The following is a 144,179-nucleotide window of genomic DNA, read 5'->3' as shown; positions in this document are numbered from 1 at the left end:
AATACACGGCCTCAAAGAGCCGTCTTTCTTAGACACAAAGAAAAAACCGGCTCCTAAGGGAGATGACGAAGGACGAATATGTCCCTTTTCCAAGGACTCCTTTATATATTCTCGCATAGCAGCGTGTTCAGGCACAGACAGATTAAATAAACGACCCTTAGGGTATTTACTACCCGGGATCAAGTCTATGGCACAATCGCACTCCCGGTGCGGAGGTAGTGAACCAACCTTGGGTTCTTCAAAAACATCACGAAAGTCAGACAAGAATTCAGGAATCTCAGAGGGAATAGATGATGAAATGGAAACCAAAGGTACGTCCCCATGAGTTCCTTTACATCCCCAGCTTAACACAGACATAGCTCTCCAGTCGAGGACTGGGTTATGAGATTGCAGCCATGGCAATCCCAGCACCAAAACATCATGTAGATTATACAGCACCAGAAAGCGAATAACCTCCTGGTGATCCGGATTAACACGCATAGTCACTTGTGTCCAGTATTGTGGTTTATTACTAGCCAATGGGGTGGAGTCAATCCCTTTCAGAGGTATCGGAGCCTCCAATGGCTCCAAATCATACCCACAGCGTTTGGCAAAGGACCAATCCATAAGACTCAAAGGAGCGCCAGAGTCGACATAGGCGTCCGCGGTAATAGATGACAAAGAACAAATCAGGGTCACAGATAGAATAAACTTAGACTGTAAAGTGCTAATTGAAACAGACTTGTCAGGCTTCTTAGTACGCTTAAAGCATGCTGATTAGTGTTGAGCGATACTTTCCGATATCGGAAAGTATCGGTATCGGAAAGTATCGGCCGATACCGTCAAAATATCGGATCCAATCCGATACCGATACCCGATCCCAATGCAAGTCAATGGGACGAAAATATCGGAATTAAAATAAACCCTTTATAAACTTGTAGGTTCATTCTACATGAAGGAAAACAACTAAGAATAATGTAGGATGTATTGGGGGACGTGGCGGAGATATTAAAGGGACAGAGGTTTAGCCCAATGTAATAGAATAGCAGGATTTTTAATTTTTTTTTATGAAGTTCGGCGTTAGAAAGAATTTGACTGTTATTTTTTTTTTTTTTTATGTCAGATATTGATGTTTCACTACTTCCACGCCCTTCACCTTCTTTTTTACTTCTCCCACGCTTTCTTCTTAATTATCCTCATCATCAGCTTCTTTGACATCAACTTCTTCACCTTATTCATCTTCTTCTTCATCTTCTACCTATTATTTTTTGGGTTACATTGTTCATATTCTTTTTATTTTACTATTATCTTCATCATATTCAACTTCTTCATCATATTCTTATTTGTGACAGGCATTCCCGTAGTTGTTATCTATAAAAGTTTGAAGATTACACCTTCCGTTCTGCCTGTCACAAACCAGTTACATTTGTCCGCGTTCAGTTTGGCCTGCAGCATCAGGCTTTATCCAGGGGCACCACGAGGAGGAACGGACTCACCCCCATACACTGCTTAGTCTTCTTCTGCTTATAATTTACATAATATTTTTTTGCTCTGATATTTTGTGTTATGCTTAATGTCCTTCTGCTCTTTGTTCTGCAGCCTCTTGTTCTTCTGCTTCTCGGTCTTCCAGGTCGTCGTCGTCTCCAGGGTCGTCGTCTCCGGGGTCGTCGTCATCGGGGTGGTCTCCGGGGTCGTCGTCATCGGGGTGGTCTTCAGGGTCATCGTCTCCAGGGTCGTCGTCATCACGGTGGTTGTCGTCTCTGGTGTCGTCGTCATCTTAGGGGTGGTCTTCCGGGTCATCGTGTTTAGTCTCTTGAACTTGGAAATGTAGCAGAAGGTACAAGAAGGCTGAGAAAATGCCGAGAACCAGCTGATGGAACTGGAACTCGGATGGCTACCCGAAGGTCCAAGAGCCAATGGAACTACCGAGGACCAGCTGACGTTACTGGAACCCGGTTACTAAGCAGGAGGTACCCGTGCCTGAAAGCACTACCAAGGACCACCTGACGTTGGTGGAACTCGGATACCCAGAGGGAGGCACCTAAGCCAAAGGCTCTGCCCGGAACCAGCTGACGGTACTGGAACCAGGATGGGGAGCAGAAGGTACAAGAGCAAAAGACACTGCCGAGAACCAGCTGACGGTGCTGGAACCCGGATGGGTAGCCGAAGGTCCAAGAGCCAATGGAACTACCGAGGACCAGCTGACGTTACTGGAACCCGGTTACTAAGCAGGAGGTACCCGTGCCTGAAAGCACTACCAAGGACCACCTGACGTTGGTGGAACTCGGATACCCAGAGGGAGGCACCTAAGCCAAAGGCTCTGCCCGGAACCAGCTGACGGTACTGGAACCAGGATGGGGAGCAGAAGGTACAAGAGCAAGTGTCTGCGTGGCTTTTGCAGGACACGATGCCGGCTGCACAGCAGGGGAACAGCTGGCGGTGCTGGACCCCACTGACACATTGGCTGGTGTTTTTCTCTGTGCAGCTAGCACATCTGGGCCCCAACTGGCGGTGTGTTAGAGCCCAGGGACAGCAGGAGGAGGAGCAGGAGGAGGAGGAGCAGGGGGAGGGGAGTGTAGGCCGAAGCCTGCACTGGCGGCAGCTTTGGGTGTGTTGTGTCTGCGTGGCTTTTGCAGGACACGTTGCCGGCTACACAGCAGGGGAACAGCTGGCGGTGCTGGACCCCACTGACACATTGGCGAGGTGTTTGGCTCTGTGCAGCCAGCACTTCCGGACAGCAACTAGCGTTGTTGGAGCCCGGGCTCTGCAGGTGGAGCAGAGTGTAGGCCGAAGCCTACTTGAACCGATTTCAAAGGTCACCTTTAACCCCCCCTCAGGGGTTAGAAAGTAGAAGAGCCACAGCTTATGCAGCAGTAGTGCTGCACAAGTCAAAGGTTGCTCTTTTAATTTTTCTCCTTGCACACGCTGAATGAAACACGTATAACATTTAGCCCTTTATACAGTCAAACTGTGTAATGGAGGCGAGAGTTCCCTTTGTAATGAGACGCAGCACAGGTGTCAAGAATCCCACCTTGGTGCTGGGTGCAGCCTCCCGAGCGTTGTTATTTGCTGTACAGGAGTCTGCGCTGTCGTGTTATCCCCTGGCCTAGCGCCGTTAGCGCTGCCCATCTTCTGGCATCATGTAATGTCGGCCGGTGCGGTTCGCGATGACCATGAATCCCAGCCCCGCAGTGTCTTAACATTGTTAAAACACTGCGGGGCTGGGATTCAGGGCCTGGCGCAGCACATATGTTGGCCTCTCACACTCGGGTCCTTACACCCGCTTCAGACTGTGCGGCGTCATCTGATCCCTTATCGCATGCCACGGCCATGAAGCCGCACAGTCCGAAGAAGGCGGAAGGAGAGGAGGGACAGGCGAACTGATGCACTGATCCTGCCCATCAATCACACCCTCGCAGTCCCAATAAATAAGACACCGAGGGGCGTTGTGCGGGTCAGGGCGGCCGCAGAGGCGCAGCCAGCCAAACAATGATGCCAGAAGACGGGCAGCGCTACCAAGGGGGTTGCAGCGTGTCATTACAAAGGAAAGTCACACCACCGGGACGGTTAAATGGTCACACAGAGGACACATTGCGGACGTGTTTTCAGTTCCACATGTGCGAGGAGAGTACGTTTCTGAGCCACCTTGCACACATGCAGCATTACCGCTGTACAAGGTGGCTGGATAACGTAAAAACGCCTGGGGGAGGGGGGACAGGTTCCCTTCAATTTCAGTTCTTGTGTCTGCGTGGCTTTTGCAGGACACGTTGCCGGCTGCACAGCAGGGGAACAGCTGGCGGTGCTGGACCCCACTGACACATTGGCTGGTGTTTTTCTCTGTGCAGCTAGCACATCTGGGCCCCAACTGGCGGTGTGTTAGAGCCCAGGGACAGCAGGAGGAGGAGCAGGAGGAGGAGGAGCAGGGGGAGGGGAGTGTAGGCCGAAGCCTGCACTGGCGGCAGCTTTGGGTGTGTTGTGTCTGCGTGGCTTTTGCAGGACACGTTGCCGGCTACACAGCAGGGGAACAGCTGGCGGTGCTGGACCCCACTGACACATTGGCGAGGTGTTTGGCTCTGTGCAGCCAGCACTTCCGGACAGCAACTGGCGTTGTTGGAGCCCGGGCTCTGCAGGTGGAGCAGAGTGTAGGCCGAAGCCTACTTGAACCGATTTCAAAGGTCACCTTTAACCCCCCCTCAGGGGTTAGAAAGTAGAAGAGCCACAGCTTATGCAGCAGTAGTGCTGCACAAGTCAAAGGTTGCTCTTTTAATTTTTCTCCTTGCACACGCTGAATGAAACACGTATAACATTTAGCCCTTTATACAGTCAAACTGTGTAATGGAGGCGAGAGTTCCCTTTGTAATGAGACGCAGCACAGGTGTCAAGAATCCCACCTTGGTGCTGGGTGCAGCCTCCCGAGCGTTGTTATTTGCTGTACAGGAGTCTGCGCTGTCGTGTTATCCCCTGGCCTAGCGCCGTTAGCGCTGCCTGTTGTGAATTTGGATTCTGGGCTCCCCCGGTGGCCGCTTGTGGAATTGGACTTGTCATCCTCTTTCCTGTTTCACCTGGTTCCATCAGTAGTGGGTGTCGCTATTTAAGCTCATTTCTCTGGTGGTTTCTTGCCGGTCAACAATGTTATCTGATGCCTCTCAGTGCTTGTTCCTGCTTCTAGACAACTACTAGATAAGTTGGACTTTTGTCCATGTTTTGTTTTGCCTATTTGTTCCAGTTCACAGCTGAAGTTTTGTTACTGTGTCTGGAAAGCTCTCGTTGATCAGGGATTGCTACTCTGGCGTTATGAGTTAATGCCAGAGTTTAAGGTAATCTCTGGATGGTGTTTTGTTAGTGTTTTTCTGCTGACCATGAAAGTATACTATCTGTCTTCTGCTATCTAGTAAGCGGACCTCAAATTTGCTAAGACTATTTTCCTGCTGCGTTTGTTGTTTCATCTGAACTCACCGTCATTATATGTGGGGGGCTACTGTCTTCTTTGGAATATTTCTCTAGAGGTGAGCCAGGTCTTATATTTCCCTCTGCTAGCTATTTAGGTCTTAGGCCAGAGCTGGGCATCTAGCGATAAATAGGAAATGCTACCTGGCTATTTCTAGTTGCGCGGCAGGCTTAGTTCATGGTCAGTATAGTTCCATCTTCCGAGAGCTTGTCCCTCTATAGGCTTGCTATGATCTCTGCCTGCAGAGATCATGACAGTTTGACCGGCCTATAAAGTGTTAAAGACCCAGGTTGAGAAAGGAGAGTTATAAGAAGTCTGCTGGAATTTTTTTTTTTTTTTTTTTTTTTTTCCTCCAGTCTGCCTTGCTGCAGTCTTTTTTCTCTCTCTCCTCCTAATCTCTGTATGCTCTGTGTGCACCTGACAATAATGGATTTCCAGAGTGTAACTGCGGGTTTGAATAATCTCATCACGAAAGTACAAAATTTACAAGATTTTGTGGTACATGCTCCGGTATCTGAGCCGAGAATTCCTTTGCCGGAGTTCTTCACAGGGAATAGAGCTAGCTTCCAGAATTTCCGAAATAATTGTAAGCTTTATTTGTCCCTGAAGTCTCGTTCAGCTGGAGACCCTGCTCAGCAGGTTAGGATTGTGATTTCCTTGCTCAGGGGTGACCCTCAAGATTGGGCCTTCTCATTGCCAGCAGGGGATCCTGCGTTACGCGATGTGGATGCGTTTTTTCTGGCCTTGGGCTTGCTTTATGAGGAACCTCATTTGGAACTTCAGGCAGAAAAAACTTTGATGGCACTATCTCAGGGGCAAGACGAAGCTGAAGTTTTCTGCCAAAAATTCCGTAAATGGTCTGTGCTTACTCAGTGGAATGAGTGCGCCTTGGCGGCAACTTTCAGAGAAGGTCTCTCTGATGCCGTTAAGGATGTTATGGTGGGGTTCCCTTTGCCTGCAGGTCTGAATGAGTCCATGACAATGGCTATTCAGATTGATAGGCGTCTGCGGGAGCGCAAACCGGTGCACCATCTGGCGGTGTCTATGGAAAAGACGCCAGAAAGTATGCAGTGTGATAGAATTCTGTCCAGGAGCGAGCGACAGAATTTTAGACGGAAGAATGGATTGTGTTTCTATTGTGGGGATTCTACTCATGTTATATCAGCATGCTCTAGGCGTACAAAGAAGCTTGATAAGTCTGTTTCCATTGGCACCATTCAGTCTAAGTTTATTTTGTCTGTAACCCTGATTTGCTCTTTGTCATCCATTGCCACGGACGCCTATGTTGACTCTGGCGCCGCCCTGAGTCTTATGGATTGGTCCTTTGCCAATCGTTGTGGTTTTGATTTAGAGCCTTTGGAGACTCTTATTCCTCTGAAGGGGATTGACTCCACCCCATTGGCTAATAATAAACCACAATACTGGACACAAGTAACCATGCGTATCAATCCGGATCACCAGGAGAGTATTCGTTTCCTGGTGCTGTATAATTTACATGACGATTTGGTACTGGGATTGCCATGGTTGCAGTCTCACAACCCAGTCTTGGACTGGAGAGCAATGTCTGTGTTGAGCTGGGGATGTAAGGGTATTCATGGGGACGTACCTTTGGTTTCTATTTCGTCGTCCATTCCCTCTGAAGTCCCTGAGTTCCTCTCTGATTATCAAGACGTCTTTGACGAACCCAAGCTTGGGTCGTTACCTCCGCACCGTGAGTGCGATTGTGCCATAGATTTGATACCGGGTTGTAAATATCCAAAGGGTCGTTTGTTTAATTTGTCTGTGCCGGAACATGCTGCTATGCGGGAATATATAAAGGAGTCTTTGGAAAAGGGACATATTCGTCCATCTTCTTCTCCCTTGGGAGCTGGGTTTTTCTTTGTCTCAAAAAAAGACGGCTCTTTGAGACCATGTATTGATTATCGGCTTCTGAATAAGATCACTGTTAAGTATCAATACCCATTGCCATTGCTTACTGATTTGTTTGCTCGTATAGAGGGTGCTAAGTGGTTCTCTAAAATTGATCTTCGTGGGGCGTATAATTTGGTGCGGATCAGGCAGGGGGATGAGTGGAAGACCGCATTTAATACGCCCGAGGGCCACTTTGAGTATTTGGTCATGCCTTTTGGTCTTTCTAATGCCCCTTCAGTTTTCCAGTCTTTTATGCATGATATTTTCCGCGATTTTCTGGATAAATTTATGATAATATATCTGGATGATATTCTGATTTTTTCTGATGACTGGGACTCTCATGTCCAGCAGGTCAGGAGAGTTTTTCAGGTTCTGCGGTCTAATTCTTTATGTGTGAAGGGGTCTAAGTGCGTTTTTGGGGTCCAGAAAATTTCCTTTTTGGGGTATATTTTTTCTCCCTCTTCCATTGAGATGGATCCCGTCAAGGTGCAAGCTATTTGTGACTGGACTCAGCCCTCCTCTCTTAAGGGTCTTCAGAGATTTTTGGGCTTTGCCAACTTTTACCGCCGATTTATTGCTGGTTTTTCGGATGTCGTTAAACCACTGACTGATTTGACCAGACAAGGCGCTGATGTTGCTAATTGGTCCCCTCATGCTGTAGAGGCCTTTCAGGAGCTTAAGCGCCGTTTTGCCTCTGCCCCTGTGTTGCGTCAGCCTGATGTGAATCTGCCTTTTCAGGTTGAGGTTGACGCTTCGGAGATCGGAGCTGGGGCAGTGTTGTCGCAGAAAGGTTCCGACTGCTCCGTCATTAGGCCTTGTGCCTTCTTTTCTCGTAAATTTTCGCCCGCAGAGCGGAATTATGATGTTGGGAATCGGGAGCTTTTGGCCATGAAGTGGGCGTTTGAGGAGTGGCGCCATTGGCTCGAGGGGGCTAGGCATCAGGTGGTGGTATTGACTGACCACAAAAATTTGATTTATCTTGAGACTGCCAGACGCCTGAATCCTAGACAGGCGCGCTGGTCTTTATTTTTTTCTCGCTTTAATTTTGTGGTGTCATACATACCGGGTTCTAAGAATGTTAAGGCAGATGCCCTTTCTAGGAGTTTTGACCCGGACTCTCCTGGTAATTCTGAACCCACAGGTATCCTTAGGGAGGGAGTAGTTTTGTCGGCCGTTTCTCCTGATCTGCGGCGGTCCTTGCAAGAGTTTCAGGCGGATAGACCGGATCGTTGTCCGCCTGATAGACTGTTTGTTCCGGATGATTGGACCAGCAGAGTCATCTCTGAGGTACATTCTTCTGCATTGGCAGGTCATCCCGGAATTTTTGGTACCAGGGATTTGGTGGCAAGATCCTTCTGGTGGCCTTCCCTGTCACGAGATGTGCGAGTCTTTGTGCAGTCATGTGACGTTTGTGCTCGGGCCAAGTCTTGTAGTTCTCGGGCTAGCGGACTGCTGTTGCCCTTGCCTATTCCTAAGAGGCCTTGGACACACATCTCGATGGATTTTATTTCAGATCTGCCTGTTTCCCAGAAGATGTCTGTCATCTGGGTGGTCTGTGACCGTTTCTCTAAAATGGTCCATTTGGTTCCTCTGCCCAAGTTGCCTTCTTCTTCTGAGTTGGTTCCTCTGTTTTTTCAGAATGTTGTCCGATTGCACGGTATTCCTGAGAATATTGTTTCTGACAGAGGTACCCAATTTGTGTCTAGATTTTGGCGGGCATTCTGTGCTAGGATGGGCATAGATTTGTCTTTTTCATCTGCTTTTCACCCTCAGACTAATGGCCAGACCGAGCGGACTAATCAGACCCTTGAGACATATCTGAGGTGTTTTGTCTCTGCTGACCAGGATGATTGGGTTGCTTTTTTGCCATTGGCAGAGTTCGCCCTCAATAATCGGGCCAGTTCTTCCACCTTGGTGTCCCCGTTTTTCTGTAATTCGGGGTTTCACCCTCGATTTTCCTCCGGTCAGGTGGAATCCTCGGATTGTCCTGGAGTGGATGCGGTGGTGGAGAGATTGCATCACATCTGGGGGCAGGTTATGGATAATTTGAAGTTGTCCCAGGAGAAGACTCAGCGTTTTGCCAACCGTCATCGTCGTGTTGGTTCTCGGCTTTGTGTTGGAGATTTAGTGTGGTTGTCTTCTCGTTTTGTCCCTATGAGGGTCTCTTCTCCTAAGTTTAAACCTCGGTTCATCGGCCCTTATAGAATATTGGAGATTCTTAATCCTGTTTCTTTCCGTTTGGACCTCCCTGCGTCCTTTTCCATTCATAACGTTTTTCATCGGTCGTTATTGCGCAGGTATGAGGTACCTGTTGTACCTTCAGTTGAGCCTCCTGCTCCGGTGTTGGTTGAGGGTGAGTTGGAGTACGTTGTGGAGAAAATTTTGGACTCTCGTGTTTCTAGACGGAGACTCCAGTATCTGGTCAACTGGAAGGGTTACGGCCAGGAGGATAATTCTTGGGTCAATGCATCTGATGTTCATGCTTCTGATCTTGTTCGTGCCTTCCATAGGGCTCATCCTGGTCGCCCTGGTGGATCTGGTGAGGGTTCGGTGCCCCCTCCTTGAGGGGGGGGTACTGTTGTGAATTTGGATTCTGGGCTCCCCCGGTGGCCGCTTGTGGAATTGGACTTGTCATCCTCTTTCCTGTTTCACCTGGTTCCATCAGTAGTGGGTGTCGCTATTTAAGCTCATTTCTCTGGTGGTTTCTTGCCGGTCAACAATGTTATCTGATGCCTCTCAGTGCTTGTTCCTGCTTCTAGACAACTACTAGATAAGTTGGACTTTTGTCCATGTTTTGTTTTGCCTATTTGTTCCAGTTCACAGCTGAAGTTTTGTTACTGTGTCTGGAAAGCTCTCGTTGATCAGGGATTGCTACTCTGGCGTTATGAGTTAATGCCAGAGTTTAAGGTAATCTCTGGATGGTGTTTTGTTAGTGTTTTTCTGCTGACCATGAAAGTATACTATCTGTCTTCTGCTATCTAGTAAGCGGACCTCAAATTTGCTAAGACTATTTTCCTGCTGCGTTTGTTGTTTCATCTGAACTCACCGTCATTATATGTGGGGGGCTACTGTCTTCTTTGGAATATTTCTCTAGAGGTGAGCCAGGTCTTATATTTCCCTCTGCTAGCTATTTAGGTCTTAGGCCAGAGCTGGGCATCTAGCGATAAATAGGAAATGCTACCTGGCTATTTCTAGTTGCGCGGCAGGCTTAGTTCATGGTCAGTATAGTTCCATCTTCCGAGAGCTTGTCCCTCTATAGGCTTGCTATGATCTCTGCCTGCAGAGATCATGACAGCTGCCCATCTTCTGGCATCATGTAATGTCGGCCGGTGCGGTTCACGATGACCATGAATCCCAGCCCCGCAGTGTCTTAACATTGTTAAAACACTGCGGGGCTGGGATTCAGGGCCTGGCGCAGCACATATGTTGGCCTCTCACACTCGGGTCCTTACACCCGCTTCAGACTGTGCGGCGTCATCTGATCCCTTATCGCATGCCACGGCCATGAAGCCGCACAGTCCGAAGAAGGCGGAAGGAGAGGAGGGACAGGCGAACTGATGCACTGATCCTGCCCATCAATCACACCCTCGCAGTCCCAATAAATAAGACACCGAGGGGCGTTGTGCGGGTCAGGGCGGCCGCAGAGGCGCAGCCAGCCAAACAATGATGCCAGAAGACGGGCAGCGCTACCAAGGGGGTTGCAGCGTGTCATTACAAAGGAAAGTCACACCACCGGGACGGTTAAATGGTCACACAGAGGACACATTGCGGACGTGTTTTCAGTTCCACATGTGCGAGGAGAGTACGTTTCTGAGCCACCTTGCACACATGCAGCATTACCGCTGTACAAGGTGGCTGGATAACGTAAAAACGCCTGGGGGAGGGGGGACAGGTTCCCTTCAATTTCAGTTCTTGTGTCTGCGTGGCTTTTGCAGGACACGTTGCCGGCTGCACAGCAGGGGAACAGCTGGCGGTGCTGGACCCCACTGACACATTGGCTGGTGTTTTTCTCTGTGCAGCTAGCACATCTGGGCCCCAACTGGCGGTGTGTTAGAGCCCAGGGACAGCAGGAGGAGGAGCAGGAGGAGGAGGAGCAGGGGGAGGGGAGTGTAGGCCGAAGCCTGCACTGGCGGCAGCTTTGGGTGTGTTGTGTCTGCGTGGCTTTTGCAGGACACGTTGCCGGCTACACAGCAGGGGAACAGCTGGCGGTGCTGGACCCCACTGACACATTGGCGAGGTGTTTGGCTCTGTGCAGCCAGCACTTCCGGACAGCAACTAGCGTTGTTGGAGCCCGGGCTCTGCAGGTGGAGCAGAGTGTAGGCCGAAGCCTACTTGAACCGATTTCAAAGGTCACCTTTAACCCCCCCTCAGGGGTTAGAAAGTAGAAGAGCCACAGCTTATGCAGCAGTAGTGCTGCACAAGTCAAAGGTTGCTCTTTTAATTTTTCTCCTTGCACACGCTGAATGAAACACGTATAACATTTAGCCCTTTATACAGTCAAACTGTGTAATGGAGGCGAGAGTTCCCTTTGTAATGAGACGCAGCACAGGTGTCAAGAATCCCACCTTGGTGCTGGGTGCAGCCTCCCGAGCGTTGTTATTTGCTGTACAGGAGTCTGCGCTGTCGTGTTATCCCCTGGCCTAGCGCCGTTAGCGCTGCCCATCTTCTGGCATCATGTAATGTCGGCCGGTGCGGTTCGCGATGACCATGAATCCCAGCCCCGCAGTGTCTTAACATTGTTAAAACACTGCGGGGCTGGGATTCAGGGCCTGGCGCAGCACATATGTTGGCCTCTCACACTCGGGTCCTTACACCCGCTTCAGACTGTGCGGCGTCATCTGATCCCTTATCGCATGCCACGGCCATGAAGCCGCACAGTCCGAAGAAGGCGGAAGGAGAGGAGGGACAGGCGAACTGATGCACTGATCCTGCCCATCAATCACACCCTCGCAGTCCCAATAAATAAGACACCGAGGGGCGTTGTGCGGGTCAGGGCGGCCGCAGAGGCGCAGCCAGCCAAACAATGATGCCAGAAGACGGGCAGCGCTACCAAGGGGGTTGCAGCGTGTCATTACAAAGGAAAGTCACACCACCGGGACGGTTAAATGGTCACACAGAGGACACATTGCGGACGTGTTTTCAGTTCCACATGTGCGAGGAGAGTACGTTTCTGAGCCACCTTGCACACATGCAGCATTACCGCTGTACAAGGTGGCTGGATAACGTAAAAACGCCTGGGGGAGGGGGGACAGGTTCCCTTCAATTTCAGTTCTTGTGTCTGCGTGGCTTTTGCAGGACACGTTGCCGGCTGCACAGCAGGGGAACAGCTGGCGGTGCTGGACCCCACTGACACATTGGCTGGTGTTTTTCTCTGTGCAGCTAGCACATCTGGGCCCCAACTGGCGGTGTGTTAGAGCCCAGGGACAGCAGGAGGAGGAGCAGGAGGAGGAGGAGCAGGGGGAGGGGAGTGTAGGCCGAAGCCTGCACTGGCGGCAGCTTTGGGTGTGTTGTGTCTGCGTGGCTTTTGCAGGACACGTTGCCGGCTACACAGCAGGGGAACAGCTGGCGGTGCTGGACCCCACTGACACATTGGCGAGGTGTTTGGCTCTGTGCAGCCAGCACTTCCGGACAGCAACTAGCGTTGTTGGAGCCCGGGCTCTGCAGGTGGAGCAGAGTGTAGGCCGAAGCCTACTTGAACCGATTTCAAAGGTCACCTTTAACCCCCCCTCAGGGGTTAGAAAGTAGAAGAGCCACAGCTTATGCAGCAGTAGTGCTGCACAAGTCAAAGGTTGCTCTTTTAATTTTTCTCCTTGCACACGCTGAATGAAACACGTATAACATTTAGCCCTTTATACAGTCAAACTGTGTAATGGAGGCGAGAGTTCCCTTTGTAATGAGACGCAGCACAGGTGTCAAGAATCCCACCTTGGTGCTGGGTGCAGCCTCCCGAGCGTTGTTATTTGCTGTACAGGAGTCTGCGCTGTCGTGTTATCCCCTGGCCTAGCGCCGTTAGCGCTGCCCATCTTCTGGCATCATGTAATGTCGGCCGGTGCGGTTCGCGATGACCATGAATCCCAGCCCCGCAGTGTCTTAACATTGTTAAAACACTGCGGGGCTGGGATTCAGGGCCTGGCGCAGCACATATGTTGGCCTCTCACACTCGGGTCCTTACACCCGCTTCAGACTGTGCGGCGTCATCTGATCCCTTATCGCATGCCACGGCCATGAAGCCGCACAGTCCGAAGAAGGCGGAAGGAGAGGAGGGACAGGCGAACTGATGCACTGATCCTGCCCATCAATCACACCCTCGCAGTCCCAATAAATAAGACACCGAGGGGCGTTGTGCGGGTCAGGGCGGCCGCAGAGGCGCAGCCAGCCAAACAATGATGCCAGAAGACGGGCAGCGCTACCAAGGGGGTTGCAGCGTGTCATTACAAAGGAAAGTCACACCACCGGGACGGTTAAATGGTCACACAGAGGACACATTGCGGACGTGTTTTCAGTTCCACATGTGCGAGGAGAGTACGTTTCTGAGCCACCTTGCACACATGCAGCATTACCGCTGTACAAGGTGGCTGGATAACGTAAAAACGCCTGGGGGAGGGGGGACAGGTTCCCTTCAATTTCAGTTCTTGTGTCTGCGTGGCTTTTGCAGGACACGTTGCCGGCTGCACAGCAGGGGAACAGCTGGCGGTGCTGGACCCCACTGACACATTGGCTGGTGTTTTTCTCTGTGCAGCTAGCACATCTGGGCCCCAACTGGCGGTGTGTTAGAGCCCAGGGACAGCAGGAGGAGGAGCAGGAGGAGGAGGAGCAGGGGGAGGGGAGTGTAGGCCGAAGCCTGCACTGGCGGCAGCTTTGGGTGTGTTGTGTCTGCGTGGCTTTTGCAGGACACGTTGCCGGCTACACAGCAGGGGAACAGCTGGCGGTGCTGGACCCCACTGACACATTGGCGAGGTGTTTGGCTCTGTGCAGCCAGCACTTCCGGACAGCAACTAGCGTTGTTGGAGCCCGGGCTCTGCAGGTGGAGCAGAGTGTAGGCCGAAGCCTACTTGAACCGATTTCAAAGGTCACCTTTAACCCCCCCTCAGGGGTTAGAAAGTAGAAGAGCCACAGCTTATGCAGCAGTAGTGCTGCACAAGTCAAAGGTTGCTCTTTTAATTTTTCTCCTTGCACACGCTGAATGAAACACGTATAACATTTAGCCCTTTATACAGTCAAACTGTGTAATGGAGGCGAGAGTTCCCTTTGTAATGAGACGCAGCACAGGTGTCAAGAATCCCACCTTGGTGCTGGGTGCAGCCTCCCGAGCGTTGTTATTTGCTGTACAGGAGTCTGCGCTGTCGTGTTATCCCCTGGCCTAGCGCCGTTAGCGCTGCCCATCTTCTGGCATCATGTAATGTCGGCCGGTGCGGTTCGCGATGACCATGAATCCCAGCCCCGCAGTGTCTTAACATTGTTAAAACACTGCGGGGCTGGGATTCAGGGCCTGGCGCAGCACATATGTTGGCCTCTCACACTCGGGTCCTTACACCCGCTTCAGACTGTGCGGCGTCATCTGATCCCTTATCGCATGCCACGGCCATGAAGCCGCACAGTCCGAAGAAGGCGGAAGGAGAGGAGGGACAGGCGAACTGATGCACTGATCCTGCCCATCAATCACACCCTCGCAGTCCCAATAAATAAGACACCGAGGGGCGTTGTGCGGGTCAGGGCGGCCGCAGAGGCGCAGCCAGCCAAACAATGATGCCAGAAGACGGGCAGCGCTACCAAGGGGGTTGCAGCGTGTCATTACAAAGGAAAGTCACACCACCGGGACGGTTAAATGGTCACACAGAGGACACATTGCGGACGTGTTTTCAGTTCCACATGTGCGAGGAGAGTACGTTTCTGAGCCACCTTGCACACATGCAGCATTACCGCTGTACAAGGTGGCTGGATAACGTAAAAACGCCTGGGGGAGGGGGGACAGGTTCCCTTCAATTTCAGTTCTTGTGTCTGCGTGGCTTTTGCAGGACACGTTGCCGGCTGCACAGCAGGGGAACAGCTGGCGGTGCTGGACCCCACTGACACATTGGCTGGTGTTTTTCTCTGTGCAGCTAGCACATCTGGGCCCCAACTGGCGGTGTGTTAGAGCCCAGGGACAGCAGGAGGAGGAGCAGGAGGAGGAGGAGCAGGGGGAGGGGAGTGTAGGCCGAAGCCTGCACTGGCGGCAGCTTTGGGTGTGTTGTGTCTGCGTGGCTTTTGCAGGACACGTTGCCGGCTACACAGCAGGGGAACAGCTGGCGGTGCTGGACCCCACTGACACATTGGCGAGGTGTTTGGCTCTGTGCAGCCAGCACTTCCGGACAGCAACTAGCGTTGTTGGAGCCCGGGCTCTGCAGGTGGAGCAGAGTGTAGGCCGAAGCCTACTTGAACCGATTTCAAAGGTCACCTTTAACCCCCCCTCAGGGGTTAGAAAGTAGAAGAGCCACAGCTTATGCAGCAGTAGTGCTGCACAAGTCAAAGGTTGCTCTTTTAATTTTTCTCCTTGCACACGCTGAATGAAACACGTATAACATTTAGCCCTTTATACAGTCAAACTGTGTAATGGAGGCGAGAGTTCCCTTTGTAATGAGACGCAGCACAGGTGTCAAGAATCCCACCTTGGTGCTGGGTGCAGCCTCCCGAGCGTTGTTATTTGCTGTACAGGAGTCTGCGCTGTCGTGTTATCCCCTGGCCTAGCGCCGTTAGCGCTGCCCATCTTCTGGCATCATGTAATGTCGGCCGGTGCGGTTCGCGATGACCATGAATCCCAGCCCCGCAGTGTCTTAACATTGTTAAAACACTGCGGGGCTGGGATTCAGGGCCTGGCGCAGCACATATGTTGGCCTCTCACACTCGGGTCCTTACACCCGCTTCAGACTGTGCGGCGTCATCTGATCCCTTATCGCATGCCACGGCCATGAAGCCGCACAGTCCGAAGAAGGCGGAAGGAGAGGAGGGACAGGCGAACTGATGCACTGATCCTGCCCATCAATCACACCCTCGCAGTCCCAATAAATAAGACACCGAGGGGCGTTGTGCGGGTCAGGGCGGCCGCAGAGGCGCAGCCAGCCAAACAATGATGCCAGAAGACGGGCAGCGCTACCAAGGGGGTTGCAGCGTGTCATTACAAAGGAAAGTCACACCACCGGGACGGTTAAATGGTCACACAGAGGACACATTGCGGACGTGTTTTCAGTTCCACATGTGCGAGGAGAGTACGTTTCTGAGCCACCTTGCACACATGCAGCATTACCGCTGTACAAGGTGGCTGGATAACGTAAAAACGCCTGGGGGAGGGGGGACAGGTTCCCTTCAATTTCAGTTCTTGTGTCTGCGTGGCTTTTGCAGGACACGTTGCCGGCTGCACAGCAGGGGAACAGCTGGCGGTGCTGGACCCCACTGACACATTGGCTGGTGTTTTTCTCTGTGCAGCTAGCACATCTGGGCCCCAACTGGCGGTGTGTTAGAGCCCAGGGACAGCAGGAGGAGGAGCAGGAGGAGGAGGAGCAGGGGGAGGGGAGTGTAGGCCGAAGCCTGCACTGGCGGCAGCTTTGGGTGTGTTGTGTCTGCGTGGCTTTTGCAGGACACGTTGCCGGCTACACAGCAGGGGAACAGCTGGCGGTGCTGGACCCCACTGACACATTGGCGAGGTGTTTGGCTCTGTGCAGCCAGCACTTCCGGACAGCAACTAGCGTTGTTGGAGCCCGGGCTCTGCAGGTGGAGCAGAGTGTAGGCCGAAGCCTACTTGAACCGATTTCAAAGGTCACCTTTAACCCCCCCTCAGGGGTTAGAAAGTAGAAGAGCCACAGCTTATGCAGCAGTAGTGCTGCACAAGTCAAAGGTTGCTCTTTTAATTTTTCTCCTTGCACACGCTGAATGAAACACGTATAACATTTAGCCCTTTATACAGTCAAACTGTGTAATGGAGGCGAGAGTTCCCTTTGTAATGAGACGCAGCACAGGTGTCAAGAATCCCACCTTGGTGCTGGGTGCAGCCTCCCGAGCGTTGTTATTTGCTGTACAGGAGTCTGCGCTGTCGTGTTATCCCCTGGCCTAGCGCCGTTAGCGCTGCCCATCTTCTGGCATCATGTAATGTCGGCCGGTGCGGTTCGCGATGACCATGAATCCCAGCCCCGCAGTGTCTTAACATTGTTAAAACACTGCGGGGCTGGGATTCAGGGCCTGGCGCAGCACATATGTTGGCCTCTCACACTCGGGTCCTTACACCCGCTTCAGACTGTGCGGCGTCATCTGATCCCTTATCGCATGCCACGGCCATGAAGCCGCACAGTCCGAAGAAGGCGGAAGGAGAGGAGGGACAGGCGAACTGATGCACTGATCCTGCCCATCAATCACACCCTCGCAGTCCCAATAAATAAGACACCGAGGGGCGTTGTGCGGGTCAGGGCGGCCGCAGAGGCGCAGCCAGCCAAACAATGATGCCAGAAGACGGGCAGCGCTACCAAGGGGGTTGCAGCGTGTCATTACAAAGGAAAGTCACACCACCGGGACGGTTAAATGGTCACACAGAGGACACATTGCGGACGTGTTTTCAGTTCCACATGTGCGAGGAGAGTACGTTTCTGAGCCACCTTGCACACATGCAGCATTACCGCTGTACAAGGTGGCTGGATAACGTAAAAACGCCTGGGGGAGGGGGGACAGGTTCCCTTCAATTTCAGTTCTTGTGTCTGCGTGGCTTTTGCAGGACACGTTGCCGGCTGCACAGCAGGGGAACAGCTGGCGGTGCTGGACCCCACTGACACATTGGCTGGTGTTTTTCTCTGTGCAGCTAGCACATCTGGGCCCCAACTGGCGGTGTGTTAGAGCCCAGGGACAGCAGGAGGAGGAGCAGGAGGAGGAGGAGCAGGGGGAGGGGAGTGTAGGCCGAAGCCTGCACTGGCGGCAGCTTTGGGTGTGTTGTGTCTGCGTGGCTTTTGCAGGACACGTTGCCGGCTACACAGCAGGGGAACAGCTGGCGGTGCTGGACCCCACTGACACATTGGCGAGGTGTTTGGCTCTGTGCAGCCAGCACTTCCGGACAGCAACTAGCGTTGTTGGAGCCCGGGCTCTGCAGGTGGAGCAGAGTGTAGGCCGAAGCCTACTTGAACCGATTTCAAAGGTCACCTTTAACCCCCCCTCAGGGGTTAGAAAGTAGAAGAGCCACAGCTTATGCAGCAGTAGTGCTGCACAAGTCAAAGGTTGCTCTTTTAATTTTTCTCCTTGCACACGCTGAATGAAACACGTATAACATTTAGCCCTTTATACAGTCAAACTGTGTAATGGAGGCGAGAGTTCCCTTTGTAATGAGACGCAGCACAGGTGTCAAGAATCCCACCTTGGTGCTGGGTGCAGCCTCCCGAGCGTTGTTATTTGCTGTACAGGAGTCTGCGCTGTCGTGTTATCCCCTGGCCTAGCGCCGTTAGCGCTGCCCATCTTCTGGCATCATGTAATGTCGGCCGGTGCGGTTCGCGATGACCATGAATCCCAGCCCCGCAGTGTCTTAACATTGTTAAAACACTGCGGGGCTGGGATTCAGGGCCTGGCGCAGCACATATGTTGGCCTCTCACACTCGGGTCCTTACACCCGCTTCAGACTGTGCGGCGTCATCTGATCCCTTATCGCATGCCACGGCCATGAAGCCGCACAGTCCGAAGAAGGCGGAAGGAGAGGAGGGACAGGCGAACTGATGCACTGATCCTGCCCATCAATCACACCCTCGCAGTCCCAATAAATAAGACACCGAGGGGCGTTGTGCGGGTCAGGGCGGCCGCAGAGGCGCAGCCAGCCAAACAATGATGCCAGAAGACGGGCAGCGCTACCAAGGGGGTTGCAGCGTGTCATTACAAAGGAAAGTCACACCACCGGGACGGTTAAATGGTCACACAGAGGACACATTGCGGACGTGTTTTCAGTTCCACATGTGCGAGGAGAGTACGTTTCTGAGCCACCTTGCACACATGCAGCATTACCGCTGTACAAGGTGGCTGGATAACGTAAAAACGCCTGGGGGAGGGGGGACAGGTTCCCTTCAATTTCAGTTCTTGTGTCTGCGTGGCTTTTGCAGGACACGTTGCCGGCTGCACAGCAGGGGAACAGCTGGCGGTGCTGGACCCCACTGACACATTGGCTGGTGTTTTTCTCTGTGCAGCTAGCACATCTGGGCCCCAACTGGCGGTGTGTTAGAGCCCAGGGACAGCAGGAGGAGGAGCAGGAGGAGGAGGAGCAGGGGGAGGGGAGTGTAGGCCGAAGCCTGCACTGGCGGCAGCTTTGGGTGTGTTGTGTCTGCGTGGCTTTTGCAGGACACGTTGCCGGCTACACAGCAGGGGAACAGCTGGCGGTGCTGGACCCCACTGACACATTGGCGAGGTGTTTGGCTCTGTGCAGCCAGCACTTCCGGACAGCAACTAGCGTTGTTGGAGCCCGGGCTCTGCAGGTGGAGCAGAGTGTAGGCCGAAGCCTACTTGAACCGATTTCAAAGGTCACCTTTAACCCCCCCTCAGGGGTTAGAAAGTAGAAGAGCCACAGCTTATGCAGCAGTAGTGCTGCACAAGTCAAAGGTTGCTCTTTTAATTTTTCTCCTTGCACACGCTGAATGAAACACGTATAACATTTAGCCCTTTATACAGTCAAACTGTGTAATGGAGGCGAGAGTTCCCTTTGTAATGAGACGCAGCACAGGTGTCAAGAATCCCACCTTGGTGCTGGGTGCAGCCTCCCGAGCGTTGTTATTTGCTGTACAGGAGTCTGCGCTGTCGTGTTATCCCCTGGCCTAGCGCCGTTAGCGCTGCCCATCTTCTGGCATCATGTAATGTCGGCCGGTGCGGTTCGCGATGACCATGAATCCCAGCCCCGCAGTGTCTTAACATTGTTAAAACACTGCGGGGCTGGGATTCAGGGCCTGGCGCAGCACATATGTTGGCCTCTCACACTCGGGTCCTTACACCCGCTTCAGACTGTGCGGCGTCATCTGATCCCTTATCGCATGCCACGGCCATGAAGCCGCACAGTCCGAAGAAGGCGGAAGGAGAGGAGGGACAGGCGAACTGATGCACTGATCCTGCCCATCAATCACACCCTCGCAGTCCCAATAAATAAGACACCGAGGGGCGTTGTGCGGGTCAGGGCGGCCGCAGAGGCGCAGCCAGCCAAACAATGATGCCAGAAGACGGGCAGCGCTACCAAGGGGGTTGCAGCGTGTCATTACAAAGGAAAGTCACACCACCGGGACGGTTAAATGGTCACACAGAGGACACATTGCGGACGTGTTTTCAGTTCCACATGTGCGAGGAGAGTACGTTTCTGAGCCACCTTGCACACATGCAGCATTACCGCTGTACAAGGTGGCTGGATAACGTAAAAACGCCTGGGGGAGGGGGGACAGGTTCCCTTCAATTTCAGTTCTTGTGTCTGCGTGGCTTTTGCAGGACACGTTGCCGGCTGCACAGCAGGGGAACAGCTGGCGGTGCTGGACCCCACTGACACATTGGCTGGTGTTTTTCTCTGTGCAGCTAGCACATCTGGGCCCCAACTGGCGGTGTGTTAGAGCCCAGGGACAGCAGGAGGAGGAGCAGGAGGAGGAGGAGCAGGGGGAGGGGAGTGTAGGCCGAAGCCTGCACTGGCGGCAGCTTTGGGTGTGTTGTGTCTGCGTGGCTTTTGCAGGACACGTTGCCGGCTACACAGCAGGGGAACAGCTGGCGGTGCTGGACCCCACTGACACATTGGCGAGGTGTTTGGCTCTGTGCAGCCAGCACTTCCGGACAGCAACTAGCGTTGTTGGAGCCCGGGCTCTGCAGGTGGAGCAGAGTGTAGGCCGAAGCCTACTTGAACCGATTTCAAAGGTCACCTTTAACCCCCCCTCAGGGGTTAGAAAGTAGAAGAGCCACAGCTTATGCAGCAGTAGTGCTGCACAAGTCAAAGGTTGCTCTTTTAATTTTTCTCCTTGCACACGCTGAATGAAACACGTATAACATTTAGCCCTTTATACAGTCAAACTGTGTAATGGAGGCGAGAGTTCCCTTTGTAATGAGACGCAGCACAGGTGTCAAGAATCCCACCTTGGTGCTGGGTGCAGCCTCCCGAGCGTTGTTATTTGCTGTACAGGAGTCTGCGCTGTCGTGTTATCCCCTGGCCTAGCGCCGTTAGCGCTGCCCATCTTCTGGCATCATGTAATGTCGGCCGGTGCGGTTCGCGATGACCATGAATCCCAGCCCCGCAGTGTCTTAACATTGTTAAAACACTGCGGGGCTGGGATTCAGGGCCTGGCGCAGCACATATGTTGGCCTCTCACACTCGGGTCCTTACACCCGCTTCAGACTGTGCGGCGTCATCTGATCCCTTATCGCATGCCACGGCCATGAAGCCGCACAGTCCGAAGAAGGCGGAAGGAGAGGAGGGACAGGCGAACTGATGCACTGATCCTGCCCATCAATCACACCCTCGCAGTCCCAATAAATAAGACACCGAGGGGCGTTGTGTGGGTCAGGGCGGCCGCAGAAGCGCAGCCAGCCAAACAATGATGCCAGAAGACGGGCAGCGTTACCAAGGAGCTTGTTGCGTGTGTCAATACAAAGTCAAATCACACCTGAGGGACGTTTTAATGGTCACAGAGGACACATTTTAGACGTGTTCACTTCAACATGGGCAAGGAGAATAAGTTTCTGAGCCACCTTGAACACATGCAGCATTACTGCTGTTCAAGGTAGCTGTAAAACATAGAAACACCTGGGGGAGGGGGGACAGGTTCCCTTCAATTTCAGTTCTTGTGTCTGCGTGGCTTTTGCAGGACACGTTGCCGGCTACACAGCAGGGGAACAGCTGGCGGTGCTGGACCCCACTGACACATTGGCTGGTGTTTTTCTCTGTGCAGCTAGCACATCTGGGCAAAAACTGGCGGTGTTAGAGCCCAGGGTCAGCAGGAGGAGCAGGGGGAGCGGAGTGTAGGCCGAAGCCTGCACTCGAGCAAGTTGAAAGGAAACCTTTAACCCCCCCCCCCCCAGGCGTTTGTAGCTGAAAGAGCCATTGTGTACAGCACTAATGCTGGAAAAGGTAAACTTAGCTCTTTTAATTATGGTCCTTGTACATGCGGAACCAAACATTTATGAAATGTGTCCCCACACAGCGTTAAACCGTCCGGTAGGTGGAACTTTCCTTTGTCGTGTGACGCAGCACAGCCATCATTTTTACCCCCTTGTCGCCGTTCGCCCCCTCCTCAGCGTTGTTTGAATCTGTCCCGGAGCCTGCGCTGTTAGGTTAGCCCATGGCTATGCACACATGTTGCGCTGCCCGTCTTCTGACCTCATTTGGTGTCAGGCTGGCTGCGCCTGTGCGGGTGCGTTGGCCGAGATCCCGCCTCGCAGTGTCGTCTCATGTAATCCCACCGCGGGCCTGTGATCCGTGCCCGTGCGCAGTGCATATCCTCTCCTCTCACTCCCCTCCCTACGGCTTTTTCAGACTGTGCGGTGTCACGGCCGTGGCATGCTATTAGGGACCAGCTGACATCGCACAGTCTGAAGAAGCCGTAGGGAGGGGAGTGAGAGGAGAGGATATGCACTGCGCACGGGCACGGATCACAGGCCCGCGGTGGGATTACATTAGACGACACTGCGAGGCGGGATCTCGGCCAGCGCACCCGCACAGGCGCAGCCAGCCTGACACCAAATGAGGTCAGAAGACGGGCAGCGCAACATGTGTGCATGGCCAAGGGCTAACCTAACAGCGCAGGCTCCGGGACAGATTCAAACAACGCTGAGGAGGGGGCGCACGGCGCCAAGGGGGTAAAAATGATGGCTGTGCTGCGTCACACGACAAAGGAAAGTTCCACCTACCGGACGGTGTAACGCTGTGTGGGGACACATTTCATAAGTGTTTGGTTCAGCATGTGCAAGGAGCATCACGAAAAGAGGCACTTTTTCCCTTTGCATCATCATTACTGCTGCACAAGGTGGCTCCTTCAGTAACAAACGCCTGGGGGGGGGGGGGTCAGGTTCCCTTACATTTAACTTGTTGTGTCTGCGTGGCTTTTGCAGTACACGTTGCCGTATACACAGCAGGGGAACAGCTGGCGGTGCTGAACCCCACTAACACATTGGCGAGGTGTTTGGCTCTGTGCGTACAGCACTTCTGGACGGCAACTAGCGGTGTTGGAGCCCAGGGACACGTGGAGGAGGAGGAGGTTGGAGGAGGTAGGAGGGATTGCCACACACACAGCAGGGGAACAGCTGACGTTACTGAACCCCAATAACAGAGGAGGGACTGTTGACTGTGCGTACAGCACTTCTGGACGGCAACTGGCGGTGTTGGAGCCCAGGGACAGGTGGAGGAGGAGGAGGTTGGAGGAGGTAGGAGGAGGTAGGAGGGATTGCCACACACACAGCAGGGGAACAGCTGACGTTACTGAACCCCAATAACAGAGGAGGGACTGTTGACTGTGCGTACAGCACTTCTGGACGGCAACTGGCGGTGTTGGAGCCCAGGGACAGGTGGAGGAGGAGGAGGTTGGAGGAGGTAGGAGGGATTGCCACACACACAGCAGGGGAACAGCTGACGTTACTGAACCCCAATAACAGAGGAGCGACTGTTGACTGTGCGTACAGCACTTCTGGACTGCAACTGGCGGTGTTGGAGCCCAGGGACAGGTGGAGGAGGAGGAGGTTGGAGGAGGTAGGAGGGATTGCCACACACACAGCAGGGGAACAGCTGACGTTACTGAACCCCAATAACAGAGGAGGGACTGTTGACTGTGCGTACAGCACTTCTGGACGGCAACTGGCGGTGTTGGAGCCCAGGGACAGGTGGAGGAGGAGGAGGTTGGAGGAGGTTGGAGGAGGTAGGAGGGATTGCCACACACACAGCAGGGGAACAGCTGACGTTACTGAACCCCAATAACAGAGGAGGGACTGTTGACTGTGCGTACAGCACTTCTGGACGGCAACTGGCGGTGTTGGAGCCCAGGGACAGGTGGAGGAGGAGGAGGTTGGAGGAGGTAGGAGGGATTGCCACACACACAGCAGGGGAACAGCTGACGTTACTGAACCCCAATAACAGAGGAGCGACTGTTGACTGTGCGTACAGCACTTCTGGACTGCAACTGGCGGTGTTGGAGCCCAGGGACAGGTGGAGGAGGAGGAGGTTGGAGGAGGTAGGAGGGATTGCCACACACACAGCAGGGGAACAGCTGACGTTACTGAACCCCAATAACAGAGGAGGGACTGTTGACTGTGCGTACAGCACTTCTGGACGGCAACTGGCGGTGTTGGAGCCCAGGGACAGGTGGAGGAGGAGGAGGTTGGAGGAGGTTGGAGGAGGTAGGAGGGATTGCCACACACACAGCAGGGGAACAGCTGACGTTACTGAACCCCAATAACAGAGGAGGGACTGTTGACTGTGCGTACAGCACTTCTGGACGGCAACTGGCGGTGTTGGAGCCCAGGGACAGGTGGAGGAGGAGGAGGTTGGAGGAGGTAGGAGGGATTGCCACACACACAGCAGGGGAACAGCTGACGTTACTGAACCCCAATAACAGAGGAGCGACTGTTGACTGTGCGTACAGCACTTCTGGACGGCAACTGGCGGTGTTGGAGCCCAGGGACAGGTGGAGGAGGAGGAGGTTGGAGGAGGTAGGAGGGATTGCCACACACACAGCAGGGGAACAGCTGACGTTACTGAACCCCAATAACAGAGGAGGGACTGTTGACTGTGCGTACAGCACTTCTGGACGGCAACTGGCGGTGTTGGAGCCCAGGGACAGGTGGAGGAGGAGGAGGTTGGAGGAGGTAGGAGGAGGTAGGAGGGATTGCCACACACACAGCAGGGGAACAGCTGACGTTACTGAACCCCAATAACAGAGGAGCGACTGTTGGGACTGTGCGTACAGCACTACCAGGCAACAACTAGCGGTGTTGGAGCCCAGGGACAGGTGGAAAAGCAGAGGAACACAATGTAGGCCGAAGCCTGAGAAAGTCGAAAGGGAACCTTTAACCCCCCCCCCAAGGCGTTTGTAGCTGAAAGAGCCAGCTTGTGCAGCACAAAAGATGCAAAAGGAAAAGGTGGCTCTTTTCATCATGCTCCTTGCAAACACAGAACTAAACACTTATAAAATGTGTCCCCTGCAACCGTAAAACCGTCCCGGAGGTGGGACTTTCCTTCGTAATGTGACGCAGCCCAGCCGTCATTCCTACCCCCCCGGCGCCGCGCACCGGCTCCTCAGCGTTGTTTTATTCCGTCCAGGAGCCTGCGCTGTTATGTTATCCCGTGGCCAGGCACACTTAGCGCTGCCCGTCTTCTGGCATCATTTGGTGTCTGGATGGCTGCGCCTGTGCGGCCGCGCTGGCAGAGAGCCCGCCTCGCAGTGTCTTCTGATTTAATCCCACTGGGGGCCTGGGATCCATGGACATGCGCAGTGCATATCTGAACCTCCACCTCTCACTCATCTCCCTATGGCTTCTTCAGACTGTGCGGTGTCACGGCCGTGGCATGCTGTTAGGGACCAGCTGACACCGAACAGTCTGAAGAAGCCATAGGGAAATGAGTGAGAGGTGGAGGTTCAGATATGCACTGCGCATGTCCATGGATCCCAGGCCCCCAGTGGGATTAAATCAGAAGACACTGCGAGGCGGGCTCTCTGCCAGCGCGGCCGCACAGGCACAGCCATCCAGACACCAAATGATGCCAGAAGACGGGCAGCGCTAAGTGTGCCTGGCCACGGGATAACATAACAGCGCAGGCTCCTGGACGGAATAAAACAACGCTGAGGAGCCGGTGCGCGGCGCCGGGGGGGTAGGAATGACGGCTGGGCTGCGTCACATTACGAAGGAAAGTCCCACCTCCGGGACGGTTTTACGGTATCAGTGGACACATTTTATAAGTGTTAAGTTCTGCGTGTGCAAGGAGCTAAACAAAAATAGCTACCTTTTCCTTGGGCAGCATTACTGCTGCACAAGGTGGCTCTTTCAGTAACAAACGCCTTGGGGGGGGGGGGACAGATTCCCTTACATTTCAGTTGTTGTGTCAGCGTGGCGGTCGCATGACACATTGCCGGCTACACAGCTGGGGATCAGCTGACGTTACTGAAACCCAATAACACTGGGTCGTATGTTTTGACTGTGCAGACGGCACGTCTGAGCCTCAACTGGCGGTGTTGGAGCCCAGGAATTTAAGTTCAGGTGGTAGAAAGATGAACACAACAGGAGACCTGGATAACGTATACAGTGACCTAATTATTCAATCAGGAGGAGGAGTGGCAAATTCCGGCGAGATCCAGGCCTTGTTCATTTTCAGGAAAGTAAGCCGGTCAACGTTATCGGAGGATAGTCGCATGCGACGGTCAGTTAGTACACCACCTGCAGCACTAAAGACACGTTCCGATAATACACTGGCCGCAGGGCAAGACAGCACCTCCAATGCATACTGGCTTAGCTCTGGCCATGTATCCAGCTTTGAGACCCAAAACTTGAAAGGGGAAGAGCCGTCTGGGAGTACAGCAAGAGGGCAAGACATGTAGTCTGTCACCATCTGACGGAACCGTTGCCTCCTGCTGACTGGAGCCGTCTGTGATGGTGTAGACTTTTGTGGCGGGCACAGAAAACTGTGCCACAGTTCGGCCATACTGGTCTTGCCTTGGGCAGAGGCACTGCTTCTGCTCCCTCTTTGTGCAGAGCCTCCACCACGGCCTGGACGCACTGAGCTGCTTTGGAATGCACTAGCAGCACTTCTCTCAGTTGGAATGGAGAAGATGATGGAATTGACCAGTGTGTCTTGGTACTCCCGCATTTTTCGCTCCCGGTTCAACGGTGTGATGAGGCTTTCTACGTTGTCCCGGTAGCGAGGATCGAGGAGGGTGAACACCCAATAATCAGACATGTTGAGAATGTGGGCGATGCGGCGGTCGTTTCTCAGGCACTGCAGCATGTAATCCACCATGTGCTGCAGACTGCCAACTGCCCAAGAAACGCTGTCCCCTGCTGGAGGCGTGATCTCTGCCCGCTCGTCATCACCCCACCCTCGCTGTACACACTGACTACTGGACAATTGTGTAACTCCCTCCTCTGGACGGATGTCTTCCTCCTCCATTGACTCCTCCTCATCCTCCTCACAAACGGTCCCCTGCCTACGCGTTTGTGAGGAACCACGTGGCGCTGACTGTCCAGAAGATGATGGAAATGGTGAATCCTCATCCTCCACCTCTTCCACAACATCATCCCTTAGCGCTTGCAGTGATTTTTCAAGCAGGCAGATAAGGGGGACAGTCATGCTGACTAGTGCATCATCTGCACTCGCCATCCGCGTGGAATAATCAAAGGGACGCAAAACCTGGCAGACGTCATTCATAGTGGCCCACTCTGTGGTTGTGAAGTCTGTACGGCGCTGACTGCGACTTTTTTGCGCCTGAAGCAGCTGGTACTCCATTACAGCTTGCTGCTGCTCACACAACCGCTCCAACATATGTAACGTGGAATTCCACCTGGTAGGTAGGTCACATATGATGCGATGTTCCGGCAGGCGGTGTCGGCGCTGCAGAGCCGCAATGCGCGCTTTTGCCGTGCTGGAACGCCGCAAGTGAGCACACTCTAGGCGGACCTTGTGCAGCAGTGCATCAAGATCCGGATAGTCCCTCAAAAAGCTCTGCACGACCAAATTGAGCACATGTGCCAGACATGGGATGTGAGTGAGGTTGCCGAGGCCCAGAGCTGCCACCAGATTTCGGCCATTATCACACACTACCATGCCTGGCTGGAGATTCGCTGGCACAAACCACACATCGCTCTCCTGCTTGATGGCATTCCAGAGCTCCTGCGCTGTGTGGCTACGATTCCCCAAGAAAATTAATTTCAAGACGGCCTGTTGACGTTTGGCCACGGCTGTGCTCATGTCGGTCGTAACAGGTACACGTTCATCACGGGTCCATGTGGAGGTGGACTGTGACGGCTCCTGCAGCGATGATTCTGAGGAACTGGTGTAAGAGGAGGAGTCAATGCGTACAGAATGGATTCCTGCAATCCTTGGAGTGGGCAGGACACGTCCTGCGCCACTCGCACGGTCTGTACCCGGCTCAACGACATTAACCCAATGGGCAGTGAGGGAAAGGTATCGCCCCTGTCCATGTTGACTGGTCCACGCATCGGTGGTGAGGTGGACCTTGCTACTGACGGCGTTCAGTAGCGCGTGTTTTATGTGTCCCTCCACATGCTTCTGCAGGGCAGGGACGGCTTGCCTGCTGAAGTAAAAGCGGCTGGGCACATTGTACTGTGGGACTGCCAATGACATCAAGTCACGGAAGCTGTCAGTCTCCACCAGCCTGAATGACAGCATTTCCAGTGACAGAAGTTTGGCAATGCCTGCAGTCAGAGCCTGTGCTCGTGGGTGGTTTGACGAGAAAGGCCGCCTTTTCTCCCATGCCTGTACTACCGATGGCTGTAGACTGGGCTGGGAGTGTGTGGATGACTGGGAAAGTGGCGCTGCGGGTGTAATTACAGCGGGTCTCTGGACAACAGGGGCAGAGGTTCTTCCACGGCGATCCTGGGAGGACGCCGAACCAGCTGCGTGTGAGGTAGAGGAAGAGGCAACACGAGCTGAAGAGGTGGTAGCTGCCGCTGTTGGTTGGCCTACCTCTTCAGTGTGTTTTTCTAACTCCGCCGGGTGCCTGTTGCGCACATGTTTCCACATGTTGGAGGTATTGAGGTTGCTGACATTTTTCCCTCTTTTGACTTTTTGATGACACACGTTGCATCTGACATAGCAAATGTCATCTGCAACTGTGTCAAAAAAGGACCAGGCACTGCAAGTCTTGGGAGCGCCCTTTTTGGCTTTTGGAAGAGACATGCTCCTAACGGGTGCCAAAGCGGAGGCTGCAGGATCCGCAGTCTTCCCCCTCCCTCTCCCTCTTTGGGCCGTACGGGGAATCTCTTCCTCAGAGCTGCTCCCACCACCTTCCTGTCCCTCACGCCAAGATGGGTCGAGGACCTCATCATCTACACTACCCTCTGCCCCCAACTGCTCCTCCTGGGTAGTCTCAGCAGCAGAGCACGCACCAGTAAGTGGCACCTGAGTGTCATCATCAGCTGATGCGGCCTGCGATGTGGTGACCGGAGCCACTGGCCCACCCGCCTCTTCAGAGGAAGACAGAAAAAGCTGTTGGGCATCACTGCACCCTGCCTCTTCTTCCATTTCTCCAATGCTGCTTGGCTGGCCCCCTGTTTCCAAGCCAAGAGATTCAGAGAACAGAAGTAGAGACGGCTCCTGTCCTGGGCTCTCTGTCTGCCTGGGCAATTTGGCAGGTGGTGAAGAGACAGATGGCTGCTCTCCAGTGCTCTGTGTCTGAGAGGATGTGGCACTAATGGAAGTTGATGCATTAGCTGCCATCCATCCGACAACAGCTTCAATTTGTTCTTCACGCAGCAGCGGTGTACGGCGCTCGGACACAAAGCTTCGCATGAACGACTGTTGCCTGGTGAAAGTGGGTGCTGATGAGTCACCGGTGCCCGCAGCAGGCACAGAATCCCCACGTCCCCTCCCTGCTCCGCGCCCACGCCCACGCCCACGTGCCTTACTCACTGCCTTCTTCATCTTGGTTGACTGATAAAGATAAGCAGAAAAGTACTAACGGATTTGTGTGCTTATTCCTGAGCAACTCCTCCTAACAGGTATAAGAAGCACTAATTATCTAAAGTGTGGACTAGACTTTAATATGAGCTAATGTGGCCTACAGAAATGTAAAGTGGTGTAACTGGTGTGTTTGGTGAACTTTATTATTTATTTATTTTTTGGGGGCTGAACTGACAACAGATAGAGCTGCAGTCACACGGAGACCGTGCAGACAGACGTAAACGGCGCTACAAGGCCCAAAAACCCTCCTCTACTTTATCCTATGTAGTGTTTTTCCACAAATTAGCTGGAGACGGGTGGAAAGACACTAATAGGATTTTTTTGAATAAATTAGCAGCAGACTACACTATTTGGAAAAAAAAGAAAATTGATTTGGCGGTATGACGCAGTGAAAAACCCTGAGCTGGAGACAACCAGGCTATAGCTGCTCACAGATTACAGGGCGAGCTGCAGTCACACGGAGACCGTGCAGACAGCCGTAAACGGCGCTGCAAGGCCCAAAAACCCTCCTCTACTTTATCCTATGTAGTGTTTTTCCACAAATTAGCTGGAGACGGGTGGAAAGACACTAATAGGATTTTTTTAAATTAATTAGCAGCAGACTACACTACTTTGAAAAAAAAGAAAATTGATTTGGCGGTATGACGCAGTGAAAAACCCTGAGCTGGAGACAACCAGGCTATAGCTGCTCACAGATTACAGGGCGAGCTGCAGTCACACGGAGACCGTGCAGACAGCCGTAAACGGCGCTGCAAGGCCCAAAAACCCTCCTCTACTTTATCCTATATAGTGTTTTTCCACAAATTAGCTGGAGACGGGTGGAAAGACACTAATAGGATTTTTTTAAATTAATTAGCAGCAGACTACACTACTTTGAAAAAAAAGAAAATTGATTTGGCGGTATGACGCAGTGAAAAACCCTGAGCTGGAGACAACCAGGCTACAGCTGCTCACAGATTACAGGGCGAGCTGCAGTCACACGGAGACCGTGCAGACAGCCGTAAACGGCGCTGCAAGGCCCAAAAACCCTCCTCTACTTTATCCTATGTAGTGTTTTTCCACAAATTAGCTGGAGACGGGTGGAAAGACACTAATAGGATTTTTTAAAATTAATTAGCAGCAGACTACACTACTTTGAAAAAAAAGAAAATTGATTTGGCGGTATGACGCAGTGAAAAACCCTGAGCTGGAGACAACCAGGCTACAGCTGCTCACAGATTACAGGGCGAGCTGCAGTCACACGGAGACCGTGCAGACGGCCGTAAACGGCGCTGCAAGGCCCAAAAACCCTCCTCTACTTTATCCTATGTAGTGTTTTTCCACAAATTAGCTGGAGACGGGTGGAAAGACACTAATAGGATTTTTTTGAATAAATTAGCAGCAGACTACACTACTTGGGAAAAAAAAAAAAAAAGGAACAGTATGAGGCAATGAACCACCCTCCCTGAACTGAATACAACCAACTATGGATGGCCTATGTGGCTGCACTCAGACTGGAGACTGGGCTGCACTCACACACACACACACACAGACCCTGCAGATCGCTGTGAAAACAGCGCTACAAGGCAATAGCAAGGTGAATAGTAGGTGAACACAGCGGTTGCTAAATTAGCCTTTGGAAAGCACAAAGAAGCAAATCGCTATCTCTAAACTGTCCCTCAGTCAGCAAACAGCGTCCTGTCACTAACTGAATTCACAGCAGAGTGATCGCAAAATGGCGCCAGCGACTTTTAAACTGCATCATGACATCATTACACCAGCCAATCACAGCCTTGCCAGTAGTTTCATGCCCTCCATGCTAAACAGGATGTGCCCACACTTGGAATCAATCTCATTGGCTGAATTTCTGCTTTTTGAATCTTAGAACTTCCGATTCCGGTATCCGATACGCGGCAAGTATCGGAATCCCGGTATCGGAATTCCGATACCGCAAGTATCGGCCGATACCCGATACTTGCGGTATCGGAATGCTCAACACTAATGCTGATATAACATGAGTTGAATCACCACAATAGAAGCACAACCCATTTTTTCGTCTAAAATTCTGCCGCTCGCTTCTGGACAGAATTCTATCACATTGCATATTTTCTGGCGTTTTCTCAGTAGACACCGCCAAATGGTGCACAGGTTTGCGCTCCCGCAGACGCCTATCGATCTGAATAGCCATCGTCATGGACTCATTCAGACTCGCAGGCACAGGGAACCCCACCATAACATCCTTAATGGCATCAGAGAGACCTTCTCTGAAAATCGCCGCCAGGGCGCACTCATTCCACTGAGTAAGCACAGACCATTTGCGGAATTTTTGGCAGTATATTTCAGCTTCATCTTGCCCCTGAGACAAGGACATCAAGGCCTTTTCCGCCTGAAGCTCTAAATGAGGTTCCTCATAAAGCAACCCCAAGGCCAGAAAAAACGCATCCACATTGAGCAACGCAGGATCCCCTGGTGCCAATGCAAAAGCCCAGTCTTGAGGGTCGCCCCGGAGCAAGGAAATTACAATCCTGACCTGCTGTGCAGGGTCTCCGGCAGAGCGAGACTTCAGGGACAAAAACAATTTGCAATTATTTTTAAAATTTTGAAAGTGAGATCTATTCCCCGAGAAGAATTCAGGCAAAGGAATTCTAGGCTCAGACATAGGTGCATGAACAACAAAATCTTGCAAATTTTGTACCTTTGTGGCGAGATTATTCAAACCTGTAGCTACACTCTGAAGATCCATTTGAAACAGGTGAACACAGAGCCATTCAAGGATTAGAAGGAGAGGAAGAGAGGAAGGCTGCAGTATAGGCAGACTAGCAAGTGATTCAATTAAGAGCACACTCAGAACTAGAGGGGGAAAAAAAAAAAATAAATAAATAAATTGTAGCAGACTTCTTTTTTCTTTCCTTTCTCAGCCAGTAATTAACCCTTTTTTGGGCCGGTCAAACTGTCATGCTTCTCAATGGCGAGAGAACATAGCCCAGCATATATGAGAACTAGCTCTTGGAAGATGGAAACTATACTGACCATGAACTAAACCTGCCGCACAACTAGAAGTGGCCGGGTAGCATGCCTACGTTTTTTTATCCCTAGATGCCCAGCGCCAGCCGGAGAACTACCTAATCCTAGCAGAGGAAAAGACAGTCCTGGCTCACCTCTAGAGAAATTTTCCCAAAAGGCAGACAGAGGCCCCCACATATATTGGCGGTGATTTTAGATGAAATGACAAACGTAGTATGAAAATAGGTTTAGCAAAATCGAGGTCCGCTTACTAGATAGCATGAAGACAGAAAGGGCACTTTCATGGTCAGCAGAAAACTCTATCAAAACACCATCCAGAAATTACTTTAAGACTCTAGCATTAACTCATAACACCAGAGTGGCAATTTCCGCTCACAAGAGCTTTCCAGACACAGTAACGAAACAGCAGCTGTGAACAGGAACAAAATGCAAAAACACACAAGGACAAAAGTCCAACTTAGCTGGGAGTTGTCTAGTAGCAGGAACATGCACAGAAAGGCTACTGATTACATTGATGACCGGCATGAAACTGACAGAGGAGCAAGGTTATATAGCGACTCCCACATCCTGATAGGAGCAGGTGAACAGAGGGGATGATGCACACAAGTTAAATTCCACAAGTGGCCACCGGGGGAGCCCAGAATCCAATTTCACAACAGACCCCTCAACCATTGTTGAAGGAACCTAGAAGAAAAGAGAACTTTTAGGTACCCCTACACATTTCATAGCTGTTTCCTTAGTGTTATAATTAGTTGTCTTTGGGGGCGTCCAGATATTCAACCACAGAGGATGAATACGTAGTCTACTAGAGCTTCAGTCTTTAGACTGTATACAACAGACTGACCAGTCTAAGGTCATTTTTAGGCTCACCTGGTGAGGTGGATCCTCCAAGCCCAAGGTCCAGATGGGAACATGGGCAATGGGCGTCGGTGCAGCATACGGGAGTCAGAAAGCAGAGGTATTGGAGACTACAGGAGGAAAGGAGACCTAGGGAATGGAGGCTGCAGCCAGCCAGGAGATGTCTTAGAGACTGTAGACAGGTTGCAGAGACTCAGACGATCACAGACAGACAGGAGACAGGAAACTAAAGTCTAAATACTTATATACGTAAGTGTCTTGAGTCTTGTATAGGCCCAGGCAGATGATAACATGGGATCATGCCTGACCATCCACAAAGCACAACGTCAAGCACAACAGAGTTTATTGGACCATGATGAGGGAAGGAAAGCTGGGATTTGTGCATAACAGTCACCTTATTGAAGCCATGTAATGTAATCCATACCCACCGTGGCATTATTGCGCTCCACCATTTGTATTTGTCCTTGTTGCAGTTGGCTTCTGCCCCTGTGTGTCCACATTCTTTGTGATTGCATTCATGATATTCTAGTTTCATGGTTGCAAGTTTGCAAATGGAGGCGCTCAACATCACTGTGGAGCCCTACAAAGTTTTCAGTGTTGACATAGGCCACTGTTATGGGTTTGAGCTTTTCACTATGAATATGGAGGAGAAAGGTGAAGAATTTCAAGGGAGAGATATTAAAGAGGTTAGAACATCAAGAATATCAAGGGGCAAGAGGTTAAAGAAGGTGAAAGTGATCAGCAATCGACCTGCAGAGCAGCTGGCCACCTACAGTGGACAGTTTGACTGAAGCAAGTGACAGCAGGGACACTGAGAGTCGAAGTCAAATGAGTCAAAAAAGAACTAACCCAAGTATTGCTTAAACTACTGAGTGGTTGGCTCTCGTGAAACTTTGGCCTCATTTCCTGGTGGGCCACATGGGTAATTTCTAAGGTTAATCCTCCACCAAATTATGTAGTGAAGGGTGCAAAATTTAATATTGAGTTCTAGAGGTATTTTGCATCTGTTGTTGAAAGTTACTGTTTGTTATAAGAGGAGCTTTCCTTTTAAAAAAACACATCAACCCATTATAAAGGACTTGGACTAGAACGGTATCAGCCACCAATTGGTCTTGAGGCCATTCTCCATGCCCCAAGTAATATGCATCATGAATGTTGGATACTTGCGGCATAAAGAGGGCAGGATTAGTGAGAGGTAGTGCTGTATTGGTCACAAGGGTTACGAAGGTGCTGAGCAATTACCCTCAACCTCAGTGCTTGACACATGGGTTGGGCAAGCTATGGAAGAGAGTAGCATTTCACAAACCCATGATGGCACGCTGAGTTGTCTTTTTAGCTGTCTCTATTTGTTAGGAGCTCATACTGAGATCCTAGTCCATAGTTTACGGACCATTCCAGGTAGCTGAAATATTGATTTTACTAAAATTGCAATAATTGAAGACTTAGATAACTAATGTGTAAGGAAATATAAATTATGAGCTTCTTCAAAGTCACCAATTAGTACAATAGACATAACACACAACATTTCAGGGCCATAAAGTAGGTTAAAGGGATCTGCAGAAACTTCCTGAATGTTTTTGGTCTATGTAATGTCTTTCCTCTATACCGAAGTAAATACTGGTATTACACCTTCACTACCACAATATCATCATAACTGGTCTATCATGATTTATATCCATTGGTAAAGCAGTGAACTCGCCCTCTGCATGGGCCCAAAGTATCATTTATAATTCCACCCTGGAGATCAATTACATTAATTGAACTCTAAATATAATAGTAATGAAGACGATTACCATACCTAATTCATAAATTAGTACTTGGCTTAGTGTTAAGTAACATCTTAAGGATCAAAGTATTGTGCAGGCAGAATTCCTATAGGAAGAAAAAAGGTTCATATACAATAATTATGTATGAATATCAGAGGTGGTTCATGCAAAAATGGCAGTCGTCAGCACTCATGGCAGAGCAAAAATTTGAGATTGATAGACTTGAGTATAGAGCTATAATTATGGTCAATAGTTGACCTGAGTCTGAATAATTGCTGGTTACATCAGCTTTTCCTTTAGGAGGTTGGAGCTCCACAGCGACATTCTTCTCCAATGGATATATTTGGTACTGCATCCTGGAGACAAACTGATACCAAGCATAGCCTATGGATGAGTGCCACTGAGGTTCTTCAACTCTTCATGATGTAATACCATTGACAACCCAAGAACAAGACTGATAGACCATCGCACTCTCCACAACTGTAAAATGCAACTTTTTACCAAATCAGATTGAAGAACTGTAACCACCAAAATGTCCATTCATACTGAGGATATTGAGATGTTCTTTTATGTGATTTGCATGATCACAACCAATCTACTATATAATTGTCTAAGGGTCACTTCCGTCTTTCTGTCTGTCTGTCTGTCCTTCTGTCTGTCACGGATATTCATTGGTCGTGGCCTCTGTCTGTCATGGAATCCAAGTCGCTGATTGATCGTGGCAAAATGCCCACGACCATTGCCACAATCAATCAGCGATGCGCACAGTCCGGAAGAAAATGGCCGCTCCTTACTCCCCGCACTCACTGCCCGGTGCCCGCATACACCCCTCCGGTCACCGCTCACACAGGGTTAATGCCGGCGGTAACGGACCGTGTTATGCCGCGGGTAACACACTCCGTTACCGCTGCTTTTAACCCTGTGTGACCAAGTTTTTTACTATTGACGCAGCCTATGCAGCGTTAATAGTAAAAATATCTAATGTTAAAAATAATTAAAAAATAAAAAATGATTATATACTCACCTACGCCGCCTTCCCCGCTCCTCGCGATGCAAGCGGCACGTTCCGTTGGCAAGGATGGTCTGGCAGAAGGACCTGCCATGACGTCATGGTCATGTGACCGCAACGTCATCACAGGTCCTGTGCGACAAGGACCTGCCGTGACATCACGGTCATGTGACCATTACACGATCACGTGACCGCGACGTCATCACACCCTGGGACCGGAAGCTGCCGCCTGCACCCCACACAGGCCACAGAGCTACAACGCGCCTGCGGAAGGTGAGTATATGTTTATTTTTTATTTTTTTAACCTGTGTCATACGTGGCTGGGCAATATGCTACGTAGCTGGGCAATATACTATATGGGCTGTGCAATATACTATGTGGCTCTGTGCTGTATACTACGTCACTGGGCAATATACTACGTGGCTAGGCAATATACTACGTCACTGGGCAATATACTACTTCACTGGGCAATATACTACGTGGCTGGGCAATATACTACGTGACTGGGCAATATAGTACGTGGCTGGGCAATATACTACGTGGCTGGGGAATATACTATGTGGCTGGGCAATATACTACGTGGACATACATATTCTAGAATACCCGATGCGTTAGAATTGGGCCACCATCTAGTAAGATTATAAAAGATGATTCCATCAACGCTATCACTCAACCAGAGGGGATAGACTAGAGCTTCCTTGCTGGTTGTAATGGTCTTCGGAAGAGTTATCGCTCAGAAAAAAAATTATTGGATAGAAGTTCTAATTTCCTAAAGCTGGCAACTCAAAAGGACTTGAGTGTTTAAACAGTGAAGGTTGACAAAGATTTGGAGCTTTGACATCTTATAATCTATATTCTGTTAGGTCTTCTTCTGATAAGTGGGGGGATGGCCCACAATGTACAGGTTTTCTAAAAGTCCTCAATGGTGGAGTCCATGTCTGCCCCAAATTTATAGGAGTGATGCCAATACTTGATGGAGGACTGGTTAGAGTTATGTTGGGAGGGGTTGAGAATAAAGCGATAATAAAGCCATAGAATTGGTTCCATTCAGCACCAGGATTATGTTTCTTTTACTTTTACTTTTCCTATTTGCAGTAAATGATATGGGACATGAACGGACTTGCAAAATAAACAGCATGAGTCACCTACACAGCTCTGTTATTGTGCAACTCAATAAAATACAGCCTTGAAGGTCTTCAAGGTGAAGAAAAAAGTTATTTGTAGGTGGTAGATCATACATGGGACATATTTTTGGTGGATTTGGTTGTCCCCTGTCTCTAGAGAGTTGGATAACTTTTAAGTACTACTCCGGCATTTACCAGGAAGTCTGTGTTACTGTTTGGGTTCGGCCCCCTGAACACTGGGTGTTTGTCGCACTGTCATGTGCATGACAGCACAGCAAACACTGCTTCTGATCGGCGGTAATACATTACCACCGGTTAGACAGCCATGGTTTCCACATTGTGAAATGACAGCGTGAGCCTGCAGTTGTGATCGGAGGTAAAAAGTTTACCTACAGTCACTGGCGTCGGCTGATGAGATGCTCTAAACAAGTAATAAAAAAAAACAGCATGGGTTCCCTTGTATTTTTGATAACCAGCTAAGCAAACAGACAGCTGGGGTCTGCAACCCTCAGCTGTCAGCTGGTTTTCAAGAATAGAGGGGTCCCATGCTGTTTTTTTAATCATTTAAACAAATAATTTAAAAAAGCGACATGTGGTCCTCCCATTTTTGACAACCAGCCTTGATAAAGCAGACAGCTGGGGGCTGGTATTCTCAGGCTGGTAAGAGGCCATTGATATTGCTTCCCCAGCCTAAAACCAGCAGCCTGCAGCCATCCAGAAAAGGTGCATCTATTAGATGAGCCAATTCTGGTGCTTTGCCCGGTTCTTCGCACTTGCCCTGTAGCGGTAGCAAGTGGGGTTCATATTTGTGGGGATGATATCCCCTTTGCATTGTCCGGTGACATCAAGCCAACGGCTTAGTAATGGAGAGGGCTCTATAAGACACCCATCCATTACTAATCCTATATGGTAAATAAAGACACAGCCAGAATAAAGTCCTTTATTTGGATGAATGACACAGACTCCTTTAATGATTCTAAATTAAACCATACTCACGTCATCACTCATTCCATTGAAGCCGTCTACTATAATAAATCAGAAAAAACAAGCATAACCTTCACCTGTTCGTCGTTCTGTTCCACAAAATAATCCATGTCTGGGGATAAACAGTTTTTAATCAGGATGGTGCCAAGGTTCCACCATCCAGGCTGAGAACCACTGGGAGAATGAGCTGCTGCAAGCGCAGCATCAGTGACTAGCGGCAACATCATCGAGGTTACCGCCGGTCATTGATGCTGCGTTCCCAGATGGGCTGAACTGCAGTGACCTTGGTGAGAACTCCTGTAAGCACAGTCACAAAATCTCATGGTGCAGCAGTGAGTTCTCTGCAGTTCACCGGAAGAAATTTGTTACAGTGGACTGTGGTGAACTCTCTGAGCTCAGTGCTGCACCGTGTAGCTTTCTCACTGCGCTACTGAGGATCTCACCATGGTCAGGGCAGTTCATTGGCCTGGCTGGTAACACAACCTCAGTGACCTGCGGTAACCTCAATGATGATACCGCTAGTCACTGAAGCTTCGCTTGTAGCAGCTCATTCTTGTAGTGGTTCTCAGCATGGATGGTCGCATCTTGGCACCGTCCAGGTTGAAAACTGTTTATTCCCCAGACATGGATTACAGTGTGGGACAGAACGACGGACAGGTGAGGGATATCGTTGTTTTTTTATATTTGTTTTATTACAGGAGGCTATGGCTTCAATGGAATGGGCAATGACGTATGGTTTAATTTAGAATCATTAAATGAGTCTTTGCCATTTTTGCAATTAAAGGACTTTATACTTGCTGTATGATTATTTACCATACAACTATAAGATTAGTAATGGATAGGTGTCTTATAGACGCCTCACTATTACTAAGCCATGGGCTTGATGTCACCGGACAATACAAAGGTGACATAATCCCCACAAATATGAACCCCACTTGCCACCACTAGAGGGCAAGTGGGAAGAGCCAGGCAAAGTGCCAGAATTGTTACATTCAAAAGATGTGCCTTTTCTGAGCGGATATGGGCTGCTGTTTTTAGGCTATATCAATGGTCCCTTACCAGCCTGAGAACACCAGCCCCCAGGTGTCTGCTTTAGCTTGGCTGGTTGTCAAAAATAGGGGGACCCCATGTCAGTTTTTTAAAATTATTTATTTAAATCATTTAAAAAACATTGTGAAGATCCCTCTATTCTTGACAACCACAAATGATAGCGCTGACAATTGAGGGTTGCAGCTGTCTGACTGGTGGTGATGATTTTACCGCCAATCAGAAGCAGTGTTTGCTGGATGATCGGGCCCCCCATTCAAGTGAATGGGGTTTGGGTTTGGTTCGGGTCCGGGTACTGGTTTGGTACCCGAACCCAAACTTTTTTTAGCTGTTAGGCTGAACCCGTTGAACCCAAACATCCAGGGGTCCAGCCATCTCTATTACTCATCCATTAGCTATCAGTAATGTATTTTCAGTGTATGCATTAAAATAGCTACCGATACACGTAATTGTCAGTATTCCGGGTTTTCCAAGTCACCTTGTGAATGATCTTGCCCTTTGTTAAGATGGAGTTTGCTGTTTTTGTCTGCCCTATTTCCTGTTCGTTTGTTTAAAACCCGGCTCAGGTGTCAGCTTCCTTGCTGGAGTATTCTGCTTACGTTCGCCTTCAGCTCAGCTGCTTGTTCTACTGTGCTTCTACCCGTGGCTCTGGACATTCTCTGTGCAGCGCCCCAGAGTCCTGGTCGTTGCAGTACTGTGGCTCCGCCACTATGGGGAGCCATGGTGCGTCCGATGGCACTGAAGGAGTTCATCTGATCAGGTATCACAGACACCAATACATTTCACAGCAGGGCCTCCGGGGGGAGCTAAGGGTGCTATTCATTAGGCCACTCCCCACCATAGTGGGTAAACCGGGGGTCAGGCAGGAAGTTAGATCAGAAAGCTGACTGGATTGGACGAAGCAACACCTAGTGGCAGAGGGTGTTGTGGAGGAAGAGACAGTAGGGTCTCTGTCAGGGGTGGGATCCTGACAGAGGCTTGGCATTGGAAAGAACGTAACGGGTCCGCGCCAGCTCCGGGAAGCGGCGGGGCCCAAGAAAGGACTAGAAGCGAGATAGATTGTGCTGAGTGAGAAACGAGATCAAGCGATAGGAGAATTCCAGTAGGGGTCGTGCTGTAAGACCGGAGCAACACCCTACCGAGGCGCACTACCGGTGGCCGGAACGCCGAGGGAGTATTATAACATTCAGCTTCAAGCAATACTCTAAACAGCGGCAGGACAGTCAGTTTAAGGCGGGCTGTCTAACACATATCACCTATGAAGTTTTGGGAGGCAATTGCGGGAGAGGGGTGTCTCTAGGGTCCCGGAAGAACTCCAGGCCTATCCGACAAACGGGTGCCGTTCCAACTGTAACATCAGGAAGGGACGGAAGATTAGAAGAACATCATTTAATCGAGTTGTGAGGGAACTTAAGAAACAGACACAACGGTTGTGGGGTACTTTCCGTAAGCACAGCAGGGAAGGACTACAACACATAGCGCTAAGAAGGAAGGCACCGATTTCCACCTGTGAAGTGAACTCTGGAGGTGCCATTGGACCGGCCGGACTTGCGCAGCCTGGTGAACCGTATTCTGGACTGAGGACTCAGAGATCTCCAGTAAAGAGGTAAAGAGACTGCAACCTGGTGTCCTCGTTATTTACCGCGACCTGCACCCCACAACTGCACCGTTACAACACCACTTATTGCACCGGACGTCCCCCACTGACAGACAGGGCCACGGACCGGGTCTAGCCACCGTGACAACCCCCGAACTGATAACTCAGAGGCCCGGCTCCGGGTACCCCTCGGCCCTGCGGCGGTGTGGGGGCGCTCCAAACTTGGCGTCACGAACAGGATCTACTTAAGCCTGAGGAATCAGGTCATGTGTGCCTTGGAACTGTGATTTACCGTGCTTTGACTGTACTTTATTACAAAGACTGTGTGCCGTGTCATTTGCCGCCAAAATCCGCCGCCATTACAGCGCTGAGGGGAGCGCAGGAAGAGAAGAGGGGCGTGAGGTGGGCGTAGACAATCTGGAGAGCGCGAACAACAATGGCCGCCCAGTCCAAATATTTCTGTGTCCTGAGGACGTGTCCGTCAACAGCTGAGGTCCGCCTCCTGATTCTGGTCGGAGGGTGGAGACCATGGGGACGGGGCCGCCCACGGAAGAGACCGCGGGAAGAAGACGCGGGAGAAGAGACCAAGATGGCCACGCCAGAAGCCCCGCATGAGAAGGATCGGGCGCGGAGAGAGGTCGGACAGTCCAATGTAGCTCCGGGTACGCCGTCGCTGAGGGGACTGACCCTAGCAGGACCAACGATGGGCCGACCTCCCCGGCCGCCGTCGGAAGAAAGCATGGCCGCGGCAGAGGCCCGGCAAATTGCTGCTCGCCTGGAGGCCGATGCCCGCGTGACTGCTAGGCTGGGCCAGCCCACAGAGATCTGCCTGGTTCCAGTGCCCCCTGCTTCTCCCAACCTGGCCGCGGCTGAAGGTACGCCGCAGGCATCGGGCCTAAAGATCACGCCAGAGGCCGAACACCTGCGGCGCTTGATGGCTGCATGGCGAACCCGACCTCGGCCGGCCGTGCAGGTGGACCTGACCCCCACTGCGGAGGTTCCCTCATCCCACTGGGGGGTCGTGATTTCTTTTAACCCCCAATACGGACGCGGGGTTATCCAGGAAATCGGGGAGCCGCTACAAATCCACGTGGATCGGGAAGAGGTGGAGCCCTGCAGCGGAAGATTTCCCCGCGATCTGGAACCCGGTGATGCGGTGACTTACACCCGATGGAGGAGGGCTACGGGAGAGGCTGGCTGGATGGCGCGAGGCGTGCAGCGATGCATTGCCCTCCAGGCTGCTGCCGGAAAACCGGAAGAAGATGCTCCCGTGGGGAAAGCAGCAGAGCCCGGCCCCGCGGAACCTCGAGAAGCCCGGCCTCGCCGTGCCCCGGAGGAACGTGTGCGCCTGCCAGCAAGAAGGGCCTCCCGGCGAGGGATCTTAGCGTTGCTGGGACCAGAACCGCGTCCTGGCTCACCAGTGCGAGCTGTTGGCCTGGTGAGACCGGATAGGAGACCACCTTCCGCTTCACCACAGTAAGATTTTACTGTACTTCTTTTATTTGTAAATAGTTACTATTTTATTGCCTTTATGACTGCTAACACCCGTTCAGGGTAAACTCTTAAGGGGATCCTTCTACGGACCTGGGATCCCTATTGTTTTGTTTGTTTGTTTTTTGTTTTCAAAAGTATTGCACAAGTTTTAAAAAAAAAACCTGAGAAATCATGAACAGTGCATGATCAGAACTTCTTTGTATATAGTTTGCACCTTATTAAAGGCGCTCCCTACTGGTTTTACTTAAACAAGGACTCTTTGCGAAGACACCGTACTGGAACCTTTGATAAGTATGGACTGGTAGCTTGAGAAGATGTGCTACCTCACAGAGACTTGGTCTTCTCTTAAAGGGGATGTTCATTTGTTATGCTTCGATAGTAATATTGCTTAAGATGAGTAGCAATAATGTCTTGACCGAAGGAAATGATGATAATGTTTATATGAGAAAAGTTATATGTGTTTAACTGGTTAAATGTGAAGAAATATTGATAATGTTCTCTGAAAGAAAAAGTAGAAGGAAGAAATGAGAAAGTTTAATGTTGTGAAAAGAAGATAGTTGATAATGTTGATAAGAAAAGGGGGGGGGATAGAAGGTAAACCCTGCGTTCCCCATCGAAAGTTAGTAATGTGTTACTAAGGACAGAAAGTGAACCTGTAAGGGTTAGTGGGTGAGTCCTTATAGGAGCCAAGTAGAGCCGGCTCAGTGTTCTCAAACTGAAAGAAAAGTTATGTTCTATACTGTGTATAGTAGTTGAAAAGGCAGTAGGCCCTGGCTGAACGGGGCGGTCCTGTAACAGAAAGGAGAGGCAGTAGGTCTGGTGCCGATAGGACAGGCGGTCCTGCAGATCCAAAGTAGGAGAATGAAAAAGTTAAAATACCTTATAATGTGATTATAGGAAGGTCTTTAGTGGATTAAGAGTGTATGTCCTTAAAGGCAAAGTTAAATTATTGGTTAATAATGTTTGCACTAAGTAGAATACCCGGTTGGGTAAGAAAAGCTAATTATAGCATGTTGCTATGATATTTTTGCCATGTTTGTAACGTTCAAGTGTCCTTACCTCCCATAAAGGGAAGCCTGTTCAAATATGCTTATTGTTATTACACTCAACAAAATTGTATGTCTTTTTGCTAACTTGCATTGTTGTTTTCTTCCCAGTCCCGGAGTACTGTGTTTAACCAGGGGGGAGTGCAGCGCCCCAGAGTCCTGGTCGTTGCAGTACTGTGGCTCCGCCACTATGGGGAGCCATGGTGCGTCCGATGGCACTGAAGGAGTTCATCTGATCAGGTATCACAGACACCAATACATTTCACAGCAGGGCCTCCGGGGGGAGCTAAGGGTGCTATTCATTAGGCCACTCCCCACCATAGTGGGTAAACCGGGGGTCAGGCAGGAAGTTAGATCAGAAAGCTGACTGGATTGGACGAAGCAACACCTAGTGGCAGAGGGTGTTGTGGAGGAAGAGACAGTAGGGTCTCTGTCAGGGGTGGGATCCTGACAGAGGCTTGGCATTGGAAAGAACGTAACGGGTCCGCGCCAGCTCCGGGAAGCGGCGGGGCCCAAGAAAGGACTAGAAACGAGATAGATTGTGCTGAGTGAGAAACGAGATCAAGCGATAGGAGAATTCCAGTAGGGGTCGTGCTGTAAGACCGGAGCAACACCCTACTGAGGCGCACTACCGGTGGCCGGAACGCCGAGGGAGTATTATAACATTCAGCTTCAAGCAATACTCTAAACAGCGGCAGGACAGTCAGTTTAAGGCGGGCTGTCTAACACATATCACCTATGAAGTCTTGGGAGGCAATTGCGGGAGAGGGGCGTCTCTAGGGTCCCGGAAGAACTCCAGGCCTATCCGACAAACGGGTGCCGTTCCAACTGTAACATCAGGAAGGGACGGAAGATTAGAAGAACATCATTTAATCGAGTTGTGAGGGAACTTAAGAAACAGACACAACGGTTGTGGGGTACTTTCCGTAAGCACAGCAGGGAAGGACTACAACACATAGCGCTAAGAAGGAAGGCACCGATTTCCACCTGTGAAGTGAACTCTGGAGGTGCCATTGGACCGGCCGGACTTGCGCAGCCTGGTGAACCGTATTCTGGACTGAGGACTCAGAGATCTCCAGTAAAGAGGTAAAGAGACTGCAACCTGGTGTCCTCGTTATTTACCGCGACCTGCACCCCACAACTGCACCGTTACAACACCACTTATTGCACCGGACGTCCCCCACTGACAGACAGGGCCACGGACCGGGTCTAGCCACCGTGACAACCCCCGAACTGATAACTCAGAGGCCCGGCTCCGGGTACCCCTCGGCCCTGCGGCGGTGTGGGGGCGCTCCATCTGCGTATGTAAGCTACACTCTCTAAGTTATCGTTAGTCTGTTGACTTTGGAACTTAACCCTTGGTTCACTCCTCCTGGTAAGAACTCTGTTTCTGAACTGTGTTTTTGAACTAAGTTGCTGGACTGTGTTTTGCTACTTAATCCTTCATTTACTCCCCCCGATGGGAGCTGTTGGAAACAACACCAGAATAATACTTTAATATGAATTAGTTTCTGGACTTACCCGTGTTCATGCCACACCTGAGATTAACCTGAGGACTTATTCTGGACATCCCTGTGTTTACTACATACCTGGATTTGACTCTTTCTGCACCGACAGTGTTTTGGATCTGCACCATGTCACCTGTCACACTCACCTTTTGATCACCTTGCCGAGGACTCTGCTTTAAGAACTCTGACGATTTGCTGTAAATGTTTCAAGGACTTGTTTCATTGCGGGTTATCAATATATTGTTTTGGGTATTATTGCTGTTGTACAAATACACTATTTGCACTAAAGAAACACGTCTCTGTCTGTTCATTGCCCCACGCTACCAGAATCCTCGAGTTCCTACAATAGTATTACAGTCTTCTGCAGTTTCCAGCATTGCTCCAATCCTCTCCTAGATCGTGTGACCGCAGTTGTAACCAGCCGGCTCGTACAGTGTCTTCTATTTGGACTGGAAGTCACTTTCTGAATGTAAGTCTATGAGATTCAGGGCAAAGCTCTCATAGAATAACATTAAGGTAATTACTAATGGCCCACTGTGTGAGCCACCAAGAAAGTGTGTCAGTCACGTGATGCATGAGAGGACTGGAGCAACGCTGGAAACGGCAGAAGATGACGATCTGGAAGTATTTTAATGCCTACACTATACTTACACTACTAATCGTTAACAGATCATAAAATAAAAAAATGCTGACTATATTCACCTTGGTTGAATCAGATCAATGTGTTTTTATAATGGTTTGTGTTACATTTCTAATACATTGAGCCAAGTTCCCTATAGAAACATATACATTACATTAGTCACGCCATCGATGCGTTAGGCTGGTGTGTACCAATTCATGGATATTTAAGAACATTGGCGAATATTCAAGTCTAGAACAATGGGTAATTTTGATTGATGACCGAGTCTTAAGAGTAAATGATAGCATGATAGTGAGTGACCTTTATTAATGCCCTCAGCACTGAGCCATTGGGTAATCCTAATTGATTTTTGTTTGCCATCAGAGAAGATACTAAACTAGTGGAACTAGTCTTACAGAAGACCGACAAAGACAATTTTAGTCTCAGAAGTCAACATTTACACAAATTTGTCAAGGGACATTATTCTTGTGGTCGTATGGACCCAATCGTATGTGTGCATGCTCCATTATTAAAACATTTGATCTTAGCCAATACACGTTGTAGGAATTTAGCTCTTTAGTTGGCAGCAGTTTGTTGTGCAAACAGGAATATTTATTGAGTCCATAATCCTCCAACAGGATGTAAAGCAGTCTTTCCATCCAGCCAAAAGGTGTAACCCAAAAAGCAAGCATAAAATAAACAGTCCATATGATAGCACTGGCTCACGGTTCAGGTAAGTGTCTAATACTTAGGGCACCGTTACACAAAACGATTTACCAACGATCACGACCAGCGATACGACCTGGCCGTGATCGTTGGTAAGTCTTTGTGTGGTCGCTGGGGAGCTGTCACACAGACAGCTCTCCAGCGACCAACGATGCCAAAGTCCCCGGGTAACCAGGGTAAACATCGGGTTACTAAGCGCAGGGCCGCGCTTAGTAACCCGATGTTTACCCTGGTTACCATCGTAAATGTAAAAAAAAACAAAACGTACATACTCACATTCCGGTGTCCGTCAGGTCCCTAGCCGTCTGCTTCCCGCACTGACTGAGTGCCGGCCGTAAAGTGAAAGCAGAGCACAGTGGTGACGTCACCGCTGTGCTCTGCTTTTACTTTCCGGCCAGCAGTCAGTCAGTGCGGGAAGCAGACGGCTAGGGACCTGACGGACACCGGAATGTGAGTATGTACGTTTTTTTTTTTTTTACATTTACGATGGTAACCAGGGTAAACATCGGGTTACTAAGCGCGGCCCTGCGCTTAGTAACCCGATGTTTACCCTGGTTACAAGCGAATGCATCGTTGGATCGGTGTCACACACACCGATCCAGCGATGACAGCGGGAGATCCAGCGACGAAATAAAGTTCCAAACGATCTGCTACGACGTACGATTCTCAGCGGGGTCCCCGATCGCTGCTGCTTGTCAGACACAGCGATATCGTATGGATATCGCTGAAACGTCACGGATCGTACCGTCGTAGCGACAAAAGTGCCACTGTGAGACGGTACCCTTAGTCTCTTTAAATAAGCCATTCCAAGTCCAGTAATTGGAGGTAGGTGAACAGCCACTCCCACCTAGCTTTAGTAGTCATTCCTAAAACCTGGACCCAAAATCTGAGCCCAATACAAACCTCTCACCACTATCTGAGTTTCACATCACCGAGGCTAGGCACCTCAGTGACACATACACTCCATCCAGGACTTGTCCAGCTGCAACCTTACAACAGCTAAAGAACAACTCTCATGCATGTTAAGCTTGCCTATAAACTTTCATTAACTATGTACAGCATATACTAAAGGAAGGTTGGGGTTGTTGAGGCTATGCCCTAATGGCAAAAATTAGGGAAAGATAGATCGGACATGTTTAATTCCAACATGTCCAATTATTTGTTCTTAAATGGAAATAAAAGGTAACTGACATCGACTTATTCCACTTTCCCTATTAGGAACATATGACAACTCGAATGAAATGAGTGCATGCATGTATAAGGAAGGGATGCAGGAACAGGTATCTAACCACCATAAACTGTGGCAAATAGAGCACGAGAACAATTGAGTATTCTGGTTACATGATTTAAAGAGTAGAGCTCAATGTCAGGCAGCAGCTGCAAAAAGCAAACACTATTTCAATGTATAAAAGAATAAAAGAGAGTAATTAATAGTCATATCGGATGACTGATTGGGGCTTGATGTAATACATGACAGGGACATCCAATTGTAAATAGACATTTAAATGCCCTGGTATTAAATTCTCTGTCATCTGCTTGTAGAGTTTGTTTTATTTCCTTGTAGCTTACTGTATCTGATCATCTCTCTCCAGAATATCCAGTCTTTCAAGAAACTCCACAACATGTTCTTTACTAAAGTTTCAGATATAAAAAAAAATAAGAGAATCAATCAAGTTTCTTTTTTCATTCAGCCTCATTTGACAATGAACTTCCCTCTAAAAAATTGGATTGAGATGCGGACAAATTTTGGGATTTGGAGCAAAGTCAGAAAATTGGCTGTCCACAAATCCACGTATTGCTGGTTTATAAGGCTGAAATAGCAATAAACTACTACATGTATACCTTGTCGGGGCCCTCCCAATACTCATCCCACCTTTGCATTGTCTTGTGATCCTCCTCTATGGCCTTCTTAGGTCACCATACTTTTTAGATTAACGTTGGCTGAACCGGTGGGTTCAGCCACATGTCTAATGTGTATGGGGTCCCCTGTCAGATGATTGTTGGGGGAGATAAGAATTTGGCATGTCTGATTTCAGATTGTTGATTCTTTTGTTCTCTGAGAGATAAGACTACTTTCACACTTCTGTTTTTTTAATCCGTCACAATGCATCAGCGCGACGTATCGACGGATGCGTCAAAAATAATGAAAAACGGATGCAACGCATTCAGTATTTCGACGGATCTGCTAGACGGTTCAGTCGAAAAACTGGATCCGTTGCATCCGTTTTGTCCGTTTTTACCATCCGTTTCATCCGTTTTTTGACCGATCCGTTTTCCATGCCTAAAAATGGGAGTCTCCCAAATGTGATTGGCTGCTGGAAAATAAGGGAAACAATATATTGACTGGCTGGCTGTCATCAGGCTGGCAGGAGTCTTGCTGGCACATTTGGGGGTGACACCCCAGGCCAGGTTTATATAGATTTGGGGCCTGTCTGACCAGTTGGCTACAATTGGTCTGATTCTGAGCATGCTCAGTGTAAAAAAATGGATTCCAGGGCTGGATTCCATCATACGACGTGTCACGATGGATCCTGCATCCATAGGCTTCCATACTAGTCAACGACGTACGCCGCAGGATCCGCCGTGACACGTTTTCCTGACACAGACAAAAAACGTTACATTGAACTTTTTTCCAGACGACGGTCCACCAAAATACAAGTCTATGGGAAAAAAAACGCAGCCTGCGGGCACATTTGCAGGATCCTTTTTTTTCCCAAAACGATGCATTGCAATGGATCTGAAAAGACAGAAGTGTGAAAGAGGCCTAAGCCACCATCATTGGAGTCCAGCAGCAGCTTTCTCACATAGAAAACGAGTGTGCTCGGCCAAACGAGCGCTCCTGTGTAAGGAAGAGTCTGGAGTAATACAGTGGTATATATTAGTTTGGGCACCCCTGGTAAAAATTACTGTTAGCCCTGTGATTCACCATTCCCTGCTAGAATATACCAGGCTATATTTATTGCTTTGGTATTCCAATGATTAACCATTGCCCTACTGGAAGATTCCAGGCTGCATTTACTAAACTATTACTCTGGCGATGAACCGTGGCCCTGCTAGAAGATTCCAGATTGCAGTTATTACTCTGCTATTCCAGTGATTAAACATTGCCCTCCTGGAAGATTACAGACTGCACTTACTTGTCTGTTATTACTGTGATTAACCATTGTCTTGCTGCAACTGTATTCACTACACTATTGTTCCTGTGATTAAACTTTGCACCGCTGGAAGATACCAGACTGCATTTACTAAACTGGTATTCCAGTGATTAACCATTGCCCTGCTGGAAGAAACAAGACTGCATTTACTTCTATGTTATTGCTCTGATTAACCATTGTCTTGCTGCAACTGCATTCACTACACTATTGTTCCTGTGATTAAACTTTGCACTGCTGGAAGATACCAGATTTCTATGCAGGTACTCTTTCCTCGTGTATCCGCACACGTGGCTCAGCTTCATGTGTGCTACCAATTCCCTTTGTCTCTCTGCAATCCTGCATACACCGCTGTCCCTGTTTTTTCTGATCCACCTGTCTTCTGTCACAACCGGTCCATCTGACTCAGGAACGCATTGGTTTTTATGCATCACAATAAAGCATTTTCATCTTTAACCATTCCTAGACAGCAGTGCAGATAACACATCCTGATTTTTGTCCCTGTATCACTTCAGTTTCCACTTCTCCATTGCTTATATCCGACGGCTCCCAGTGCAGATTTTAGCTGATTGGTTTCCGTGCTAGGTGTCAGTCCCCTATCTATGTCATCATAATAACCTATCAATTAAAATAAGTACGGTAATTACCAGGTGACAATGAACCATGTGCTGTCCATCGCTCCCACTGTAACACTGCACTGACTCCGTGCGACAATTGGTCTTCCAGATATTGTTCTCATATTAATAATGCAAAATTCAAGAAGAAGAAGAAACTATTGATCTCTCCATGCCGGCGCCAAGATGGGTGAAGTCTGGATTTAATGAGTTTGATTCAGGGAAATCCCAGAGCGGAGAATGAGGAAATAATTCTGAAAGAACGTCAGCAGTCGGCTGTGCCTCTGCCCAATTGTTGTAGAAGGTACATTACCTGACCACAGGTAGTAGGAAATGCCACTGCGACCTAGTAAAGGAGGACAGGGGGCACACACAGACCCCCAGACAGGCACTGCTTTTATGGACAGGGGGCACACACAGACCCCCAGACAGGCACTGCTTTTATCTGTGTCTGCATCTTTAAAGTCACAAGTTGCTTAAAGCTTGAACTTATTAGTGCTCGGAAAGTTCAGAATGTCAGACATCGAATCATCTATGCATGGCCTTAGGATGCAGGAAAAGAAGAAGAGTCTGATTTATATTTTAATTGAAAATCAGAGCATCAGGGGACACAGAGAAGGGTATCACAAGTGTGATGGGGCAAAAGGGGCATTAATATTATATCTGCAAATGGGGCATCATTATTGTATAGGGATGCAAAGAAGAACCTAATTATTGTACCGGGCATGAAAGAGGGACTTTATTATTATATAAGGGTGCAAATGGGGACATAATTATTGTATGAGGGTGCAAATAAAGACATAATAATTGTAAGGGGGTGCAAATAGGGACATAATTATTGTATGAGGGTGCAAATATGGGCACAATTATTGTATGAGGGTGCAAATAGGAACATAATTATTGTTTGGGGGTGCAAATAGGGGCAGAATTATTGTATGGGGTGCAAATAGGGACATAATTATTGTATGAGCGTGAAAATAGAGACATACAGTTGTGGCCAAAAGTATTGACACCCCTGCAATTCTGTCAGATAATATTCAGTTTCTTCCTGAAAATGATTGCAAACACAAATTCTTTGGTATTATTATCTTCATTTAATTTGTCTTAAATGAAAAAACACAAAAAGAATTGTCCTAAAGCCAAATTGGATATAATTCCACACCAAACATAAAAAAGGGGGTGGACAAAAGTATTGGCACTGTTCGAAAAATCATGTGATGCTTCTCTAATTTGTGTAATTAACAGCACCTGTAACTTACCTGTGACACCTAACAGGTGTTGGCAATAACTAAATCACAGTTGCAGCCTGTTGACATGGATTAAAGTTGACTCAACCTCTGTCCTGTGTCCTTCTGTGTACCACATTGAGCATGGAGAAAAGAAAGAAGACTAAATAACTGTCTGAGGACTTGAGAAACCAAATTGTGAGGACGCATTAGCAATCTCAAGGCTACAAGTCTATCTCCAAAGACCTGAATGTTCCTGTGTCTACCGTGTGCAGTGTCATCAAGGAGTTTAAAGCCCATGGCACTGTGGCTAACCTCCCTAGATGTGGACGGAAAAGAAAAATTGACAAGAGATTTCAACGCAAGATTGTGCAGATGTTGGATAAAGAACCTCGACTAACATCCAAACAAGTTCAAGCTGCCCTGCAGTCCGAGGGTACAACAGTGTCAACCCGTACTATCCGTCGGCGTCTGAATGAAAAGAGACTGTACGGTAGGAGACCCAGGAAGACCCCACTTCTTACCCCGAGACATAAAAAAGCCAGGCTGGAGTTTGCCAAAACTTACCTGAAAAAGCCTAAAATGTTTTGGAAGAATGTTCTCTGGTCAGATGAGATAAAAGTAGAGCTTTTTGGGCAAAGGCATTCAACATAGGGTTTACAGGAGAAAAAAAGAGGCATTCAAAGAAAAGAACACTGTCCCTACAGTCAAACATGGCGGAGGTTCCCTGATGTTTTGTGGTTGCTTTGCTGCCTCTGGCACTGGACTGCTTGACCATGTGCATGGCATTATGAAGTCTGAAGACCACCAACAAATTTTGCAGCATAATGTAGGGCCCAGTGTGAGAAAGCTGGGTCTCCCTCAGAGGTCATGGGTCTTCCAGTAGGACAATGACCCAAAACACACTTCAAAAAGCACTAGAAAATGGTTTGAGAGAAAGCACTGGAAACTTCTAAGGTGGCCAGCAATGAGTCCAGACCTGAATCCCATAGAACACCTGTGGAGAGAACTTTTTGGGCAAAGGCATCAACATAGGGTTTACAGGAGAAAAAAAGAGGCATTCAAAGAAAAGAACACTGTCCCTACAGTCAAACATGGCGGAGGTTCCCTGATGTTTTGTGGTTGCTTTGCTGCCTCTGGCACTGGACTGCTTGACCATGTGCATGGCATTATGAAGTCTGAAGACCACCAACAAATTTTGCAGCATAATGTAGGGCCCAGTGTGAGAAAGCTGAGTCTCCCTCAGAGGTCATGGGTCTTCCAGTAGGACAATGACCCAAAACACACTTCAAAAAGCACTAGAAAATGGTTTGAGAGAAAGCACTGGAAACTTCTAAGGTGGCCAGCAATGAGTCCAGACCTGAATCCCATAGAACACCTGTGGAGAGAACTAAAAATGGCAGTTTGGAGAAGGCACCCTTCAAATATCAGGGACCTGGAGCAGTTTGCCAAAGAAGAATGGTCTAAAATTCCAGCAGAGCATTGTAAGAAACTCATTGATGGTTAACGGAAGCGGTTGGTCGCAGTTATTTTGGCTAAAGGTTGTGCAACCAAGTATTAGGCTGAGGGTGCCAATACTTTTGTCTGGCCCATTTTTGGAGTTTTGTGTGAAATGATCAATGTTTTGCTTTTTGCTTCATTCTCTTTTGTGTTTTTTCATTTAAGACAAATTAAATGAAGATAATAATACCAAAGAATTTGTGATTGCAATTATCTTCAGGAAGAAACTGAGTATTATCTGACAGAATTGCAGGGGTGTCAATACTTTTGGCAACAACTGTAATAATTGTAAGGGGGTGCAAATAGGGGCATGATTATTGTATGGGGTGCAAATAGGGGCATAATTATTGTTTGGGGGTGCAAATAGGGACATAATTATTGTATGGGGTGCAAATAGGGACATAATTATTGTATGAGGGTGAAAATAGGGGCATAATTGTTGTATGACTAGATGGTGGCCTGATTCTAACGCATCAGGTATTCTAGAATATGTATGTATGTATGTATATAGCAGCCACATAATATATAGCACAGGCCACGTAGTATATAGGAGCCATGTAGTATATAGCAGACAAACAGTACGTGGCCTGTACTATATACTATGTGGCTGCTATATACATACATACATACATATTGTAGAATACCTGATGCGTTAACACAGGCCACGCAATATATAACAGTGGCCACGCAGTATATAACACAGCCCAAACAGTATATAACACAGCCCACGCAGTATATAGCAACCACGCAGTATATAACACTGGCCACGTAGTATATAACACAGGCCACGTAATATATAGCACAGCCCAAACAGTATATAACACAGCCCACATACTATATAACACAGCCCACGCAGTATATAGCAGCCACGCAGTATATAACACTGGCCACGTAGTATATAACACAGGCCACGCAGTATATAACACTGCCCAAGTAATATATAGCACAGCCCACGCAGTACAAAACACTGGCCACGTAGTATACAGCAGCCACACGGTATATAACACAGCCCACGTAGTATACAGCAGTGTGGGCACCATATCCCTGTTAAAAAATATAATTAAAATAAAAAATAGTTATATACTCATCCGTAGGGATCCAGCGAAGCTCTGGTGATGCGCGCGCGGCTGCCGCCACCTTTCGTTCCCAGGATGCATTGCGAAATTACCCAGATGACTTAGCGGTCTCTAAGGCATAGGCAGCATCAATAGTAAAAAGTTGGGGACACATAGGGTTAAAAGCAGCGATAACGGAGTGCGTTATCCGCAGCATAACGCGGTCCGTTACCGCTGGCATTAACCCTGTGTGAGCGGTGACTGGAGGGGAGTATGCAGGTGCCGGGCACTGACTGCAGGGGAGTAGGGACGGACTAATCGGACTATGCCCGACACTGATTGGTCGCGGCAGCCATGACAGGCAGCTGGCGAGACCAGTCAGCGATGTGGGATTTCCGTTACAGAAGTTGAGGACAGAAAGACGGAAGTACCCCTTAGACAATTATATATATAGAGGGTGCAAATAGGGACACAATTATTGTATGAGAGTGCAAATATGAACATAATTATTGTATGAGGGTGCAAATAGGGACATAGTTATTCTGTGGGGTGCAAATAGGGGCTTAATTACTGTATGAGGGTGCAAATAGGAACATAATTATTGTTTGGGGGTGCAAATAGGGACATAATTGTTGCATGGGGTGCAAATAGGGACATAATTATTGTACAAGGGTGAAAATAGAGACATAATAATTGTAAGAGGGTTCAAATAGGGGCATAATTATTGTATGAGGGTGAAAATAGGGACACAATTATTGTATGAGGGTGCAAGTAGGGTCATAATTATTGTATGAAGGTGAAAACAGCGACATAATTGTAAGGGGTGCATATAGGGGCATAATTATTGCATGAGGGTGCAAATAGGGACATGATTATTGTATGAGGGTGCAAATAGGGACATAATTATTGTATGGGGGTGCAAATAGGAACATAATTATTGTATGAGGGTGCAAATAGGGACATAGTTATTGTATGGGGGTGAAAAGGGAGAAATAGTTATTGAATGGGTTCATAAAGAGGGACATAAATATTGCATCAAACCGTAAAGTGGAACATTGAAATTAAGTCATGACTTCTGCATGGTGGTAAAAAGGGGCACTGCTACCGTGTGGTGGCATAGAGGGAGCATTATTATGATGTGTAGGTAGAAAGTGTTGGGTGTTATTTGTAGGGAGCCCAAAAAATGGAATATGACAGCGGATGTAATTATAATTTTTTGTATGGGGCATTATTTTGTTTATTTACAATTGGGTTAAAGCAATGAGCCAAACATTTCTGGGTTATGCTCTGCAGAAGCAGGATGTGGATGGAAGAAGTTGTTATGGGGGTCTGTCTCGAATAGAAGAACAGGGGAAAATTATTTCAATCACAGAGAGAATGTCACCAATGAGTTATTGGATTTATCTGTACAGTATACACAAATGGGTTATAGAGATCATGGATAGAGGTTTCTCACTCAGGACCCCCTTTGAGCCCAAGTGGAAACCTGCTAATAATCTCCAGCTCTGACCAACCCTGACCATTCATGTATTTTCTTCTTTATGATCTTGTCACACTGAGGTGGTCTTTGGTAAGGAAGAGGGGTCTCAAACTATCCCTGGAGCTGGGACCCCAACTATTCCTGTCCCGGGGGGTACTCTTAAAAGGTAGAGAGGCCCGAGTCTCTGACCTTACTTAGCTCCTGTAAAAAAACGAATCAGTCCCCTCCCCCACCCTATGAGGCATGAGACAGAAATGAGAGGTAAACCAAACCCAAAGACAAAACAGGGATAACAGAAAACCACCCTCATAGAAAAGCACTAACCAACAAAAGGAAGGAGGATAGGGACTGGGAGGAATAAACTAAATGGGAAAAGGAGATAAACACACATGTACAACAGCAAACTACAGAACGCTACAATTCCAACTCTAAACTTCAACTACTTAGGCTTTAGCATACTGCACAGCTTCTCCTAAGAGCAAGGAAACAGAGCTTTTACAGGCAGGACAGAGAAGGTCTGGCCAGGTTTCATAGGAAGAGTTAATGACCAGATCAAAAGTAGCTGAAATGAAGCTGGATGTTTCTGACCTGCTTAGGAAGGGTCTTTAACCTCTTCAGCACCAAAAGAAACCAAATTAATTTAATATGGGATCCAAACACACAGGCTAAGGGGACGATCTGTGATTCACAGCATGCAGTGATCTTCTACCCCCACTGTAGGCGCCACACCTGCCTGTCTGTGTAGCAGTCATGTCCGGCAGCACCTTCATAACTCATTGAGGGCTCAACTGTCATGTGACTGAGGTCAGTCATGGTGTAGCACCTGGTCTCGCCTCCCGGGGCTCTCATCAGATGGTGGCACTGTCAGTTACCATGCATTCAGGGTCAGCCTTGGGGAGACACTTAGTCATGCCCCTATAGGCTCCACTCGGTCCAGAGCACAGTGGGACCACAATCCACGGTTGCACTAATAGCCTGCACACAAGTGTAACTGTTAGGGTACCGTCACACATTGAAATTTTCATCGCTGCGACGGCACGATCCGTGACGTCGCAGCGTCGTATGAATATCGCTCCAGCGTCGTAGACTGCGGTCACACGTTGCAATCACGGCGCTGGAGCGATGCCGAAGTCCCCGGGTAACCAGGGTAAACATCGGGTAACTAAGCGCAGGGCCGCGCTTAGTAACCCGATGTTTACCCTGGTTACAAGCGTAAACGTAAAAAAACAAACAGTACATACTCACTCGTCGGTGTCCTTCAGGTCCCTTGCCGTCTGCTTCCTGCTCTGAGTGCAGCTGTACAGTGAGAGCAGAGCGCAGCACCGCTGTGATCTGCTCTCACTTTCCGGCCGGCACTCAGAGCAGGAAGCAGACGGCAAGGGACCTGAAGGACACCGACGGGTGAGTATGCACGGTTTGTTTTTTTACGTTTACGCTTGTAACCAGGGTAAACATCGGGTTACTAAGCGCGGCCCTGCGCTTAGTTACCCGATGTTTACCCTGGTTACAAGCGAAGACATCGCTGGATCGCTGTCACACACAACGATCCAGCGATGTCAGCGGGTGATCAAGCGACGAAAGAAAGTTCCAAACGATCTGCTACGACGTACGATTCTCAGCAGGGTGTCTGATCGCAGTAGCGTGTCAGACACAGCGATATCGTAACGATATCGCTAGAACATCACGAATCGTAACGTCGTAGCGATGGAAATTTCAATGTGTGACGGTACCCTAAGTTGAAGCCCAACTCAGCTGTGATGACCCCCCTGATATGAACTGCATTAGCTCCTAATGACTCTTGCAAAGCAAACATCTTACAAATGGGATTGAGAGCAGCTCAGCTATGCTATACAGAAGGTCCCTCTGATACCAGCTGCATTTGCACCTATTGACCCTGTCAAATAAAACATAAGATAGCCGGAATGTAGCACAGCTCAGCTCTGCTATGCAGAAGATCCCACTGATACCAGCTACATTTGCTCCTAATGATCCTGTCTCATTCATGAAAAACCCTGTTAATAAAATATGCCCCAGACTCTCTCATGGCATCCTCATTGGACTGACAACCTTGTTGTAGCAAAACTCAACTATTTTATGTGTGCTCAGCTTTGCTATGCATGCAGGTGAGAGCGGAATCATGCTGTGAAGATCATCCTAAACTCCTAAGGAAATGTGGAGCTTGTAAATAGTAATGACTATAGGTCACGTCATGGATTGCAGTCACTATATTAAAAAATATCAATGGTCACCTCCACCATGTAAATAAAAATTGCCCCTGTTGAGATTCATCTATCTCTATCAGGAAACAAACAGGAGAAAAGAGTGAGAGGCCTGCAGCACTGAGGAGAAGCAGGGTGAAGCTGGGAAATGTAGTTTTAACCAAAAAAAAGCACACAGCCCATTCTGCTCTCAAAGCTGGATTCACAGAGGGGCAGAAGGAGATGAAAAAATACACAAAGGTACAAAAAAGAAACTTTACATTGGATTTATAGTGTATATTAATGATAGTCATGCAGATACCATGCTTTGTAATAATTTTCCATTGTAAGATTAAGCCTTTAAAACAAACAAAAAAATATTGGTTTAATCTAATTTCTATAAGTGAAGCAATGTGACAACCATTTCTGCTTTTACATATGGGGGCAGGTGACATCCTCGATGGTCTGGGTCCAGATATGCGCTTGGTTTTCCACGGGAACCAATGATCGTTCATCTACCCCAACATTTTCTGAAATGTAAAACAATTTGCTGCCATCTTAGATGTGTAGATATGGAGGCATCTACATATTTTTACATGGGGCGTGAAGACTTTTGCAATCCAGTGACAGACAATTCTATAGAGATGTCATAGAAGGATGTGAATTATAAGATCTTTTTCCCTGTCACTTGCTATAAATCGTCATGTTGGTTCTGTGCCAGTCTCCTCACTCTGAGATGAATGTGTCTTTCACAATTGTGCAGGGCGGTGCACCGGACCGGACAGGGCAAATATTTTAATATATGTAAATTAGCTTAAGTGGTTATGATCCGGTAACCTATATAAACACTGCCCGTGCCGAGTAGATCACAGTCCTGGGCTGGAGGAGCAGGTAAGCTTTATCTATGAAGCGATGGAGCATTGTTTTATGCTCAGTAGGCAGATTGGGATTTTAATCAAGAATTAATAAAAAAGTTAAGAAATGTATTTTTAAATTGTAAAGGATAAATAAAAAAAATAAAACAATTTGAGTTCAATTTTAAAAAGTAAGAAGTAGAAAATTATATATATATATATATATAAATATATATATATATATATATATATATATATATACATATATATATGATAAAAATTGTGCAGACGCTTAACATATATTTTTAGCTGAAACTTTTACAATCAATTGTTTACACAGGGTTTAAGGGGTAAGTCTGATTTGGATAATGAATGTCTAAATAGCCTGTATAAAAGCAGCTTTCAATGTTTATGTGGAATTTAGAGCATTTAACGAACATGTCTTTTTCTACAGACCCAACATGTCTTTTTATTTTTATTTTTATATAAGTTGTGTAGTACCCAATTTCACCTCCGGAAGTGCTGTAGGGAAATATAACTCTTTCTGCCAAGTTCTCTCTTAGTTTCGTAACAGATCCATGAATACTTGTATGGAATTTTATGTTTTATTAGTGAAGATTTCTAATACTTAAATATTAAAGTTAGCACTTGGGAGAACAAGGATAGATACAAATTTTCAGGGGACATTTTGCCATAAACCCCCTACTGTCTGCTGACCCATACACAATTAGCTGGCTGCATTAATATAAAAACGTATGTGTCGCCGCCCTGGTGGACTGACGATGATCAGTGTCCCACAGGGCTGATTAGGGGTCGGTTCTTGGGAATAAAATTGCGTAATGAGGCATCCAGGTGAGCGAGACTCTCGAAAATAGCTAATGAGGTTTCACAGAAGGGAAGGCTCTGAGTCACAGATTCTGAAATTATTGCCAAGAAAAGAAGGAAACGGAACGAGGACGAAAAATATCACAGAAGGTATAAGCTTCATAATAATGCTGGAAATGAATGACCATCTATATCTACATAGATGGCACATAAGGAAGAAAAACTGAAGTTAAAAAAAAAATAGAGACAAAATAATAGGCAAGGGAAAAAGCGAAAAAGACACAAAATCAGAGAATGAAACAAAATATCTATGTCCTGTCTCCAAGCCCAGAACATGACATAACTACAATAAAGTAATAAAGTGCAATGTTAAACTTAATTTATGCTTTATCACTGCTTGATTTTAGTAGCATTTTATGTACAAGAATATAAGTACTATAATACTGTTTCCTGTGTACAAGAATATAACTACTATAATATTGCCCTTATATACAAGAATATAACTACTATAATACTGCCCCTATGTACAAAAATATAACTACTATAATACTGCTCCTATGTACAAGAATATAACTACTATAATACTCCCCCTATGTACAAGAATATAACTACTATAATACTGCTCCTATGTACAAGAATATAACTACTATAATACTGCCCCTATGTACAAGAATATAACTACTATAATACTGCCCCTATGTACAAGAATATAACTACTATAATACTGCTCCTATCTACAAGAATATAACTACTATAATACTGCTCCTATGTACAAGAATATAACTACTATAATACTGCTCCTATCTACAAGAATATAACTACTATAATACTGCCTCTATGTATAAGAATATAACTACTATAATACTGCTCCTGTGTACAAGAATATAACTACTATAATACTGTTTCCTGTGTACAAGAATATAACTACTATAATATTGCCCTTATATACAAGAATATAACTACTATAATACTGCCCCTATGTACAAGAATATAAGTACTATAATACTGCTCCTATGTACAAGAATATAACTACTATAATACTGCTCCTATGTACAAGAATATAACTACTATAATACTGCTCCTATGTACAAGAATATAACTGCTATAATACTGCCCTCTATGTACAAGAATATAACTACTATAATACGTGCTTAAGAACACTGATTGTTGCAGGATGCCAATTTATGAAAATAATTGTGTATTTTTTTCACAACCTTCTTTTGTCCTTTCCAGTTCATTAATATTCATGAGTTAATCACTCCTGATAACCCTGTGGCCCCAATAGTAGGATCAGTGTTTAGTGACAGCAGATAAGCTGGGATGTATTGGGAAACAAATTACCTGTCAGCTGCATTAATTATTTGGCTGCGGGGTTATTACATCTCATTATGGCATGTTCCGCCTAGCAGCGGTTGGACTGGTTTTCTACATGACAAGTGTACTCTCTGGTGGCAGGAGGCCAGAATGCATTATAGTCAGACTATTTATTCCTTGTAATTGGCTTCTGCAGAAACTAATCTACAAAACATAAGAAACAGTTGTGATATATACAAATATACGATCAAAACAAACATTTAGTTTTCAGCAAAGACAATGACAATTGAGGTACAAGATTGTGACCCTGAACCTTGGGGTATGCAACAAGGATGCTGACACTCAGGGTACAGGATAATCACAATGACACTCGGGGTACAGGATAATGGTGCTGACACTTTGGGTACAGGATGACACTAATGCTCAGGGTACATTATAATTAGAGATGAGCAAACCTTTCCAGGTTGGGTTCGATTTGCCGAACGATTAGATGTTCACCGAACATGTTCGACGAATGGTTCGACGAACGTACCCAAAGGCCATTAAATTCAATGGGAGATCAAACCAAACATATGCATAACACCTTAGTGGGTAGCAAAAAGCTTCCGAAATAGCTAAAATTGACCCCACAGTAGAAATTTGTAAATGGCACTTCAGCAGTCAGCCATGGGTCATGCATGAGGTATCAGGGTCTGGCACAGTATTTACAGCTTGGAACTGAAGCTTCAATGTGGACCTGGTGGTTAAGAGAGTGGTGTAAGTCTTATCTGGAAGCCCTGATACCTCACGCAACACCTCCAATTTTTATTTTTTATTCCAGCCACACTCAGATGGCAAAAGCATCAGTTTCATACAGTAATATTGGTAGAAAAATGTAAGGAAAGTAACACAGATAGTTGATTGAAAGTAAATGCAGGCCTGCCGTCTGGTAGCACTACTTACACAGGCAACCCAACAGATGAGACCCAACTTGAAGTCTCCACATTTAAAAAAATTGTTTGTATTATCAGCAGCACTACCAACAGCAGGCACAGAAGATACTACAAAGATGGCACAGACTGCAATAACGCAAGATCAATACATAACACTAAAAACTACACCATCGCCTAGTCTACCCGTTCTGCGACTGGGGTGCAAAAGTCATTGGAGATGCATGACTTGTCCATTTTGATGAACGTTAGGTGGTCTGCACTTTCAGGGGACAGTCGGATGCGCTTATTTGTCAGGGCACCACCAGCATCGCTGAAGACACGTTCTGAGAGATGGCTGCAGGGCACGACAAAACATCCAAGTCATGACAGCCGAGCTCAGGCCACTCTTCCATTTTTGAAGACCAAATGCAACAGGATCCAAACCATCCCTGATGTAATTAATATTGATCTCGAGATACTCCTGCACTATCCTCTCCAGTCGTTCACAAAGTGTCAGACTTGTACTCTGTTCTGCTGGTACATGGGCTGGTGTAAAAAATGTGGTAAACTACTCACAGAAATTGCTTATGCAACTTAGGCTGCTGCTGCTAATGTTTTGGCAATGATCCCTTGACAATAACCTGGGTTGGACGTCTACAACTGGGATGCACACAGTGTGCCTCACTGCTGTCTTGGAGAAAACTGCTCTTAAGATTGTCTACATACATGTTTCGATATTCCAGCATGCGCGCATCCCTTTTTTGGGTGGTAGATCTGGCTAAATTTACTCTTGTACCGTGGATCTAACAGAGTACCAACCCAGTAGTCAGCACTATTTCTAACCCATCATACTGAAGATAGTGCAGCAAGAAGGCACTCATGTATCAGGCACTTCCATGAGGTCCAAGTCCATGCTGTGTTGGTGGCGGAGTGACACTGAAGATTGCTTCCTCCATCTCCTCCTGCTAACCACGGACAACAGACAGCGGATCATTATCCTCTTCACCTCCTGACTGTTGTGCGTCCATCACCTCGTCCTCCATTTGGTCCTCGGCTCCTGCATCTTCACTAACAGTTTGTCTGGTACCATGAACCCCCCTTGATCATTGTAAACCACCCTCCCATGGCACCCACCTGTGCAGTGACAGTCTGCAAATTTGAGATATTGTTATCCCTTCCACATCCTCCTCTGCTTCCAACTCTTCTAACTCTTCATCTGGGACCATCACCTCCTCACGCAGACTATTCAAAGTGTGCTCCAGCATGTAGATGACCCATCCATGCAAATTGCACACTTGTGACCAATGCTGGCCGCAGCCAGAGTTGGGGCTGAAGATGCAGTGCTTGTGGTTGCATCACTGTGTGTGGGAAGCCTCAACATAACCTCCTCATTTTCCTCCTCCTCCACCTCTGCATTCCACTGGGTTCACACCAAGTGGGATCTACAAATTCTTTGTCATCTTCTCTGTTCTCACACTCCTCACCCTGAGAGTCACCCTCCTCCTCTTCCTGCCCTGACACCACAGTACAGTCCACGTGCGCCTCTGGTATCTGAGTCTCATTAGGATTTCCTCCACCCTTGGTGGCTAACATCTGGTGATGAGGGTCTGGATTCAGCTCAGACCCTACTTCACCCGGCCCTGGATCCAACATGAAAAATTTTGAGCATTTTGGGCATCGGTGCAGTTGCTTTCCTCCTCTGGATTCTGTGATTCTTCTGGGCAGACCTCTAATGCCCATTGAATAGAATGTGTGAACAGCTATTCAGAATGGCCCATCTGTGGTTCCCCACAGTGAGTTGGGCGTTTGGAAATTTTTGACGTGGGGGAAACAAGGGTGATTGGGGTGCCACCTCTTAGGATTGTACTGTGTGTGATGTTGAGGTGGAGGAAGAAGAGGAGAAGCCACTTGAAACAGCACTTGACATCCATGGAAAGCACATGCTCTTTCTGGCCTCATCTACAAGGCCTACTGCTGTGCGGCTGCCAAAGAAAAGGAGTGGAGTGGCCCGTCCAGTAATAGATGTTGTCAGTGGTCTTTGGATAGGACAAGATGGTGTTTGTTCAGTTGATCTCTTCTTAATATTAACACCTAACCCACGTACACATCAAGTACCAATCCTATTCCCCCATTCTTCCACGATGCCACTTTTCCCCGCTCATGTTGTATGTTCCCTTCTCCTCTTATACTTTGCTGTTTTACAACCTTAGGCCCACAGCTGTCAGTCACCTGTCACTAAATGAACAACTACTATGTATTTTCTTAAATAGTGTGCCTGAACAACACTGTAATACCTAACGATTTTTAAGTGAAAATATGGCCTCTTGATTTGCCATTGAAACACTATTTTAGCACAAACTATTTGGAGTAGGTAATAGGTCCTGCAATACAGTTTTTGCACAATCTACTTCGATGCTGGAAGATCAATTTTACACAGGATAAGTTCACTTTCAGCACCAGCTGTAGCGCAGGAGTGACCTCTCTGCACTGTGACACTGACACAATGGCACCTGCAAAACAAGATGTCCGCTTTTTATATGGCCAGGGACATGTGACTTCAGCGGCCAATCACAGAAGATCTGGTGTCATGTGGATGGTTTATACACCCTGCTTGGCTGCTGGATTCTACATACATACATTAAGGGGGAAAAAAAGGGCGCGCCACTCAGTACCCTCTCCACATGCTCCTCTAACCTCTCCACATGCTCCTGTAACCTCTCCACACCCCCTCCCCTCATCAAACATGTCCACCCATCCTCACCGCTGAGCACCACTATCCTAGCCAAAGAAATACAAAAGCATTAGCAGAAACGTGATGATTTACCAAACTGTGACTGAATTTTGCCGACTTTGAGTAAAAATGCTTGCGAAAGCAAACACAAACCGGAATGTGCTACATTCATGCCGAATTTGAAAATAACAAACGTTTTACGAACAGGTTTGCTCATCTCTACTTATACTAACACTTGGGGTACAGGATAAGGACGCTGACACTTGGGGTGCAGGATAATGACACTGACACTCGGGGTACAGGATAATGACACTGACACTCGGGGTACAAGGTAATGACGCTGACACTGGGGGTACAGGATAATGACACTGACACTCGGGGTACAGGATAATGACACTGACACTTGGGGTACAGGATAATGTCACTGACACTCGGGGTACAGGATAATGACACTGACACTTGGGGTACAGGATAATGACACTGACACTCGGGGTACAGGATAATGACGCTGACACTGGGGGTACAGGATAATGACACTGACACTCGGGGTACAGGATAATGACACTGACACTCGGGGTACAGGATAATGACACTGACACTCGGGGTACAGGATAATGACGCTGACACTGGGGGTACAGGATAATGACACTGACACTCGGGGTACAGGATAATGATGCTCACACTCGGGGTACAGGATAATGACACTGACACTCGGGGTACAGGATAATGTCACTGACACTCGGGGTACAGGATAATGACGCTGACACTCGGGGTACAGGATAAGGACACTAACACTGGGGGTACAGGATAAGGACACTGACACTTGGGGTACAGGATAATAACTGACACTCGGGGTACAGGATAATGACGCTGACACTCGGGGTACAGGATAATGACGCTGACACTCGGGGTACAGGATGATGACGCTGACACTCGGGGTACAGGATAATGGCCCTGACACTCGGGGTACTGGATAATGACACTGACACTCGGGGTACAGGATAATTACACTGACACTCGGGGTACAGGATAATTACACTGACACTCGGGGTACAGGATAATGACTCTGACACTCGGGGTACAGGATAGTGACACTGATACTGGGGTACAGGATAATGACACTGACACTTGGGGTACAGGATAATGACACTGACACTCGGGGTACAGGATAATGACACTGACACTCGGGGTACAGGATAATGACGCTGACACTGGGGGTACAGGATAATGACACTGACACTCGGGGTACAGGATACTGTCACTGACACTCGGGGTACAGGATAATGACGCTGACACTCAGGGTACAGGATAAGGACACTAACACTGGGGGTACAGGATAAGGACACTGACACTTGGGGTACAGGATAATAACTGACACTCGGGGTACAGGATAATGACACTGGCACTTGGGGTACAGGATAATGACGCTGACACTCGGGGTACAGGATAATGTCACTGACACTCGGGGTACAGGATAATGACACTGACACTCGGGGTACAGGATAATGACGCTGACACTGGGGGTACAGGATAATGACACTGACACTCGGGGTACAGGATAATGTCACTGACACTCGGGGTACAGGATAATGACGCTGACACTCGGGGTACAGGATAAGGACACTAACACTGGGGGTACAGGATAAGGACACTGACACTTGGGGTACAGGATAATAACTGACACTCGGGGTACAGGATAATGACACTGGCACTTGGGGTACAGGATAATGACGCTGACACTCGGGGTACAGGATAATGACGCTGACACTCGGGGTACAGGATGATGACGCTGACACTCGGGGTACAGGATAATGGCCCTGACACTCGGGGTACTGGATAATGACACTGACACTCAGGGTACAGGATAATGACACTGACACTTGGGGTACAGGATAATAACTGACACTCGGGGTACAGGATAATGACACTGGCACTTGGGGTACAGGATAATGACGCTGACACTCGGGGTACAGGATAATTACACTGACACTCGGGGTACAGGATAATTACACTGACACTCGGGGTACAGGATAATGTCACTGACACTCGGGGTACAGGATAATGACACTGACACTCGGGGTACAGGATAATGACGCTGACACTGGGGGTACAGGATAATGACACTGACACTCGGGGTACAGGATAATGTCACTGACACTCGGGGTACAGGATAATGACGCTGACACTGGGGGTACAGGATAATGACACTGACACTCGGGGTACAGGATAATGTCATTGACACTCGGGGTACAGGATAATGACACTGACACTCGGGGTACAGGATAATGACGCTGACACTGGGGGTACAGGATAATGACACTGACACTCGGGGTACAGGATAATGTCACTGACACTCGGGGTACAGGATAATGACGCTGACACTCGGGGTACAGGATAAGGACACTAACACTGGGGGTACAGGATAAGGACACTGACACTTGGGGTACAGGATAATAACTGACACTCGGGGTACAGGATAATGACACTGGCACTTGGGGTACAGGATAATGACGCTGACACTCGGGGTACAGGATAATGACGCTGACACTCGGGGTACAGGATGATGACGCTGACACTCGGGGTACAGGATAATGGCCCTGACACTCAGGGTACTGGATAATGACACTGACACTCGGGGTACAGGATAATTACACTGACACTCGGGGTACAGGATAATTACACTGACACTCGGGGTACAGGATAATGACTCTGACACTCGGGGTACAGGATAATGACACTGACACTTGGGGTACAGGATAATGACACTGACACTCGGGGTACAGGATAATGACACTGACACTCGGGGTACAGGATAATGACGCTGACACTGGGGGTACAGGATAATGACACTGACACTCGAGGTACAGGATAATGTCAATGACACTCGGGGTACAGGATAATGACGCTGACACTCGGGGTACAGGATAAGGACACTAACACTGGGGGTACAGGATAAGGACACTGACACTTGGGGTACAGGATAATAACTGACACTCTGGGTACAGGATAATGACACTGGCACTTGGGGTACAGGATAATGACGCTGACACTCGGGGTACAGGATAATGACGCTGACACTCGGGGTACAGGATAATGACGCTGACACTCGGGGTACAGGATAATGGCCCTGACACTCGGGGTACTGGATAATGACACTGACACTCGGGGTACAGGATAATTACACTGACACTCGGGGTACAGGATAATTACACTGACACTCGGGGTACAGGATAGTGACACTGATACTGGGGTACAGGATAATGACACTGACACTTGGGGTACAGGATAATGACACTGACACTCGGGGTACAGGATAATGACACTGACACTCGGGGTACAGGATAATGGCACTGACACTCAGGGTACAGGATAATGACACTGACACCTCGGGGTACAGGATAATGACGCTGACACTCGGGGTACAGGATAATGACGCTGACACTCGGGGTACAGGATAATGACACTGACACTCGGGATACAGGATAATGGCACTGACACTCGGGGTACAGGATACTGGCACTGACACTCGGGTACGGGATAATGACACTGACACTCGGGGTACAGGATAATGGCACTGACACTCGGGGTACGGGATATTGGCACTGACACTCGGGGTACGGGATAATGACGCTGACACTCGGGGTACTGGATTATGACACTGACACTCGGGGTACTGGATAATGACACTGACACTCGGGGTACAGGATAATGACACTCACACTCGGGGTACAGGATAATGACACTGACACTCGGGGTACAGGATAATGACACTCACACTCGGGGTACAGGATAATGACACTGACACTCGGGGTACAGGATAATGACGCTGACATTCGGGGTACAGGATAATGATGCTGACACTGGGGGTACAGGATAATGTCGCTGACACATGGGGTACAGGATAATGGCGCTGACACTAGGGGTACAGGATAATGTCAATGACACTCGGGGTACAGGATAATGACGCTGACACTCGGGGTACAGGATAAGGACACTAACACTGGGGGTACAGGATAAGGACACTGACACTTGGGGTACAGGATAATAACTGACACTCTGGGTACAGGATAATGACACTGGCACTTGGGGTACAGGATAATGACGCTGACACTCGGGGTACAGGATAATGACGCTGACACTCGGGGTACAGGATGATGACGCTGACACTCGGGGTACAGGATAATGGCCCTGACACTCGGGGTACTGGATAATGACACTGACACTCGGGGTACAGGATAATTACACTGACACTCGGGGTACAGGATAATTACACTGACACTCGGGGTACAGGATAGTGACACTGATACTGGGGTACAGGATAATGACACTGACACTTGGGGTACAGGATAATGACACTGACACTCGGGGTACAGGATAATGACACTGACACTCGGGGTACAGGATAATGGCACTGACACTCAGGGTACAGGATAATGACACTGACACTCGGGGTACAGGATAATGACGCTGACACTCGGGGTACAGGATAATGACGCTGACACTCGGGGTACAGGATAATGACACTGACACTCGGGATACAGGATAATGGCACTGACACTCGGGGTACAGGATACTGGCACTGACACTCGGGTACGGGATAATGACACTGACACTCGGGGTACAGGATAATGGCACTGACACTCGGGGTACGGGATATTGGCACTGACACTCGGGGTACGGGATAATGACGCTGACACTCGGGGTACTGGATTATGACACTGACACTCGGGGTACTGGATAATGACACTGACACTCGGGGTACAGGATAATGACACTCACACTCGGGGTACAGGATAATGACACTGACACTCGGGGTACAGGATAATGACACTCACACTCGGGGTACAGGATAATGACACTGACACTCGGGGTACAGGATAATGACGCTGACATTCGGGGTACAGGATAATGATGCTGACACTGGGGGTACAGGATAATGTCGCTGACACATGGGGTACAGGATAATGGCGCTGACACTAGGGGTACAGGATGATGAGAGTGACACTCCGGGTACGGGATAATGACGCTGACACTCGGGGTACAAGATAATGACGCTCACACTCTGGGTACAGGATAATGGCAATGACACTTGGGGTACAGGATAATGACACTGACACTGGGGATACAGGATAATGACACTGGGGTACAGGATGATGACGTTGGCACTCGGGGTACGGGATAATGGCACTGACACTCGGGGTACGGGATAATGATGCTGACACTCGGGGTACAGGATAATGACACTGACACTCGGGGTACAGGATAATGACGCTGACACTCGGGGTACGGGATAATGGCACTGACACTTGGGGTACAGGATAATGACACTGACACTTGGGGTACAGGATAATGGCACTGACACTCGGAGTACAGGATAATGACGCTGACACTCGGAGTACAGGATAATGGCACTGACACTCGGAGTACAGGATAATGACGCTGACACTCGGGGTACGGGATAATGGCACTGACACTTGGGGTACAGGATAATGACACTGACACTTGGGGTACAGGATAATGACACTGATACTCGGGGTACAGAATAATGATGCTGACACTCGGGGTACAGGATAATGGCGCTGACACTAGGGGTGCAGGATAATGACACTGATACTCGGGGTACAGAATAATGACGCTGACACTCGGGGTACAGGATAATGATGCTGACACTCAGGGTACAGGATAATGGCGCTGACACTCGGGGTACAGGATAATGGCGCTGACACTAGGGGTACAGGATAATGACGCTGACACTCGGGGTACAGGATAATGGCGCTGACACTCGGGGTACAGGATAATGGCGCTGACACTTGGGGTACAGGATAATGACGCTGACACTCGGGGTACAGGATAATGGCGCTGACACTCGGGGTACAGGATAATGGCGCTGACACTTGGGGTACAGGATAATGACACTGACACTGGGGGTACAGGATAATGACACTGACACTCAGGGTACAGGATAATGACACTGACACTCGGGGCACAGGATAATGACACTGACACTCGGGGTACAGGATAATGACACTGACACTCGGGGTACAGGATAATGACACTGACACTGGGGGTACAGGATAATGACACTGACACTTGGGGTGCAGGATAATGACACTGACACTTGGGGTACAGGATAGTGACACTGACACTTGGGGTACGGGATAATGACGCTGACACTCGGGGTACAGGATAATGGCACTGACACTCGGGGTGCAGGATAATGACACTGACACTCGGGGTACAGGATAATGACACTGACACTCGGGGTACAGGATAATGACACTGACACTGGGGGTACAGGATAATGACACTGACCCTCGGGGTACAGGATAATGACACTGACACTCGGGGTACAGGATAATGATGCTCACACTCGGGGTACAGGATAATGACACTGACACTTGGGGTACAGGATAATGACACTGACACTCGGGGTACAGGATAATGGCACTGACACTCGGGGTGCAGGATAATGACACTGACACTCGGGGTACAGGATAATGACACTGACACTCGGGGTACAGGATAATGACACTGACACTGGGGGTACAGGATAATGACACTGACCCTCGGGGTACAGGATAATGGCACTGACACTCGGGGTACAGGATAATGATGCTCACACTCGGGGTACAGGATAATGACGCTGACACTCGGGGGGTACAGGATAATGGCACTGACACTCGGGGTACAGGATAATGACACTGACACTCGGGGTACAGGATAATGACGCTGACACTCGGGGTACAGGATAATGGCGCTGACACTAGGGGTGCAGGATAATGGCACTGACACTAGGGGTACAGGATAATGGCGCTGACACTCGGGGTACAGGATAATGGCGCTGACACTCGGGGTACAGGATAATGGCGCTGACACTAGGGGTGCAGGATAATGACGCCGACACTCGGGGTACAGGATAATGACACTGACACTCGGGGCACAGGATAATGACACTGACACTCGGGGTACAGGATAATGACACTGACACTCGGGGTACAGGATAATGACGCTGACACTGGGGGTACAGGATAATGACACTGACTCTTGGGGTACAGGATAATGGCACTGACACTCGGGGCACAGGATAATGACACTGACACTCGGGGTACAGGATAATGACACTGACACTCGGGGTACAGGATAATGACGCTGACACTCGGGGTACAGGATAATGGCGCTGACACTAGGGTTACAAGACAGGTGTGTTACTTATTTCTGGTTTGCCTTTTAATGTACATTAATATTTCTTTCTCTCCTTTTCTTTTTTAGATATGGGGGCCCTCTGGATTGTTCACTTTTGCTTGTGGGGTGCATTATTTTGTGGTAAGATCTAGAATAACAATTAATATATTAACATTAAAATAACTTAGTAACCAAAATGATTGGAAGAAAATATTTTACTAATATCCTATAATTTCTTGGCTATATATCTTCTAATCTATTGTAATGTAATAACTGTGCCTGACACTAGATGGCACTGTGGAGGATTGTATGTCCATAACTCATGGCTAGATTCTTCCTTAGAGCACACCATGTGGCGAAAGGAGGAATTACAGGCCATTGTTTGGAAATATTTATAAATATATATATATATATATATACATATATATATTACTGTAAATGGTTTCATCTTTTTCCTTTCTGTCCGTGCCTCCCTTCTTTCTATGGACATGTAGCTTTATTGCCACAATTAATAAAAACTGCAATTTTGCACCTGGGTCTGAAAGTTTTGGTAGCGTAAGATGCGCCCGATTCATTAAAGGGTTATTCCCATCTTCTTAGATGAGTGTTGAATGAATGAATCATTTTTCCAATTTACTGTTAATGAAAATTTTAAGCCTTTTTTGAGATATTAACATTTCTTTTTCTTTTCTTTACATCTTGTAAACACTACCTTGAAGCTGGCCGGGATTAGCAGCGATCCTGGTCAGCTTCAAAACAGCGCTTACAATCTTAGTAGATAAGAGCTTGTAAGCAGTTGGCACTTTTGGCCACTGCTGCTAGGCAGCAGTGGTGGTCAGTCTCCTAGGAAACAATCTGTACACAAAAGGAAAGTGTCAATAATTTAATAAACAGCAAACTGCAAAAAGTCATATCCATCTAGGAAGATGATAACAATAAGGCTTTAAGAGGCACCCTTGCCACTTCTTTTAGTTGCTGTCTGCCTGAAATGGACTTGGTAGGAACTTTAGTCCAATTCTGTTTTAATTTACTCCATTTTTCCGGCCTGAGGTTGGCTAAATTTGTTGACCATTGCCGGCTATGCTCACTTCACTTCCCGGCTAAGCTAAATGTGTTGACATCCACTTGAAATCCAAAGTGTGTTGCGAAACGTCGCACTTTACATGACCAAATAAAGTTTTATTTTTTACATTTTTGCTTTCCAGATTTCGGAAGGGCGTTTCTGCTCGGAGATGAGTTTATCACAACTTTTATGCAGAATGGACCCCCAAACGTAAGTAACCAAAACAAAGATCTCAGGATAAGTGGCACCAAGGACAAGACCAACGTTACGATTCAAGACCTAGGGGGATCTTACATGAAAACCATTAGTGTTGGAAGTAAAACAACAGTCTCCGTGACTCTGCCCGAGTCCGTGGAGATTAGGGGGAATGTGAATTTCAAGAACGTGATCTATGTGACCTCTGACGCACCCATCAGCATCCTTTCACTGAACTCCAGGTACCAAAGTGCAGAGACTTCAGTTGTGTACCCACTGTCCTCACTGGGAACGGAATATTACTTAGTAACACCAAAAACTGGGGCTTCGGGAACTTCGAAGGTTTTTGCAGTTATGGCAGGAAAGGAAGACGCCTCCATTGAAATTCACACCAAAGGTTCGGTCCAAGTCAATGGTCAAAGGCATGCAGCTAACAGCATCTTCACCATTAATCTTGAAGCATTACATGGAGTCCAAGTGTTGAGTTCTGATGATCTGACAGGTTCTCAGTTGATTTCTACAAAACCTGTGGCTGTGTTGTCTGGACACACATGTGCCCAAAAGAATACCAAGTGTAATCACGTCTACGAGCAACTTCAACCAGTCTCAAGCTGGAGAAAGCAATTTTTTGTCGTCCCACTCTCTTTTCAGCAGAACACAGACTTGGTTTATGTAGTTGCAGCCGGAAAAACTGAAGTCAACTACTTTCTTGATGCAAGCGAAAAAAAAGAAAACATGGTGGCCGGCCAAGTTTTGGAAATAGAAATATCAAAGACGCCGTTGAAAATTGAAGCAAGTAATCCTGTACAAGTCACCTTCTTCAACACTGGTGGAAGAGGCAAGAGGTTCGAGTATGACCCATTTATGATGAATATCATGGACCGTGACAGTTATTGCAGCTCTTACTACTTGTACGGCCAACGTGGCATTGATAACTATGCCATCATCATAGCAGAGAGATCCTCAATCGCAGATATTAGATTTGATGGAAGGACCATCCAGAATCTAAAATGGGCAGAAATCCCTGGAACGGACTTCAGTTGGCTTGAACACAACTTTGGAAACAGTCTGACATCTCACAGAGTCGAACATCCCAGCAAAGCGTTTGGTCTACAAAGTGTTGGCATTGGGTCAACCTTTAGTTATGGCTCTTCTGGAACATGTGTAAAAGGTAAAAATATTTATTTCTTTTTAGAGCTTTTACTTTTCAAAGTCACGAGATTTACAACATTTTACTTTATTTGTTCACCTAGAATCGGGACCATCCTGTCGAAATACCTTGTGTCTTCCACGCCAAGTTTGCATCATGGAGAACAGAAAACCAAAATGTGTCAAACCACAAGTGGACTTGTGCTGGGCTTCAGGAGATCCACATTTCCGTACTTGGGACAAAAAATACTTTGATTTCATGGGCACATGCATGTACAACTTTGCAATGGTGTGCGGAGATGTCGGAGACCTTCCGAAGTTTACTGTTCGAATAAAGAACGATAATCGAGGCAATGTGCGAGTTTCCTACGTCGGCCAGGTCACCATGATTTCTGATCCTCACACCATTACAATAAGGAAAGGAGAATTTGGTCGCGTAAGGGTGAGTGGTGAATATTATTCAACCCTTTGTATTGCTCGCTCCGAAAGTGGTTTCTTGTGTAAATGTTATTCCATGGCATCAATGCCTCAAGTATGTAGAGAGCCCAAGAACAAATTGGGTCCATCAGGATGTCTCTTTTATGAGCAGCCTAAAACTTTCCTCTACCTAATTTGGAGTATAGTGGCTGCCAAGATGGCAACAATCCCCGGCACATAGAACATTTCCATCTTTTTGCTATGCCCTTGTCCATGCATCTGTCATGATCCCAACCCCATTGATTCCCATAACTCAATATCCGAATCTGCCAGAGATGCTGAAAGAGAAACAAGGTTGTCATGATCCAGACCGGGTTTTGAGTCTTGTCTTCCCTTTTCCCGCTCTGATCATGTCAAGGGGTTAACTTTTCTCAGCCTCAGTCTGGTCTCAGGGTTGCTACTTATCTCCTTTGCATCCTGCAGACAGTGTCAGTTATAGCTTCTGCCTACGGCGTGACTCTGGTTATATCCTGATTCGTCCTGCTGCGATTCCTGACTGTTCCGGTGTCTGTTCATTCCCCTTCCCCCATTCCGACTGGGTGTTTTCCCTTCATGTTTGGACTCTCTGGTACTTGACTCGGCTTTGTCTCTGACCTGACTCTGTCTTTTGCTCCTGGTACTTCTGCTTCCATCTGGTATTGACCCTCTGGCGCGTCTCTGACTCTGAGTTGATATTACCCTTTGTACTACTTTACTCTCCTGGTTTTGACACAGCTTCTTTGACTACCCTGTTGCCACCTGGTGGTGTCCTCGCTACAGTGTTGCAGATCTGCTCTGGCAAGTGTTGCAGTCTTCCCTCCACTCTACTGCCATCTAGTGGAGCGTGCATCTACCTGCATAGCTGCAGCGTGACAGGTAAAACATATCAGAACATTATCCAACTTTCCAAACATTTTATCTAATTTTCCCAGGTGGATAATGCTCTTAGACAACTCCCCATTGTACTGTTGAATGGGACGTTGGTGCTTTTCCAGAGTGGTAACACGGTGGTGGTGCAGCTGGGGAACGATATGCAGCTGTTATATGACTGGAACCATTATCTGCTGATGGAACTTACTAGACGTTACGCTGGGAAAATGTGCGGTATGTGTGGGAACTATAACCAGGATCCAACTGATGACTTCCAAACACCCGAGAAAACGTTGGCTCCGAATGCCATTGCTTTTGGTGCCAGCTGGACGGTAAGTAGATTTTTATGTGATTTTCTTGATGTGATCTGTTTTTGTGGTTTTCCATCACACTTAGTTTCCAATCTGGGGCTCCCCAACTGGTGCAAAGCTATAAGAGACCAAGGACCTTTTTATTCTTGACGTTATTGATTATTGCAAATATTTAGTCTTTTGCCTTCAACTCTGCTTCTTTTTGTCTTTCAATTGTTTTTCTGACATTTTGCCTCAACACCAAGACGAAACGTAAAATAAACTGGACTCAACTGAGTTTTTTACTTAACATTTAGAGATAGGTAGGATACCTCTGAGTCTTGACCAATAAGAGCCCGCTTTGTAGCAGAAATGTGTTTCCAGTCTGCAAAAACTGGGCACCTTTTTCCCCTGAGCGTCAAAAAAATTTGATGTGATTTTCTTTTTAAGCTGGAAGGACTTATACAGATTTTTATACCTGTATTTATCACCCTATTACTATTCGCAGCTAATGTCTATATATAGGATTTATGGTCTTTAGACATTTATCACTTATAATCTTAAAGATTATTACTATTATTTATTTATATAGCACCATTGTGTACCAGATATATTATGATCATCTAATGTGTCCATAAAAAAAGTTAGTTATCTGTAATTTTTTTAAGAAGTTTTCCAGGAAAAATAAATTACAGTTGGCAACTCTGGATGCTCCTCCCATGAAGAACCTCCAGATTATCTTTGCTGATTGCTAAGCATTCAATATACAGGAAAGAAATAAATCTTGATGGTTCTCGGTCTTGGAATCATCATTAGAGGACAAAGCCTTCCCTCATTTATGTATTTCATCATTTATGTTTACCTACTGCATAAATCACTGATTATAATAACTTATTACCAATAAGAGCTCCCCTGTAGCAAGGGAGCCTCTCCCATGAAGAACCTTCAGATTATTCTTTGGTGGTTACTAAGCACCCAACAAACAGAAAAAAAATTATAGTTTTTTCCCCTATAATCTAGAACTGTTCCTCCACATAGCTCTTAGTCTTGTCTTATTAATGACATAAAATAGCTCTTCTTGTATAAAGATTGCCCCTCCCATGAACCTCCAGATTATCTTTTGGTGATTGATAAGTACGCAGCATACAAGAAAAAAACTTATTGTTTGATACCCTATAATCTAGAACTGTTCTTTAAATGGCTTGTTAACAACCCCCTGTCCAATTAGAGCTCTGCTTGTAGCAAAATTGCTCCACCCACAAAGAACCTCCACATTATTAGGACTCGATACCCTATAATCTAGACCTGTTGTTTAAATGGCTCGTTTATAACCCTTTGTCCAATTAGAGCTCTGCTTGTAGTAAAATTGCTCCTCCCCTGAAGAACCTCCACATTATTAGGGCTTGATACCCTATAATCTAGAACTGTTCTTTAAATGGCTCGTTAATAACCCTTTGTCCAACTAGAGCTCTGCTTGAAGAAAAATTGCCTCTCCCATGAAGAACCTCCTCATTTTTAGAGCTTGATGTCATATAATCCAGAACTGGGCTCTTGGTGTTAGCACTAGAAGACAAGCCCTTCTCTTGTATATGCACATCATCTTTTATGGCAAAGTAACGCATAAACCACTGATTATAATAACTTGTTAGTGAGCTATTACATCTACGTATTGGGTAAAGGTCTGTTCTTCTTCATTCTTCATACCTGTAGGTGGAAGACAACACAGTTTGCTGGAATGACTGCCGTGGTCCTTGTTTGAGTTGTCCTCCAAACTCTGCTGCGAAGTACTCATCCGTTGACTACTGTGGACTCATCAGTAAAGATGATGGTCCTTTCAGTGACTGCCACACTGTTGTTGACCCCAAGATGTACCTTGAAAACTGTGTCTTTGATGTATGCGTCAATGGTGGCTTCAAAAAGATTCTCTGTGATGCCGTCCAAGCTTATGCTGAAACTTGCCAACGTGCAGAAGTGGCTATTAAGGATTGGCGACAGGTTGCTGGATGTCGTAAGTGCAGAACGCATAGACATAAGGTTAATTTCCAAAACTGAAAGATGTATTTTTGTAAATTGGAATGTTTTCATTATTCTTTCAGCCTTGCAGTGTCCAAGCGACAGTTCCTACCAGCTATGCGGGAAGGGCTGCCCAGCCACCTGTGAAGATAAAGAAGGTCTATCTGACTGCTTACAGCCATGTGTAGAGACCTGCCAATGTAACCCAGGATTTGTTTTAAGTGAGGGGAAATGTATACCCAAATCAAATTGTGGATGTTCACATAATGGATTCACGTATGCCGCCAACGAGGCTTTCTGGAACGATAACACATGCCAACAAAGGTGCGTGTGCAATGAGAAAACCCTAAAAGTTGAATGCAAAAACAGTCCATGTGGGCCCCAAGAAGAATGTGCCGTGAAAAACGGAATCCTGAATTGCTATCCCCGATCCTATGGTGTGTGTACGGCCTCTGGCGACCCACATTACATTTCCTTCGATGGAAGAAAGTTTGACTTCCAAGGTACTTGTGTGTACCAACTCACCGCATTGTGTGACAAGACTCGTGGACTAACAGATTTCGAGATCTGGGTTAGAAATCAAAATCGAGGAAATGTAAGAGTCTCCTACACAACAGGGATTCACATCAAAGCCTACGGCCTGGAGATTGAAGCCAGTAGACAGCATCCAAATAAAGTTATGGTAAGCATGAGCACATAACATGAGAAATGTATTCAAACATATCTTCAAGAAAAATAAAAGGTCAAGGACCACCAAAATAATCAAAAAGTGATCCCACCTAAAGAACTGCCATCTTGAAAAACAATTTGAAATTAATGAGATTTAGAATAACTTAACTTTTCAGTCTATTATTGTTTTAAAAAATATATTTTTAAACCAAATATTTGTGAATACAAATTCTTAGAACTTCCACTGATGAACCATGAAAATTGGACCCAAATCACTAAATATTCAAATTTTAATTTAAAGATTTGTGTTACGATCCTGATTCCTTTTTTTCTTCACTTTTTTTTTCCTTTTGCAGATTAACAAGACACTTATAAATTTGCCGTTTAGATTCCCCAATGGCCAACTTTCCATCTATCGCAACCCTAGTGCGGCCGTCTTCATTTTTGGCTCTGGTATTAAGGTCACCTTTGATTATAATAGTATTGTCAGGGTTGCCGTCCCCGGCACTTATGCCAATGCTTTGTGTGGCCTTTGTGGAAATTTTAATGGACTTCCCGGTGATGACTTAACACCCAAAGATGGAACAAGGCCAGTCGACCCCACTACATTTGGTAAGAGCTGGAAGGTTAAGGACGTACATAGATGTAGAGATGATGGAGGTGCCGTCTGTCCTGAATTGTCATCCATAGAGAAGAGGCAGAAAGATGGAGGCAGTGAATGTGGCCTCCTAGTGAGTCCTAATGGGCCATTCCGGGATTGTCACTCTCTGGTGGATCCCCAGCCTTTCTTCGAGAGCTGTGTATATGATTACTGCGTTCTGCAGAAGCGTCAGACTGTCTTCTGTTCCGTGATGACCTCCTATGTTATGGCGTGCCAAGAAGCAGGAGGGAACGTACATCCATGGCGGAGTCAAAACTTCTGTTGTAAGTGATTTTTGTTTTTTCCAACGATATTTTATTTTTGTTCTCTTGATATTTTTATGGTTAATGCTACATATGGGCTCACCCTACATCATGTGCATGTAATCGAGGTCAGGTGCGGAGTCATTATACAGTCAGTCTTGAAACTGAACAAGAGTAGAAATAATGCTGGATAGATAGATAATATATAGATAATAGATCGATAATATATAGATAATAGATAGAAATACATAGATTTGGATGGATACGCAGTGCCATGATGCTTTGCCTTGTCTTGCAGCATTCTCTTGCCCCGCTCACAGCAGTTATGAGGTCTGCGCTGACTCCTGTCCTGCCACCTGTAATGGTCTCTCCAGCCCAGAAGGTTGTGATGGGAATTGCACGGAGGGTTGCGCATGCAATAACGGATTCCTTCTCAGTGGCGGACAGTGCGTCCCTATCTCCGAGTGTGGATGCAATCACAATGGAGTCTACTATTCTGTTGGTGAGAGCGTTTTTGTTGGGGATTCATGTTCCCAAAAATGTTCCTGTGCTGAAGGTGGGATCATGACCTGCACCCCATCACACTGCTCCCCCAATGACGAATGCAAGATACAGGATGGAGTTCTCGGCTGCTTCCCGAGAGGTTCGGTCACTTGCACAGCCACAGGGTTTTCACATTACAGGACTTTCAACAATAAATCTTATGACTTTGGTGGACGTTGCTCCTACGTGTTGGCTCAGAGCTGTGGAGAAAACATGGTGAGAGGTAATCTGAAAACGTTCCAGGTGACCATAAAACACGAGAAGGAAGATTCCAGTCCCGGACAAATCACAGGCATCACTATCGAAGCATATCAAAAGAGCCTGACCCTGAACCAGAAGGAAAAAGGCATCATTCAGGTAACAAGAAGAATGCCATGTCCTTGTTCTACTTGTTTTAGAATCTTTATGGGATGCTGTACTCTAATAACTTTCCATTGTGAAAGTCGCCTGATCATTAGCTATTTAGTGGATCTCCAACAGCCAGGATCTCTAGTGATCAACTGCAATCATTAAGGAAACCTGCAAGTGATGAATTCTCCTGCAGTGCCTCCACAGGAGAAATTAGGTATTATACAGTTCAATGTAATGCAAGATCCTAAAGTGTAGGACACCCCCCCTTTCTGACTAAATCGAGGAACACCCCATTGTTGACTCCTCACAGAAACTGATTATTTTTCTAGATTTTCTTAAAGCTGCCAAAATACTTTCATATAAAAAGAGAAAACATGTTTATGAAAGTTTGAGGGTACATCATGTATCACAGTCCAGAGCTGCATTCATCGTTCTGTGAGTCTCTGAGCTCAAATCTGACAACATTCCCTGCTTGTTCGGCATCTGCACAGACCTTCCCATGCTGATCTGCCCAGTAGGATGCAGAGCCGTAAAACCCGGCACAGGGGTAGAGCTTAACTCAGCTCAGATGAGCTCAAGAATACTTTTTAAGGGGGTCGGGCAGTAATTGACTGGTTCCAGTAGCCACCAGCAGAAAAGTAACTTCGGTTCTGGAGCTTAGGTTGAGTGCAAGGATGAGAGTGGAAATACTTATGGGTAATTTGGACATATAAATGGGTTGATGGTGACTTTTCTGAATGAATTTATGTATTTTTGGATTCTTCCTAGGTCGATGGGGTGACCTCCAAGCTCCCCGTTACACTGCTGTCCGGGAAGATAAGAGCAGAGATTTTCGGTCTAGGTGTTATCATCAAGACTGATTTTGAACTTACTGTCAAATACGACCTCCAGTCCCGTCTTTCTGTTACTGTGCCTAATAACTACATGGATGGTACGTGCGGACTATGTGGTAGCTACAACAGATATGCTGGAGATGATGCCGGCACCACCTCAGAGGAAATCAATGCCTTTGGAAACAAATGGAAAGCGCTCGGAGAACCAGAACACACATGCGATGGATGTGGCGGCAGTGACAACCCTTGCCCATCATGCCAAGAGGAAAAGAAGAAAATATTTTTACAAACTATCAATTGTGGCATCATTAGTGACCCAACCGGTCCATTTGCAAAGTGTCACTCCAAGGTCAACCCCGAATCTTATGTTAATGACTGTGTTTCCAACCTGTGCCAGACCAATGGAGAAGACAGCGGCGTTTTGTGCCACAGTGTCGCCGTTTATGCTGATGCATGCAAGCACGAAGGGGTCAAAGATATAACCTGGAGGACAGGAGATTTTTGCCGTAAGTTTATAGTCGTAAAACTATTGGATAAAGCTAAGCTATATCTGTAACATAGACCCAACTTATAGTGAGTGCAGCTAATACCAATGCCCTTATCCTGCCATGGTGGGTAAGTCAAGGACCAACACGTTCCACGATGACTAATGAAACTTTTGGACTTTATAAGGAGTGAGCATGACATCAGTCACAAAATGCTTCTCTTTTCCTAATATACAACTTCACCTTCACTTCTATATGTCTAATTGTTTTTTCCGCAGCTGTAAAATGTGGCCCTCACAGTCACTACGTAATCTGTGCCGATATGTGCTCCACCACCTGTGCTTCCATCTACGACACATTTGAGTGTTCAGACCTCTGTGATGAAGGCTGCGAGTGTGATGAGGGCTACGTATTTGATGGGCAAAACTGCATACCCTTAGACCAATGTGGATGCTTTAACAATGGTCGTTACTATCAGGTATGGATTGCACTTAAGGCTGAAAAGCTTTAAAGTTGGCAATTTTGCAGATCTGGGGTGGAAACAAATGTTAAAAATGTCTAAATTTGTTTCCAAAGGCTAATGAAATCGAGCTGAATGATGACTGCAGCGTGGAATGTACCTGCAACCCAATTTCAGGACTAAACTGTAAAAACACAACCTGTGCAGAAGGGGAAAAATGCCAAATTCTGAACGGTGTGACGTCTTGCATCAACCTTGGTGAGTCTTTATTGCAAGGAATAGACTTGGTCATCGGAAGATGACACATGGTTTAGAGTCCACCTGTTGGTTGCCCAATTGCTTATTAAGATTTTGTTTGACAATATGACCAAGCTACTTACAGAAAGAATAAATCCATCTCCCCAATATGATCTTTGGGTCCAACAGTAAAAAGTTGAGCTTTAACATCCTGGTTCACCAGATGGTGTATTCATTTTGAGGACATTATTTCTACCTTACAAAAGATGCTTTTTTATTTGTTGCATTTCAGATCCTTGCAAATCCAAGACATGTCGTGCAAAAGAGGAGTGCCAACTCCAAGATGGCCTTCCTCACTGCAAACCAGCTTACACAGGCACCTGCTGGGCTTGGGGAGATCCTCATTTTGGTACTTTTGATGGCCATAACTATGACTTCCAAGGCACCTGCAGCTACATTCTCTCTGAGTACGTTGGTGATGATTCCACATTGGAAGCATTCCAGGTGGCCATAAAAAATGATAACAGAGGTAGTCAAGCTGTCTCATATGTGAAGAGGACAGAAGTTAAAGTCTACGACACCAAAATTTCAGTTCAAGTTGGAGAATTTCCAAAAATTAGAGTAAGTGTGACATATTTTCAAGTAGTGGCAAAGTGGTCAGTTCTGGCTGTAAATATCACATAATTTTTTTTAACTATACCAGGTTAAGTAACTTTAATTTTATCTATGTCTTTCTAAAGGTCAATGGTGAATTAACTAATCTGCCAACCATTTTAGCCGATGGGAAGCTGAAAGTGACTCGTAGCGGACTGACAGCCACCATTGAAGCATATTTTGGTCTGGTAGTTACTTATGATTGGAACTGGCACTGCACAATAACCCTTCCAAGTAGCTACTACAACGCTGTGTCTGGTCTCTGTGGGAACTTTAACCAAGATCGAAATGATGATCAAAAATCTCCCGATGGAACCCTAGTCAACTCCATTGTAGATTGGGGTTCTTCATGGAAAGTTTATGATCAAGATCCGTTCTGCTTTGACTCTTGTCCAGGCCAATGTCCAACCTGTGATGAAGCAAAGAAGCGGCAGTACGTCAACGACAATAGCTGTGGGCTCATTATGAAAGAAGATGGACCATTTCAAGGATGCTTTTCTAAAGTGAATCCCGACAAGTTCTTTGATGCTTGCCTCTTTGATGTTTGTATGGTTGATGGGGCTCATAACATTCTTTGCCAGTCTCTCGAGACTTATGCAAGTGCTTGCCTCAGCCAAGGAGTCAAGCTTCTTGACTGGCGAACATCTTCCAATTGCCGTGAGTTCAAAATAAATGGTTTACCCAATGATACTGATGTTGTTAGAAATATAAATTAGATTCTATTGAAATTTACAACTTATATTTAAAAAAAAAACAATTTAAAAAATGTTTCTTTCTTTTATCAATTACAGACAAGACATGCGAAGATCAGAACAGCCATTATAATGCTTGTGGCAATGCTTGTCCAGCTAGCTGCTTTGATAGAAATGCCCCAACAAAATGCACAAAGCCCTGTGTAGAAACATGTGAATGCAAAGAAGGCATGGTCCTCAGTGGTGACCAATGTGTGGCCATCTCCAGCTGCGGATGTCAATACAACGGACGGTATTATGACCCCGACCAGTCCTGGTACAATGAGAAATGCAGTGTTCAGTGTAAATGTGATTCAGTTATTGGAATTGTGGTTTGTGAAGAAACAAAATGCAAAGAAAGTGAGAGTTGCACCATTAGCAATGGGGTAAGAGGCTGCTATCCCAGTAGGTACACCATGTGCATAGCCTCAGGTGATCCACATTATACCACGTTTGATAAGAGGAAAATAGACTTTATGGGCACGTGTATCTACCAGCTGGTAGGTGTAACATCACAGGACCCATCCCTGCCCAATTTCACGGTCAAGGTTCAAAATGACCACCGTGGTAACAAGGCCGTGTCCTTCACCAAAGATGTGATATTGGAGGTCAACAACATAACAATAACTATGAGTAAAGACCATCCGAAAAAGATCAAGGTAAGAAGACTTTGTCAGAAGACATATCATATAGCATACAAATCAGAAACTACTGATAATGGATCAAAATGGTGACTGATCGACCCTATTGACATTGATTCTAATGGGGCTGGTTGGGGTTTTATTAAGGCTTCTAAGGTCTTGTTGGCAAGTATAGTATAGCTGAGCTCTGCTTCTTTTCAAAAGTGGTGGAAACCTTGGTGAAACCCTTAAGGAGCCTAATCATCGTGTTGACTAGCAATTATAGTAGATAAATAGTAGATAATGAAAATAATTAGACGTAAGACCTCATAAACTTGGCAGTAAAAGGGATCAATTGAGATCTTCACTATAGCCATAGTCTAACCTCAAATAAAGTCAGTAATGAACTCTTCAGTGATCAACTTGTAATGGTTACAATGGTCCAAGTAGCACCCAATGGAGGAGGCAAGAATATAGAAGTAAAAGTCCAAGCCAAGTCTTCATAGAACCAAGTAAAATTAAGTTAATGCTTAATATAGTTCCGATGATCAACCCATAACACAATCTCACACGGGAAGTCCTCCTTTCCTTGACTTGAAGTAGACACATTATAATATAGTAAAATAAGTGTTGATCTTTCTGAACCTCCATTTCTATTTGAGGCTACATTGAAATCTCGAAACTTCCACGGATTAAGCGCAGAAACTCTTTTCACAGAAAGAAAAACTGGATTCATGATACTCTTACAAAAATTTGAGGATAAAAATTGATCAAAACGTAAATGATGGTACACCATGTTTCGGTTGATCCTTGATTCAACTTCTTTCAAGACATGAATCGAAGCGAGTTCCTTTTGCTGATGTAGCCTGAAATAGAAGAGGAGGTTCAGAAACATCAATAACCAGTAGAAAACCTTTTTGATACTGCACTAAGGAGCGTGATACTGGGTGTGATACCAAAGTATCTACATCACTTGGAGGAAAATAGAACTTCACACCAGAGCTTGTGGTTTCATCTGGTCAATATTAAGAGGTTCAATATTACCTTTAGTCTGAGAAAACTTTGCATGGATTCTAGTTTATTGGTTCTTGGCCGCAATGTTTTATTTCAAGATTCCTGGGTGTTTAAAATAACTATGTTGATGGTGTTGTATCTCAGTGTTCCTACATAAAAATTAATCCATAAGAAAAAATTCTGGTGAATTTAATCAGACACAATATTATCAAAGATTTCTCCTAGAAGCATTAGATCTAGGGAAAAACATGGTGCCTCACAGAGGTACCATATGACAGCACATCAAGTGCCTACCTATCCATAATACAGAACCTAATCTCATCTTTCTACAGGTCAATGGTGTCATTGTGGACCTTCCCTACCATTCTTTAATGCTCATAGCCTTCATCTCGGGGAATGACATTGTCATCAAGACAAAATTTGAACTGCTTTTGACCTTTGATGGATGGAGCTATGTACGAGTTATACTACCAATCACCTACAAGGGGGCTGTCGATGGTTTATGTGGAAACAACAATGGAGACCCGAGTGATGACTTCAACACACAAGATGGAGAGATAGCCAAGAGTCCAGAAGAATTTGGAAAACAATGGAAAGTGGGAGATGTAGAAGGATGTGAAAAAGTATGTTCCAATTGCCCCAAATGCACCGAGGTAGAGAGGGAACCTTACAAGAGTGACCAGTATTGTGGACTTCTCACCAAAGCAGATGGACCCTTCAGTCAATGCCATCAGTCTATCGACCCAACTTCTTACTTTGATGACTGCCTATTCGATGCATGTGCTTACAAGGGTCTTCAGTCCGTTGTCTGTGACAACATTGCATCTTATGTTTCTGAGTGTCAAAGAAATGGTTCAATGGTCAAAGAATGGAGGACGCCAACTTTCTGTGGTAAGTCTGTCTTTCATAGTGGATAAACAACAATATAGTATCCATGAATTTAACTTAAAAATCACTAAGCCCCATAGAACGTCTGTCTTCCTGAATGGATTTGCTGTATTTATATGAGTCCACTTTTTCATTTACAGAACTCATCTGCCCTCCGAATAGTCATTACAACCTTCTCGGAGATGGATGTCCCGTCACCTGTTTGGGTTTTATATCTCCACCGAGCTGTGATAAGTCATTCACTGAAGGTTGCTACTGTGATGATGGCTTCGTGCTGAGTGGAGATGACTGTGTGCCTATTGCAGAGTGCGGCTGCGCCTATGAAAATATCTATTATAAGACTGGACAAGAATTCTTCACCGATGATCTCTGCCAGAAGAAATGTACATGTGGGAACAACGGCATCACCACCTGCCGGGACCATAGCTGTGGTGCCAATGAAGCATGCAAAGTGGTGGATGGTGTCCTGGGCTGTCACGCTACAGAGCGAGGCCAATGTATAGCATGGGGAGATCCTCACTATATCACCTTCGATAATGTCTACTATGACATGCAGGGCATCTGTAGCTACACTTTTCTCAAAATTGATACCAAACTAGTCTCATATTCAGTGATAGTGGAAAATGAGCCATATGGAAATGTTGCCGTTACCAAATCTGTCACTGTGACCATAGAAGACTACGTCATACACCTGGAGAGAGGAAAAGCCTGGACCATTGAGGTACGTTAGTTAGCTGGGAAATATTTGAGATGTTACATATAATTATGTAATAAAAAGAGCCGAGAAAAAAAAAGAATAAAATACAATTAATGCTTAATATTTCCCCATAAATCAATATATGAATCTTTTCAGCTCTTTCTGCTCTATTAATTGATATCGAGAGAGAGAGACTGATTGGAGTCGATGAGAGATTTTTATTTTTATTTTATAGTTAAACAAAGAAAGATACAACCTTCCATTAGATTCCCGAAAACACCAATTCTGGATCAACGAAGAAGGAAATAATGTAATTATTCACACTAAATATGGCATCACTCTGCTGTATGACCGTCAGTACTATGTTTCTGCCTGGGTTCCCAGCTCCTATGCCGGACTCACTCAAGGCCTCTGTGGAAATTTCAACAAAGACAGGAATGATGACTTCCGTCTTCCAAACGGAACCGTTGCTGACCTGGCGGCATTTGCAGAGTCCTGGGCAGTGGGTGGAGAGAGGTCGGGCTGTAGTGGGTGTTCAGGCGACCATTGTTTCACCTGTGATGAAGTGACAACTACTGAGGCTAAGTCACCTACCAAATGTGGCGTGATCACCGATCCACAAGGTCCTTTTAAGGACTGTCACACCCTGATGCCTCCAGAAATGTATGCCAAGAGTTGTGTGTTTGACCTTTGCGCCAGTGGGGATAGAGCGGACACCCTGTGCGCCAGCCTACAAACCTACGCATCCTTGTGCCAAGACAGAGGCGTGAAAATAGGATCCTGGAGGGACGTTGCCGGCTGCCGTAAGTCTCTTACAGTCTTCATGGATATTGTCATTGGTTTATGTAGGATGTCAGCAAAATAATGTCCTAGGAAGAAAGGTTCTCCAAAAGATACAGTTCTCAAGGCGTTACATGCTCACTAATCCATAACTTGTCTTTCTGGGATTCTTTGCAGCGCTTCCTTGTCGGACTAATAGTCACTACTCGCTGTGCACGCAGACCTGCCGCTTCACCTGTCACAGTCTCCGGGCTCCGAGCTCCTGCAGTGAAAACTGCTTTGAGGGTTGCGAGTGCGATGATGGATATATGTTCGATGGGGAGAACTGTGTGACAGTGGAAAGTTGTGGGTGTCACTTCAATGGACGGTATCTAAAAGTAAGAAAAATTGTGTCGCACTTTTTGGAAGTTTTATACTTAATATTTTAATACCTAACATAATAAAATGTGATAGTCACTGCCGTATCTAAAGTCCGATTTTCCCCGGCGTGAAATTAGGACCTGGGCCCTCTCTTGCATGTTGATCAGATGCATTGGCCCATGTAGCATTGTATATCCTATTGCAGCAATGTTACTCACTTAGGAGCAAAATTAGTATTACAGGAACTGCTTCTGTTTAAATTCCGGTTGGTTTATTTCAGTCCTCATAAACCACATCATGGGAAGGTCAAATACAGCCCTTGTCCGGCACAAAGTAAAACATAAAATAACAAGTCCATACAATAGAGCTGGTTAGTCCATCTGGCTTAGAGTCCAGTTTCATAGTCCTTTAGCAAAGGCACTCAATCCAGGAGGTCTGCATACCTCCATACACAAAGCCATGTGTCAGATAAACAGGTCATATCTTACAATGTGAATCACACCCAGGGGTGGAGATATGGTGAGCAGCCGTTCCGCTCTAACTGTTCAGCTGCACACAAATAAAGCTGGCCCTAACATGGCCGATTAACCCCTCTTAGTACTATGTGTACTAGAGCATTACTCCAGGTTTATATCACTGAGGATATGCACCTCTGTGATACAGATCACCTATCCGCTTTGTGTTCAGGGGCCACCTTACACTATAAAGACATACATATCCCCTCAAGTGATAATGTCACCCATTCTGTGCACCCTCCTGTAATAATGTCCCTCATTCTGAGTCCACTCCTGTTAGTTATAATGTCCCTCATTCTGAGCCCCTTTCAGTAACAATGGTACCATCCTGTGCTCCTTCCCGTCATAGTGTCCTCTGTCATAGCTCCTTCCTGTAATTATATACCCCGTCCTTGGTCCCTTCCTGTGATAATATCCCCCATCCTGGACCCCTTCCTGGTACAGTGTCCCCCAATCTGAGCCCCTACCTAGTATAATGTCCCTTAGCTATGGGTGGCACATGATGTCATTGCCATACGCTGCCTGTGACGGTCACTCCAACGTCAGTTACCAGCCTCTGATTTGCCGGTGAAATCAGAGGGTCTCTGCACTGCAATATACTTCAGCTGAATGTGTATCCTTGGACGCACATCCAGTTGAAATAGGCACTGACATTGTCAGACCCCACTACCGCATTGTGCCAGTCGCAGATGCACCATCTGCGACTATGATCGTTACATCCCTAATGATAGTTTTACATATAAGATAGATAGAACATTCTCTTCATACAAATAATGTTTTTCTTTTTTTAGGGTAATGAGAGTGTAGTAAGTGACGACTGCAGTAAGGAATGTTCTTGCATCCCTGGAGTTGGAGTGCGATGCCATTCTATGAGCTGCTCCGATGATGAAAGTTGTGATATTCTCGATGGTGTTAGGACCTGTGTTAAGAAAGGTGAGTTTGTTGAGATAACAGTATTAATATTTTTTCTAGAAAACATGAGACATTCCAGGGACATAAGGAATTAATTAGATCAATGTCATGCTGCTGCAATGCAGGTAGGTGCAGGTTTCACAAGATGGCAGTAGAGAGGAACCTAAACAGAGATGACCTGCAGTGCAGCAGTGAGGCTACCACAGGTGGCAGCAGAATAGTCAAACAAGCCGGGTCAAATCCTAGACTGTAGCGCAGTACCAAAGGAATAAGCAAATTCACAGTCAGAGACAAGCCAGGGGGTCAGTAACGGTCAGGAGCGGATAAGCCAAAACACAAAGGACAGAAACAGGTCAGGATACAAGCCAAGTCAAAAGCAGGGAGTCTTCACACTAAAGGGAAACACTGAGTCAAGACGGGAATAAGGGAAAACAGACACAGGTTCAGACAGCAAACGCAGCAGGACCAAGCAGAGCAATCAGAGTCAGCTTACAGCAGCCCTAGGCAAAAACTATAACTGACATGACCTGCAGGAAGCAGCAGCGATAAATAGCCAACCTGAGCCCAGACAGAGGCTGTGAGAAAGGTTAACTGTTGACATGACAAGACCTGGAAAAAGGGAAAACAGGGCTCAAAACCTGGACTGGATCATGACAAGCAAATTTGATGAAACTCACACATTTACAAGACTTTTGACTCATCTCTCCTATTATCTTCCAAGAAACACCTCTTTTATGCACAAATGGCACCTTCTGGCTTTTGCAGCAGCTTTTCTTTTCTTGGTCCTTTATTCTCTCCTACATTTTATGTAGTTCACTTTAGATACCGTAGTTTTATATAAAAAGTTATCAACCTTTATGCACCTCATCTGTTTCATGAAAACTTTTAGATCCATGCATGGAGAAAAAGTGTAATTTGAAGGAGACCTGCCAAGTCCAAGATGGGAAGGCGGTATGCGTCCCGAATTACACAGGCCTGTGTTGGGCATGGGGAGATCCTCATTTCCACACCTTGGATGGAAAAGACTTCAGCTTCCAAGGCACGTGCAGCTACATCCTCTCACAATATACTGGGACCGATTCCAGCCTGGAACCATTCCAGATCATCATAAAGAACGATAACCGGGGAACCCAAGATGCCTCGTATGTCCGGAAGATGGAGTTTACCATGTATGCCACTAAAATCAGCGTTGAAGTTGGAGAATTCCCCAACATACAAGTAAGTTGTAAAAATGTGAAAACAGAATACAGAAACCTGAAATTACTCATTTCTTAAAGTTGTACGTCAACTACCTCTGTAACTGCCACAGGAGAGAGAGGGGAAGCTCTCTACCTCTGTAACTGCCATAGGAGAGAGGGGAAGCTCTCTACCTCTGTAACTGCCATAGGAGAGAGAGGGGAAGCTCTCTACCTCTGTAACTGCCATAGGAGAGAGAGGCGAAGCTCTCTAACCTCTGTAACTGCCATAGGAGAGAGGGGAAGATTGCTACCTCTGTAACTGCCATAGGAGAGAGGGGAATCTTTGTACCTCTGTACCTGTCATAGGATAGAGAGGGGAAGCTCTCTACCTCTGTAACTGCCATAGGATAGAAGGGAAGCTCTCTACCTCGGTAACTGTCATAGGATAGAGGTGGGGAAGATCGCTACCACTGTAACTGCCATAGGAGAGAGAGGGGAAGATCGCTAGCTCTGTAACTGCCATAAGAGAGGGGGAAGCTCTCTACCTCTGTAACTGTCATAGGAGAGAGAGGGTAAGCTCTGTACCTCTGTAACTGCCATAGTATACACTGTGTTTATCGAAAGGAAAGTTCACCATTATCACAGATGGGGACTCTTTACTGTAAGAGCAGTGTTACTTTGTAACTGTCTGGTACAGGATGTGTTGATGGAATCATTGAACAAACATTAGTAGGGCTTGGATGCTCCTCTTAAAAAAAAAAGTACTGAATGTAATTAATACTAGATTTATGGAGGTGGGACTTGATCAAGGGATTTAATATAGAATCAGGAAGGAATTTTTGTCCAAAAATTGGGCAATGGGACCTCCTCATTGAGAGCTTTGCCTTCTTTAAGATCAACATGGTCTTAATGTAGGCTAGAACTAATGGACATGTGTCTTTTTTTTCAACCTTGTCAAGTAAGTATTAATTCACAATCCAGATGCACCTACTTCCCGCTTAACAACTAAGACTCACAAAAAGCGGCAATTATTTTATGAAATGTGTATGAGATGTTAACATCTTTCATGCAGGTTAATGGTGAGATAACAAATTTGCCCGCAAGTCTGGCTGAAGGGAAAATCAGAGTAAGTCGCAGTGGACTGACGGCAACAGTAGAGACTAAATCTGGCGTGACCGCTACTTTTGATTGGAACTGGCACGCTAAAGTATCCATACCCAGTAGCTACTACAATGTTGTGTCTGGTCTTTGTGGAAACTTCAACCAAGATCGGAATGATGATCATCAATCCCCCAATGGAACCCTGGTGAACTCCATTGTAGACTGGGCAGCTTCATGGAAAGTTTACGATCGAGATCCATTCTGCTTTGACTCTTGTCCAGGCCAATGTCCAACATGTGAAGAAAGCAAAAGGAAACTTTATGGAAGAGATGATAACTGTGGCATCATGTTGAAAAAAGATGGACCTTTCCGAGACTGTATCTCCATAATCAATCCTGATAAGTTCTTTGATGGCTGTCTCTATGATGTCTGTACCAATGGTGGAGCTAGAGTTATTCTTTGTCAAGCTCTGGAGTCATATGCAAGTACATGCATGAGTCAAGGAATAATGATCGATGACTGGAGAACGTCCTCTAATTGCCGTAAGTTCTACTTAAAGTGAATTTCATGGTTCACGTTTCAATTTTCAGATGTTGCTCATTTTTATCCCATATTGATTTTACCATTTGTTTTGTTCTTTCTAGCAAAAATATGTGAAGATCCAAACAGTCACTACAATGCCTGTGGAAATGCTTGTCCGGCAAGTTGCGCGGACAAAGGTGCTCCTACAAAATGCACAAAACCATGCGTAGAAACATGTGAATGCAATACGGACATGGTCCTCAGTGGTGACAATTGTGTTCTGACCACAAGCTGCGGATGTCAACATAATGGAAGATATTATGATCCTCACCAGACTTGGTACAATGAAAACTGCAATGTGCAATGTAAATGTGATCCAGATCTGGCCCAGGTGGTCTGTAAGTCGATAAGATGCAAAGATAGTGAGACTTGCAGCATTGTCAATGGGATACGAGGCTGCTATCCTAAGGATTCTTCCATCTGCATAGCCTCTGGTGATCCTCATTATACCACATTTGATAAAAAGAAAGTAGACTTTATGGGCACTTGTATCTACCAACTGGTAGGTGTAACTGTCCCATCGTTGACCCAGTTCTCGATCAAGGTTAAGAACGAGCACCGTGGTAACAAAGCCGTGTCCTTCACCAAAGATGTCATAATGGAGATCAACAACACAACAATTACCATGAGTAAAGACTACCCCAGAAGGATGAAGGTAAAACATATAATTTTTATTGAAATTATAAGTAAAAAAGATGAAATCCCATTCAAAAATCAAAAAACAAGTATGGCCCAAAAGGGTTATCCTATGCAGTGTTAGGGGTCAAGTTCCTGCCTCTGCACAGGGGGAATCTCGATCCATCTCCGCTGTGGTCTCCCATTCTTCTCCTGTCGCAGTGGAGCCTGCTCAGCGGAGGCATCGGTCCCAGCATCATGCTCAGTCTGACACTGTGCGAATGGTTACTGCTGTCCTTCCAGCTTCTGCCATTGTGGCCAGAACTGGTCAGCAGCGAGCAGACGTCTTTGGGACTAAGTCCTACTTTTCCTCTTCTGAGCATGCCCAGGGTAAGATCTCGTCTCACCAAAAAAACTAATACCATAAAAATAATTTTTATTAAACTGCTTTTTTTAAAAATATAACCAATGACCTAAAAACAAACCACACCAAGCAATAATTAATCAACTATACTAGACAACACTCGCAGGTGGTGATGGGTATCCCTGTTACACCCTAATAATCCCTATCTGTACCCTACCTGTCTGCGGAGGTTGGCACCCTCTTGGACGCAATGTGGCGCCCCCGCTCCTCGGCGGCTTGCCCTTATCTCCCTAGCAAATCCCTTGTATATACACCAATAGGGGATTCACGAAAAATGCCACTACACAGGGATACAGCACACAATGACTTTTCTTGATTATAACCAAAAAAAGGGGAGTAGGACAGCAATATACAAAACCAACCAAAAAAGTGCAGTGAATAAAACCAATCTGATATTCTGGGAGCATAAATATAGATATAAGGATATCTTGCCTACCTGGTCCCTAGAGTAATCCCTGCCTGTCAGCGGAGGTTGGCACCCTCTTGGACGCAAAATGGCGCCCCCGCTCCTCGGCGGCTCTCCCTCGTGTCCCTAAAAGTCTCCTGGGTTATAGATAATAAAAAATATACACCAGAAACTGGGCACTCATTAAGCCATCAATCTTCTACATTCAAAGTTAGAGACAACTCTCAGGGATCTCCAGCTCAAAAGTATGAAAACACAGTGAAAAAGGATATTTAAGGCTGCATAAAAAACCACACTCATCAATACGTCACTGAAGTCCCAATTATATAGTATGCCCAGTGACTTTAACACTGAGTTTAAACCATTTGCAGCCCTACCCTGAAACCAATTGAAAATAGCATGCTTATTTCCAGTGTTATCTAAGCATGCTTTTTGTATTCCATTTCAGTATAATAAGTATGGGGTACTTTAATATATTCAGTAATAATACCATTTATCCTCTATATTCCTTCTCCAAAGGCATCATAACTCATCTGTTATTAATTTTTGTATACAAAAAGTTTTATTTCGGATGTCATAAAGCGTCTTCAATGCCCCAACAACTACATCATACCCATTCCTATTAGTGGTTCAGGGTTTAATATATGTATATGCAGTACAAGCACCTATTGCATCGTGCCCTGGACACAAAGTCCGCACCTATTGCACTGTGCCCCAAACAGTTACTCAAAAACCAGCAAGACAATTTATGCCAATCATTGTTGGTCCACTTTATCTATATGCAGGTTTCACCTTCAGGTTTTTAACAGATGTATATACAAGAAAAAACACCTATTGCACTGGCCCCAGAAAAATCAGTAGCCGACACAATGAAAATATCAATTCATGTCAGTCTAACTTATCTGTACTCAGGCTTCGCCTCAACGCGTTTCCCTCCCATGATAGAGTTCTTCAGGAGGCTTGTGGGAATGTCTGTGTCTCTCTGACATCAGGATCAGATATGGCTCCTGGTTGTAGGTGTCAAGATCTCTCATTGGAGATCAAGGGTCACATGCTCAGGTACTGCAGCAAATCCTATTGGTCCTCTAGGAAGGTCCTGAAGGTGTTCAACGTCTGTGGCAGTCTCTCATTGTTCCTTCTAGGAAGGTCCTGTACTTGCTGCAGCTATAAGAGGTGCGCATGACCGCACGGCCATGCGCTACTGTCAATTTATGTACGAGCTCAGCGCCAGTGTGGTCAGTTTGTGTGTGTATTCAGGGACCCGGCTGAAATAAGCCCCTAGAATGCTGGCACCTCCGGTGAGGAGTTTGGTGTGTGTGTATTCAGGGACCCGGCTGAAATAAGCCCCTAGAATGCTGGCACCTCCGGTGAGGAGTTTGGTGTGTGTGTATTCAGGGACCCGGCTGAAATAAGCCCCTAGAATGCTGGCACCTCCGGCGAGGAGCTGCGTGTTTGCATTTGACTGCATGACAACCATCTGCTCTACTAAGTAGCTGTGTTCCTCTGTGAGCCAAACAGGGCACAGCTTTATCCTTGCTAACAGACTCTGTGAAGTAACGGAGTCTGTTTATATTACTAAATTGTACCGCCATATCTAGCTGCAGGTGCTTTCCTGCACGGTGGATCCCGGGTTGCGAACGCACCAACTTCTTCTAATAAATATATATATTCGGTGCGTTCCGCCAACCCAGCATGTAGTTCTTGACAGGACCCTTTTTTACGGAAAAGAACCATTGGTTATGATCTTCCAGTAGGCTTATTTTATCCATGAATTGATTAAATAGGAAGCCATCACTATTTTTGACTAGTTATTGGGAAAGACCAATCCTGCTAACTATGAAACATAGAGCTGAAGTTCCAATCATTTGGATAGTTTGGTTCTATTTGTGGGTCAAGCATAATTAGTGCCATGGGATGGGTCTAAAAACCGGAGTTTCAAATGGACTTGTTTAGGATGTTATTTAATATGGTGATGGGAATGGATATGTTATTAGTCTCACGTATGTAACCTTTTAACTTATTTTCAATAGGTCAATGGACGTTTTGTAGCATTACCCTTCAGTTTTAAGTCCAAGAACCTTGTGGCCTTCATATCTGGAAAACATACAGTAGTCAAGGCTAATATTGGCCTGACCTTAAGTTTTGATGGTTGGAGCTATGCTACTGTAAGGCTGCCAAACACTTACAAAGGAGCTGTCAATGGTTTATGTGGAAACAACAATGGAGACCCTGAAGATGATTTCATCCTACGAGAAGGAGGAAGAGCCAGAAATCCAGAAGAATTTGGAAAGCACTGGAAAGTGGAAGAAGTGCAAGGATGTGAAGATGTTTGTGTAGATTGCCCCAAGTGTAATGAGGCTGATAAAAAAGTTTACAAGAATGACCAATATTGTGGACTTCTCATCAAACCCAATGGACCCTTCAGTCAATGCCATGAGTATATCGATCCAAGTTCTTTCTTTGATGACTGCGTATTTGATGCGTGTGCTTACAAGGGTCTTCAGTCCGTTGTCTGTGACAACTTTGCATCTTATGTTTCTGAATGTCAGAGAAATGGTTCAATGATCAAGGAATGGAGGACACCAACTTTCTGCCGTAAGTTGTCTTTCATAATGGATACCCAACTAAGATAACACTCTTGAAAAAGAAGTTTGGGTGTAAATTGTCTAAAAAACAGTGTATGTTCCAGAATACATTTGCTGTATTTATATGAGTCTACTTTTTCATTTACAGAACTTAACTGCCCTCCGAATAGTCATTACAACCTTCTCGGAGATGGATGTCCCGTCACCTGTTTTGGTCTTACATCTCCACCGACCTGTGATAAGTCCTTCACTGAAGGTTGTTACTGTGATGATGGCTTTATACTGAGTGGAGATGACTGTGTGCCTATTGCAGAGTGCGGCTGCACCTATGAAAATGTCTATTATACCTTGGGTCAAGAATTCTTCACCGATGATCTCTGCAAGAAGAAATGTACATGTAGGAACAACGGCATCACCACCTGCCAGGACCATAGATGTGGCGCTAATGAAATGTGCAAAGTGGTGGATGGTGTCCTGGGCTGTCATGCTAAAGAGCTGGGTCAGTGTATAGCATGGGGAGATCCTCACTATATCACCCTCGATAATGTCTACTATGACATGCAGGGCATCTGTAGCTACACTCTTGTCAGGGTGAAAAAAGTCAAGTTTGAGGTGACAGTGGAAAATGAGCCATATGGAAACGTTGCTGTTACCAAATCTGTCACAGTGACCATAAGAAGCCATATAATACACCTCGGGAGAGGAGGAACCTGGACCATTGAGGTTGGTACAACCATTACACTGTTATCATCACCAACTTGTGATCATCTTTGTCTATATGACTATGTGAAGTCATGTTTTTTTAAAAAAATGTATGATACATTTTTGTTTTCTCTTTAATTTTTAGGTCAATGGAGAGCGGTATAATGTCCCTTGTAAATCACAACAACGAGAATACTGGATAACCCAAGAAGGAAATAATGTAATTTTACAGACCATCCATGGTTTTAAGGTACTATTCGACCATCAGTACTTTGTTGCAGTCTGGGTACCCAGCTCATATGCCGGACATACCGAAGGCCTGTGTGGCAACTACAATAAGAACTCGGGCGATGATTTCCGTCTTCCAAATGGCACCATTGTCACTGACTTTGCCTTATTTACTGAGTCCTGGACAGTTGCTAGACATGGATCGTACTGCAGCGGATGTTCTGGTAGTCAATGTCCAACCTGTAGTGAAGTTGCAACCACGGAAGCTAATTCTCCCACCAAATGTGGAATTATTGCAGACCCTCAAGGTCCATTTAAGGACTGCCATGCCCTGGTGCCTCCAGAAAGATATGGAAAGAGTTGTGTATTCGATGTTTGTGCCGGACGTGGTGGTCAGGAGGCCCTATGTGCCAATTTACAAACCTACACAGCATTGTGCCAAGAAAAAGGAGCCAGAGTTCAACCTTGGAGAGAAATTGCCGGCTGCTGTAAGTCATGCATAATATTAATTTTCCAAAATTAGACTTGACGTTAGTTCTTAATATTTTCCTGGAGTGACCGAAAAGCTTATCCCTATAACTAATTATCACCCTTGATACATACATACACATTCCTAGTCTTTTCCATAGATCTGGCATATCGAAATACTTTTATGTAAAGGTTGAGAGTCCAAAGTTGAACTTTACTAAGTGTTGTGATGCAGGACGTAAGTTGCATATTCCAACTTTTCGCCATTTTTGCCTTTAGATCTTTGATCTGTGGTCTGCAAGCTGATTTAATGATCTTCAGTGTGTGAAGAGAAGATCGATAAATGGACAAATGTTTCTTATGTTCCTCTGGCCTTTTATATCATATGACCACAACTTCTCCAGTCACGTATTATGCCTTCTCCTTTCAGCCTTTACATGTCAAGCCAACAGTCACTACTCTCAATGTACCCAGACATGTGGCGTCACTTGCTATGGCCTCCTAGCTCCAACTACTTGCACCGACAGATGTTTTGAGGGATGTGAGTGTGACCCTGGATATGTATTTGATGGGAAGAACTGTGTGACAATAGACCATTGCGGATGTTTGCATAATGGAAGGTATCTGAAGGTGAGAAATGAATCTAGATGGCATACGGGCATATGACTTGTGAACCGGAAGGACAGAATTAGAAATAAAATATTTTGTGTATTTTAAAATATGTTTTACTACTTTTTAGACAAATGAAAGTGTGAAAAATGAGGACTGCAGTCAAGAATGCACTTGTGATCCTAAGTTGGGGCTTACTTGTCATAATTGGACTTGTGCCGCAGATGAGAAATGTCAACTTTTGGATGGTGTGAGGTCTTGTGTCAGTACAGGTAAGTGCAGTGAGGTCCTAAGGACTATATAACCGATGACTTGACATGTGATGGATTTTTAGATGTTCTGGGGAAGGACAATTGGCACAACGAGATGATCAGCTTCAAATGTTTATACTTAAGATAAATGGTGATACAGAACCAAAGAATGTAACCTTCGCCCTCCACATTTTTGTGTATTTCCAGATCCTTGCAAGTTTAAGACTTGTCGTTTGAAGGAGACCTGCAAAGTTCAAGATGACAAAGCGGTGTGTGTCCCAAATTACAATGGCTTGTGTTGGGCATGGGGTGATCCTCATTTCCGCACATTCGATGAGAAAGACTTCAGCTTCCAAGGCACCTGCAGCTATGTACTTGCTAAATACTCTGGGGAAGATCCCACCCTGGAACCATTCCAGGTCATCATAAAGAATGAAAACAGAGGAAGCCAAGCTGCTTCGTTTGTCAGGAGGATGGAAACTACTATTTATAACACCAAAATCAGTGTTCAAGTTGGAGAATTCCCCAAAATCCGAGTAAGATTTTAAAAATATTTACTTCTCAATGAGTACAAAATTTCAGAAGTATTGCAATGAATTGTGTTTTTGGTTATAGTCTACTGTGATAAAATACAAAATAGTCTTCCTATTTCATCCCGATTAATGGTCAGGATCCTGTAACGACTATCTGCACAGTGTTGGTTAAGATGGTAGGTGTGGAAAATTAGTGGATAGGACAACCTCTTTAAGGAATAACTCCAGGTAGAATCTGGATAATGGAAACTGTGACCCCCATAATGATCACATCTCAATATCGAATATTAGGTGGTCAATGCTCACTGAACTTTTACTTCTTCACGCAGATTGATGATGAAATGACAAACTTGCCTGTGAGTCTAGCCAATGGAAAACTGAATGTCCATCGCAGTGGATTGACGGCTATTATTGAGGCTGAATCTGGATTGACCGCAACTTTCGACTGGAATTGGCATGCAACTGTAGGAATTCCCAGCAGTTACCATAATGCTGTGTCTGGTCTCTGTGGAAATTTCAATCTAGATCCAAATGATGACCAAATGTCCCCCAATGGAACCCTGGTCAACTCTACCGAAGAATTTGGATCTTCATGGAAAGTCTATGATCGCGATCCATTTTGCTTTGACTCTTGTACAGGCTATTGTCCAACCTGTGATGAAAACAAAAAGGAACTCTATGGAGGAAATGATTATTGTGGCGTCCTATTCAAAAAAGATGGACCTTTCCGAGATTGTATCCCCAAAGTCAGTCCAATTAAGTTCTTTGATGCTTGTCTTTTTGATGTCTGTATTAATGATGGAGCTAGAAATATTCTGTGTCAAACCCTGGAAACATATGCAAGTACTTGTCTGAACCAAGCAATTAAGATCTTTGACTGGAGAACACCTTCAAGCTGTCGTAAGTACTTGTTTATTCTTTGTGGTCTTCCATAATGATCCTAGAGTCAGAATTGTCTTTCCAATGTGACCACTTTCCAGTTGAAAGTTTAATATATTTTAATATTTTTCTTAATAATTAAAACGTATGCTTTTGTGTCCACCAAAGTAAAAGAACTTCTGAAATATTCTAAGATTAATGGAACTCAAACTATGTGTTAAAACTTCTTATTTTCTGCAACTTTGCTGCATAGAGACAGACGGACAGTGGTGGTAGAATCTCCTGATTATCATTTAAAGGTGGTGTCAGCAGAGTAGTCTCTGTTTTACTAGTGGTCAGGGTCAAAGAGTCATCTCATTATTATTGGAAAAAAAGTCAATAGAGTCATCTTATTATTATTCTAGGGCCGAGTAAGAAGAGTACATTTAGAGGATGGGGTCAAAAGGATCATCTCATTATAATTAAATGATTTGGACCGCTAATTCTTCTCATTTGATGTTGGGGTCAGCAGAATCATCTGAATATCTTTTGAGGACAAGGTCAGCAGAGTCATTTCACTATCATTAGAGTATGGGGTCAGTTTAGTCACTTTATTATCATCATCAGGGTCACCAGAGTCATCTCATTAGCATTAGAGGGCAGGGCCAGCAGAGGCATCTCATTAGAGGACAGAGTCAGCAGAGTCATTTCTCTATCATTAGAGGGAAGGGTCAGCAGAGTCATCTCATTCTCATTAGTGGGCAGGGTCAGCAGTCATATCATTCTCATTAAAGGGATGGGTCAGCAGAGGCATCTCATTCTCATTAGAAGAAAGAGTTAGCAGAGTCATCTCTTTATCATGACACGATAGAGTCAGCAGAGTCATCTCATTGGAGGCCAGAGTCAGCAGAGTAATTTCTCTATCATTAGAGGGCAGGGTCAGCAGAGTCATCTCATTCTCAATAGAAGATAGAGTCATTAGTCTTCTCATTATCATTTTATAAAACCTTTGGGAATTTTTACATAATTAAAAGTAACATTTTACAACATAAACAAAATATGACAAATTAAAGCTCAATGTTTTATCAAGTACAGGATTTGGAGCAGGATGGGCAGTGGTTTTCTCATTGATGCTTTTTGTATCTCTGTGTCATGTGCTGCCTTCCCAGGTCAGACACCAAACAAAGAACAGTTTTTCCTGGATTGCTCTTTGATTTTCTCTGCAGGATTGCATTTCCATTAATGAAACTTTCCTTAATGTGTTTCAGCTAAGTTGTGCGAGGATAAGAACAGCCATTATAATGCCTGTGGCAATGCTTGTCCTGCCAGTTGTTCGGACAGAAATGCTCCAGCAATATGCACAAAGCCCTGTGTGGAAACATGTGAATGCAATGAACACATGGTCCTCAGTGGGAATAATTGTGTTCCTGTCTCCAGCTGTGGATGTCAATACAATGGCCGATATTACAAACCTAAAGAGACCTGGTCCAATGAGAAATGCAGCGTCATCTGCAATTGTGACCCGATCCTTGGAATGGTGAATTGTCAAGACACCAGTTGTAAAGACAGTGAGACTTGTATGGTGGTCCATGGGAAACGTGGCTGCTATCCAACAGAGTATTCCACTTGCGTGGCTTCCGGGGATCCCCACTATAAGACTTTTGATGGCACAAGATTTCCATACATGGGAAGCTGTATTTACCAACTTGTAAAGGTGACATCCAATGATTCATCACTGGTCCAATTCGAAATTGTTGTAGAGAACGATCACCGAAGTAACAAAGCCGTGTCCTTCACCAAGGAGGTAACACTGAACATCTACAACACAACGATAACCATGAGCAAAGACCACCCGCAACAGATAAAGGTACGGAGAAACATATATAATCATAGAGATTTACACACATGAGATGAAAAGATAGAAAGCTAGATAGATAGATAATAGACATAATAGATGGATTATAGATAGATAGATAGATAGATAGATAGATAGATAGATAGATAGATAGATAATAGACATATAATAGATGGATAATAGATAGATAATAGATGGATAATAGATAGATAATAGATGGATAATAGATAGATAATAGATAGATAGATAGATAGATAGATAGATAGATAGATAGATAGATAGATAGATAATAGACATATAATAGATGGATAATAGATAATAGATAGATGATAGATAGATAATAGATAGATAATAGATAATAGATAGATGATAGATAGATAATAGATGGATAGATAATAGATAGACAGATAGATAATAGATAGAGAGAAAATATATAATAGCTAGATAATAGATAGATAGATGATAGATAATAGATAGATAAATAGATGGATAGATAGAGATAGATAGATAGATAGATAGATAGATAGATAGATAGATAGATAGATAGATGTCCAAAAAATCAGAGGCAGCACACCATTATGGATAAAGTTTTGAAGGTGTTCAAGTTTTAATAGCCCATCATGGCGATATTTCAGCTCATAAAGAGCCTTTCTCAAGGCTTGAATAAGGTTTGGTACATGCCTGAGGGGCTTTGCACCCTATATTTGTTTTTCTGTGCTGCTCCTATTTTTTGCAATTGGTTAGATAGATAGATAGATAGATAGATAGATAGATAGATAGATAGATAGATAGATAGATAATACATAGCTAGATATTTTATAAATATGAAAAGCAAGATAGAGAAATTGAGTAAGACAGAAAAAATGTATAAGAGAAAGAAAGAATGAGAAGGAAAGAAAGAGAATGAAGAGAAAGAAGAAGCACAGAAGCAAGGAAGGAAAAAGGAAAAAAGATAGAAAAGAAAGAAAAAGAAAGAGAAATAGAGAAGAAAAAAAGAAAGAGTGAAAGTAGGTAAGAGAATGAAATTAGGTAAGAGAGAAAGAGAGTAGAGAGAAAATGTAAGGAAAAGAGGACAAAGGGGAAAAAAAGAAAGAGAAAGACAGGAAGAAAGAACGATACAATAGATAAGATGTGTAATATTTTTTAACGATTGATATAATTACCTTATTTTTGCCTTAGGTTAATGGACGCCTCACAAACTTACCGTACTATCACTACAATGAGTTGACGCTACAGATAACCAGCTACAGTTCTGGATCTTCCGTTACTGTAAAAACTGCCTTTGACCTCACTATCGTGTATGATGGCTGGAATTACCTACGTGTGGTTTTGCCCAGCACCTACAAAGGAGCTGTCAATGGTTTGTGCGGTAACAACAATGCTGACCCCTCTGATGATTTTACAACTGATGATGGCAGACTAATGAAAAGTCCAGTAGAGTTTGGAGGCCACTGGAAGGTTGGAGATGTGAATGGATGTGCAGGAGAATGCCCTGATTGCCCCACATGCAAAGAGGCTGACAAAGAAGTCTACAAGAGTGACCGATATTGTGGACTTCTCATCAAACCCGATGGACCGTTCAGTCATTGCCATGAGTCTACCGATCCAACTCCATTCTTTCAGGACTGTGTATTTGATGCTTGTGCTTACAAGGGACACCAGTCTGTTGTCTGTGCCAGTATTTCTAATTATGTGTCTGAATGTCAAAGAAATGGTTCTCTCGTCAAGGAATGGAGGATTGCATCATTCTGCAGTGAGTTTTACTATACTTTATATTTATCTCAAAACTTAGTTGTGTTTAATCGATACAAATGTGCATAACTTAATGGATTCTATTATCATTTTATTGCTATAGCGTGGAATTGCCCAAGTAACAGTCATTACGAGCTCTCTGGTAATGGATGTCCTTCCTCCTGTTATGGACTTACATCTCCTTTAGTCTGTGAAAAATCTCCTACAGAAGGGTGCTACTGTGACAATGGCTACATCCGCAGTGGACAAGACTGTGTGCTAGTCACAGAATGTGGCTGTGTTTTTGAAAATACATATTATAAGTTGGGTCAAGAATTCTTCATCGATGATCTGTGCCAGAAGAAATGTACATGTGAGAGCCATGGGACCACCACCTGCCAGGACCACAGCTGTGATGCCAATGAAGAATGTAAAACTAAGGATGGTATTCTAGGCTGTCAGGCTAAAGAGAATGGTCAATGTATAGCATGGGGAGATCCTCACTATATTACCTTTGATAAGGTCTACTATGACATGCAGGGCACCTGCCGCTACACCCTTGTCAGAGTTAATTACAGTCAAGGCATCTTTGAGGTGACAGTGGAAAATGAACCATATGGTAATGTGGCCGTCACCAAATCAGTCAGAGTAACTATTGGAAACCACGTCATACACCTGGAGAGAGGAAGAACCTGGATCATTGAGGTAGGTTGTAACTTCTACAGTCTCAAAGAAGATTTGTAGCCCAAGAACAATGAGTTCTCCATCCTGGTCATATAAGTCTCATACTGTGTTTGTTTTCAATCTTAGATCAACAGAGAACACTATCACATCCCATTCAAGTCTCAAAATCAGGACTACTGGATAAACAAAGAAGGAAATAATGTGATTGTACAGACCAAAAATGACTTTACAGTTCTATACGACCAGCAATACTTTGTTTCAGTCACTGTACCCAACTCATATGCCGGACAAACTGAAGGCCTGTGTGGCAACTACAATAAGGACTTGGGCGATGACTTCCGTCTACGTAATGGAGATGTTGTCACTGACTTGTCCTTATTTACTGAGTCTTGGACAGTGGCTAGAGATGGATCGACCTGTAGAGGATGTTCTGGAAGTCAATGTCCAACGTGTAGTGAAGCTGGAACCTCTGAAGCTGATTCTACCACCAAATGTGGAATGATTGCAGACCCTCAAGGTCCGTTTAAAGACTGCCATGCCTTGGTACCTCCAGAGAGATATGCCGAGAGTTGTGTATTTGATACATGTGCTGGCCGTGCTGATCAGGAATCTCTGTGTGCTAGTCTACAAGCCTACACAGCCTTATGCCAAGAAAAAGGAGCTAAAATTCATCCTTGGAGAGAAGTTGCCGGCTGCTGTAAGTCAAGTTCATTTTCTATATTATGATATTTAGCTTCGAGCAAGTGCTGCTATTGCTGTATTTGGCAATATCCGGCAAACTCATAGGCAATGAAAGGAGTGGTGGTGTGTATGGTTGATTACCTCTCCATTAAGAGGGAGCCCTGTTCTTAGGATCAGAGTGATTGTCTGCAATCATCGAAAAATTACTTATTCTATGGATAGGTGTTAACTTAGCACGGCTTTAACTGCCCGAATTGGTCCGGTTGGACTTTTGTTACTGATTCCATGAGGTTTGTCCATCAGAGTAACACTACATGCAGAAATATTCTGTCTGTAGAAATCACTAACGTAATAGAACTGACGGACCCCATTATTGGTCAACGCGACCCTTCAGGCGCTAGTTTCCTCCATCGTACACAGCAGTCATGGTTCCCATTATTGGATGTTGTACATGGAAATGAAGTATGAGCAGAACCTATCCTACACCATAACTATATACCTTGTAATTTACATCACAGGCAACCAATTCTTTATAATATATGAGATCGGATCTCCTACAGAACATGATCTCAGTGCAAGGAGCAGCGTTTTCTCAGTCCATTATAGCAGTGGTAAAATTGTCTTCTTCCTCCCCCGACAGCTCTTTCTTGTCCCGTCAACAGTCACTATGAAACATGTACCCGGACCTGTGATTTCACCTGTTACAGTCTCTTGGGTCCAAGCACTTGTAGTGAACGATGCTATGAAGGTTGTCAATGTGACTCCGGATATGTGTTTGACGGAGACAAATGTGTTACAGCGGACAAATGCGGATGCGCCCATAATGGAAGATATTTGAAGGTAAGTAGCCCATTTCCCAACTACTCTAAGATAAAGAAGGCTGATGAGGCTTAACCAGCCCTTGGTTATATCATACCATTATAGTAAACATGATGGGTCCAATACAAATTATATTTTTTTTACAGTACCATGCTTGACCACACGGAGTGCACTTTCATTCAGGCATAATTATCAGTCTGTAGCTCCATCATACTGTCCAATTTACAGAATTGTTAAAAATTATATTTTGGGGATTTTAGAGTTAATTATCACATTTAGTTTTGTTAATTTTAAGTGCTTTTGAAAAGAAAAAAACTATAAAATTCACACTAATATTAAAATTATTATCATTATGTTTCAGGAAGGTGAATCTGTGTTTACAGAAGATTGTGGGAAGAAGTGCACCTGCCAGAAAGGAGTTTTGTCCTGTGCTTTCTCCGGTTGTGCAACTTCCTTCTGCCAGCCAAGAGAAGGGGTGCGAAGTTGCCAGCTTCAAGGAACTCAATGTACCCTGAGAACAGATCGTAAATTCATTACTTTTGATGGCATTTCTGGACAGTTTCCAACCGATGGAGCGTACGTGATGTCGTCGTCTTGCAGCGAAGATGAAAAAGACCATTTCATGGTGGTGGTCGAGATTAAGAAGTGCAGCAGATCGAAAGTAGGAAGAGCTCTGCAAATTTTTACATCCCAAGGGCTCATATCTGTGAACGAGCAGCAGGACATCTGGGTGAGATTTTTGAGGATATCTTCTGAATGTTGAGATTCTCAATATTTTTCCAATTTTTCTTTTGAATTTAGATATAGTTAAGGAGGTGCTGCACATTTTGCTTATAAAGTCCTTTGCTAGTGGCAATGTCCACCAGCAGCATTTGCATTTTGTGGATGAACCTGCATTGTTCTCTCTCTTCTTCTATTTCCTGCATATATCTGTGTATAGTATATGTATAGGATCAATAATTTCTAATGTTGAAAGTATACCGTCCATGTACATGAGCTATAGTTATCATGAGCAGAAGGATTATTGGAGAGTAATCAACTTTTTACCACTAGTTTTGCATTTTATTTTGTGTCTCATTTTTTTCTTTACTCCATTTTATCATAGTTGAATGGTTGGGAGCTTCAAGCCCCAAGAGATCTTGGAAATGGTTCTGTGAAGATCCAGAAATCCCAATCTGGAACAACTGTAGAGCTGCTCGACCAGATAACTGTGACATTTAGCACTACTGGTGAAATACAGATAATTCCTAAGGATCAGATGTCCCAAAGGTTATGTGGACCTTGTGGAAACTTCAACAGAGAGGCCGACGATGATCTCCTTCTAAAGACGGGTGAAGTGTCAGCGGACATCTCCTTTACAGTCCGCTCTTGGATTGCGAGACACTTGAGTCCATGGTGAGATTGACAGCATTTTTTTATTGTAAAAAGTAATACTTATGATAAAACCTAAAGGTTTTGTCTCAAGTTCCTATCTTCAGGAGCATATAGCTCCTCAGCTTCCTGGTTTGCTGCTTGTCGGGGGGCGGTGTGCTCATGAAGATTGACAATTCAGGCCGGCAGCATGACTCAGCTCCGCAGCCTGAACTTTGCACGTAAAACGACACAATGGGATGGATGTGGTACTACTGATTAGAGTGAACTTATGCGGAAAACGGTTGCCAAATCCGAATGTGTCATATTCATGCCGAATTTATGTTTGGTGATCGTTTTCGAACATAGCTAATCTCTACTTGTATGAGCAAATATGTTCGGAAAACGATCGGAAAACACAAGTTCGGCACGATTTAGGGCACATTCTGATTCGGCGACCGTTGTCCAAATAAGTTCGCTCATCTTTAAACCTGATATAGATTTTGTACTTTAAATTATACCTTGAGAAGGAAATAGTAAAATAAATAATAGTACAACTTTCATGCATTTTTCATTTCAGTTTCCGCTATTCAAAAACTCAACATTTTTTTCTTTTTCATTTTTAGCTTAGCGTGACGAGTTTCATCTCAGTTTCTCCCGAAGCAAAAGTAACCTGACTTCTCTTCATATGACACTACAACAAGAATTGTTTTTTACTATTCCAAAAATTTTCATCCAGCGAATACGTATAAAGTAAATGTCCCATGGTCAAAATATGAAAGAAAAATCAAATATAGAATGCAATGGCCAATACATCCCTTCATTTACACCACTTTTTTCAATGACTGCCACTCAATTAATGACTTTTTGATTTGTGACAAATTCATCAATTTACGCCTTTCTTCAAGTTAACTTTTTGAGTTTAGTTTCCTGATTTTTACGTCAGTGTGGCTTTCCCAGCTATTTTTGAAAGTTAACTATTTAAAAAAGTTTTAAAATTTGGTGCTACTCTACTCCATTCCATCCTCAGAGTGATTTTAAGTACATGTCAGTTATTTTGTCGCATTTTTGTGCAACATTTTGTGAAACATGCTAAAAAGTTGGAAAACCAGTTAAAGACAGAAAAAAAAGACAATTTTAGGCTTTATGCAAAATTCATGAATCTTGACCGCCATTTTGAGAATTTGGCACAAAAACGTCAGCAAAAAACAGCATACGCCAAAAAAAAAAGTGATTGAACAAAACACAAATGATGAATCAAGCTCATAGTCTGTAAAATCATTCAAAGGCTCACCTCTGTATTTGCAAATAAAGAGTGAGGAACGCCGAATCCTTGAATACTTGCATGAAATTTTGTTGAGCTTTTTAATTTTGGATACAAATACTCAGATATTCCCATTAGTATATAAACAATAACAAACATTTGTGCTGATAACGGTGTGGTTATAGATTTTTAGAAAATTACAACTGATATCAAAAGTTCAAAGCATCAAAAATATCTGAGAATTTTTGTTATTCACCAATAAATGTTTTAAAAAATCAAGTTGTAAAATTTGTGAATTTGTACGGTCTGCTTCTTGTATGGCAGCTCAAAAAATGGAATATTATGGAGATTTTTAACCTAAAATGCCAGAATTGTATTTGTAGCAAAGGAAATGTTCTCCAAATCCTCCAAGTGCTCTGCAAAGTTATATCCGACTCTCCGAGGTCTCCAAGGACTGTATCGAACTGCTTTGAAGCTCTTCAAAGATGGCCATACTAATGTAAACTTAAATGACAATCATTTTTTACTTCTTTTTTTCTCTTCCTGTAAAAGAGTGACCAAAAAAATGCTGACTACTCGGAAAAAAAAATAGCAGTGGAAACAGGCTGCAGAAATGGGTAGTGGTGTGGTGTGTATGCACATCAAACTAAACTAAAAAAACAAGTGTATAAAATATTAGTAAAGTTTGTGACATGCACACCTCATAGGTCACACAGTAACGGGATGAATGATTGTATTTTTTTTTCTATTTTTTTTAACACAATTTCCCCATTCCCAAAAAGGAGAAAGCACAAAATAGTAGGTGATAGGCAAAAAATAACAGCAGCAGTAATATTAGGGACGTTTTTACATAAAATTCCAGTGTTGTTTGTTCTTTCAGTAATATTAGTGGTTTGCTTCTGCATAAATGAAATTGATTTGTAGCAGCACAATGACCACACTGGTCAAGAAAGCATTAGCTGCCAGATACTGTATGCGGTCCTCCATGGTCTTACCTTACAGACTTATTCTGCTCTCATTTTTCTCTCCCTAAGGTCACGTTCACATGTTCAGTATTTGGTCAGTATTTTATATCCGTGTTTGTAAACTAAAACCAGGAGTGGATGAAAAATGCAGATGTGGTGACGAGTTTCTATTATACATTTCCTCTGATTGTTCCATTCCTGATGTAAAATACTGACCAAATACTGAACGTGGCTTAATTATTAAATCTGTATTATGTAACGGGAGTGGTGAAACCACTATGTCGTGGTCCGAGGAAACCCAGTAGAGAAAGAACGAGCAAGGAACAAGGAAAAATAGGACAAATATAAATAAGGCTAACGAACTATGAAGATTGATTAAATACTCAAACAATGAAAGTTAAACTCATCCAACTTCCCCCCTGACCTGGAAATGATGATGTGAACCACAGATGTGTGTATAAAAAGGGATTTCTAGTCTTCTGCAAAGCAAAAGGAGACTCTTTACAGGACACCAAAGCTCCATCAAGAGGGACACAGATTTGACATTATGCAGGATGCCAGTTTAAGGAGCACGGCCCTAACTGGAAGAACACAGAACTGATCCAGTGACCATCACTAAACCCATGGATATGTTTGAGGAAGCCAGGATTGGAACGCTTCGGTCACCTGGATCCATGGAGATATTTGAGGAAACCAGGTTGGGACCCTCCGGTCAACTGATCTTCATGGATATGTTTGGAGAAGCCAAGTTGGGACTCTTCGGTCATCTGGCTCCATGGAGACATTCAGAAAAGCCAGGTTGTGACCCTCCGGTCACCTGGCCACATGCCTCAATGTATTGTCAGCTTCCTAAGCTTGTCGTTACCTACTCTCTGTTTATGCCTGCCAAAAGCGGGGTGCCACTGGTGGGGGTAGTTGGCTCTTGAAGCCCCAAACTTGCAGCTCCTCTAACCTTGGTGATTCAGTGGAAGGGTGAGACTCTGCAATTTACACCTTCTTGGGTGTTTTGCTGGGACTGTTCTATATGTTATTGCCTGTTAGGTGGTTGAATAAAATATTGCTACACTGTTTTTCCCTCACCCTGTGTTGTGTGAGTAGTATTCTGCCACAGGAAAGGAGAGCGGGCATTCAGTGGAATGAGCCCTGGCCCATGTGGTCTCGGGCCAGTGGATGAGAGCACCCACTGACCCTCGTGTCTCCACAGACTTTTATAAGAAGTACTGCCATTGTAGATTTTTCCATAATGTTGCAAAGACCTGAAATTGGCCCAGAATTTTACAGCAAAGTAAATTCTAATGAAATTGTGCTCGATCCACTATATAATTGGGTAAGTAATTGGATTTGTATTGACAAAAATCTCATTTGTGCTCCAATAGTTCATTCTTCATATTAGGGCTGGTCAGAATAATCACTGTTTATCTTGGAAGAATGAATCGTTTATCACTATGATCACTGCCATGCTGTAAGGCTAAGCTGGATGGGCAAAAACAATTAAAAAGTTAATTTACTTTCTGGATAAATAATGTAGCCCCAGAGCCGCAATCATTTCTCTCACAGTTCGTGAGTAAAGAGACTCGTTCCATGCAGGGGAGGTCTAGTAATTACAAAAATGACGAGTCTGTGAATTTTTCATTTTTGTGCTAGAATTTGTTCTGGGTTGGTTCTGAATTCATTGTGTAAGGTACCATCTATGGATACTTTGCAGGTTGTGACTTGTAGGTTAATGTCTTAATAATACGTATTGGCTAATTCCAGTGGTCCACAAGAATAAATGATTTGTGGACTTAAAGGAGATGTTGATACTATTTTTTATTTTCAAAATGGCTCCTGGGTGGTTTGAAAAAAAAAATACAACTAGATACTTTGAACCACTTTTGCTTCTTGGTACTGCTGCTTGTTTTTTTTTACCTTTTCTGGTGTAAAATGTCATGTGACCTCTGCAGTCAATCAGTGACCTCTGATTGCCTGCAGTGGTCTCATAACATCCTTTGCCAGACGAGTAAGCCAGGAGACCATAGGAAAGAAAGTAGCTGACAGCCTCAAGGAAATGTATTTGTATCCTGCCATTCCTGCAATACACACATAGGCCAAGTCTTTTCTCCTTGTCCAAGATGGTCATCATTCTGGCTCTGTTATGAAAGTCTTGGCCCACTCAAGGAACCTTCGATGGCCCGTACCAGTTTTAACAACCCCTAGAAATTGGTCATGTTCTTACAACGGCCACAGGTCCCTTCATGTCATTATCCTCTGCTGTGCTGGGAACTGTGGGACAAGTTAAGACTGGGAACTGGGTCCTACATATTTGTTTTATAACATTTTGTTGGTCGTAAATCCATTGGTTTAATTGAATCCTGTAGATGGAATATATGAAATTAATCGAAAACAGCGATATGAGATACCAGTATTGTGCGGGAACCTGATCTTCCCAGGCTGGAGTTTCACTTCAAGCTCTGCTGAAAGCCAGGTCATGGAACAATTAACAATGGTCTCCGCAAATGAGCTGCCCTCCTGAGATGGATGAATCTGTCCACAAAACAGATTATTCACAGGTGATACAAAGAGAAACACAAATGGAGTCAGAATATTCCTGAAACTAGAAAATTACAAGCTAAATCTTATTGGCTGCAATAGAGTATGAACCCTCCCTATATAAATAGTGTCACGGTGCAAGAGCGGAGAAAACAGCACTCATGCTGGTATGATTATCAATCTATCTCTCTATAATCTATCTATTATCTATCTATTATCTCCTATTATTTATCTATTATTTATCTACCTATTATCTACCTATTATCTATCTATTATTTATCTATTATCTTCTATTATTTATCTATTATCTATCTAGCTATCTATTATCTATCTATTATCTAGTATCGATCTATAATCTTTTATCTAATATCTATCTATTATCTATCTAGTATCTATTATTTATCTATTATCTATTATCTATCTATTATCTATCTAGCTATCTATTAACTATCTATTATCTACCTATCTATCTATTATCTATCTATTATCTATCTACTATCTTTTATCTAATATCTATCTATTATCTATCTATTATATATATATATATATATATATATATCAATCTATCTCTCACTCCCATAGATATCTATTTTTCTAAAACTAGATAAAGGAAAATTTTATTTTTTTAACTGTACAACTTCATCCAAGTTCCTTTATGTTTCCAGATTAGATATTATCTCCAGCATGACGTCCAGCATTGTGGTCCTGGTTTATGTACTTTGTATGGCAGGTGGGTGCTTTACTTATTGTGTAGAGGATTCTAGAAATTGTGTAGATTTCTTTCTTCTTTTCTTTTTCTTGCAGTTTATCGGTTCTTGCTTTCTCTCTATTCTGTCATTTTCTCTTACTTTCACTCTTTTCTGTCTCTGTTTCTTTTTTGTCTCTTCCTTTCCTCTTTCTTCCTTTCATTCCTTCCTCTCTTTCTTTTTTCCTACTGTTCATCTACTCCCCAAGTTACTTCCTTTCCCCTTTCTCTACTCTTCATTTTCTCCAGGTTCTTTGCTGGACTCTCCTTCATGTTGGGCAAAATGTCTCGTTGGTTATCTCCTGGAATCATCTTATGCCTCAGCAGATCGTAACCTTCTGTTCCAATGCCTGTGTGTCCTCCTACAATCCTGACTCCTTTCCTCTAACCGTACTTTAGATAACTCCTTTTAGTTTGAAGCTATCACTGTAATCAGTAGATCACCACTTGTCTGGTTCCGGTGGCCAGCAAGACATTTCCACTGTGTGGGAAATGTAATGATAGATGACAACCAGACAGATGAATGGACAGCTAGAGTGATTTACAGAGTGGTTCTCTGATCTGGATGATCGGGAGGAAGGTCCCAAGCAGGATATATCGACAAAGGGCATATTTATATGTGTTTTCTTTTTGAAACAATCCCTTTAAACTTAAACTCGCAAGAGCTGTAGCACAAGGATAGCACATGTAAATATTCCCTTACCGATATGTCCTGCTTGGCACCTTCCATTGTGACATACGATGATCACCATGAGATCATTTGCAACTCAGTTGTAGCCATAACACTTGTCCTTGAGTTCTATACATAATTAAAAAACGTATTGCATATTTTTAACCTGTTTTGTAGGATCGATCATCTCCCTCCATGTTGGCCAAGACTTCATAACTGCTTTCCTTCAGAACTCAAACTTCTCCATGCTCAATGCTCAATTCCAGCTGACTATAACGGCATTCAGCGACCTCACAATGGTAAAGGTTTCCTTGAATGACAGAAACCTAAGTTGGTCCCTCCGCCTTAACGAGAAGGATTCCCGTACGATAATTTTACCAGTGGATGTTGAAATGATTGGCACGGGCATCTTTAATTCCTCGATCTTGATAAGCTCCAACTATGATATATCTGTATTGGCTCGGAGTTCAAAGCCTCATTCTACTGCCCGCATCTTGGTGCTTCCGATTGACCAGTTGGACAATCAATACTACATTGTGACTCCAAACGAGGAAAATTCTGAAGCCATAAAAGAGTTTGCAGTGATTAATTACGACTTACCATCCAAAATACAAATCTACCCCAAAAGCTTGACCATAATGAATGGATTGAGCTATACTTCTACTAAACCACTCACCGTGGAGCTTAAACCTCATCAGATCTTCCAGTTCCAAAGTTCCCGAGGATTGTCTGGGACCAGAGTGCTGTCAAATAACATTGTTGCTCTACTTAGTGGAGACTCTTGCTCTTGGAAGAGCAACCATTGTGGCCATATATATGAACAGCTTCTTCCAATGACTGGCTGGGGAAAGGAATATTTTGTATGCCCCTTCCCCTTCCAATATCGTTCGGATATCGTATATGTGATGGCTTCCCAAGCCACAAAGGTCAACTACATCTCAGGGATTACAAATGGCAGCCTTGAAATCGGTGAAGGACAACTTTCTAACTTCCTCATCCCCTATAATTCCCCATTGATGCTTTCAGCCAATGTTTCCTTTCAAGTCTTGTTTTACTGCTCTGGTGGAATGACTGAGAAAATACGCTTCGACCCCTTTTTTATCTATGTTCCGGACATTTCCCAATTTTGCACCAAATACCAAGTTTATGCCCCTCAAGGATTTGTTAACGCTGTGGTTATAACAGCCAAGACATCGAGCGTCACTGGCATTAAATTTGATAGGAATATTCTGCAGGGTATAAAATGGGAGAAGATTCCTGGCACAGAATATTCTTGGGCTAAGTATCGCTATAGAAGCCAGTCCAAATCTCAAATTATAAGTCATCCAACATCTGTGTTCTCGGTGCTAAGTGCTGGCATTTCCTACAGCAGCAGTTATGGATTGTCCGGAGTTTGTTTTAAGGGTAAGTTACAATATTATTCTATGCTCATCATCTTGTTTTATGCAGTCATCTCGGAGCTGTCCAGGGTCTGCAGGGCCTTCTGGAAACTTATGGGAGCATTACTGTCCTTATAGAACCTGACTGTGCCATGCAATGTCAAAATATTTCATCCAAATTCCACATAATACTGCCATAGAGTATCTACACAATAGTGACATACAGAGGACACCTAAAATAGTTGATTGTGACCGTACCACGTCAAGTTTTCCAAAGTGTTTAGTTGACATCAATGGATGCAAGTTCACAATGGGACTGGCACTCATTGATCACAGATGACATCCACCAAGGTTATATATAGTTCCTAAATAATTACATTATGGTGCTTAGTCCTTGATTGGGGCAAAATAGCAGTAAGGACTGAATGATGCAAAATATTGGTAATTTGTCCCATTTGCCTGTGATGTAATCCAGTCGTTCTCCTGCAATTTGATTTGGATGGATTTACTCATTTCAGGTGGGAATTTCGATTTGTATCAAATAATTTTAATGCAAATTGATTCTAACAAAAAGAGACTAAAAATAACCCTTTGTTTGGCTCTCCCCAAACCTGTGCGAACACCACCAGTTCTCTTATTCGCTTTTCTGTCTTATATGTTTTATCTTCTATCTTCGTTCCGGGCCTCCATCCAAGTTGTCCATTCAAATGCCCCACAGTGCCACGTGAGGCATGATACACGTCATAGTCACTACCTGCATGATGGCGTAGTGTCTAGTGAATGGAAGACCCAGTTGAAAGTGGCAGGAGACCCGGAACTAGAAGAGTATTACCATCAAGATCTTTTTATGTTGTTTAAGTAGAAAGAACCTACTATTTTGAGGTGGCATAGAGATATCTCAGTAATTTTGATCTGTGGTGGTCCAAGTGTTGAGTCCCCCACTGATTGTTAAAAGGAAGGGAAAGAACCGCTCTGCCATGCGTTGAACTCCTCCATGACTGAAGAGCTTGATGGAAAAGCCACAAGATATGACTGATCGGCTCACCCAGCATTCAAGTTTTTCAATGAGCTGAGAGATGAAACTCAGTGCTGGACATTGTTGAAGATCAATGCCAACAACCCTGCCGGTGGCTTATCTCTCCTGTAAACCATAAGATCGAGCAATTAAATCATAACTGTCTAATCATTCTCTGTCTGAACATCATCTGTAGAGGAAGAGTAGAGAAGATGACCATAAATAAACAAGTTTGGTGTAAGGGGCTTTAGAAATCTTTCTTCAGTCTTGTAGTAGAGCAATATCTGGTTGAGCTCTTCTGCTCTTCTGTTTTAGTGACCTGTTGGTGTCTTACCCCAACGAAGACAATTTCTGACATGTTTTCCATCATAAAATTAGACATTTTTTAAGATCTAATAATTGTTTACATTTTTATTCAACTCAGGGATCGATTGTTGTACGAATAAAGAGTGTAGAATAAAAGAGTCTTGTCACTTGGTCAAAGGGAAACCGGCATGTATCCCTGACGGTGAGGCCATCTGTCAAATTTGGGGAGACCCTCATTACCAAACCTTCGATGGCTTTGTCTATGACTTTCAAGGAACCTGCACTTACGTTGTTGCAAAGACTTGTATGGATCTGAGACCTGGAGGTGATTCTTCCTTACCAGAATTTACTATTGAGGCAAAACATTTTAACAATGGATCTCGACAAAGTTCTTATATCGCTCTGGTATCTGTGCGGATCTATGAATACAACATCACAATGGTAAAGTCTGAGGTTGGATATGTCAGGGTAAGTGAATCCAAAGGTTTGGTAAGTTACTGTAAGACTTTTCTTTTTGGCCATGGAAGCTGAGAAATCTTTTTTTTTAATCCGTAAGGTAAACAATGTGAGATGGCCGCTCCCTATATTTTTGGATGATGGGCGGATCTACATCGCAACATCTGGTTTTCACGCATTGGTCGAGACTAGCTTCTTCCGAATTCGGTATGATTGGAACGTTTTTCTTTTCATCAAAATCCCAAGCAGCTTTCATGAGAATATCTGTGGATTGTGTGGGAACTATAATGGCATCCAAGATGATGACTTGGAGACCATCGATGGGAATCAGATTTCAGATATGGTGGAACTCGGGAGGAACTGGAAAGTGAAGGATGAATATTCAACCTGTTGGGATGACTGCAATGGACCATGCATGCCCATCATACCTGAAAAGGCTCCACTTTACTCACAAGCTAATGCATGTGGGATATTGAGGTAGGAGACAACTCTTGAAGAACCTTCAATGACTTTTATAATTTTGGTTAGACCAATTGTAACAATTTTTATGCTTTTCACGCAACCACCTATGGCTAAACTATTCATCATGGCACATAAGCTGTATTGCTAGCATTCTTTTATTCTTCATAATCAGGAAGAAAGATGGGCCCTTCTACAGGTGTCATCAGGCTGTGGCTCCGGACATTTTCATGAAAAATTGCATCAGTGATATGGTGAAAAATGATGGCAATAATAAGATCCTGTGTCAGGCCGTGTCTGTTTACCTCGTGGCATGCCACATTCAAGGAATTTATGTGGATGAATGGAGAAAAAGTGTTGGTTGTGGTAAGGACTGCTTTTACTGCATGTAATTTGTTTTGCCTGTAATGTTTGTGATTTTAAAACATTCTTGGCAATTTTTTCTTTATACCATAATCTTTATTAAAATTAAATTGTAATCTTGCAATATTCACACTGACCGCTAGGGTTCTTTATAGAATTCCTGTCCATTCAAGAAGACTTCACAGCAGTCACATTATCATCAGAGGTAGGATTACAATGACAGGTCACACCTCTATGCAGACATAAGAAAACAAGATCCACCATTCACAATAGATGTCACAGCTCACCTCCTCCTCCTCCTGTATAATGAATGATAACATCTCTATATACAGTAGATAACACAGGATCTCTCACCTCCCTTCACAATGATTTTTGCACATGCTCATTAGATGCTTGAATACAAGATATAGGGTAAGAATCCGTTCGTTGCTGCTAATGTAAATGTACATTTCCTGAAACAACAGGAAATTAAAATCTAAATAAGTCCCTCCTGATTTGTTGTACTACACCATGTGATGTGATAGCAGCAAGACAGACCACCCTGCCTTGTGTCTTGTCATAAATCATGTGATCCTTCACGGGCTGATGAAATTTTTTGCAATGTGTGGCAGCTATTTTTGGAAATTTGAGCAAATTGTTCTAATTCACGGGTTCAGCAAATTCTTAAAAATTCTAAATGAATTTGATTCACATTGAATCAATTTGATCCTCTCTATTCTTCACTCATTCAAATGGCAAAATTAATTGTGAGTCTACATTCAGGTGTGTTTAGACAGTATTACCGTATTACCTTTATCCAATGAGATGTATGTACGCTGATGCCAGCTGTAGCATAGCGCCTACTACGTGTCTTGGAGGACACTCACTTGGCATGGGATTAATGCACTCGGGCACGGTTTTCTATCAAAACAGAGTCTTTTAGGTTTATTTTACACAACATAAACCACATCCACAGGAACTTAGTAACAGTTTGAACACCATCTGGACGTATTCAACTTCACCACAGTTCGTCTCTGACCCCGGTCAGCATTACACACGGTTTTCAGACCGTTACCCGTTGGCAACCTTCATGGGTTCCTGGACACCTCTTGGCCTCAGAGGTGCCCCATACACAATGTCTCTCTCTTCTAACCCCGGTTAGCATAACACGGATCCCTTTCCGTTACCTGTTGGTGCCACACAGGTTTCTCGGATACCTCTCCTCCACAGAGGTATCCTTCAGACATTTCTCACTCTGACCCCGGTCAGTACAACACGGATCTCCATCCGTTCCACACACTGGCATGTGCTAGGTCCAGAGCCCTTCCATGTGCTCTTCAGGAATCCTATTCTCCACGACTTCCAACACAGGCTTCCAGGACCTTCCGGCATAGACCATTCAGGTCCACACTCCAAGACCATGTGACCAGCCCTCAGTCACATAATATAGTACTAACCACTCCCACAGGTGGGAGTGTGGATGTGTGGCTAGTTTGTCCCGCCCATCTCACACAGCTAGCCAAGTAAGTCTCCCTTACAACTATACAAACTCTTGAGGGACTACAGGTCCCAGAACAACAACATTGCATCAGACTTACCACGCAGACTCCCTCTGCGACACATATCGGCCATTTACAACACTGCCAGTCACTGTTTTACTACCATTATCACAACAGATATGCCTCAATGCATATCCCAAGGAGCACACACAGCGCTCTCTAGCTGCCACAGGGGTCACTACACCACACAGCACATATTACAAGTTGGCTTTAAAGGGAACCTGTCACCTGAATTTGGCGGGACCAGTTTTGGGTCATATGGGCGGGGTTTTCGGGTGTTTGATTCACCCTTTCCTTACCCGCTGGCTGCATGCTGGCCACAGTATTGGATTGAAGTTCATTCTCTGTCCTCCGGAGTACACGCCAGCGCAAGGCAATATCAGAACATCCCCCATTATTTGGCAACGACACCTCTTCAATCTTCACCCGTTTATATGGCAAAATTAATTGTGAGCCTACAGCCAAGTCTAGTTTAATGAATGGAAAACTGAGAAAGAGAAATGACCCGCTTCCCTTCGAGCAATGTGCAGAAAATTCAGAAATCTTTATACATTGAGGTGATTACTTTGGTGCCCCAAAACCTTCAATTGTTTGTAGAGTTAAAAATCAAAATGAGGATCCAATCTTCAGAAACAAAGAATCTTCTAAAGGTTGGTTGGTCATATTGCAAATTGGGTGAGTTGCATCTGTAAATTGCAGACGTGACTTCCTCCGCGTGCTCCTCCAAATTGCGGACGGGTGCCGGTGTTGTCCCTACAATGCATGCGTCATTCTGATCTCCTCCACATTGCGGATGGGTGCCGGTGTTGCCCCTACAGTGCATCATTCTGGTCTCTAAAACAACCCAAAGTAGAGCATGCTGTGAATTTTTTTTTCACGATGACCATTGGTCCACTTGGAAAGTCGGCCAATTGCACAGTTAGACTGGCTATAATGTGACCGTGTGCCCTCCATGTTTGGTCTGATGGAGCCCTAAGAACAAATTAGCGAAAATAACAGCACTAGTGATCCGACCTGTAGTTGTTGAATATCAGTGGGTCCTTCACAACCTAATTAATGTGTGTCCTCTTGATTTTCAGAAATTGAATGTCCAAAAAACAGTCACTATAGTCCCTGTGGGAATCCATGTCCCGAGACCTGTGCCGTACGGCCATCTTCTTGTGAACTGGCGTGCATGGAAACTTGTGAATGTAATCCTGAGTTTGTGTTACAAGAAGGAATTTGCATTCCAAGAAAAGAATGTGGCCACTTCTGTAGCGGTCGATATTACCCCAAAGGAGAAATATTTTGGGGAGATAACAGCTGCACGCAACGATGTACTTGTGACTCCAAATCAAGCAAGGTCAGGTGCTGGAAGTCTGAGTGCCAAGTTGGAGAAGAGTGTGCGGTAAAGCGTGGCATTAAGGATTGCTACCCAATCAGTCATGGCCAATGCGTGGTCTTTGGAGATCCGCACTACGTTACATTTGATAAAGTTGATTACACATTCCACAGCACCTGCGCTCATCGATTCTCGCAATTGTGCGATAAGAGCCTTGGACTGACAGACTTTTATATCGAGATTTCCAACAGTAAACGACGTGTCCATGATGTCTCCTCCACCAGGACTGTGCTAGTGAGAGTCTACGGTGTAGAGATTCTGTTCAGCAGCATGAACCCCGGCAGAGCTACGGTAAGCAGAATGGGGTGCAAATAGAGATGAGCAAATTTATTCAAGGTGGAATCAGTTCACCTCCTACTTTTCTCAAAATTTTAATTTTCTTGAACCTGAAGTTTTTGCAATTTGTGAGAATTGAGCATAATGGCAGTCAAGTTGGCTGTGGTAGAGGTGGGATAGGTAAAGTGAGTATTAATTATGAAGAGAGAAAAATGGAGTACTCACCATTGCTTGCGGATTCAGAGTTTGTGGAGACAATGTGGCTGATAGGTGTTTCATGTGTGAGTACAGTAATGCTTCCTCTGAGCTGTGATACTCAGAGGAGGTGTTACTCACAAGCGAAACAGTGGATAGCCACATTGTCTTAACAAACTCTGTTTAGACCCACAAATAGACCTTATTTTAACGCACATTGGTGAGTGCCCTATTTTTCTCCCTACGATATGTAATTGGCTTTTTCGTGGTGAGCACCATCAAGACGGTTTATTAGCTGCTGAATCTTGACATATTTTTCATTGTTGTTAAACGCACATAATATGTATAGAAGCAGTGCCGTATCACTATATATTTTTCTACATTTACTGTTTATATTTATTTTGCACCCAACATTTATTATACTCTCAATTCTCAAAAACTCCAGAGCAAAGTTAGGAACATTCGATTTGTTTTGAATATTTTAGATGCCAAATTCTGAGTAATCTACTAAGTTAGATTTGCTCTTCTAAAATAGGACTTTATGGCAATTTTTTGTATATTTTTGCTTGAAATAGAAATAAATGTATTTTTCAATATTTGTCAAATTCAGAATCAAATGAGAAGTTCCTTATATCCAGTCAGTAATTATCCAAAATTCTGTTCTTGCCACGTCAGATTGACAATTTTGCTTTTTGCACATCAAACAAATGGACATCTCCAAGACTTTTCAACTTCAGGACCCCAAAACATGCAGAAAAATAGATTCAGACTGTCACAGTTTCTTTAATGGTATTCTCCAATCTAGAGAATCCATTTTAATATTCTAGAATGATAGAGTTGATAGATGTATCCTTGATTTGGGATCCTCATCTCTTAAGGAAGAACCGTTCTGAAAACTGTCTCTCGCAAGGCTCAAATACACATTAGGCTAAATTCATCTGGAATTAGACCTCAGCCTAGTTTGTATGATGACCTTCAATCATCTGTTGGGTGAGAGAATGAGCTGGCATTTTGGATTTCTATTAGACAATCCTTTAGTGCTCCAATAAATACCACCAGCCTGGTAGTGGGTCTCACAGGAACATGTCAAGCCAAAAGTTCCTGTGTATGGAGAGATAGCTGTCACTCAAACAATGAATGCGCACCAGTGGAGGACAGACCATTGGTGGAAGCTGTGCAGCACAGTGGTCCAAGAGCTAAGGGGGTCACTTCCAACTCCAAAGCAGGTGGTGGAAATGTGCATTTTGAGGAGTTTTGAGCCTGTAAAGGACCCATATCTTGTTCTTACACAGGGAACTCTTCTGTCTGAGTCCACTTTTGATGGCCACCCTAATACTTAATTTCTCCCGTGGTCGCGTGGCAGGGAAACTCAACGTCTACCGCACATTCACCCAACAGCTCTCAGCACACGATTGTACGTCCCAACCGTGATTAGGGTTTTTTGAGGAAGGGTTTTTCCAAAGAGAGGGATCCTTCGACCCAAAATAATCAACCACATGTTAATAACTCCTGAAGTCCCTAAGGTTTGGTCATTCTGTTTTATGTTCATGCGTGAATATTGGTATTTTCTATTTAGTTATGGAGGTACCGTAATTATTTTTTAAACATTGACATTAGAAAGAACTTCATATTGGATTTTTCACAAAACTATTTTACAATTTAATGTTTTTTAAAATGTATTTAAGGTGAATGGTGTTTTGTACAACCTCCCCATTAACTTGAACATGGAAAAGATCCAAGTATTTGTCAAGTGGCAGCATGGAGTCATCTCAACAGATTTTGGCATGGAAGTGACATTTGATTGGGACAGTCGAGTCTCAGTGGCCCTTCCAGACTCCTACGCTGGGGCTGTTTGTGGACTTTGTGGAAACTTTAATGGGAATAAACAAGATGAGTTTGTGTTGAAGAACGGAAAAGTGACTAACGATATTACAGCTTTTGCGGAAGCTTGGAAGATAATGGAAACAATTCCTGGGTGTGTAGATCTGATGCCACTACCTTGTGAGCTACTGCAACTATTAGAAAAAAATCAAAGGACACTTCTGTCTGATTGTGGGATTATTCTGAAAGATGATGGGCCTTTCCGAGACTGTCATAGAGTGGTCAACCCTGAACCCTACTTCCAATTCTGCATTCTTGACTTCTGTTATCACTCTGCCAGACAAGATGTCTTCTGTAAGGTGATAGAAGCCTATACTGCTGCTTGCCAGGGAGCAAATGGGATTGTCTACGAATGGCGAAAAAGTAACTTCTGCCGTAAGTTACTGGACCATATTGTTTTATTTCAGTTGTCCACAATATTCTATTAAGACCTGAGAATTTCTACTATGTTGATGTTTGCCTGATGTTATACAGTTATTGACTTCTGCTGACATCGCGATTTATTTCACCCAAATTCAACTTCAAATTTCCATTTTCATTGAATGCAATTTGAATTCCTTCCTCATTATGCTCTGGGTGCCATCTAGACCTCTTAGCATTATAATGGTAGGTTGAAAAGAAAAAATACTGACAAGGGCAGGAGCAGATGACCAAATTTTCAGTCCGAGTGCGATACGACAAAACATCGGATCACATTTGGAACAGTGTTATGCTGTGTGGCCGTGTACATGTCCAACATTTTTCCCTGGACAGAGTCTGTCAGAGGAAACAATAGCTGAATGTCTGAGTTTGATCCAATATTTGGATCACACTTGGTCATGCAAGTCAATGAGTCCATGGAAACCAATGTATTGCACTCGGACGATATCTGAATGCAGTCTGATTTCCATGGACTGACAAAATGGAGAAGATAAATCTCTTATAAAATCAAATTCAAGAGATTTCCTCCAAAAAATCAAGACAAATTCAGTTCACCCATCTCTGATTAGACTAACATCATTGCTTCAATTGTTGATGTCCATTTTACTTAATTCCCTTTGCAGAAGCTTGGTGCCCAGAGAACAGCCACTACACACTGTGCTCCGGCGCTTTCCAGAAGACCTGCAGCCATCCCAACCCGCCATCCACCAGTATCGACCACTGCAGAGAAAATTGTGATTGTGACGATGGCTACCTTCTTGAAGGTGACCATTGCATCCCTAAATCTGAGTGTGGCTGTCTCCATGATGGAATATATTATAAAATCAATGAAATATTCTTCCCCACACCAAACTGTGACGTGAAATGTCTCTGCCAATATGACGGGTTGGTTCAGTACTCTCCATATTCATGTGGTCCTCACGAGGTCTGTAAGATAAAAGATGGCGCCAACAAGTGTCATGCAACCAACGTGGCCATGTGCTCAGTGCTCGGGAGTTCTCACTACTACACATTTGATGGTGGCAAATATCAGTTTCAAGGAAACTGCACCTGTGTTCTCGCGAAAACCTGCTTATACAATGCCAGGCTGCCGGCCAACTTTTCCGTTGCTTTGTCAACAGTTTCTCCGAAGAGGGTCGGAGTTTTCCTAAATGACATTCAGATAATCTTGACCGAAGGCAAAAAAGGAACAGTTCAGGTAAGTCATAAAGAAAATTGCTACACTCTTATAGTTTTATTTTTCCAGAGGAAAATGCTCTAAAGAATCCCTATCGGGTCGATCTCCTCAAAGAAGCTCAGGACCTTCAAATAGCCAAAACACATGGCGTCCCACATGAGCACTGAGATCGAAGACTCTGAAAGGGTGTGTGCGCACAGAGGTTTTTTTGAGATATTTAAAACATGTTTTCAAGTGGAAACTGCTTTCTCCTTTTATGGGAATTTTTTTGCTTTCTGAAGTGTTTCCAGAAGTAACTTTTAAGACTTTTTGATGAGTTTTAGAAGTGATTTTTTTCCTGATGCATTTTTTGTAGCCTTTTGTTTGGACAATTCCTCATTGGTGGTAGATTAAATCAGGAGCCGCTTCGAAGAAGTAACCCACACTTCCTTTTTATTCATCAGACGTTTTTCAAAACCTTAAGTGAGAAAATCGTTTTCAGGACTCCTGAAGCCGGTAAAAGAAACGACCGGTCCATTCTTCAGGCACATTTCCGCATACTTGAAAGTAGAGCCATAGCAAGAACAATGGCAAAACCACTGGGAAAACTTGACGGATGCGTCAGCACCTAACCAAATACTGAACATATGAACAGCTAAGAGGACGTCAAATAGAAATGAATAGGAAGGTTCTTAGAAACATTTTTAAGAAATATTTCAGGCATTTTTTTATGTGGACCAGCTCAAAAGCCCCTCTGTGACCACATACCCAAGCAATGCTGCCTCACAATGAAGGTAAACTCAAATTCGAGTTCAAGGTTCTTTATAGGATCAGGCTTGGTAGACACCTATGACTTGGGATATAGATATAATTTTATATCTCTTTGATTAACTGTCTCTCTAAACTTTTTAAACTTATTTTATGTGGTTGCAAAAAGGGGAAAAGTCAGCTCACCCATTTGGAAACCATCGCGTGGATATTAGCAGTGCAACGTGAACATTTTATCAGAAAGAAGTACGATCCAGCATAGTGGACTTCAATAAAATGTAAACTTTTATTTGTAGAAAAGCATAAAATTGATAATCCAATGTCACAACCACACCAAGGAGTTATAGGTAATCACGCTTCGGATAGAGATCCTTATTTAATTGCTGTTGTGTTCCTTTCTATGAAAATTAATTCTCCTACAGGACTTTTTTTATTACTTGTTTGGAGTGATAAAACATTGCCAAGAGAGTCGAATTAGTTTTCAGATGTTTTCTATAGGGAGATATTTAAATATTAGTATCATCATTGTTATTATTAAGAGTGATATCTAGAAATTAAATTTCTTTTTCTTGTATGTTATGTGTAAATTTAAGGTTCAAATTACTAGATTTAGATATTGTACAAACTTCTCTGCTGATTCCAAAGGTCCCTCCCATACCAAGAGGAGGTCGTCGATATAACGACCGTAGCACCTGATATGGGAGGAAAAGGGATTAGACTCGGAGAAAATATTTCAATTAATTTGCATAAAAAGGAACACTATATCTGAATTAGAATTAAAATGTGAAGCGTTATCAATAAATAATAGATTGAAAGAATGCAAATATCCCAAATGGATGCTCCAACGAGCAAACATTATTGTTGATAATATTGCAAGATGAGAAATATTATTAAATTTCAAAAAAATAAAACCAAAAGAAGTCAAAAGTATAACCAGCTTGCATTCATTTCTAATTTTTGCCCAGTTTCCAATTATAAAAACAATTATTTTTTCAAGACAAAAAACTTAGATACATACTGTCCATTATTAGGTATTCGTCAAAAAAGCGCAAACATTGGGAAACTTACTTTCTCCTAGCCTATATATAAATCATGACACCCGATCCAAGGACACTTGGCTAAATACAACGGGCTTCTACAAATGCGGTCTCAATGTTTGCAGATGTGTAGAAAATTCTATCACATTTATGTCTGCAGCAACCAAGAAAACATATTCTACAAAAAACTTTATTAATTCTAATTCCACCAGTTTGGTGTACCATATTAGCTGCAAACTATGTGACATCCAGTATGGTGGATGCACAATTAACACATTGAAAGTCTGCATCAGATGTCATTTATCTGATGCTTCTAACAAATTGAATACCAAATGCTCAGCAGCTTCTAAGCACTTTAGCATAAAACATGGAAACATGGAGGAGATACCTCTCACAGCAATGAATAAGGATCTCTATCCGAAACACATTTGCCCATAACACCCTGGTACGGTTGTGACATTGGATTATCCATTTTATGCTTTGCTACAAATTAAAGTTCACATTTTATTTCATGTGAGGGTTGTCGAGTGACATTCTGTTGGAGATCTCCAGATTCTGAAAAGTTTTGACTGTGAAAATGAATGTAGATATTTAGAGACATAAGGTAGCAGTATACAGGGTCAAAATTGACCATCAAAGTAGAAGAGGATCCTCCGAAGGGTTTGGGCTCTGATGCCATTACAGGTCCAAAGTAGAGTTGATTTGCAGGACCTGGTCCATCAATCATGACAGTAATCGGTGGCCTTCTAATGGGAACCCTACCTAACGACATATATGTCTCTTCTTTAGACTACCCAGGCTGGTGCAATGTCACATGTGTGTCACGCTACAACTATCATGTTGCGCCAGGCCAAAAGAAGAGCCATGGATGCTGGAGGAAGGAGACAGTTTTCAGGGATCCTCTCCCTTGGCCACAGATTTTTGATGGGGCCAATTGACCAGGTCCTGGTAGCTGATTAGCGTAAGCTTTAGCTCCAAGATTCTAGCTGGAAACTACTTAATTGGGAAATTATTTTGAAGCCAATCCCATGTTAATAAGGTAGCTTTCTTATGGGAAGATAGACAAGCTACCTTAGATATTAATTAGCTTTTGCAAATAATATGTTATTTGTATAAAATAATTGCAACAAACATTATCTAATGAAAAGTAGATGAGGACATGCTATGTATAGATAGCCTTCGGATTTCAGTCTGACTTCAGAAATGTTGATAGAACTTGGGATTTTGTAAAATTGGAAAAAGTACTTCTTGTTGACTCTTTAGGCTTTAAGACATCATAGAATGAAGGTCAGTTCCTCACTTTAGAGTTTTGTGTCTTGTAGGTGAATGACGTTTCCTTCAACCTTCCACTGAATCTTAGGGAAAGAGGAATTTGGATTTGGCAACATGGTATGACCGTGTTCTTGTCCACCACATTTGGACTTGAAGTTATTTACGACCTGGATTTTCAGGTCATCGTAAAGATTTCCGGCAGCTTCTATGGACAGGTGTGCGGATTGTGTGGAAATTACAACGGTGACAACGCAGATGATTATTCACATATAGGTGGAAACTTTAATGTTGATAAAGCTGCATTTGGTGAAGCCAAGAAGAACAGGAGCTCGGAGATGACCTGTGAGATTCATTGTCCGAGTTATGCCTGCCTGAAATGTGAAGAAAGAGGATTGTATGAAGGAAAGGACTTCTGTGGCTTGTTGCTGTCAGAGAAAGGCATGTTCAGTGCTTGTCACGACCATGTGGATCCCACCGAATATTTTGACAAGTGTGTTTTGGATTTGTGCCGAGAAGATGGAGACTCGAGAGTGCTGTGCAACAGTATGAAGAGTTACGTGGCAATGTGCCAACAAGTGGGCATTACCCAGATCAAATGGAGGAGTGAAAACTTCTGTCGTAAGTTTCAGACGGTCTTTATAAAACCTTCAATTTAGTTGTTTTTTTTTTAAATGTGGTAGTTCAGTAACAGACAAGAGAAAAGTATCACCAAAGCAAATGTTGTGGTGTCTGTCCAAGTTCTGTTTCTAAATACCCTGGACAAGGATGAGCGGTTTGTTGAAGCAAATCCTGGCACCTTGCACCCAAGAACCTGGAGCCAATCTCCTTAGCTATAGCTCTGACTTAATTCTTGCCATTGGTGCCATACTGTCATCAGCAAAATGGTGCCTCAATACTTTCCATGTTTTAACCTCTTGGTGACTGGCACTCTACATGCAGAGTGTATGGGCGTCATCACAACTATATTTGGAGCGAGCTCAGGAGCTGAGCCTGCTCCATACAGCGTGGGTGCAGGCTCCATACAGCTTGGGTGCAGGCTCCATACAACTTGGGTGCAGGCTCCATACAGCTTGGGTGCAGGCTCCATACAGCTTGGGTGCAGGCTCCATACAGCGTGGGTGCTGGCTGCATTACAGGTGGTGTAAGGTTTAAGGGATGCAATCAAATCTAGCTCATATTGCAATAGTTTAACCTTTTAAATGCCACTGTCAAGCATGTTTTGCTCCCATACTTCCCAAAGCCATAACTTTTTACATTTTTTATCAAAATGGCCATGTGATGGCTTGTTTTTTTGTGGGACGAGTTGTATATGTTTGATTTTGCTTTATTGTTTTATTTTGAATGGGGCAAAAGGAGGGTGATTTTAATTTTTATATTTTTTTAGTTTTTTAAATATTTTCAAAAAGATTTGTTTTTACTTTTTGCATGCTTCAATAGTCTCCATGGGAGACTATAAGCTGCACCTGTCCTATCGCTTCTGCTACATACAGGCGATGATCAGATCACCTGTATGTAGCAGAAATGCTCACTTGCTATGAGCGACGACCACAGGGCGGCGCTTATAGCAATCTGGCTATAACAACCACAGAGGTCTGCTGGAGACCTCGGGTTTTCATGCCAACCCATCAGTGACCTGCAATCAAATGATGGGGTCACCGATGGGTGGATTTCTGGTGCGCTGGCCAGAAGCGAGCATTAAATGCTGTTGTCAGAGATTTAACGGGTTAACAGCCACAGGTGGATCGAGATTAGAGGCACATGTCAGCTGTTCAAAACAGCATCAAAGGGAGGGAGTCTGACATCGGCGTACTATTATGCCCGATATCAAAAAGGGGTCAATGTGACAGTTATCTGCCGGAAAGCCATTGGCACCCCATGGAAAGTGAGTTTTTCATGGCAAATGGGGTCTTACTAATGGCCCCCCACAACCGCATGTTAATACATCTATAAAGTCCAGTATGATTAGGCTGAAACAAAGAATGTCTTCTTTACAATACACTGCAATACTATAGTATTGCAGTGTATTGCAGTGTACATCGAGCAATCGCAGGTTCAAGACCCCTAAAGGAGGTCATTAAAAAAATGTAAAATACATTTTAAAAAATATAAAGGAAACAAAAAAATGATATAAAAGTTTAAATTAGTTTCCTTTTCTACAAACATAAATAGCAAAATGTAAAAACTAAAAAAAATTGTATTGTTGTGTATGAGTAATGACTTGATCTAATAAAGTATAAAATTCTCATATATATTCAGTAAGGTGAACAATGAAATGCAAAAACAGAAAATCTCTTGGTTCCTATAGGGTTGGCATTGATAAAATGACCCAATCTGGTAATTCGAAAGCTCGACAATGTTAATTAATAATCGTAATTCACGTTTTTCTGTTAAATGATTGTCTCTCAGGTTTGGATTGTCCGGATCACAGTCATTACGTGATCTGCTCTGATCCATGTGAGATGACCTGCAACGTCATCGATGTACCTGCCGCCGCCTGCTCCAGCACGTGCTCAGAAGGATGCCGGTGCGACGCCGGCTACTACCGGGACATAAACAAGTGTGTGCCGCTTGATCAATGTGGATGCCATGTCGAGGGAAAATACTACACAGTAAGTGGGCGCTACAAATGTGGCCAAAATATGGGAGATATTATTGATGACATGGATTGCCAGTAAATTCAACTTATTACTTTATTTCGTTTTACTTTTTACAATTAATGATGTAATTTGTTACTTTTACGTGAATGAATGAAGCTTTGTTTTCTTTCCGGAGAAACTTTCTTTAATGATTTTATTTCACCTCTCGCATTGAAGAAGTGTGTAACTTTATACTGGAGGCTAAAATATGACGAAAAATTATAATAGTAACTAATTATATAAAGTTTGTGCCAAGAATCACAAAACAGGAACATAAGATACACTGGAAGGCATTTACAGAATAGGAGGGAACTTAGCATTACAGGAAGGAAACTGCACAAGCAATGGAAGAGAATGACAACTCACATCATGTATGAGGCTAAAGAATAACAAACAAAAGGTTTTTCAAGTGGTTCTGCCCCAGGCTGGATCCTTACAAGGATTATAATTGTAATTAAAATTATTCACTCCACATGTCAAATATATTTTATTAGTGAAATGTACAAACTTTATTCTGAAAATCACTAATATAAAAAGAGGTTTCTCCAAATTTAGCACAAAAAGACACTTTTACTGACTGATGAAGTCTCAATATTATTCGTCTCTTCATGATGAGAGTCTTTTGTACTTAGTAGAGCCCATCTGGCTGTTATGATTTAATACCTCTCTGGCTTTTATGACTAGCCTCAGCTCTGGCTTATATGATCTGCCTATAGTCTGGCTGTTATAACCTGCCATCTCTCTGGCTGTTATGACTTGTCACTCCTCTGGCTTTTATGACGTGATGAACCTCCTGGCTGTTATGACCAGATGCCCATCTGACTGTTATGGACTAATGCCGCTCTGACTGTTATGACCTTCCTCAGCTCTGTTTGATATGACCTGCCTGCCCCTTGGCTTTAATAATGTGCCTCCACTTTGGCTATTATGACCTGTTGCCCTCTGGCTGTTATGACCTGCCACCTCTCTGGCTGTTAAGACCCAATACCTCAGTGATGACCTGACTGAGCTCTAGCTGATATTATCTGCCTAACCACTGGCTGTTATAACGTGCTGCCACTTTGGCTGTTATGATCTGCCAACCCTCTGGCTGTTGTAATATGCCATCCACCTGCCTGTTATGACTTTGTCACTCCTCTGGCTTTCATGACATGATGACCCTCTGGCTGTTATGATCTGACACCCATCTGGATGTTATGACCTAATACTTCTCTGACTGTTATGACCTTCCTCAACTCTGGGTCATATGACCTCTGGCTGTAATAATATGCCTCCACTTTGGCTATTATGACCTGCCTCCACTTTGGCTGTTATGACCTGCCGCCTCTCTGGCTGTTTTGATTTATTATAGATATGAGGCATAGTTTGTTAATAAATATTTTGCTAATTAATTTTTCAGATAAATGAGAACTTTCTTGAAGATAATTGCTTGCAGATCTGCACATGTCAAATAGGGGGTGCTGTAACATGTAAAATCCACAAATGCCCAGAAGGTTCCAGCTGCAAGAGGATATTGGACAGAACATTCATATGTGCGAAGTGAAGAAATGATGCCCCGTATATACTGAATCTCCACATTACCCAGCAGTGACTACAGGAGCAACATTATAATATATAACCTACAAAGTGTATTTTTTACTTTTTTTTATCATGTAAGATTTTTTTAGCAAAGTCGATCGCAGTGTGACTACATCTATACATCAGAATGAATTCTAATAAAATTCCTTCATAAACTGTGATGAGTAGAGAAATAAAATTGTACTGTTAGAATCCCGAGTCTCGTAATGAATATTCCAGGCATTTTTTTTTAACAGTAGAACATGAGGCTCCAGCCCCTCAGATATGATTAAACAGGTTGTCCAAAACTGAAAAAAAAATGAAAAAAATATATATTTTTTTAGGTATGAGCCTTTCTAAAGTCATAAACAGAGACATATTCACATTTCAATAGCCCCGCACGATCCAGTACAGATTGTGCCGGAGGTATGTGACATGACATCTCTGGAGGAAACAAAGTCTGCTCTGTTTGGAAATCAGAAAGACTGCTGTAGCCTTTGTTGGCTACAGTGGTCAGGTGATTAGGAAAGCATGCTCTTGGACGCTTCTCTGATGATGCACTCTTCTAGTAACCTGACCATTGTAGCAATCACAGGAGAACCATTCATCACTCGTCGTGACTGGTACAGGTAGACTTGATCATCTGATGCAAGAACCAGGAGAATAGTTGACTTTTGATGACCCATATGGCAAAAACTATCTGTGGTGACTGGTACAATGAGAACCATCCATTTATGGTGACTGGAACATGAAAGAACACTGATCTCTTGTAACCAGTACCTGGAAACCATCCATCTTTATTGATTGGTAGGTGGATAATCATCCACCCTTCAAGATTTCTACAAGGAGAACTATCCATCTTTGGTAACTAGTGTTTGGAAAACTATCCATCTCTGGTAGCTAGTATCTGGGGTCACCAAATGCCTCATGTCTCATTCGTCACATTAATCTCTGGAGATAGATATGTGTAGAATCATCCACCCCTCATGACAGAAACCTAGAGAAAATCCATCTCCGGTAACTAGTATCTGGAAAACATCCATCTATGGTAACTAATACTTTGATAACATTCTTCTATAGTAACTGGTATCTAGAGAACATCCATCTCTGGTACCTGGTATCTGGAGAACATCCATCTCTGCTAATTAATACCCGGAGGACATACATCTATGGAAGCTAGTCCATGGAGAACATCCATCTCTGGTAACTAGTACCTGGAGATCATCTATCTCTGGTAACCAGTATCTGGAGAACATCCATCTCTGGTAACTAATACCTGGAGAACATACATCTATGGAAGCTATATTTCTACAAACAGAACTATCCATCTTCGGTAACTAGTATCTGAAAAATTATCCATCTCTGGTAGGTAGAATCTGGAGTCACCAAATGCCTCATGTCTCATTCATCACATCCATATCTGGTGACAGATATGTGTAGAATAATCCACCCCTCATGACAGATACCTAGAGAAAATCTCTTATAACTAGTATCTGGAAAACATCCATCTATGGTAACCGATATCTGGAGAACATCCATCTCTGGTAACTAATACCTGGAGATCATACGTCTATTTAAGCTAGTCCCTGGAGAACATCCGTCTCTGGTAAATAGTACCTGGAGAACATCCATCTCTGGTGACTAGTACCTGAAGAACATCCATCTCTGGTAACTAGTACCTAGAGAACATCCATCTCTGGTAACCGATATCTGGAGAACATCCATCTCTGGTAACTAATACCTGGAGAACATACATCTATGGAAGCTATATTTCTACAAACAGAACTATCCATCTTCGGTAACTAGTATCTGAAAAATTATCCATCTCTGGTAGGTAGAATCTGGAGTCACCAAATGCCTCATGTCTCATTCATCACATCCATATCTGGTGACAGATATGTGTAGAATAATCCACCCCTCATGACAGATACCTAGAGAAAATCTCTTATAACTAGTATCTGGAAAACATCCATCTATGGTAACCGATATCTGGAGAACATCCATCTCTGGTAACTAATACCTGGAGATCATACGTCTATTTAAGCTAGTCCCTGGAGAACATCCGTCTCTGGTAAATAGTACCTGGAGAACATCCATCTCTGGTGACTAGTACCTGAAGAACATCCATCTCTGGTAACTAGTACCTAGAGAACATCCATCTCTGGTAACCGATATCTGGAGAACATCCATCTCTGGTAACTAATACCTGGAGATCATACGTCTATTTAAGCTAGTCCCTGGAGAACATCCATCTCTGGTGACTAGTACCTGAAGAACATCCATCTCTGGTAACTAGTACCTGAAGAACATCCATCTCTGGTAACTAGTACCTGGAGAACATCCATCTCTGGTAACCGATATCTGGAGAACATCCATCTCTGGTAACTAATACCTGGAGATCATACGTCTATTTAAGCTAGTCCCTGGAGAACATCCATCTCTGGTGACTAGTACCTGAAGAACATCCATCTCTTATAACTAGTACCTGGAGAACATCCATCTCTGGTAACCGATATCTGGAGAACATCCATCTCTGGTAACTAATACCTGGAGATCATACGTCTATTTAAGCTAGTCCCTGGAGAACATCCATCTCTGGTGACTAGTACCTGAAGAACATCCATCTCTGGTAACTAGTACCTGGAGAACATCCATCTCTGGTAACTAGCACCTGAAGAACATCCATCTCTGGTAACCAGTATCTGGAGAACATCCATCTCTGGTACCTAAAACCTTGAGAATATACAGTTAGGTCCATATATATTTGGACAGAGACAACATTTTTCTCATTTTGGTTATAGACATTACCACAATTTAATTTTAAACAAAACAATTCAGATGCAGTTAAAGTTCAGACTTTTAGCTTTCATTTGAGGGTATCCATATTAAAATTGGATGAAGAGTTTAGGAGTTTCAGCTCCTTAACCTGTGCCACCCTGTTTTTTAAAGGGACCAAAAGTAATTGGACAATTGACTCCAAGGCTATTTCATGGACAGGTGTGGGCAATCCCTTCATTATGTCATTCTCAACTAAGCAGATAAAAGGCCTGGAGTTGATTTGAGGTGTGGTGCTTGCATTTGGAAGGTTTTCCTATGAAGTAAACATGCGGTCAAAAGTGCTCTCTATGAAGGTGAAACAAGCCATTCTTAAGCTGTGAAAACAGAGAAAAAACCCATCCGAGATATTGCTACAATATTAGGAGTGGCAAAATGTACAGTTTGGTACATCCTGAGAAGGAAAGAAAGCACTGGTGATCTCATCAATGCAAAAAGACCTGGGCGCCCACGGAAGACAACAGTGGTGGGTGATCGCAGAATAATCTCCATGGTGAAGAGAAACCCCTTCACAACAGCCAACCAAGTGACCAACACTCTCCCGGAGGTCGGCGTATCAATATCCAAATCTATCATAAAGAGAAGACTGCATGAAAGTAAATACAGAGGGTTCACTGCACGGTGCAAGCCACTCATAAGTGTCAAGAATAAAAAGGCTAGACTGGACTTTGCTAAAAAACATCTAAAAAAGACAGCACAGTTCAGGAAGAACATTCTTTGGACAGATGAAACCAAGATCAACCTCTACCAGAATGATGGAAAGAGAAAAGTATGGCGAAGGCGTGGTACAGCTCATGATCCAAAGCATACCACATCATCTGTAAAACACGGCGGAGGCAGTGTGATGGCTTGGGCATGCATGGCTGCCAGTGGCACTGGGTCACTAGTGTTTATTGATGATGTGACACAGGACAGAAGCAGCCAAATGAATTCTGAGGTATTCAGAGCCATACTGTGTGCTCAGATCCAGCCAAATGCAGCAAAACTGATTGGTCGTCGTTTCATACTACAGATGGACAATGACCCAAAACATGAAGCCAAAGCAACCCAGGAGTCTATTAAAGCAAAGAAGTGGAATATTCTTGAATGGCCAAGTCAGTCACCTGATCTCAACCCAATTGAGCATGCATTTCACTTGTTAAAGACTAAACTTCATACAGAAAGGCCCACAAACAAACAGCAACTGAAAACCACCGCAGTGAAGGCCTGGCAGAGCATCAAAAAGGAGGAAACACAGCGTCTGGTGATGTCCATGAGTTCAAGACTTCAGACAGTCATTGCCAACAAAGGGTTTTCAACCAAGTACTAGAAATGAACATTTTATTTAAAATTATTGAATCTGTCCAATTACTTTTGGTCCCTTTAAAAACAGGGTGGCACATGTTAAGGAGCTGAAACTCCTAAACCCTTCATCCAATTTTAATGTGGATACCCTCAAATGAAAGCTGAAAGTCTGAACTTCAACTGCATCTGAATTGTTTTGTTTAAAATTCATTGTGGTAATGTCTATAACCAAAATGAGAAAAATGTTGTCTCTGTCCAAATATATATGGACCTAACTGTACATCTATAGAAGCTAGTACTTGGAGAAGACGCATCCCTAGTAACAAGTAACTGGAGAACATTCATCTCTGGTGACTAGTACCTAGATAACATCCATCTCTGGTAACTAATAACTGGAGAACATACATCTATGGTTTAGCTAGTCCCTGGAGAACATCCATCTCTGGTAACTACTACCTGGAGAACATCCATTTCTGGTAACTAGTACCTGGAGAACAATCATCTCTGGTAACCAGTATCTGGAGAGCATCCATCTCTGGAAACTAGTACCTGGAGAACATCCATCTCTGGTAACCGGTATCTGGAGAACATCCATCTCGGGTAACTAAAACCTGGAGAACTTACATCTATAGAAGCTAGTACCTGGAGAACATCCATCTCTAATTACTAGTACTTGGAGAATATCCATCTCTTGTAACTAGTGTTGAGCGTTCTGATTTGATACTGCAAATATCGGGTATCGGCCGATATTCGCTGTATCGGAATTCTGATACCGAGTTCCGATACTTTTGCGATATCGGATACCGGAATCGGAAGTTCCTATAGTGCAATTATGCACTATAATGGAGTGTGGGTGGAGACTGTGAGTGTGCATGTGCGCGGGCGGGATCTGTGCGTGACCGTGAGGGGTCTGTACGTCCCTTCCGGGGCTCTGTGCGGGCTGCCGAGGGTCTGTGCAGGCACGCACAGAGCCCAGCACAGAGCCCCGGCAGCCCGCACAGAACCCCGGCAGCCCGCGCAGAGCCCCGGCAGGCACGCATAGAGCCCCGGCAGGCCCGCACAGAGCCCCGGCAGGCACGCACAGACCCCGCCCGTACACACAGACATGCACAGTGTCTGCCAACACTCTTCCCCCCTCTGGAACAGGAAGGACAAGGACAGAAAGGGCTTATTTACATTCCGATATTTGTGTCCCATTGACTTGCATTGGTATCGGTATCGGCGATATCCGATATTTTTTGGATATCGGCTGATCCAATCCGATACCGATACTTCTGGACATGTATAGGAAGGTATGGACATGGAAGGTATAGCTCAACACTACTTGTAACTAGTACCTGGAGAACATCCATCTCTGGTAATCGGTATCTGGAGAACATCCATCTCTGGTAACTAATACCTGGAGAACATACACCTATGGAAGCTAGATTTATACAAGGAGAACTATCCATCTTTGCTAACTAGTATTTGGAAAACTATCCATCTCTGGTAGCTAGTATCTGTAGTCACCAAGTGCCTCATCGGTATCTGGAGAAAATCCATCCCTGGTAACTAAAACCTGGAGAACGCACAGCTATAGAAGCTAGTACCTGGAGAACATCCATCTCTTGTAACTAGTACATGGAGAACATTCATCTCTGGTGACTGGTATCTGGAGAACATCCATCTCCGGTAACTAATACCTGGAGAATATACACCTATAGATGCTAGTCCCTGGAGAACATCCATCTCTAGTAACTAGTACCTGGAGAACATCCATCTCTGGTAACTAGTACCTGGAAACATTCATCTCTGGTTACTAGTGTTGAGCGATACCGTCCGATACTTGAAAGTATCGGTATCGGATAGTATCGGCCGATACCCGAAAAGTATCGGCTATCGCCGATACCGATACCAATACGATACCAATACAAGTCAATGGAACACCAAGTATCGGAAGGTATCCTGATGGTTACCAGGGTCTGAAGGAGAGGAAACTCCCCTTCAGGCCCTGGGATCCATATTAATGTGTAAAATAAAGAATAAAAATAAAAAATATTGATATACTCACCCTCTGACGCGCCCTGGTTGTAACCGCCAGCCTCCATTCATAAGAATGAGCGCTTGAAAGTCCTTAGATGACGTCGCGGCCTGTGATTGGTCGTGGAACTGTCATGTGACCGCTCCGCGACCAATCACAGGCCGCGACGTCATCTAAGGACTTTCAAGCGCTCATTCTTATGAACGGAGGCTGGCGGTTACAACCAGGGCGCGTCAGAGGGTGAGTATATCAATATTTTTTATTTTTATTCTTTATTTTACACATTAATATCGATCCCGATACTGATTCCCGATACCACAAAAGTATCGGATCTCGGTATCGGAATTCCGATACAGCAAATATCGGCCGATACCCGATACTTGCGGTATCGGAATGCTCAACACTACTGGTAACAGGTATCTGGAGAACATCTGCAGCGCCCCAGAGTCCTGGTCATTGCAGTACTGTGGCTCCGCCACTATGGGGAGCCATGGTGCGTCCGATGGCACTGAAGGGGTTCATCTGATCAGGTATCACAGACACCAATACATTTCACAGCTGGGCCTCCGGGGGGAGCTAAGGGTTCTATTCATTAGGCCACTCCCCACCATAGTGGGTAAACTGGGGGTCAGGCAGGAAGTTAGATCAGAAAGCTGACTGGGTTGGAACCAGGCAACACCTTGTGGCAGAGGGTGTTGTAGGGGAAGATACAGTAGGGTCTCTGTCAGGGGTGGGATCCTGACAGAGGCTTGGCATTGGAAAGAACGTAACGGGCCCGCGCCAGCTCCGGGAAGCGGCGGGGCCCAAGAAAGGACTAGAAGCGAGATAGATTGTGCTGAGTGAGAAACGAGATCAAGCAATAGGAGAATACCAGTAGGGGTCGTGCTGTAAGACCGGAGCAACACCCTACTGAGGCGCACTACCGGTGGCCGGAACGCCGAGGGAGTATTATAACATTCAGCTTCAAGCAATACTCTAAACAGCGGCAGGACAGTCAGTCTAAGGCGGGCTGTCTCACACAAATCACCTATGAAGTCTTGGGGGGCACCTTGTGGAGAGGGGCGACTCTAGGGTCCCGGAAGAGCTCCGAGCCTACCCGTCAAACGGGTGCCGTCCCAACCAGAACATCAGGGAGGGACGGAGGATTAGAAGAACATCATTTAATCGAGTTGTGAGGGAACTTAAGAAACAGACACAACGGTTGTGGGGACTTTCCGTAAGCACAGCAGGGAAGGACCGCAACACATAGCGCTAGAAGGAAGGCACCGATTTCCACCTGTGAAGAGAACTCTGGAGGTGCCATTGGACCGGCCGGACTTGCGCAGCCTGGTGAACCGTATGCTGGACTGTGGACCCAGAGATCTTCAGTAAAGAGGTAAAGAGACTGCAACCTGGTGTCCTCGTTATTTACTGGACCGCACCCCCACTACCAACATCCACACCTATCATTCACTGTGCGCCCCACGGCAGGGTCACGAACCGGGGCCTAGCCGCCGTGACAACCCCAGAAGCAGAGACCCGTAGGCCCGGTACCGGGTACCCCTCGGCCCTGCGGCGGTGGGGGCGCTACACATCCATCTCTGGTAAATAATACCTGGAGAACATATATCTATGGACGCTAGATTTCTACAAGGAGAACTATCCATCTTTGGTAACTAGTATTTGGAAAACTATCCATCTCTGGTAGCTAGTATCTGTAGTCACCAAGTGCCTCATGTCTCATTCATCACATCCATCTCTGGTGACAGATATGTGTAGAATCATCCACCCCTCATGACAGATACCTAGAGAAAATCCATCTCTGGTAAATAGTATGTGGAAAACATCCATCTATGGTAACTAATACTTGGATAACATTCATCTATGGTAACTGGTATTTGGAGAACACCCATCTCGGGTAACTAGTACCTGGAGTACATCCATCTCTGGTAAATAATACCTGGAGAACATACATCTATGGAAGCTAGTCCCAGGAGAACATCTATCTCTGGTAACTAGTACCTGGAGAACATCCATCTCTAATTACTAGTACTTGGAGAACATCCATCTCTTGTAACTAGTGTTGAGCGTTCTGATTTGATACTGCAAATATCGGGTATCGGCCGATATTCGCTGTATCGGAATTCCGATACCGAGTTCCGATACTTTTGCGATATCGGATACCGGAATCGGAAGTTCCTATAGTGCAATTATGCACTATAATGGAGTGTGGGTGGAGACTGTGAGTGTGTATGTGCGCGGGCGGGATCTGTGCGTGACCGTGAGGGGTCTGTAAGTCCCTTCCGGGGCTCTGTGCGGGCTGCCGAGGGTCTGTGCAGGCACGCACAGAGCCCAGCACAGAGCCCCGGCAGCCCGCACAGAACCCCGGCAGCCCGCGCAGAGCCCCAGCAGGCACGCATAGAGCCCCGGCAGGCCCGCACAGAGCCCCGGCAGGCACGCACAGACCCCGCCCGTACACACAGACATGCACAGTGTCCGCCAACACTCTTCCCCCCTCTGGAACAGGAAGGACAAGGACAGAAAGGGCTTATTTACATTCCGATATTTGTGTCCCATTGACTTGACTTGCATTGGTATCGGTATCGGCGATATCCGATATTTTTTGGATATCGGCTGATCCAATCCGATACCGATACTTCTGGACATGTATAGGAAGGTATGGACATGGAAGGTATAGCTCAACACTACTTGTAACTAGTACCTGGAGAACATCCATCTCTGGTAATCGGTATCTGGAGAACATCCATCTCTGGTAACTAATACCTGGAGAACATACACCTATGGAAGCTAGATTTATACAAGGAGAACTATCCATCTTTGCTAACTAGTATTTGGAAAACTATCCATCTCTGGTAGCTAGTATCTGTAGTCACCAAGTGCCTCATCGGTATCTGGAGAACATCCATCCCTGGTAACTAAAACCTGGAGAACGTACAGCTATAGAAGCTAGTACCTGGAGAACATCCATCTCTTGTAACTAGTACATGGAGAACATTCAACTCTGGTGACTAGTATCTGGAGAACATCCATCTCCGGTAACTAATACCTGGAGAATATACACCTATAGATGCTAGTCCCTGGAGAACATCCATCTCTAGTAACTAGTACCTGGAGAACATCCATCTCTGGTAACTAGTACCTGGAAACATTCATCTCTGGTTACTAGTGTTGAGCGATACCGTCCGATACTTGAAAGTATCGGTATCGGATAGTATCGGCCGATACCCGAAAAGTATCGGATATCGCCGATACCGATACCCGATACCAATACAAGTCAATGGGACACCAAGTATCGGAAGGTATCCTGATGGTTACCAGGGTCTGAAGGAGAGGAAACTCCCCTTCAGGCCCTGGGATCCATATTAATGTGTAAAATAAAGAATAAAAATAAAAAATATTGATATACTCACCCTCTGACGCGCCCTGGTTGTAACCGCCAGCCTCCGTTCATAAGAATGAGCGCTTGAAAGTCCTTAGATGACGTCGCGGCCTGTGATTGGTCGTGGAATGGTCACGTGACCACCACGCAACCAATCACAAGCCGTGACGTCATCTAAGGTCTTGAGAACATACATCTATGGAAGCTAGTCCCTGGAGAACATCCATCTCTGGTAACTAGTACCTGGAGAATATCCATCTCTAGTAACTAGTACCTGGAGAACATCCAACTCTTGTTATCGTTATCTGGAGAACATCCATCTCTGGTAACTTATACCTGGAGAACATACATCTATGGAAGCTAGTCCCTGGAAAACATCCATCTCTGGTAACTAGTACCTGGAGAATATTCACCTCTGATAACTAATACATGGAGAACATCCATCTTTGGTAAATAGTACCTGGAGAACATCCATCTCTGGTAACCGCTATCTGGAGAACATCCATCTCTGGTAACTAAAACCTGGAGAACATACATCTATAGAAGCTAGCACCTGGAGAACATCAATCTCTGGTGACTAGTGCCTGGAGAACATCGATCTCTGGTAACTAATACCTGGAGATCATACTTCTATGGAAGCTAGTCCCTGGAGAACATCCGTCTCTGGTAAATAGTACCTGGAGAACATCCATCTCTGGTAACTAGTACCTGAAGAACATCCATCTCTGGTAACTAGTACATGGAGAACACTCATCTCTGGTAACCAGTATCTGGAGAGCATTCATCTCTGGTAACTGGTGCCTGGAGAACATCCATCTCTGGTAAGCGGTATCTGGAGAACATCCATCTCTGGTAACTAAAACCTGGAGAACATACATCTATAGAAGCTAGTACCTGGAGAACATCCATCTCTAGTAACTAGTAGCTGGAGTACATTCATCTCTGGTGACTAGTACCTGGATAACATCCATCTCTGGTAACTAATACCTGGAGAACATACACCTATGGAAGCTAGTACCTGGAGAACATCCATCACTGGTAACTTGTACCTGGCGAACATCCATCTCTGGTAACTAGTACCTGGAGAACATCCATCTATGTTAACTAGTACCTGGAGAACATCCATCTCTGGTAAAAGGTATCTGGAGAACATCCATCTCTGTAAACTAATTCCTGGAGAACATTCATCTATAGAAGCTAGATTTCAACAAGGAGAACTATCTATCTTTGGTAACTAGTATTTGGAAAACTTTCCATCTCTGGTAGCTAGTATCTGGAGTCACCAAGTGGCTCATGTCTCATTCGTCACATCCAACTTTGGTGACAGATATAGAATCATCCACCCCTAGTGTTGAGCATTCCGATACTGCAAATATCGGGTATCGGCCGATATTCGCTGTATCGGAATTCCGATACCGAGTTCCGATATTTTTGCGATATCGGGAATCGGGATCAGGATCCATATTAATGTAAAAAATAAAGAATAAAAACAAAAAATATGGATATACTCACCCACCGACGGCCCCTGGCTCGCAGCGGTGCAACCGGCAGCCTCCGTTCCTAAGAATGCAGTGACTGTAGGACCTGCGATGACGTCGCGGCTTGTGATTGGTCGCGTGACCGCTCATGTGACCGCTCATGTGACCGCGACGTCATCGAAGGTCCTTCACTCTGCATTCTTAGGAACGGAGGCAGACGCTTGCAGCGGTGACAGCCAGGGCTCGTCCGAGGGTGAGTATATCCATATTTTTTATTTTTATTCTTTATTTTTTACATGAATATGGATCCCAGGGCCTGAAGGAGAGTTTCCTCTCCTTCAGACCCTGGGAACCATCCAGGATCACTTCCGATATTTGTGTCCCATTGACTTGTATTGGTATCGGGTATCGGTATAGGCGATATCCAATATTTTTTGGATATCGGCCGATCCAATCCGATACCGATACTTTCAAATATCGGAAGGTATCGCTCAACACTATCCACCCCTCATGACAGATACCTAGAGAAAATCCAGCTCTGGTGACTAGTACCTGGAGAACATCCATCTCTGGTAACCGGTATCTGGAGAACATCCATCTCTGATAACTAAAACCTGGAGAACATACATCTATAGAAGAGAGTACCTGGAGATCATCCATCTCTAATAACTAGTACCTGGAGAACATCCATCTCTGGTAACTGGTATCTGGAGAACATTCATCTCAGGTATATAATACCTGGAGAACATCCATCTATGGAAGCTAGTCCCTGGAGAACATCCATCTCTGTTTACTAGTACCTAGAGAACATGCATATCTGGTAACTAAAACCTGGAGAACATACATCTATAGAAGTTTGTACCTGGAGAACATCCATCTCTAGTAACTAGTACCTGGAGAACATCCATCTCTAGTAACCAGTATCTGGAGAACATCCATCTCTGGTAAATAATACCTGCAGAACATACATCTCTGGAAGCTAGCACCTGGAGAACATCCATCTCTGGTAACTAGTACCTGGAGAACATCCATCTCTGGTAACCGGTATCTGGAGAACATCCATCTCTGGTAACTAATACCTGGAGAACATACATCTATGGAAGCTAGATTTCTACAAGGAGAACTATCCATCTTTGGTAACTAGTATTTGGAAAACTATCCATTTATGGTGGCTAGTATCTTGAGTCACCAAATGCCTCATGTCTCATTCGTCACATCCGTCTCTGGTGACAGATATGTGTAGAATCATCCACCCCTCATGACCTAGAGATACCCCATGATACCTAGAGAAAATCCATCTCTGGTAACTAGTATCTGGAAAACATGCATCTATGGTAACTAATACTTGGATAACATTAATCTATGGTAACTGGTATCTGGAGAATGTCCATCTCTGGTAAATAGTATCTGGAAAACACTCATATCTGGTAACTAGTATCTGGAAAATATCCAACTCTGGAACCGGTATCTGTAGAACATCCATCTCTGGTAATGACTACCTGGAGAACATATGCAGTGCCCCCCCTGTCGCAGGGCCGAGGGGTACCCGGTACCGGGCCTCTGAGTCTCTGTTCTGGAGTTGTCACGGTGGCTAGACCCGGTCCGTGACCCTGCTGAGGGGCGTACAATGAAGGTGGAGGTATGGGATGTCGTTATGGTGCGGTGAAGTGCCGGTAGCGGTAAATAACGAGGACACCAGGTTGCAGTCTCTTTACCTCTTTACTGAAGGCTTCAGGATCCTCAATCCGGAATACGGTTAACCGGGCCGCGCAAGCCTGGCCGGTCCGATGGCACATCTAGAGCTCCCTTTGCAGGTGGAAATCTGTGCCTACCTTCTAGCGCTTGTGTGTTGTGGTCCTCCCCTGCTGTGCTTACGGGATAGTCCCCACAACTGTTGTGTCTGTTTCTCGTGTTCCCTCACAACTCAATTCTGATGTTCTTCCACGTCCCCAAGATCTTATGGTTAGGACGCACCTGTATGACGGGGAGGCTCGGAGCTCTTCCGGGACTCTAGCGTCCCCCCACTCCTGTTGTTACCCCCCTGTGTCTTCCTAGGTCGATTGGGTGAGACAGCCCGCCTATAACTGACTGTCCTGCCGTAGGTTTGAAGTTTGGCCTGGAGCTCTATACTTCCTCGGCGTTCCGGCCACCGGTTACGCGCCTCAGTAGGATGTTGCCTCGTCTTACAGCACGACTCCTACTGGTATTCTCCTTGTTGCGTTGATCTCGTTTCTCACTCAGCACAATAAACCTCGCTTCTTGTCCTTTCTTGGGGT

General features: G+C 45.1%; 3 protein-coding genes across 3 annotated transcripts; all 3 read left to right on the top strand.

Moving 5' to 3' along the window:
- The first annotated feature begins 41,445 nt into the window (after positions 1–41,445).
- On the top strand, positions 41,446–81,182 carry LOC143767808 (IgGFc-binding protein-like). Its single transcript, XM_077256329.1, has 9 exons — positions 41,446–41,518; positions 72,497–73,720; positions 73,803–74,140; positions 75,087–75,356; positions 77,025–77,322; positions 77,411–78,009; positions 78,353–78,920; positions 79,198–79,799; positions 80,562–81,182. The coding sequence occupies exons 1-9, from the start codon at positions 41,446–41,448 to the stop codon at positions 81,180–81,182; spliced, it is 4,593 nt and encodes a 1,530-aa protein (XP_077112444.1).
- Positions 81,183–81,234: 52 nt separating this feature from the next.
- Positions 81,235–108,289, top strand: LOC143767807 (IgGFc-binding protein-like). Its single transcript, XM_077256328.1, has 29 exons — positions 81,235–81,241; positions 81,390–81,589; positions 81,688–81,829; positions 82,101–82,429; positions 82,549–83,119; positions 83,254–83,852; positions 85,160–85,718; positions 85,856–86,436; positions 86,648–87,215; positions 87,370–87,569; positions 88,859–89,000; positions 89,869–90,197; positions 91,230–91,800; positions 91,903–92,495; positions 95,316–95,880; positions 96,019–96,593; positions 96,718–97,288; positions 97,699–97,898; positions 98,008–98,149; positions 98,336–98,664; positions 98,991–99,561; positions 100,788–101,386; positions 102,554–103,127; positions 103,230–103,810; positions 103,916–104,486; positions 105,111–105,310; positions 105,651–106,019; positions 106,395–106,684; positions 107,266–108,289. Exons 1-29 carry the CDS (start codon positions 81,235–81,237, stop codon positions 107,273–107,275), a joined length of 11,538 nt encoding a protein of 3,845 aa, XP_077112443.1. The 3' UTR covers positions 107,276–108,289.
- A 3,786-nt stretch (positions 108,290–112,075) lies between these two features.
- Positions 112,076–131,120, top strand: LOC143767806 (IgGFc-binding protein-like). The gene is made up of 11 exons (XM_077256327.1): positions 112,076–112,127; positions 112,990–114,216; positions 115,631–115,980; positions 116,069–116,445; positions 116,603–116,793; positions 119,408–120,000; positions 121,866–122,436; positions 123,105–123,679; positions 126,765–127,332; positions 129,121–129,323; positions 130,750–131,120. Exons 1-11 carry the CDS (start codon positions 112,082–112,084, stop codon positions 130,891–130,893), a joined length of 4,845 nt encoding a protein of 1,614 aa, XP_077112442.1. The 5' UTR covers positions 112,076–112,081; the 3' UTR covers positions 130,894–131,120.
- Positions 131,121–144,179: the final 13,059 nt, after the last annotated feature.

The sequence above is a fragment of the Ranitomeya variabilis genome, chromosome 4 (genome assembly GCF_051348905.1).
Source record: "Ranitomeya variabilis isolate aRanVar5 chromosome 4, aRanVar5.hap1, whole genome shotgun sequence".
Lineage (NCBI taxonomy): Eukaryota > Metazoa > Chordata > Amphibia > Anura > Dendrobatidae > Ranitomeya > Ranitomeya variabilis.
This window is presented reverse-complemented; position numbering and strand designations above follow the sequence as displayed.

Coding starts and splice junctions, on each gene's coding strand:
- LOC143767808 (XM_077256329.1), top strand. CDS start 41,446: ATGGCCACGCCAGAAGCCCCGCATGAGAAGGATCGGGCGCGGAGAGAG. Junction 73,721..73,802: donor TTCTGGAACATGTGTAAAAG/GTAAAAATATTT, acceptor TTGTTCACCTAG/AATCGGGACCATCCTGTCGA. Junction 78,921..79,197: donor GCGGAGTCAAAACTTCTGTT/GTAAGTGATTTT, acceptor CTTGTCTTGCAG/CATTCTCTTGCCCCGCTCAC.
- LOC143767807 (XM_077256328.1), top strand. Junction 82,430..82,548: donor GAGAATTTCCAAAAATTAGA/GTAAGTGTGACA, acceptor GTCTTTCTAAAG/GTCAATGGTGAATTAACTAA. Junction 103,128..103,229: donor GAGGATTGCATCATTCTGCA/GTGAGTTTTACT, acceptor TTATTGCTATAG/CGTGGAATTGCCCAAGTAAC.
- LOC143767806 (XM_077256327.1), top strand. CDS start 112,082: ATGACGTCCAGCATTGTGGTCCTGGTTTATGTACTTTGTATGGCAG. Junction 114,217..115,630: donor GTCCGGAGTTTGTTTTAAGG/GTAAGTTACAAT, acceptor TATTCAACTCAG/GGATCGATTGTTGTACGAAT. Junction 127,333..129,120: donor GAGGAGTGAAAACTTCTGTC/GTAAGTTTCAGA, acceptor ATTGTCTCTCAG/GTTTGGATTGTCCGGATCAC.